At 37.9% G+C, this 121,896-nt stretch overlaps 4 protein-coding genes across 10 annotated transcripts; 3 read left to right on the top strand and 1 right to left on the bottom strand.

The window, feature by feature from the left end:
- Nucleotides 1-8,673: 8,673 nt before the first annotated feature.
- On the top strand, nt 8,674-46,953 carry LOC133526719 (protein jim lovell). Of its 2 annotated transcripts, XM_061863439.1 has the most exons (4): nt 8,674-9,789; nt 34,522-34,572; nt 42,083-42,208; nt 43,658-46,953. In XM_061863439.1, exons 1-4 carry the CDS (start codon nt 9,078-9,080, stop codon nt 44,314-44,316), a joined length of 1,548 nt encoding a protein of 515 aa, XP_061719423.1. In that variant the 5' UTR covers nt 8,674-9,077; the 3' UTR covers nt 44,317-46,953. The 2 variants fall into 2 exon arrangements, with proteins under 2 accessions (XP_061719423.1, XP_061719424.1); XM_061863440.1 differs by lacking the exon at nt 34,522-34,572.
- Nucleotides 46,954-52,779: 5,826 nt separating this feature from the next.
- LOC133526264 (ATPase family AAA domain-containing protein 2-like) lies at nt 52,780-87,859 on the bottom strand. Of its 6 annotated transcripts, XM_061862810.1 has the most exons (28): nt 87,622-87,859; nt 87,285-87,478; nt 86,893-86,974; nt 85,641-85,722; nt 83,354-83,481; nt 82,313-82,503; nt 81,630-81,722; nt 81,188-81,345; nt 80,308-80,384; nt 78,929-79,054; nt 76,603-76,683; nt 69,393-69,483; nt 68,994-69,087; nt 68,594-68,872; nt 68,139-68,275; nt 66,368-66,579; nt 65,977-66,083; nt 65,323-65,495; nt 64,306-64,477; nt 62,704-62,892; nt 61,845-62,001; nt 61,282-61,448; nt 60,863-61,011; nt 58,112-58,299; nt 57,349-57,491; nt 57,076-57,260; nt 53,902-53,981; nt 52,780-53,485 (listed from the first exon to the last, which is right to left on the bottom strand). In XM_061862810.1, the coding sequence occupies exons 2-28, from the start codon at nt 87,375-87,377 to the stop codon at nt 53,271-53,273; spliced, it is 3,849 nt and encodes a 1,282-aa protein (XP_061718794.1). In that variant the 5' UTR covers nt 87,378-87,478; nt 87,622-87,859; the 3' UTR covers nt 52,780-53,270. The 6 variants fall into 6 exon arrangements, with proteins under 6 accessions (XP_061718794.1, XP_061718798.1, XP_061718797.1 ...); XM_061862814.1 differs by lacking the exon at nt 87,285-87,478 and having other exon boundaries at nt 87,667-87,859; XM_061862813.1 differs by lacking the exon at nt 87,285-87,478.
- Nucleotides 87,860-88,194: 335 nt separating this feature from the next.
- Nucleotides 88,195-89,695, top strand: LOC133526267 (BLOC-1-related complex subunit 6). The gene has a single exon (XM_061862818.1). The coding sequence runs from the start codon at nt 88,340-88,342 to the stop codon at nt 89,060-89,062; it is 723 nt and encodes a 240-aa protein (XP_061718802.1). The 5' UTR covers nt 88,195-88,339; the 3' UTR covers nt 89,063-89,695.
- A 363-nt stretch (nt 89,696-90,058) lies between these two features.
- Nucleotides 90,059-120,984, top strand: LOC133526266 (monocyte to macrophage differentiation factor). Its single transcript, XM_061862817.1, has 4 exons — nt 90,059-90,482; nt 105,071-105,261; nt 109,996-110,248; nt 120,695-120,984. Exons 1-4 carry the CDS (start codon nt 90,318-90,320, stop codon nt 120,878-120,880), a joined length of 795 nt encoding a protein of 264 aa, XP_061718801.1. The 5' UTR covers nt 90,059-90,317; the 3' UTR covers nt 120,881-120,984.
- Nucleotides 120,985-121,896: the final 912 nt, after the last annotated feature.

The raw sequence follows: 121,896 nt of genomic DNA on the forward strand, positions 1-121,896 counted from the left end.
TGTACTTTTCTTAACCTACCGTTTTGTTGTAATAAGTTACAGAGAGATCAGATCTTTGGAAATCAAAACGTTTACACTGATAGGTTTTTGATTGTTTTCTTTGTATATTTTTGTTTTAATTGTGTGAACAATAGTATGTGTAACAGTCGTTGAAAGGGGCAACCTCTAGGGTAATAAAAAATCCTTAGACTGTGTAACTAATTTCATTTTGACTAGGTAATTTTCTTGAAAAATAATAACACTCGATGGATGCACCCCTAGTTTACCTCAAGATTAGCCCAAAGCAGGGATCGGAACCGGTTTTTTGGAAAAACTTTGAAATAAACATATATTTCGGTTTATTTTATACTCTAAATATAGGACTCGGTTGTGTTTTTAGATAACGACTTCGTATTATTAGATTGCCCAATTAGAAAGGGAATACAGTAGAATTCATTTATAACGACGTCGCTTATAACGACTAACCGTTTTTAGCGTCGATATTATTTACTCAAGTTCGGTCCAATACATAATTACATACATACAATGTAAATATCCGTTTTATACGTCATCCGGTTAGTACGACATAATATCGCCGGTCCCTTGAAGGTCGTTATATCCGGATTCTACTGTAATTAACAAAGAACGAAAAAATATCGTATTCGTTCCCATACAAAAAATACCGGTTTCCGATCCCTGGCCCAAAGAGTAGTACAATATATAGGACAGATTAGCCCCGCTCGGCCAAGACTTTTTTTACTATAGTAAACTCATAGTCAGACCAAACTAAGTTGGCAGGGATTTGGATAGCACAGACAGCGCAAGTGTTGTTTTAAACGTCAATCAATTAATCAATTTTTTGTGTTATGGCTCCATCAAGGTGTTGATGATTCTGCCAATGTCGAGGTTGGATAAGACACGGCTAGTATATGAATCTTATCATAAACATCTATGAAATTATGACGTTTACTTAATTGTTGCCAACTTAGCTTGCTCTGACTCTATAGTGAAATTCTTCAGATTCAGGAACTAACGCCTGTTGGCTCTTGTTCTAAAATTAAATGTATCTAGCCCGACCCCGTAATTCACAGTGCAAGTATTTAAATGCCTATCTTTGTGACATGATCATTTCGACGATTTTCTACGAGGTGTTACACTCCAAGCTCCAAAGTCCTCCTCACAACTTTACCCTTCCAACCGTTAACCGACGTGGAAGTCATAAACGATGCGTTATATTAAAAACAACGTTCTTCGTTACCGTTACGGTTATTCAGATCATAAAAAGTAACGAGAGAACTTAGGTGTTATGTATATTGTTGTCATTGCTGTTGTCATCGCTTTAGTGGCATTTTGTTTTTGTAACACATCTTAAACTTGAAAATAGTTCGTGTAGCTACCGTTGGCGCTTGTTGCGTAAGCGCTGTAATGTTCAGCCAAGGTATGGTTGGACCGGACCGATACAGTGTTATGTTTACGATGCTTGATATATAAATAATCTTTACTTAATTTGGTCGTTATCTTTTATCTGTTTTTCAATTTGTTCACTCTATATTATTTTATGTCTTTTTCCTTCTTGTCTGTCACCTTTCGTGATATTTCTCACTTGATGGTCTCATCGGAAGATCAGCGCTGGAAGCCACCAGCAACATGCTGAGATGAGGCCACTTTATACTTTCCTTGTTTTTGTTATACTATGTAATTTAATGTGTCTTGTTTGTGTTTACGAATAAAAATTATTCTATTCTTATTTTATTCTTAAATCATATAGATTTTTTGAGAGGTCGTATATCATCTCCTATACCTATGGTGCAGCATAAAGGACTCACGCTAGAACCGTGCGGGTCCGGGCCAAGTCGTCCGATCCAACACTGGGTCAACGCACGTAAAATCAACTTTTCATACAAACGTAGTCCTCATTTTCCTCTCTAGTTATTAACACGATTAAAAACAATTTGAATTATAAAAGTTGTGAGCATTAAAAAAACCGGTGCGGGTTTACGCTCCTAATTTTTGCAATAATCAAATAATCTAAAAAAGTCACACGTAGTGGCATAGCTATGGTTAATATGCATAAAATTATGCAATAGGCATTTATTTCTCTGCTCGTCAGAAGGATGACTGTTCCTGAGTCATGGGTGTTTTACAACACAAGCCTTATTGGAATCATTTGATATTTACCAGTCGCTTTTCGGTGAAGGAAAACATAGTGAGGAAACCGGACTAATCCCAACAAGGCCTAGTTTACCCTCTGGGTTGGAAGGTCAGATGGCAGTCGCTTTCGTAAAACAAAACAAACAAACGACAAATCTTGGGATTAGTTGTCAAGCGGACCCCAGGCTCCCATGAGCCGTGGCTTAATGCCGGGACAACGCGAGGAAGACGAAGCCGCCGTGGAGTCCCCGGCAAGGTCGGCCGAATTTAACCTTCCCATACAAACGGAGTCTCGTCCTCATTTTAAAACTACATGTTGGATTATAATGGAACTTTGCACATACAATGACATGAGGTATATTTATGGCTGAAATAGTTTATATAGCTTATAAAACAAACAAAATAGAGCAAAAATAAGGTTTGCATGAAAAACTTAAATTCGTGGTATTTTGTTTAACTATGATATCTGAGGGTATAAACTAATTACAGCCCTTGATATACCTTATCCCATTGAAAGTACAAAGTTTCAGAGCAATCTAGCAATTCGTTTTAAAATAAGAGCGTAACTACGTTTGTATGGTATGGAGAACCAATCTTGCGTGAACCCTCAAGTGCCCATAGACTGCGATCTCCGTCTACGATGGTAACATCAGGTAGAATACATTCCATCAATTAATTTGGTACGGTCACGTTTGAAAATAGATACGGATAAAGTACCAAAAATATGTATAGACTACCTTAATATACCGGCAATAAGATCGTGTATACATTTTTTGGCACTTTTTCCGTATCGATATTTTCAGACGTGACTGTACACACGAATACAATCACTATACTCACAACTGTGATTGTCGATATCAGGTAAGAACAAGTACAAATATTTAATCGTTAGGAAATCGGCATGTGGTAATTAATGTACTAATTAGAGCCCTCGGGAGTAATGTGTGTTTCCGATAACTACGGATTAATTCTAACGACTCCGTGTGTGTAATATAATCACGTTAATTAATAATTACTACGTAATTACTGGGTATGTGGATATAGTTGGAAATAATGTGCTGGACCCGTTAATCGTAATTATAATGGAGACGTACAATATTGGAAAAAAATTTCATACTCTCTCTTTATTTTTCACGCTGCATAATTGACACCTCTGTGAAGGGAGTAATCACCGACGTTACTCCCTTAGGATTAATTTTATTCCCAAATGGTATAAAACAAAAGCCTAAAATTGTGATAACACGCCAAAATTACGCCTGTGGACTTTATCGATTTTGATCTATCAGAAATCAGCCCGCGTAGCCAACATGCCAAATCGTTAACGAGCATTAGCGAACGAATCGCAACTGTCGCTATCGCAATAATAAGGAAGAGAGAAAGAGAGAGATGACTACGCTACGCTACGGAGCGTTAACGATTGGCATGTTTGCTACGCGGGCAGGCAGTATGCTTAAGAAGGGGTATAAAGCCAGGAAATGAGAAAGGAACACAACATATGGCACGCCGCGTGAAACTTGCGACGGAAGATATGGTCATCGCGCGAGTTTTTACTTTTTTCTATACCATTCTTAAAACTGACTTCTGTTTAAAATTTGCTCGTCAGATCCTCAGGTATCCTCATCACAAGGCCAAATCGCTGGTCCAGTGCTTGGCCATCTTGTGGACGAGCCATAACACAATCCTGGTATAAAAACACTCTAAACGCATTGTCCCAGTGACTCAGTCATAACTATTAACACAAACTAACACACAAATAAACAAATCACATTAAGTATTGCACTTGTAACACACCGACACCATTGTTAAACACAAATAACGGTCAAACAGGTATCCCTTACAGATCCTTTTCATTCTAAAACACTTTATCTCTCAATTTGACTAAAGCTCTTGGCTTGGGGCCTTCCACGCTGTGGTGAGGATGTCAAAACTACATTATTTAAGTCATTTTGTCAAACCTAATCGTGCAGCCTGTGGACTGACTATACAGAAAACATTTAATGCTCTGCGCGTCCATTATAACAACGGATTCAGGTTACTGTTAGGGCTACCACGCTTTTGTAGCGCATCAGGTATGTTCGTAGAGGCACGCGTGGACAGCTTTATCTCAATTATACGCAAGAGAACCGCCTCCCTGATGCGCCACGTGCGGGAGAGCACCAACAGTCTCCTGAATCTGGCGTCACAGTGGCCGGCTAGTGCAGTCTGGAGGCACTGGAATTCCATTCACATGGAGTCAAGAGGCATTGTATATAGCGTTTTATAAGTAGTCTGTAAGTAGCTAACGTATATAATAAGTCTTGTTTGTTACTAACATTTCTATGGACTAATATGTCTGATGCAAATAAATTGAATTGAATTCCACAGAAATGTCTTCTTTGCTGGGGACGTAACGCGTGTGGCACCTAACTTAATAAATAACCTGCAGATTTCTGTATTCTTAACCGACTACAAGATTTCAAAAGGAGGAGGTTCTCAATTCGGTTGTTTTTTTTTTGTTTTTTTTTATGTTTACGGCGACTGCGGCAGTTTTTTTTATGTTTATGTTACTTCATAACTCCGTCATTTCTGAACCGATTTTGAAAATTATTTTTTTGAATGAATTTATATATATACAGATTGGTTCCGTTTTTGTCAAAACTCAGTTCTGATGATGGCATCCATGAGGAATTGAGGGAACTCTTCAAATCTCAAAGGCATACATATAGTTATTTTTGTATTTCCATCAACAAGTCAAGCATTTACATTTAAAAAAGTGACATTTGATGAAGTGGAACTGCTGATGCTGATCAGGATGGAACACTTCAACAATGCATAGTTCCCGCTTGGCGATTTCTCGTCTTCGTTATGTTTATTATGCAAATTAGGTTATCAAGACAATTTTTTAAATTTCATTGTATGAAATCCAAAATCAACAATAATCTTTCTTTCACTGGTCTCCCTCATTGAAGTCGATTTTTTTTCTTAAATATTATATATATATATATATATATATATAGCAAGCTCGGTTCTCCATACAAAGGTAGTTACGCTCTCATTTTAAAACCACTAGCTAGATTGCTCTGAAACTTTGTACTTACAATAGGATAAGGTATATCTAGTCCTGTACTCTTATGTGTCTGTGTTTATGTAGCTTCAGATACCTGTTAAAAAATACAGCGAGTTTAAGTTATTCATACAAAACTTGTTTTTACTCTATTTCGTTTGAAGAGTTAGCCAAACTATTTCCATTCAGGCAGCGTTAATAGCATATCATGGATATGTAGATTCGATTTTAAGATATGGCATAACAATCTGGGTATACTGCACTGATAAACATAACGTATTCATTGTCCAAAAGCGCTGCATTCGAGCCACATTTTCAGTTCATCCTAGAGATTCATGCTGTCCATATTTTATAAAACATAGCATTCTTACTTTTCCCAGTCTCTATATTTATGAAGTTTCTCTTTTCATTCACAAATATAAATACCTATTCACGGATAATAACCCATTGGATTCCCGCGTAACTAGACCTAAATACAGACACAGATTACCTAAGCCATATGTAAACTTGTCACTCACTGCAAAAAATGCCTATATTATGATTGTGTATCACAATTTATAACAAATTAATTACCTGATCGTTTTAAGGATATGGACATCGATGGATATGGATCTCAAACTGTTCAAGTCAAACACAAAAATGTGGCTTATAGAAAAATCTTTTTATTGTGTTAATGATTATTTAAGTTACTCATATGTATTTTTATGCTTTAGATAAATATGTAAATACCTATATATGTTGCAAATGTATACAAATGTACACCTGAAAAGGTAAAGTCTCAGTGTAACGGAATGTGTAATTGTATATTCGACCTGCAATGTAACCTGATTCTTATATGCAATAAATAACTTTGAACTTTGTTTTATAAACTGGAGCTATATAAACTAATTACAGGACTAGATATACCTCACATCATTATATGTGCAAAGTTTCATTTCACTCCAACACGTAATTTTAAATTTTAAATGAAACGAAACTCCGTTTGTATGGGAAGGTAAATCGGGCGAGCTTACGTTTTCATGATATTCAATATCGGCGTCTCTTAATAATCAAAAGTGTTAATAGTACATTAACGATAAATTAAAACACGACCGAAGGGAGTGTTTTAAATCGACACAAGTTACGAATTACCTATTCGCACATGTGTGGTACAACGTTTTACAGTACATGTGGCCCTTTAAATTTTCGACATAATTACGTAATGTGCTAATTATCGCACTAGTGCGGTACAGTAGCACCATATGTACTGTAAAAAACAGTATCACATACCCGATACTTTTCTGGAATGTCCCATACCATTAATCCCTTTTCGGGTTAAGTTGCCAGAATTTGTTTATTGCTTTTCAGATACAAAAAGACAGTTATTAGAGCATAAAGCCGTCAGTTACGACCTTACGACTCCGGAATAGGCAGTTGGTACTCGTACTGTTGGTAGTTGAAACTCTGGGTATTTTCGCGTGGGGGTTTTTACACATCCAGGTATGTTTGTATTTTTTACGAACAATGATACTCGTAATGTGAGGTCCTTAATGCCAAGGATTTGCCTGTTGTTATCGCGGTCCTTTGTAAGTCTGTCTGGTTCTGGTGCCACTGTTTAATACGTGAAAATACCTCCTATGCGACTTATGAATTATTTTGAAAGGATTATTATACCCTGTCATTAAAATTAACTGTTCTTCGGATCTTTTTTTTAAGGTTTTTTTATAACTTTATATGTAGCTACTTAAATAAAATAAATCTATTTACGTTAACATGTGGTATTATTGAAATGTTTCTAATATTATTTAGTCAATTCTGTTACAACGTGGGTTCTGTTACAAGAGCTAAAACTTTCTCAAAACGAATAAATTAAATTATAAATAGGTGTCTACATACTTAGAGTATTGAGTATTTTTGTGAAAAACTTTAAAATTAAATGTGTTAAAAATAATTGATAAATTTGTTTTTGTTACATAGTGATTTTACCATTAACTTTAATGATTAAATGTTGAATAAATAGAGATACGAATCCTTAAATTTAAAATCTTTCAAATTTATTAGGAATATTAAGATTAGTACCTAGTGAAGTTTATGATTGTATGATTTTAATGAAAATAAGCATTAAGTATATAATTTTAAATCAAGTAAATACTAATGTTTATACATAACATAAAATAAAAAGTGTGTTGTGAATGTTTTTTTCCCTGTTTACGTATATACTGAAGAAGCCTGCGTCGTGGATCTTGCCTGTCTTGATATGATCTTAAATTATGTTTTTAATAAATATCTCGTTTAGATGTAAAAAAAAACTAATGTTACGCGATATACCTAACGTTTAGTAACAATCAGTGTGGATCAGTGGCTGCCCTGTTAAGCCAGTTTAGTATTTAGGGGTCAATGACACGCGTGACCTGTCAGTGACACTGAATGACCCGACTGTAGTAGTGTCTTGGTAGGTAGGCCAAAAAAAAAGAATAAGTAGGTATTCTTATCCTCGTAAGGCCCACGGACCCACCTAATACTAATGTACTGAAATGTAATTTAAACCCGTATTTAATTGAAACAGAGTCGCATTTCGTTTGATTCGTTTGTTTTTTAAACAAAATAAATTCAACCATATTTCCTTCAGAGTTGGTTTCAAATTCAACTGTTTTTTGTATGGTAGGCCTTTAGGGGACGTGTAACATTTCAAATGACTGAAATGACACATGAATATTAATTATTTTATCTTTCTTTTTTTATACTACATTGTATATATTCGTACCTATGATCACCGGTATTTTTATTATTAAGGTACACCCTGTATGTACACTTTAGTATATAAAATAATTATATATTATAAAAATGTTCTATAAGTACCTCGTATATAGTAGCATACAAAAATTCATATCCAATAAATAGCTACTTAGGAACGAAGTTACATAAATGTTAGTTCCTAAAACTACCACCTAGGTGTCCTAGGTAGGTATCTTGAAATTCCAGTAGAAGTGTAGGAGGTAGGTAGGTACCTAGCAACTTACTTATTGAACGAGTTTCGCTGGAAACTCAAGGAAGGTTATTTCGAAGGGATCGCTTTTTGCCGATAACATGCCTTTTCGCAGTTGACAAAGTGTTGCTGATTTTCCTGTCCACAATTGTAACTAACTAGGTACGCTAAATGAAATGGAAAATGATTTTACCTGCAGTACAGTAGGGTATGTTTCGATATATTACACTTACCTTAGAATAATAGCCCTCGGTAATATTTGTAAGTGTCAAAGCGGTCCAAATGAAACCTGCTAACTGTTTCATCTCGCAGACATCAATCCACAAAGCTCGACTCACCTATGGAAGCAGTAAAGTAACGAATTCGTCTCCTGCCTCCCCCATCGCGTTTGTAGGTCAGCGCTACAAACATAGCTGGCCATGACACGCCACGCGGCCATCCCCAAATATAAAGAATAAGAAACGTTTCTTATCACGCTCCACACAACCAGTACAAGAAATATATCCATATGTTACGGTACGCAACTGATAAGGAGATAAGAATCCAGTACATAAGGAGGTGTGTCAACGTTACGGAATGTAGGTACTAGGCTGACATACATAGTGTGGGCGTCACATGTGACGGTATTCGGGTAATGTGACACGTGTGTGCGGGCGGGGGTGGTGGGGGGTAGGCGGGGCCGGGGGCGGGCCCCACGGGCGGCCACTGCCCGCCGGCGCACGCAGCGAGCTTCGGCATTCGCGCGACACCGCCGCTCCGCGCGCCCGTCTGATTCCCCATTCCGCGCTCGCGCTCCGTACGCGCCGCACGTCCGCGCCTGTCCCGTGTGTGCAGTGTTACGAACTGGACTGAGTGACTAACTTTTGACTTTAGTGAGCTATGCACCGGAATTGAAACGCGAAAGGGTTATAAGTACGCGCACGCGCGTCCGAAAGCAGTATGGAAGAAAAGCCGGAGGAACATTACAGCTTACGCTGGAATAACCATCAAGCGCACCTCCTTCGCTCGTTCGAAGCGCTCCTGCACGCCGAGACCTTAGTGGATGTGACGCTAGTATGTGCCGAACGTCGCGTCCGCGCCCACAAGGTACTGCTCGGCGCCTGCAGCCCGTTATTCCGACGGATTTTCAGCGAGAACCCTTGCAAGCATCCGGTCATCGTGTTAAAAGATTTCCAAGGATGGGAGGTGCAGGCAGTTGTGGACTTTATGTACCGTGGCGAGGTGTCTGTGGCACAAGAGCAGCTAGGGACTGTGATACGAGCCGGGGAGTCGCTGCAAGTGCGGGGGCTGGCGGACCACGAGCGAGAGGAGAGCGCGCGGTCGTGCACGCCGCGGAGCCCGGTGGCGGCCGAGCCGCCGGCGGCCTCGCCGCCCGCGAGCCCGGCGAGCCCTCAGCCTAGGAGGAAGCAAGCTCGTCCGAGGCGTCGTTCTGGAGAATCTGACACGCCCGAGAACTTGTCGATGCGTAGATCGCCGGGTGATGGAGGCTTGAAAGCGGTGAGGCTGGCGCGCCCGCGCTCGCCGCCGAAGCAGGAGGCCGAAGAGGCCGAGGAGGCTCCGCCACCGCCCCGCATGTTCCCGCCGCACCAGGACCTCTATCCACCAGTGCCGCCACAAGCAGTCTCAGCCCTATCCCTCACGCCGCCTCACAGTAAGTACTAAATATTACCTACTAGTCTAGATGGTCATGGCACGCAATAAACATTCCAAAAATAATAACACGATAAAACGAATTTTTAAATAGTACAGTGCATAGTTGTTGTCTCTGTTAATTTTCAAATCCGTACTTCTCATATCAACTTTGTCAAAATGTTACAGCAGAAATGTGTCAAAATAAAAGGGTGTCCAAATCAATATGCAGTGTCTCGGACAATCCTGTTTTATAGTACGAGATAATTAAAAGGTATATTAAAAAGTTGCAAGTGTTTATTAAGGTTATGTTATAAAAAGTTAAGGCCAATATTAAAAGCAAGGCTGTTCTGGATGAACAATAATTACGCACCTGATAGGTAAATCGGTAAATAAAAACTGACCTCGCCATCAAGATCTTAAAGTTAACGCTACATTGGTTAGCCTTTTATTTTATACGTAAACAAATTATTGTCGTTTTTTAGTGTCAAAATACACAGATCTGTTTTCCACCTGCAGATATACCTGGTATATGGTAGGTACCTACATATATCTAGGTAGGCTTGTATAATTATCAACGGTAGTTGGGTATAGGATTTAGTCCAGCGTTTTACTAATAAAATTCTTACAAGAAAAAGGCTATGTCAACAATAAAAGGGTTGAATGGTACTATATATGGATAGTTAGGTAATAGGTACTTAAAATTCATTTTAAATAGATATCATAGTCAGAAACACCTAGATAGATACATGGTGTTTTTGTTATTCGACTTATAACACTTGAACGAAAAACACAAAGTGTCACTAGATGTTATATCAGATATCGTAGATAAATCCAAAGGTGCCAAAAAGGCCCAATACTCCTTAATAAGTTTATTGTTTTCCGAAACTTGTCAGGTTTAACATAAGTCGGCCCTCCATCATTGCCCCTTCGCGACCCACAAAATTCGCTTTAAATAACCTACTGTTTAACCCCAGCGGTTCACGAGTTGAGATTTATCACGCTCCACCCCACCGCACAGGTTTCCTCACACTCGATAATGGCATGCTTCGTGATACCAACATACTCACGAAAATATCTCACTTAAAACATATTCCGTTCAGCTCACGAGTCACGAATTTAATCATTGTTGTGACATTGTAATGCCGTATTTAGAATAAAATATCGTTTATGCACAAGCTTTATAAGCAATTAAATTTTAATGGGGAGAAAGTGACACATCTACAGCCTTAGTCCTATATCAATGCCGTTTTATGTGAAAATATGTAATGATTCACTTAATTATGCCGTGAGCTAATGTAATTACAGTGTACCGCTATCGGTGGAATCGCAAGATCACATTATCGCTTTAAGCTACCTACTGATTATATTGACCGGAACCTCACATCTGAGATAAAATTAAGATCACCTATTCATGCGTCGGGTGCATTATCTCGTCAATCGCGTGAAAGGTTATAACTTTATAAAGTCCATTAACTTAGCATATCGCAAACATTGGCCCGGCCGTAAAATATCGTTTTAAATGGCGGTGCCTGCATTCTACCCGCCGTGTATGGTCCTCGTAAATGTGTGTCAGTGTAAATTTTACACTTCAATAATTATTGCTCGTGGTCTCTTTGCTCGTATGAAAGAGGAAGCAATTCGAGCAGTCATCTTGCTTTATGATCCCTTTTCGATTTCTAAACGCGTTTACAGCGGAAAACGACGTGGTTCTCGTGATATTTACGGCGAATTTTATTGATGACGCTCGAAGGGATTGCATTTTAATTACAATGCCACACAAACGCAGCAAATATATTACTTTTTCAATTTATTTTAATGTATGAAACGTGTAAAAAAAAAATGTATGTATGCATATTTTACTTTACTGTGGTTTAAATATCTATAAGTTCCTGTAGGTCTAGGTAATCATAATCATGCAATCTTGGGCGGCGACAGATCCCAACCGAATTTAAATTGTTTAGATTCCCTTTTTAATCACGCAATAATATCAGTGGTATAATATATATTTAAGTTATTGTCATCTAAATAATGGATAATCATAATAACAAAAGCATAGCAGGACCGTCCACAAATCATGTCAATAATGTATTTTATACGACAGGTTTAAAACCTCGGTCGGAATTAGTTCAAGGAGTGGTTTTATACGTCAATTTTGTTTTATTGTTTCCTCAGTTTCGCGTATGTGCCGAGTGCTTGATTGCGCCATAATGCTGTGGGTAGTAATGAAGGGTTGCACGCACTCGGTGTGTTGGGACTTGAGGGGGAGATTTGTGAACGTTTCCGCACTTGTTAAGTCTGAAATCAAATTTCGAATGCATTCAAATTTTACTTTAATCACCAGTGTGATTTTCCTTAAACGTATACATCTATATATCTTATACTCGTTTATTAATTCTAACGAAACGATATTTTCCTCGTACATTTTTTAATCAAGCTTCCAAGCTTTAGTAGGACGTCATAATGTCAGAATCAGTGGTTAAATTTAATATAAGAGTATATTTTATTGTTTCCTCCATCTCCGTGTGTGATGAGAGCTTGATTATGGTTAATGGTGGTACGTAAATGTAATGAGGGGTTGGAGCGCCGCAATCACAGGCCTTCCTGATTGTGCTCACTTGGACTTGTCAAGCAATTCTAAATTTGAACCGCTCTCGTATTATCTCTGATTGTTTTATTTTCACGCTACTGCGACGATTACTTCAAAATGGTGAATAAAATGAGATTAACGACTCCGATTTAAAACTATTAGCAGTTGTGGAATGTATTAAATAATTTTAAATACCATTAGGACTTCGTGTGTGGCGTTTACGATGCCAAGTTATTTGTAACGCTAATGGCATTTGAAATCATTAACCTCGCCATAGTTAGCAACAATGAAAACGCTATTTTTTTTTAAATTCTCGTTACTGGGACCGAAGGAGCTATTTGAATTAATTGATGAATCTATGTTGTCTATTGTTTACATAAACCTTATGTCTCGACACGCGAGGTCTCAGACCATTGGGTACATGACCTTCAGGGAGGAGTAAAAAAAGTAGAACTGTGCAGGCGACGACATTGGCACGAAGAGCGCACACGCGAGGATGAATAGGAAAACAATACGTCACCTACATATTAATTACTTGGATTTTTTGTACCTATTTTCTATAAAATATTGCAGAGTATAAAAGTTTTACAGGCAGTGATTTTTTTCGCATCTATTATTCAATAAGAAAATTACTATTTTCTTATTGTTTTTTTTTTAATTATTATTCATTGTAAATTACATATGTACGTTTAAGAATAATATTAGTAAACACAGTTAAAATATTTATTTCCTACATACATATACTTTGGCAGTACGAAAATAAAAAAAAATACAAGAAATATTGCCAAACAAAAGTATTGTAGGTATTAGAAGTATTAAAAGTACATTATTATTTCGTAAAACATTATGTAAGAAGTATTTTGTATACATTTATACTGTATATGTATATAATTGTAAAAAGGAAAGGGAAATAATTTTAACTTACAAGTTGCAACGCAAGTTAACATTTATTATTTATGAAAATACAAACAAACCTTAAGTTAAATAGTAAAAATACAAATATGAAAAAAGGACTGTCTGTGTCCTCGTATTGCGCATCGTGTGCGCACCGCGAGGATGACGGCGCCCGCGCATCGCATTAGCATTCAATCGGCCTGACCCACTCCCGAGCGTTAACACCTAGGATTATGGGAAACGAGAGCCTTTCTGTAAACTCTGTTTGAAGAACGGCTGTATGAAATGAACAATAGGGATATTGACTGTATTTAAAATAAATGATTTCACACCATGCACGAAATAAAGCACCAGAAAATTATTAGAAAAACACGGCCACAATTCCTATTTCATAAATTATTTTTGACACAACTTCTATTTAATAAATGAGGAAAGAACTATAAAAAGTAGGTTGACTGTGAGTGTACTTATTCTGTAATTCATACAGATTCCATGGTGGCTAATCGTTTTGACAAGTAGTCAAGTCGTGGTCAAGTAACCTATTCAGCCAAAAGTTGAGTATTTAGGCTTGTTCTATATTTATGTCCGTTTAAAAAGTTGCGAAGAAATCTTGAGAAGGTTGTCAGTCATTTGGGAAGTTTAATATGGGTGCGTGAAGTTGGAGAACCCTGGTTTGTGGTCAAACAGATGCAACACATTGATGACAATGTCGGTTTTCCGATGGCGTCATATAAGGTACTCTTCGTAGTATTGCTTTATTACAATCACGAGTGTGTATGTAAAAATGACAACGATGTGTGCATTTAACATACTCAACCAAAAACAGTTTATTATCAAAATAATATTAACTGTTCAGTTGAGAGAATATGCGACCCTAATTTTTCACCAGTTTTTTTTTTATTCCAAAAAGGTAAGCATTTGACCACAATCTCACCTGATGGATTAGGGTTGGTACCTATTAGTTATTACGCCGTAAATTATTATGGGTACGCAAGCAAGTTAAGTAGGACATACTTATGTTTAAACTCTTGCATCTCTGTTACTCCAATAATGACTAAAGAAGATGCACATGAATAAGCTGATTATTGATCAGGGTTGCCATCGCGTGCGCGCGGATGACAACGCATTAGCATTCAATCGTCTGACCCACTCACCAACACCTCGATTATGAGAGATAAGTATGTAATTAAAAAATAAACGAAATGACAATTAATTTAGAACAATTAACTACTTAATATTTGTTCATGTAAATATTTTTGGTACCTATATATGAAATGTAAATAGATCTTGAAATCATTATGCCAAAAGTAAATTACCAATAACATAATAGACATTTCACAAATCCTGTCTATTGAACACTACGTACACTACACCCCTAATTTTGAATAAATGCACATCTTTTCTTCTAACACATAAAACACACAAATACATATATTGTTAGTTTATAACCAAACGTAGTAATTAGCGTTAAGGTAGTTTTTTTTAAGCACCGCAGTGCTCCTGTCCCGCGCCCGCGCCACCAGTGTTGAGTCACCAATCCTACGTTTACCTACTTCATAATTGTAATACCTACATAAAAATTGGCCATGCCGGGACGGTAGGACAGTGCAAAATTATGTACCTTTTTGTAAGTATAACGAGCGAGCTCATCGCCAACAAACTGTCTCGCAGTTTGGCGAATATTTTGTTTTGTGGTACACATATTTTATATTTTAATGTTATAATAAAAAATAAAAATAAAAATTAATAAATAGACTTCTAATATATTGCAATTCACTTAGTTCAAATAACTAACCAAAATAAATCCCTCTACTCTTGTTTTTCTTCAAATCAATCGATCGTAATAAAATGTAAGTATCTGACGCGAATTACTTCTGACAGTTTTATTTACATAAAATCTTTGAAAAATATCGAAATAGTGTCCTCAACTGACACGATAAATAAGTGACGTTTGACGTGCATTTGTACTATAATTATGTTACTGTTGTCCTTTAAAAAGTTTAAAATCAATCTCGGTACATATCAACTTGCTTTAGACAGTTATGGTATAAAAAAAAGTAAAATGTTTTCCTACATTTGTACTCACTCCTTATACATTAACTGAGATATGCTTCAGTTAGTTAAAAGGGAAAACTCCAAAAGAGTGACAGAGGGCACTTGAGCCCCATGCGTCTCATTTGACGTTTTCGTGCGTCTTTGTCATGCTCAAGGGTTTTCTTAAACTTTGGGTCTGGAATCTTGCAGATTCTTGAAAATAAATAATTTAAAAGTCACGTTTTCATAATACTCATAATACAAGCACTTACTCACAAAAAGGTCTTTGTGAGCTCTTTTTGCAAATTATTCTCATTGGTCTTAAAGTTCCACTGTTTTCGAAGTTCGGTTAGTAGAAAATGCTATCTATGAGACGTTATGTCTTTGTCTAGTATGTTGATGTTTTCCTTTTCTGAATTAAATAAATACGATATTATTAGCTTATACCAAAAATTAAGCACCTTCCTTGGCCAAATTGTCCAATCGCTAAGAAATGCAACGTGTTCATTAGAAGATTAGAACATTTAGAAGCCATTCCAAACCTTTATATTTAGAACTTAGAACTTGCCACTTTTTCGCCAAAGTAAAATTATCATATAATTAACTCAAATTGTTTTTTGTAACATACAAACCAACGCATTTTTAAAGTATTATAATAAATCAAGTCTCAACACTTTAAAAAAATCGTTTTTTTATTATCCTACACCTACGACAATAAAAGTTAATAGCTATAAATAGCCAACATGTAGTAAGGACTACTCAGTCCTTATCACTTCCCCGCCTCGCTCAAAGAATAGATAATACAGATCAGTGGGACAGACAAGCCTTAATTGCCATTTTAATCTGCCATTGTGTTAGCCCCACTGTGACATCACGACACGTGTACCTATATGATGGGTAATTTCATAATTAGAATCCTATTTGTTTACGTTTTTATGGATGCGTTCACGCTTTGCTGATTGCTAGTAATTTATGTATTCTCATTAGTATGTGGGAATAAGTTGAAGCTTAGTTGGACATGTGGTTGTAATCACTAAGTACTTCAAATAGATAAAGTTTTTAGATACTTATTTGCATAATGATAATGATACCAAAATGTATTTGATATCTAGCTCTCTCAAACGACTGCCATAATATGTAACAGGTTCATAAACATGATTTACGATTACGACCAAATAAGTACCCTACATTTAATGTGTAGCTGTTTAGTAAACATAATACTTTAAAATTCCAGTTAACCATTGCAGATTGTCTATGCGTTTCAAAACTCGAACAAAACGTCGTGTACCAACATTCAAACATAAACTGAATTCGCATAAAGCCCGCCGTACACTAGAAACCTGGTGGGCGTATCGGTAATGATATGCGTTATATAGTGCCACAATAATTTATGTGAACATTTCTATCCGCTGCAGGTGATTTATCTAGCAGGTGACTCGGTCGTGAAAGGTGAGAGCGGTGTTGCCACATCGTGAGCTGGCTTTGACAAACAAAATGCACGCATTCGTATTGATTAAGCGATATGCATATCGGCGTATTGGAAGATAATTGAAGGGATCGTTAAGGACTGGAACACTAGACAAAACGAGTTCAATAGGAGATATGAGAGACCATCTATAATACAATTTCTATTCAGACACGGTCAGTTTCGCATGCGCCTTCCATTACAAACTTGGCGACGATACTTTAGTTTAAACTTTCCTAAATATAAAAAGGGTTTTCAGAATCCAGCCAAGAACTATAATTCAGTGTTTAGTGTTAAGAAAATACCTACTTTGCATGAACAAAGAGTACAGAGCAACAGTTTAAATGCAACCACTGTATAATAGTGTTTTTTTTTATTGCAACTTAAATTTTTGACTAGACTCAAACGCGCCCTTATAGTTAGAAAACATGAATGGGTGCTCGCCACGCCGACTTATCCATCGCTTCCTCATAATAAAGCAATAAATATTCAATTCTGCGCCCATCATTCGACCAAATAACTTGACGAAAACTCACTGACTCTGTTAATATCAACTGCCCTTGTAAAAATTAAATTTACAACCTAGACACTTGCTGATTACATGGGTGCAAGCATAATCCTATTACTGGCTACAGGTAATTGAGTAGTTTACATAATTAAACACTTGCTCACATGAAATATGTAGGTTTAACAGTCTAGGCGCAAATGCACCCGCTACGCGTATTAATATTCCCCGGGCTCGATTCTGCGACCATCTTTTGCATCTTTTATATGTCCATCGCCATTAATTGCGCTCTTTTACACCTGGTTATACTAAAGTGGTAGCAGGGCCTATGCTGTTATTTTATATCCCAGATACTAACTAAGATAACAGTTTTTTTAATGTTATTTCTACTAAACACGAGCTCTTTCAATCTTAAATAAGAAGTAAGCCAATCATAATTTACTACTTGTTTTTGTACCAAAATAACAAATCGGTTGCAGACATTTGTACAGTCAAGGTATTAAATATCGATACGAACAAAGTGCCAAAAATATGTACGCGCTACCTTCATATATAGGCAATAAGGGCGTGAATACATATTTTTGGCACTTTGTCCGTATCGATATTTAATACCTTGACTGTACACGCGGTATAGATGGGAAGTTATAAAATGTTGTCTAAATAAGTGAAAGAGTTGGTCCCAGAATACAGGCGCTTTATGAATCATTATAATCGGATCTACTATTCAATCTAATTTTAGACAAGCATATGTTATTTGTCAATATTTCTCAATCATGAACGATTAAATTAAAAGGATGCAAAAAATGTCCTGCGGTAAACAAAATTATGGCCACATGAGTGTTAGGTTTGAAATTGGAACACCTACATAAATTTGTTTATTTATAATTAAATTACACTACAATTCTGGTCCTTCTAGTGTTGTTAAAACTTAGAATCGCATCCGTATGTTGCCGCTTACCAAATAATTAGTTTACCTTGTTTTTGTAATGCTAGTAGGTCCTACGCTTTTCGGTCTCCTGTTGTGCGTTTCCAGTCCTTTCCTGCCGTTTTTTCGATGGCGTCAACCCACCATTCTCGGGGGCGCCCTTTATATCTATAGTTGGCCTATGCCTATACCCAGAAAGGGGCCTTAGCTTATTAAGTAAGATGCATATTTATTACATTAAACACAATTGTAAATATTTTGTTACGGAAATAAAAGGCTTTATTATTCGACATACACAAAAAATTATACAAACTACCATGCCAAGTATTTTCCAGCGGAATGGGTAGATAGACTTAGAAATTATCTATACGCTCATTATTAAAATGACTGCATGTATCGTTTACGACTTTATATCGATACAAACATCCATAGAAAGCAGGCGAACGTTAAATATGTTTGAATAGACATTGAGTCGATATGCAAAAATAACAGCAGCAATTATTTCCTAACTGCTGTTTACCAAGTGCTTACCACTTTAATAATTCATATATGTAATGTTTTATCTGTCATACTGCGATGATAGCAAAATATCTATAATAACAAATACAGAATTTTGCAATATATTTCCTGAACTGGTTTAATAAGTTTTCTCTCTGGTTTGGGGGCGTCCATTAATCGCGTCATATTGTATAGGGGGGAGGGGGTCAGCAAAAAATCACCAATGATCACCACAGGGGACGGGGGGGTATGGACACGTATCACGTGTATTTTTTTTCATCTGTGCTATACTGTATTATAGTCAATAAAATAAAAATAATAGTTTTCCGCCCTTCAATTAACCAAACTGTCAAAACACGTGTACTTAGGTTCATTTGTTAGAAAACTGTTCTTTAGTTATCGAAAAAAATACACGTCATATTGGATGGGGGGGGGGGGTCCTGAAAATATCACCAAAGATCACCATGGGGGAGGGGGGGGGTCTAAAACAAGCCAAAAACGTATGACGCGATTAATGGACGCCCCCTTTCTACAATTCGTGAACAGTATTTTACAAAATAATTATGATGTTTTATAATATCCTAATTTGCTTTTCTTTCTTATTCATATATAAGAAGTTTTTATTAGATGTTAAGCTACGTATTCATACTTATTTAAACGAAAAAAAAAGTTTTTTTAAATCCTTAAATCACAGTCGTAAGAACGTACCTAGTAGCTATAATATTTTATATAACACTTCATCGTTGTTGCACATTATCGATAGGCAATTTTAAATAGGTATTACCGTGCTATAATATTATAACGATTCGTATTTCCTGCAAGGAAATTGTCTATTTTACACCCCATAACACACACGTTAATTAAAGCTAATGAGTGATATTAGACTCCCTTAAATATCTAATAATAATAAATCAAATTTTACTATTAGCTTTACATCTCGACTTGTCTAGGTGTTTAGGACTAGTTTACGTTTCCTATTGTCTGTGGTCACATTAGAGTGACGTGAAAAGGAGCAATAAATTTGTTTTGTGTAGTGACATCTATACCGATTGGCTATAGTAATAATGTAGGGCGACCTCATTTCGCTTCTACTCATTTGTTATTAATGTGAATGTAACATTAATTATCATTAAGAAGAATTTTTGTGTTTTACGGCAGGAAAATACTGCGTGGTGGTACTCTTTGGAACTAACAGAATTATAAAAAGTCATCCCGAATACCTTTACTTGACTACTGTAGCAGTTGACACTAAGTACAGTATTAGGCATATCGTTCAACGAGGTCCACAAAAATAAAAATAAAACATTCTCTTGGTATTCAAATAGCCCACGTCAATGTACCTTACACAGATAAGAAAGTATTTTTCTTTTTCATATTAGTTAATAATTTTACCTTTCTTTAGGAAGCTTTAGACCCATACAATTACGCATAATTTATGCGAAAGCAGAAGCTATATGTTAGACGCAGACAAGCAGTTTTGCAATTCATAACGAGATACGTCATTTAAGTATTAATTGTATCGTACAAAGTCAGTGCAGCTTGTCATAATATGTCTAATAAGGAAAAATTAAACTAATGTATGACCAATACATAACACATGGTCTTTGGAAAACGGAGTATATAGATTTTTTTAGCTATTATTTATTTATGACGACCGGTCTGGCCTAGTGGGTAGTGACCCTGCCTATGAAGCTGATGGTTCCGGGTTCAAATCCTGGTAATATTTAAATATTTGTTCCTGAGTCATGGGTGTTTTCTATGTATTTAAGTATTTATATATTATATCCATATCGTTGTTTAAGTACCCACAACACAAGTCTTATTGAGCTTACTGTGGGACCTAGTTAATTTGTGTAATAATGTCCCATAAGATTTATTTTTTTCATATTTATCTCACTGAAGGAATTGAAGATATTGAAAGCATATAAAATATTACCTACATTAAATTAAATTATATTCCAACGATACCACACAGCATTTGTCTCGAAAATTATAAAAAAAATGTAGTACTTAATAAAATTGATTATCCTTAATCAATATCTTAAACAGCGATCAAGTACCGGAAGATTACGTTTTAAATACGTAAATCTAAAGACGGATTGGACATACATAATTAGTGCAAATACCTACGAATAACGTTTGGTCATCCTACTATTCCCCCCTTTATAATTAAAATTGAATTTAACTAAAAAATATTCCTAATTTAATTTGTAAAAAACCTTTCAGTTAACAGAAATGTATGTGTGGTGTCTACCTTCATCGCCCACATACTCGTAATTAATACTCAACATAGTAGATTTGAAGATAACATGCGGACTCAATAAAGGTGTGAATGGCGCCGTTAGTGAGCTGACAAATGTTCTCTGCCTCAGCGCACGCGCCGACCCTAAATAGTTTCATTAACCGTCAACCGTGGCTTTTGAAACTTTTGATGAATTAATTACATTTTAATAATTTTACTAACTAATGTACTTTTATGGCTAGGCATAGTACAAATGTTTTAAATTCATACAATTTTAATAATAAACTTAATAAACTCAGAAAAAATCCTAGTCAAACAACGCTTCCCTCGGTTTTTAGGGTTCCGTAGACAAATGGCAAAAAACGGAATTCTTATAGATTCGTCATGTCCGTCTGTCTGTCCGATTATGTCTTAGCCACTTTTTTCCGAAATTATAAGAGCTATTCAAACTTAGTAAGTGGATGTATTCTATGAACCGCATCTATGGATAGGTCTTCAAAAATGATATTTAGGTTTCTAATATCATTTTTTTCTAAACTGAATAGTTTGCGCGAGAGACACTTCCAAAGTGAAAAAAAGTGTGTGTCCCCCCTGTAACTTCTAAAATAACAATGAAAAATCTAAAAAAAATATATGATATACATTACCATACAAACTTCCACCGAAAATTGATTTGAACGAGATCTAGTGAGTAGTTTTTTTAATAAGTCATAAAATAAAAATAATTTTTTTTTTCATCAAACCCATACGTGTGGGGTATCTACGGATAGGTCTTCAAAAATGATATTGAGGTTTCTAATATCATTTTTTTCTAAACTGAATAGTTTGCGCGAGAGACACTTCCAAAGTGGTTCATTCATCTGTTGACGCCGCGTCATGCCTCAGCCGCTTTCCGAGGAAGTTTTAAGTATTCTGCATCCCGCTGTTGGAACAATGTTCCGCCGCCAGTGAGAAACCTGCAAAGTATTCATAGTTTTAAGACAAAGCTTAAACAGTACTTGCTCAATCACCAGCTTAACCAGGAAACCTGCAGATTGGAAACAAGTTGCCTGTAGTCAAGACTATTATTACTTACCACAATGTTTTTGCTCCTTCCGCAATGGAATCGACACCGTTCCCCACACACCATCCTTATAATCGTTATTTTATTTAAGCTGATTATGCTACTATTAGTTTTTCTTTTGTTTACATATTTTCGTCAACTTTGTTTTATGGTTTTCATGATCGAAAACGGATTGAGATTATGAGTTTCATCTTATTATTATGTTTGTCAAATCTGTCACTGGATTTAATTCGTGTAGCTACCGCTGACCTGGCGCTAGTTGCGCACGCTTAATGCCGCACCACGATACGATCCGACCGGACCGGTACAGACTGGACGTTCGTTTCGTCCGTGCAATTTTATTTAGTGTTAAGTATGTTCGTCATGTTTATTTTATGTTTCTTTCCTTTTTTCTGTTACCTTCCGTGATTACTTCGCACTCGATGGTCTCATCGGAAGATCAGCGCTGGAAGTCGCCAGCAACATGCTGAGATGAGGCCATTTCGTGACACTTTACTCTCACTATGTTCTCTTTTATGTCTGTCTATTTCTGTTTGTGTGTTTATGAATAAAACAAATTCTATTTCTATTTCTAAAATGTGTGTCCAAAGTGGTAAAATGTTGAACAAGATCAAGTAAGTAATTTTTTTTTGAATACGTCATAAATGGTACGGAACCCTTCATGCGCGAGTCCGACTCGCACTTGGCCGCTTTTTTTAATGTAAATTTGTTTATTTATAACACTTTCATGCAGCAAACGTTTTTTTTTATACTACGTCGGTGGCAAACGACGATACGGCCCGCCTGATGGTAAGCAGTCTCCGTAACCTATGTACGCCTGCTACTCCAGAGGAGTTACATGCGTATTGTGTTTGATATCTACATTCGTTCTTCTTGTATGTCTAGTAGAATACCATTCACAAGTTGCATACCATATTTTAATTTTGGTATAACTTTGTTAAAAGCTATCATGTATCATGAGCAAAGGCTCCATTGCGTTAAGATCTTAGTAGTTCTATCCCACACAGAAGGACTTTTTATTATTTAAAAAAAAATGCTAATGCTAAAAGACACCTACGTAGACTGAGGTAATTTCTGAGACAACTAAAACCTCAAACCTACGCATATCACATATGTTATAGAACAGAAATTAAGGCCTGTATACCATTAAAATTGCTTTCAATAAGCGATTATTGATACGCCGAGCGGATCGTAAAGAGGCTGATATACGGCGCGGACGGTGCGCGTCGGCGAGCGCGTTCGTCCAATTACCAGAGGGTATTTGTCAGGGTTGAGAAACGACGCACTATGCAGTCAATGTGTTTTGTGAATGCTATCTGGGAATCAAAGGTTGACATGTGGTTCTTTGAGGCTTTAAGTCTTATGTTGACTTGTAACCTAACCATGTTTGGGCGTTATAAATGAGAAACTATCAATAATTTTAGTAAATTTATAATTTTAATTTTATATAATCTTTTGCTAAACAACACTACTTATAGAATTAATGAAACAATAATATAGATTGTAAAAATCTGGAATTAACGATATTTATATATTCATTTTAATTTCTAATTGTTGTTTTAATGTACATATTATGTATATTTCTTACCCGAAATTGATAGATGCTTAATTACGCACAAGCAAATATTCAGGACGTTCCAAAAATATCGGGACCTCTGGTCACCCTAATGCTATCTGAGATTTTTTTCATGGGAGATGGTGACAATTGTGGGTCTTTAAAGCTTAAGTCTTATGTGTAACTTCAGCATGTAACCGTATTCGGGTTAAACTAATATTTCAGCTGGCTTAAAAATAAGGAGCCATCAATAATTTCTCATTGACAGCTGTTTGTACAGTGGAATCCGTATTATGGTTCTGCTTATATTGACCAACCGCTTAACTATGACCTAAATACGCTGCGAAGTTTGGTTTACATATACAATTATTTGTAACAAAGTCGGATAAGATGACTTCGCTTATAGTGATAAAGCGCTTACTGTGACCTATAAATCCTATTACCTATCATGAAATTATGACCGGTTATAGCAACACATTCGCTGGTCTTTTCGGCGTGGACGTTTGATGCGTGAGAGGTGTGTAAGTTGTTTTAATTTTGATTCTCAGTGACAAGTTGAATAATTGTTACAAAAGTAATAAAACTCATATCTCACAAAGGAATTCGAGTTTAATTTGGAAAACTTAACATAATTAAGAAGTTGATCAAATATGTTTTATGCGACATCGCTTAGTATGACGTATTTGTCATTTCCCTTCCATTATATGCGGATTCTACTGTACTTGCATATCTACCGTCTCTTTGGCTTAGTTATAATACTTGTAATAGATTGAGTCAGAAGTCTGGGCGCTTAACAGTTAACTCAAAAGGACTTACAGGCTAATTCGGATGTCAGATATCATTTAGTTATCGTGCGTCTCGCTCGCGTCAATACAATGTACGAACAAGTACGAGCGAAATGCATGATATCTAAATAACACCATTTGTATATCATTCGAATTGGCCTGTTGCAGTGATTGTCCTATAAGTATAATTATTTTACACATACATTATTTAGGTATTGTTGGAATTGTGGGCGCTTAATTTCAAGTCATTTGTACTGCCTACTACTTTTACTGTCGTGTTAAGTTGGCTAGTATCTTATTCGTACGAGCCTCATGAGCTCTTTCGATGGTTCGCTTTTTAACGATAAGACCGCCTGTTGTTTACCTCTTCTTAATGTGCTGTATTTTTTGTATTGTTTATGTATTGAGGTGTGCAATAAAGAGTATATGTGTTGTACTGTATGTCGGCTCGGCATATATGACGTTATGCACACGATTCATTCAATTTTAGTCATTTCTGTACATTACTCAGAAGTGCTTGTTTGCGCTTGGCCTTTAAGGAAACTTATATCTCCGTTTTACTCAATAATGAATCGCGTAGTTGGTGTAGTAAAAAAACCCTCCAAATTTAAGGCAGACAACGCACTTACAACCCCTCTGGTGTTACGGTTGTCCATGGGCGACGGTAAACGATTACCATCAGGCGTTTTGTCTGCTCGTTTGCCTCCTACTACTACTACTTCACTGGCTCAATGACCCAAACAGGATCTTGGCCTCTGACACAACAGAGCGCCACCCTGCCCTATCCTGCGCCACTTCGCGCCAGTTGGGTAGTCCGAGGACGAACAGGTCTTTTAGGACTTCGTCACTCCAGACGCCCAGACGGACGTTTTCCACCCGGGTGCCCCACATACGCTCTTCTCACAGCACGATCCTCTCCCATCCTCTCTAGGTGACCGAGCCAGCGAAGTCGTGTAGCTTTGATCTCGCCAATTATATTGGGAATCGCAACCAGTTCCTCTAGCTCCCTATTCTTACTACGCCTGGGTCATTCTCGCATTTCGTGCAAATCGGTGTTTTAGGTAATTTACCAAAAATTTGTTGTTGTTTTCGAATATCTGTAAAAGCAAGGTTGTAACATACGGCCTAAAGTATATGTCTCTTCAACGAACAATTCTAAAAAGGTAATAGTTTTCTTTATATTTACAATTAACACCCAATTTTTTCATTCCTCTCTACATGTAACGCATGAAGGTATAACTTTGACCTACATTTGAACCTTAAGATACTAAAAATAGAAAACTCGTTGTTTGCTCACTTAATGACTAATTTAGTTATGTTTCAAAACGTTTAATATTAGAAGCTAGATATTAACAGTTAAAATTATACAGCCTTATAAGTGTATGGTTCAAGTAATTTCTTCATTACCGACGCGAGAAATGGATTAGCTATATTTTGCTACATAGCAAGGGTATATAGCGTCTACCGCCGATGCTACGCATTGTTCGTCAGTCAGTTGGCCGCGTGATCTCGTAGCGGACGCGCGTATGCCGCTGTTAGCGAACATACCTACGTTCTCGCGTGTCGAAAAGGAGTGTGGTTCAAAACAATCTTCATCGCCATCCAGTGATTTACACAGTAAGTTCCAAGTGTACATTATTATAATTATACGTAATGAAGTGTTTTAGTGTTGCCTTCCAGATGGTTTATTCTGCAAAATTAAGGTCTGATGCCAACCGATGTAGGCGACAAAAACTTTCAAAACTTCATTCATATCTGTTTCATTCACTTCTTTTCCTTCCAGTTTTACTGGGGAAGGTAATGAATGCATTAAGAATGTAATGATAATATATTCGAGGCAGTACATTTAATGGAAAGAGGCTCAGTTATTATAAAGATTACGTTGTTATAAGCACTTAAAACTGTAGATATGTAATAATAGGGGAGCCCAACCGGGGATTTTTCGGGTTTACTCGAGCGCAGTAGATTAACATAAACCTGCCGCTCTGTTACCTTTACTTGTGATGACACTCAAAACATGAGTGTTCAGTACTTCTGTGATACATAGTTTTGAATGTAGGGGTGCGTCTGATAAATATTAATCTTAAGAAATAGTATATCATAAAAATCTGTTTATTCTACTTCTGGTTTTAGTTCATAAACCTGGTTCGTCGTGCATAGCAGCTCCGGACGAAGATACGGAGCCAACTGCACCACCTTAGCATCGTCGCCGCTCGCGAATTCGTTGCACCGCACTTCGTAACGACATGCGGTGACAGTGAGAGATAATCGCCTTTTTTTGGTGAAGCAGGGGTAAATGCATTTACGCATCTCACCCCCGGGCCAGGTCAGCCCATGTGGGGGTAGTATGTGGGACTCGCTCCTCCCACAGCTCTCTCTGCTACACAGAGGGAGGGAAGGAGAATACCCACTAACATCCCCTGCGGCGTCACCCGCTCTGCCGTTACTGGGAGCGCCGAGGGATTGCAGCTATTCTACCACGACGCTCCCTAGCATAGACGCTGGGAGCACCCGCGCTAAGGAAGGAGAGGACCAGGGACGCTATGGCCCTCCCCCTAGACGTGTGGGGCCGTATGGTGGGTACCCAGCCCACCAGCCCTATTGGAAAATCAGACTAAGGCTGCTGCATAGCGCCTTCGCCTTCTCCTCTGCCGTCTGCGCCTGAGAGGATGCGCGTCCACATTTTCCTCGCGTATTCGCTCAGCGGCCTCCTTTTGTGTCATAACGGTTTCACAGAAGGTGGCAACCGCATTCCATGATCTTTCGCTGCATAACATGGCCGAGACAACACTATGCAGCGAGAGATTACGCCCAATAACGCCCGTTAGGGCACCTCTCTCGGTATTCCACCGGTTACACACCTGCAAGGTGTGTTGGGCTGTGTCGTCCGAGTCACCACATTTATGACAGACCGGACTCGGCTCCCGTTGAATTTTGTGCAGGTAGTGACCGAAGCACCACCTGGGTCAGCCGGTATGATAGCACACCTCTTTTCCGCTTTATCCATTCCCGGAACGATGAAAAGAGTGCCCCAATGGTGCGGGTGCCATAGGGCGAGTCCTCCAGGTTTTCCTTCCATCGTTCCAGGAGCCTCTCTTCTGCCTGACGTAGCACTCGCTCCGACTCTTCGGGGTCTACGCGTTCTCTCCGCGCCCTCGCCTGCGCCCTCATTCGGTACCAGTACCTGAGCATCAAGCTCCCACGGAGGGGTATTAGCTAGGAGGCACGCTGCGGCATGGGACACCGTTGAATATGCCCTGATGGTGCGTTGTGCTGCTACTCGCTGAGGCCGCCTGAGTAGGGCGCTGTTGCGCTCCGAGAGCCTGTCCGCCCATATTGGCGCCCCATACAGCGCCATGCTCCTTAGTACTCCCGCATACAGTCACTGACACGGAGCATTCGGACCGCCTACATTTGGGAGCAGTCGGCACAGGGCTGAGGCATTCAAGTTTCCGGATTTGCGAGCCTCCTCTAGCACATTGTTGGCTTCCGTGCAGACTTCGTCAATTATGTCCCCCTCATAGATTTTCGAGACCGGGGAGGAGCTCTTTACAACTTCTGAGCTGATGGCAGGAGTTGCCCTGGTATACTCATAGATGTTCTTCCCTCGTGCACGTATGATACGTCGCTCCGCATCCTCATCAACGTCAGAGATCATTTCATACTCATCCGAATCTATATTCCGCAGTTGTGCTTTAGCTCTTGCCATGCCTGAATATTTACCTCCAGGTTTTCCTCTACGCGCAGTGTTTATTTTTGGGGCAACATCCGGCTACAGATTCCCACTATCGTCTTCGTGTGCACGTTTCCCATTTTTATAGGGCTTCCCTTAGTCAAATGTTCTTTAAGGACTGCTTTGTTATCACTTTGTTTTAGCATTAAAATGGCCAGGCCAGAGAAAAAAATGACCAAAGAAGACTAACTAGCAAAAGATAGGCAGCGTAAAAAAGAAAAATATTAGATTATAAAAAATAATCTCGAATTATATGCGATACAAAGAGAAAAAGAAAGAAATAGATACTTGTTAATAAAGGAACAAAAAAGATTTATAGCATAAAGGAAATGACACCTCGTGCCGTGCTCAAAGAAAACAGAAAGAAATGGCGGTCAAATAGTAAAAAAAAATTTTATGTAGAAATTTGCAAAACACGCCATTAAAATAATTGCTATGTAAGAGATTTAATCGAAATTGCGTAGGTAGTGAGTCAATTAATGATAATGTAACAATTTAAAATAATAGACTAATCAAAGACCGATTGAAATTTAGTTTAGTTTTTTTAATAAAACAATAATTATGTTGGTTACTAAAACTATTAAATAACGAATAAGGATCGGCTGTAACAAAATTCTTCTTATTCAGAAGCATACATATATATTTCTTTGGGAGACTTTTTATGCCACCTTTTCACTATTTCATAGTTTTATGCAGGTATATTGTGTATTTGCTAAATGCCAAACATTAATCGACACGTTTTTAATATTGTTGATTTTATTAATGTTGTTAATTTTCTTTAAATAAAGATTTTTATGTCAGATTTCATAAGTTTGTTTCATTACAGTCCAGTGAAAAAATTACCGTCCGATGCCAATTTCATTCCTTTCCTTTATCATTCATTACCATCTCAGGCCATTTCATTACCAGCGCGTAGTTCATTACCAGTAGCCCTATTAAATGAAAAGTAATAAGGTTACTAAGGTGCCTTTAGCATAAAAGTGTTAATAAACGAATCCACACATTGACGAAATCCAAAATTTTATCAATTAAAAGAAAAATTACAAATCGAGAGAATATCACCGATTTGCACGAAATGAGAGAATGACCCGCCTCCAAGTTCCATCTTCATCTCTGATAGATCTCAGAATCTTCCGCCAGATTTTCCTCTCCGCCACTAAGAGCTTGCTCTCTTCTTTCTGAGTCAGGGTCCAAGCTTCACACCCATACATCAAAATTGGCCTAGTTACAGTCTTGTAGACACGAATCTTGGTTGGTATACTGATCTGCTTTGACACTAAAGCTAGACTTTCGTGGCTAGCGGCCGATGCGTCAGTCGCGCGCGGCTGACGCTCGCGACAGTCGTATCTGCCGCGCGTCAGTAATAATCAGTATGAAACCAATGGCGCCACTTTCGAGGGTAGCGGCTCGAGTCGCGCGCGGCTCGCGTCAGTAGCGACAGTCGCGAGCCGCGCGCGGTCGTGTTCGGTTGGTCTATGTATGACGCGTGACGCGCGGTCAAAAATGGCGAACATTGCATTATTTTCTATGCAAGAAGAAGAAATTTATATCAATTTGGTAGCGCAGCACACTTTTTTATACGACCTTTCTTCAAAGGATTATAACTTCTCTTCGGGACAGATTGTTTTATGTTTTTGGTTTGATAAGTTTGATTTCGTCATATATTAAAATTAATTAAAGACAAAACAAAATTAAGTTGCCTTTTATTTAATCGACAAAACTTACTGAATTTCTCTTCATCAGATTTTAAGTGTCTCTCTATCAAAATACGATAAAATCCTTCATCATTTCTGTTCCTGAAAATTGGATCAATTGGACTTCTTTGCTTGAAATAATGTAACAATAGCAAATCGTCATGCTTTTCTTCTCCTAGCATCGCTAGCAAAATATCTTTTTTAGAAGTCATTGAAGATCTCACAAAACTGCATTAGACGGACACACACCAATGCCAGTGGCCGCGCGCGACTGACGCATCGGCCGCGACCCATGAAAGTCTGGAGCTCTGCATCGGCCGCGCGCGTCAGCCGCGCGCGACTGTCGCGAGCGTCAGCCGCGCGCGACTGTCGCATCGGCCGCTGGCCACGAAAGTCTAGCTTAAAACTCGATGGAGCGCTGCCGAGCATCTTAAAGCGTTTTGGATTCGTAGATCTATCTCTTCCTCCCTTCGGTTGGTATCAGTTACTGTGCAACCAAGGTACCTAAAATGATCCACACCTTTGTAGGTGGTTGCTACGACTACTAGGTCTTTTCTATAAGCTCTGGTGTTCTTGTACCTTTTAATTTGAAGATGTTGTAGAGATTTTTATGAAATCTCTACACCAAATAAGTATACCAACTTTAAATTTGCTCCAAATCACGAACTAACTGTTTAAAACAAATCCAAAAGACTGTTACACGCAACCGGAACTCGAATCATATATTAGGTTTAATCTTATACGAATTTAATAACAAGTGATATGCCCAGACGCCATTGTCGGCCTGAGAAAGAACTCCATTTTTTGTTAACGATAAAGAGGTGCCGACGAACCATCCACGAGATTGATGTGCATGCATGATCATATCATTCATATCTACCCGCTGTGCAGCGCGTTATTAAATGTACTCGCAGGAACACTTTGCTACTGAGCTAAGATATATTTTCGTCACACGACCATAATTGATTTTAGCCGTAAAATTCAAATTTTGAATGAGCGTTCTGTGAATGAGAATCGAAATAAGATCACGAGTATATGTTCGGAAACGCGGCCTCTCACCGACACAATGAACGGCGCATACGCCAGATCTCTCTCTCGATAAACACAAAAAACCCCACGAAAAAACTACATGTCATGCATCTACGTGTGCTAGTCGATTTCACGGCGGGCATGGGAATTGAGTGACGAATGGAGTTTAGAAAGCAATTAAAATACAGTCCGGCGACCAAAAAGTGCGCTCGACACATGAAATCGACGGAGTCTGTGTCGTCACGATGCACCGCAGCAAAAACCGGCCGGAACCGTTAAAAGCGAGCTCCTTTACCGCCACCACTCATCATACCGAGATTTATTGACCCTTGAAAAGGATCCTTTACCGCAGATAAATGTTATTCTGCCGAATCAAGGAAAATACCTTCGTAAAAAACTTTTCCCGCTACTGAACTTCACAACCTACTTAATGTAACGAAAAACGATACAAAGGGACGAGCGTCCGAGACTTGATTTTTTTACAGCCGCAAAGGTCGGCAAGGAAACGAAATCGGATTACTGATCTGTGATTATAAAGTTTCGTACGAACCGCGGGAAACCACAATTTCGTGGCGTGTTGTGTATATTATGTATACAGCAACATAGATTAGATATATGTTAATTAAATGTTACATTTTGAATGTTGGTATTGCGATATGCAACTGTCAATCAGAACCATAACTGGCAACCGGACTTGTGAACAAAAAACATGGCTTTCGACTTTATATTATTGATATTTTTTTTATTATAAATCGTGTTTCATACTTATGGCTTCGACAACTTTGTTCACTCATACGCTATGTTGCCAAGACCATTACAATAAATGTCATTAACCAAAAGCTACTAGGAAATGCGTGCCTTATTTCTCGGTAATTTCATTACAAATTACAAATGTGTCTATGTTATTAACTAGCGGAGCGACCATGAGTCAGGCACATGAGTAATGTAACACAATGGCGGTGCACAAATCATTGCGGCCTACCACACACGTAAACAGCAATTTGGCCGGAATCAATCTAACCTTTTTCTATATCAATACGATACGCGCCGTGATAAATAGACGCCCATAGACAATTTACTCTTTTGTTATTCGATTGCATACTTGATTGTATCGACTTATAATTGGAATGCGAGATAGAACATTCACGTCACTTTCTGTTTTGTTTACTTGCATGAATTAAATTGAGCTTCACAGTTGAGTTGAGTTAGAAATAATCTTCAGTTAACTTCTTGCAGAATAAAATAAGTCTACATAAACATTAGTCTTTCCTTTTAATATTGACAGCCTAGTTTTTGTTGGTCACTAATTTTTGTACTTTTTACGGTCCATGCACAGAGAAAGTCCACAGTAAGTATAAAGAACAAATCGACATTTTATTCTTATTCGCAGCTTTATCCGCTTTAAATCGATTCCTGCGAATAACCACAATCGTTTTGGCTCTTTCACATGATAGATTACAATATTACATACGCAACGGAAGCGAACTATTACCGATACGATCGACAGACCGCAGAGCACATACCCCCGATCTTTATTACTATAAAACGAGACGTGATGCTGAATAACAAACAAAACAACTACGGCTCACTGTAGACACGTTATTACCAGATAATAAATTTAATAACGAAATTAATTAGGCCGCCCGATTTCTAAAATAACAATGAAGTTTGAAGCGTCATGTGGGCAATAAATCGAGCATCGAAAACGGAGTTGAATCGAGTGATTAAAGCGCTTCACTATTTGGGCATAGACAATGAGATCGACCTCTCATTTCGGCGCGAACCCGAACAATAGAAAGCGCTCCAGCCAAAAACTTCACACGATGTAACATGGGAAGTCAACGAAAATACATTTCAATAGCTAATGCCCAAATTGGTGCGAGCTTACGAAATTAACACGTTACTAGCTGTAATTTATTTGAACTCTCCCACCGTATGTGATTCAGCTAATGTGTTCTTGTTACAATCAAACGTGAACGCTAATTCGGAAACGGTGTAGTGTCATTATGAAATTACAATTAAACTGGCAATTATGAGTCACACGTCATCGTTAGTCACGGGAATGGTTTTTATATGGAAACTGTTTTGCACGGCTCAGATGCGTGTGTCATGAGGAAACTGGCGTCCCGGCCCAATTCAGAGAGGCATTTACAAATCAATTGTTTACTGTTGTCCTAGCTGACCGCCGCGCCGAATGCTTCCTTATTTCCATTTCTACTTCACACACACAAGTGGAGAAAAAATTCCTGTTTCCCTTGCAAAAATTAAGTTCAAAAGTGATCCTCGCGCCATGGATGCTGATCCAGAATGGCTAAGTTTAAATAAGTACGAGTAACGCACGGTCTTTATTGTCATTGGCCTGTATGCTTCCCATTAGACAATTACATTTTGCAAATAGAACTAACTACGCGAACATAATATATAGGCCAATGTATCGGCAGAGACGGTACTGTATTCATTATTGTCGCGTTAGTCGCTTCAGTTAGGACAAGGCTCAATAGCTGCAATCAAAGTTAGCCTTATAAATATTGAAACCCTGGTTATCAGTATTCGTTACACCCTATATTATTTATGTAATGAGGACTTATATTGGACACGCGATGTCTCGAACAATGCAAGGATAGTCGCAGCATCATCGGCCTAGACTTCTTTCCACTTAATCGTTCCCCACATCGGCGTGCGTGTGCCTCGACTGAAACAATGGATTAACCTAGTTGGCGAGAGGTAGCAGTTATGGCGTCTAGATATCGTTCCCGTGTCCTTGTCGGCCGCTATCTATCATGTGATCTATTGTACGTACAGCCGACATCGGTCTTAGATTAAAGCGATAATTAATGCTGATTCCATACGACCTAGATTCGGGTCCGCTCGATAAAGTTAATTTACAGTTATAGTTGTAAATCTCGTTGCAAAATAAACGGCGAGCACGAGCCTGACCATAGACAACACTCGGCGACTCCCACACAGACGCGCCCCCGTGTGTGCGCCGGTAGTGAATGGGCCCGTACGTGACACGTGCCTAACCCGACACGACCCTTTACGCATGTGTCGAGCGAGACACAACAACATATGTGCGTGACGCGTAAGCGAGACGGAGCTCCCTCTTTCCTCAATGACCGGGGTGCTCTGACAAGTTGTACGCAAGGGTTGCGGACCAAGTTGCCGCTTTCGATTTCTACGCGTGGTGCATATGGGGCACGATCGATCGCTAACTTTGTTGTCTGATAACTTCCAAGTGCGAATTTGTTTACGCCGGTTTCACTGGGGCGAACAGCTGGCGCTTTAAAACGACTTTAATGTTTGAGTAGACATCTAGTGTGCATAAAAACTGAGGCTTTTACGAGTATGAAGGTGACACTTGCGAAAAATACTTAAATAATTTGCGGAAAAAATGTCGTGTCGAATTTAACCGTATTGCAGTTTGGTTAGTGTTTCGACAATAATTGTTTATGGTCGAACAGTTTGTTGGAGGGGAGTAGAAAGCGCCGAGCGGCTAATTGACCACAAGGTTCGTTCTGGAAATCGTGTGATATAATGAAATCGATTGGTCACCGCGCTTGATATCTTCATGTCGCAGTTCTTTTATTTGCATTACATAACCGTGTTGTAACTTGGAAACGTTTGACACTTTAGAACAGAATTTTCTTTTATCTCAATTCGGAAGCCGTGTACGACTTTTATTGCGAAACTAAGTGAAATACGTAAAAGAGACATGAGTAAGAAAGTGAATATTTCTGTTCAGACCAACCGTTGGCACCCTGGCGACGGTCGGAGCTTGCAGAACAGCTTTACAGTAAGTTTAGACTAATTATATATAATAAAACCTTTGTAATACTTACCTGTCGAAAAACTAAAACACGCAGAAACACAAAAATACCTTACTTGCCCGTAGAACCCAACAACCCATAGTGCACTGCCTTATCACGATAACAAACCGACCTACCCATAGTTGCAATCTCAGTCGCATTAAGAGCCCATCATAATCGTTTAGTTTACCTTGTCTTCATATCAAAAATACACACGAACCTACGTTGAAAGTTACTGATAGTAATCTGAAGTACTCTTTTCTTTGGCCAGAATCGTGTGAAAACACAGCTAAAATTACATCTCCCTAACCCGATACAGATCTCCACAGTTATTTTTAAGCAATTTCCATCCAATATGAATGTAGGCTTATTGATTGTCGGTAATTATGCAAATTGCTCGAGCTAACGAGTACTGTAACCAGTGACACAAATTAACTGTTTGGTATTCCTGCCTCTATAAACCTAGACGCCCAAAACCTAGGCTCGAAAAGGCTTATAACCCTTTCACAAAACAGTTCTTAAGTCTTTTTAGAGTTGTCGTTTGAACGTATGTAACCACGTATCGTAAAATTTCTAGGCTTTCCAATGCTTCTAGTGAGAATTACAATTAAGCAAGTAATAGTCCAGCTCCATAAGATTGAACGGGATCCGTTTGATGGCCGAGTGATGATGGCTCTAGTTTCCCATTTCTAGGCTCGCTCGTAACTTTGCTATTCTTGTGAGTCAAATGTGGCTGCGAGATGTATGAGGAAAGGAATAAACCAGACGGCTCCATTCAGTAATGTTAATGTAGACATTTTCGCACATTGCGGTTTTGATCGACGTCCGGTTCTCCGTATTGATGTGAGTGCTACATTGCTTACAGTATTTATGAATTTAAATAAATATTGCACAAAAACTAACCAACTGAAAAGCACATGATAATTTTAATATACCCTATCCTTGTCCAGTTCCTATCCCGTCGTAAAGAAAATTTCTGCGAAAAAATAATTAAATAGGTAGTTATAAAATTAATAACCATCCGGGTCATTACTTAGTTTTTGAGGTCTGTGCCAAACCAACATTTTAGACAACGAAGAACGCTGCACTTACTTGCATAAAAAAGACATAGTATACTCATTACTTTAGTTCTTGCACTACTACCTAAGTACTCGTATTTCTTTGCTTAGTTGGGGCAAGTCGATTTGTGTAAGATTATCCTCAAATATTAATTTGTTTATTTTTTTCAGTTTGGCAGCAAATGTTTTTGTTGGTTTGGCACCGCCTTCAAAAACTAAGTAAATTACCCGGATTGTTATTAATTTTCTTATTATTAGGTATTAATTACACAGAAACAGAAATTTGCTTTACGACGGGATAGGGACTGGACTGGACAAGAACCACCATTTAGTATTGGGCTAGTACTCGTGTTGGCGAGGCCAACCTCGATGATAATCTCGACGAAACATATAACGTGTCGGTGCTAAACGATTTGTAAATAGGTATAGGTATTATTAATTAAGGATTAAAATTGTGTAAGTATATTTAGATATCTGGCCAGATAGATAGTATAGTATAAAAAAAACTCTCAAAAGACTCGATAAGATACGAGTAAAGGCATGTAAATGATAGATATTACTTTCCCTCCCACTCCCAAAATTTCATCTAACCAAAAAAAACATCTAAATCGGATTCAGCAAATCATATTTGACGATATACAATGCCACCTACCGGGTCCAATTGGTTTTTCAATCCATCCATGTATACTAAAACCGCGAATCCCCGCGATACAGGTGAAGCGTATTAACACATTCTGTAATGTGTTTTTTTGGAAATAAATATTCATTATTCAAAACGAAGGAAATTCACACTTTTAGGGCCGAGCACACTAATGCTTTTTGATATTTTTATACAGGTATGTATGTAGGTATGTATTTACAAGTTGAAATCAATTTAAGATTATTACCCTGTCGGCCATTTAACATTTATAGTTCGTGTTATCCACGATGACGCGCAGATTTGTCAAATCTAACCTTTAAAGACATGACAAATACGTGTCAACGCACGCGTCTTCGTGAATGGCACGATCTATACATTTGTAAGAGAGCGAGTCTATTTAAACTAAAATACTTACGTATCAAATGGCAATTTAATACACGTTTTATGAATACAAAGGTAATAAATAATGAGCATAATAATTTTGATCAATCCAACGACTATTTATCGAGCAATATGAAATCCAAATCGTTTATGAAACACGCAAGTGTCATTTAAAAGGTAGTTGTCTTGAAAATAAAACTTAACTGCGCGATATTTCTGGCATGTTTTAAAACTTTACTAAACCTTGAGATTTACCTAAGTTTTATGAAATGGTAATAGCTACTAAAGTTTACATGTTACATTGATAACTGACTTGATGATGATATTATAACTAGATAGATATAGATCTTTATTTGCATGCCAGGTATGTTAGATACATGGATCCTGGAAACGGTGCAGCAATTTATGTACCTAGTTCACTAATTTTATTTATTTATTTAGTCGTATGGCATACTTTAGAAAATAGGCAAGGACATAGATACAATTTTACAGTTATATCGCGAAATAATAAATCCATCGTCCTCTTAATAATTCACACTAGATACAAAACCCCATTGCTTAGCGGGCGGCTCCATACCCTAAAGCATCGCCATGTGTATTTGAAAGAAATAAAGAATTTTGTATTTTTTGTACTTATACATGTATGTCTATTAGTATAAGTAAATATACTAATAGAAAGCTATACCTATTGTAATCATTCAATTAAATGTCTTGGTTATAATTTTATTTAGTTTTAAAGATCCTTAGTCTTTCTGATCTAGCCCACTGGTTGACTGATAGAGAATGCCTTAAGGCATTAAGTCCACCATTTTTACTAGCATGTATTATTAAATAAATAAAGATATTGTTAGTGTATTACGCGTTAAATTACAACGTGTTCTGATGGATACCAAAATGCCCATATTTTGCTATACATGTAACGTAGGTATGATCTGTTTCGAAATAATGTGACTCAAAATTTTGAATTCAACAATATTTATTATCCTTGACACTCTTGCAAGATATACCTATGATAATATCTATCAGTCTTAAAACGACATCGCTTATGACGACGAACCAGGCGTAATGACGAAAGGAGATCACATACTAGTACAATATAGCAACAATCGAATAGTGACCATAATTCATCGGTCCCTTCGATATACCGATGACAATATTGCAATTATGTCGTACCACCTACCATCACCACCTACGCTCGTTACGTTTTTAATAAACCCCTTTCGAATCGAAGCGTAGATATATCCCGCACAGATATCCGCGTTAGTCGAATGAACGCAGACATACCTGTTACTCACAAAGCGATGGTAATAAACCTCGCCGGCGATATCGATTCAGCGCGCTGGGCAGGACACCTCGGCTTATTTACATCTGCAGACTATCTAGCTGTTCGAGTAATGTCTTTTCGCAGAATTGTGTTGTCTGCTTACAGGCGTTTTGGTAATAGATGTTATTTAGTTTTAGGTTTTCAATTGAGAACTAATTAATGGTTATAATTATTAATACTAACTGGGTACTTAATAACTAATATTAAGTTATAAGAGCTTTTTCTCGTTAATCGCACATGCATATCCCGAGATTCGGGAGTGTAAGTAAATTTATTAGTTCAATCGAAAAATATCGCTATAGCCCCTACACACAGTTCTGAAATAAAAAGTAAGTATACTAGTCTCATTTTGAAACCTAGTTTCGTCTGGTCTGATAATTGTTCATAGCCATATTGTAATCTAGGTCCTTTGTTTCCTCAGTAAAGGTGGCAATTCGAAAGATCTGGCGCGGGATTTGTCCTGAGCTGTCAATATTTTCATAGACATACGGCACCAGTTTCTCTGGATCGATCTGTCTTATTTGAAAAAAGATTTTAAGCGGGCTTTTTAGGGTTCCGTATTTATTATATTTTCGCGAGTCAGTAATAGATTTTAGTTCTTCTCAGGCCTAACTCGTAAATCGGTAAGGTCCATTTGCACCATCCCTGTAACCCGTGGTTAACCGGTTAAACCTGGAATGACCATGGCTACCAGTACAATTTGACACTGGGTTAACGGTTTAACCGGATAACCATCGGGATGGTGCAAGTGGCGCTAAGGGATGTGAAAATCAGCTGTCGCCCCGTTTATCGGTTGAGGAACTGCAGAAATATTGTTATATCCTACCGATTGAGAATTCGTGATTTTTTATTCACTAATCCAATTATAAAAAGGAAACTGACTTATAAATTGATACTATTGATTTTATTATTGATTGTTATTGACTGACTTATTATACATACTGACCTAACATTTAATTGCGCTTTGCTAACCAAATACTTGTCATGTAATTCACTATAGATACTTTGTGTCAGACACAGCCACATTCAATTATAGACATAGAACTAGTTTATACATGAATAGAAATTGCAATTCCCATAAGTATATTCTCGATGGATCTTCAAGCAAAAGAAACAAGGAGTAATTTCAATTCGCTCGGAAGCCCGCGCCGCGCAGTCTCTAATATACCCACCGGTATTATATATGCAGCTTTATAAAAGCTCATGAATTCATTTACCTTCCTTTTGGAGCTTTTATCTTATATCAGTTACTAGTGAAAGATTTTAGATACATTTTGGCTGGTACATAACTAACTAGTATTAACTTTGGACAAACTATATATCGTCTAATGACGTTGTATGATCGAAAGTATTGAAGCTCGATTTGAAATTTTACACCCTCATACTTTTTTCTTATTATATCCGACTGACTATATGCGTACTGCAATTTACTACTAATTAAAATCAGTGCAATTTCGTAACAATATCCTCTAAATGAGTTATTTTCGTGCATATTTTTGTAATTAGTCTGTGCTAATATGTCTGAAATTAATCTGTCGCCAGAAACGGGTTAAGTCAGACATTTGATTACTCATTTTAGTCTAATTAATTGTATTAGATATAATGTCATTAAATTAAAATGGCATTTATAGAAAAACAGACGTCGGACTTAATAATCGTATCACATTTATTTCATGCTAATTAATCAATCTATCAAAGCGTACGAATCTTTACACAAATGTTGCCATACGTTAAATTGTTGACTGCGGTCTAAAATGTATAATTCAAGTTAATTATTATTATTCATTCATGGACAAACACCGCTTGTGAAAATGATGACATGACAGCTTTGATGATTCAGAATTTAATTAATTGCGAGTAAAACGCACGCTCAATATATGCCGGTTCGAAACATTTGTTTCTCAACTGTATTTCCACATAATTAAATTACTATTGATATTCGTATGCATATTTTCTTTGCGGACTGCGTTTAAAAAGCGAACGCGACTGTCAACGCCATCTGCCGGCGAGTAGCGGAGCTACTCACGCAACACCTTTCACTACTTGTGCTCAGATAACTACAGCGCTCTAATTACGTACGGCCGCGGTTTCCATTTATTTATCATATCTATGGTAGTAAACCCATAAGTAATCATAATTAAATTATGGAATTATACAATATTGATGATATTAGATCACCGTCCTGGGTTCTTGGTTCTTGCCTTTCTTGTTAAGATTTGAACGATGTAAATGTAAGAGAAACTAGTTACAAACTTTTTTTTTTTATGTTTTTATCGTAAACCTGCACCTGCACCTGCTGGTGGCACCTGCAATCGCTGTCCGCCATCTTTATTTAAAACTAAGCTTATTTAACAAGTTAATAAGCTTAGCTATATGTTATTCAATATACTCTGCAATGGCGATATTCATAAACGTTTGTCCAATGTAACAAATCGTTATTAATTGTTTGTCCCTATCAGTCATTTTTACATTTCTGTTTGTTAGAAAGAGACAATTTCGCAAAGGTTTAGTAGGTTGCTAAGTTTTATGAATAAGATATTACACAATAATTGGGATCATAACCTGTCTCAAGACAAATGTTGACTGTTTATGTCATTGTAAAGCGTGGTAATTAATTATAATAAATCATTAAATTATCTTCTTTATTTTGTTAATAGAATGCCAAATCAAATGCTGAAGACATGGTGAATGATATTTGATATATATCGTAGCCCCGTTGATAAATACACCAAGTAGGTATCTTGATAAGCTTATTCTTGCCTGGTATATGTGTAAGTTACCAATCAAAACGCTAGATTATGTTAGGTACTTAGTTTACACAGATAGACCTACATTACGTTACGTCATAGGGTAGAGCGGTGTTACCCAACACAGGCATATTCTTGCTTACAGGGTTGCTCCATCCCTTGCATCATATTTCACGTCTTTTTTTTAACCTAGACGTGACGTAAATAAACGAACTTTGATAAATGACACTTTATAAATGAGTAATATACACCGGGGGCTCGAGTAACCTGACAGATTTTAAAGGTGTATTCTTGACCCCATTTAGAGACTAAAATGTCATACAAAGTTTTCTGAATTCGGTCTCGTTCTAGAGAAAATGACAATTCTTGTGAAAGTTTGTTTCTGTAATAACTCAGTGAAAAACGTCTTTGGCTGCGTCGCTGCCACTATGTGACTTGGTTTAGACATACCTACTGACAGACATTAAAGTTTTACAGGAAACTCGCAAAATAAAACTAAATAAAATTTAGAATACTTATTCGTTGCAATGTTTTTTTTTTTTCACCGAGATATAAAAAGAAATAATGTGTCGCGTGCAGAAAACACAATTCTTTGCTGAAACTGAAAATAATTTTTTTTGCTCCTTATGACCTCCCCCAGAAATGCGCGGTTAAAAATATTTTATGAAAAAAAGCAACGAACTAAGAACCTTCTCCCCTGAAACTTTGAAATCGGAGCAAAATTACCCTGTGCACTTTGACAGAGATTTTATGAACCTAAACCTTTCACAACAATTTTTTTCAGGTCTGGCAAACTTAAAAGATATCATAAACAACAACAACAAAATCAAATTATTTTATAACATATTTCTATTTTATAGTTGGATAGACGGCAGCACCCTCACTCGTTATATACTGTAATCCCGTAAAGGATTCGTATATGAGGTGCAAGCACACACTGCTTGCACCTGCCGTGGCCGGGTGGTCTAGTGGTCAGGACGTTAGCCGCGTAAAATGAAGACGCGGGTTAAATTCCCGCCTCGGCCACCGGCGGACTTGGTCACTTTCTCTTTAGTGTATTTCAGTTTATAATCCTAAACCCATGCGTATTGATTTTATTACGAACTTACTTCAAGTTCATGAACTACGCTCGCCATATTTCGTAAATTCTAGTCTCCATTTCCAAGCATTGTGACATTTGAGACCTATTTAAACATTGACGATTTTTAAACACAAATTGGCTATTTTTGACAACTAGGTTCTCCGAAATGTCGCAATAAAATCGTAAAACTAGTAATTATTATATGACTCACGATAGCTTCCTACGAGTATGTACCTATAATTAACCGCGTGCCCTTGTTGTTCCAGTGTTCGGCATCGACTCTCCGCTGGGCCTCTTCCCCCCCGGCATGGACAAGATGTACCCCCTGATGGACGTGGAGCACCGCGCGCCGCCGCTTGACGCACAACTCTTTACCAACGTCAAAAAGAAATGTAAGTCTGCAATTCTGTACAACTTTGACGTTAACAACTTTGAAACCAGCTAACAAAAGGTTACTTTCATAATTCATAAATGAGGAGGCATGACATCACAGCAAGCATGTAATGTAACGTAGGAACAATATATAAATCCGGGCTTTATCACAAAATTAGACTTATTAAAAATATAATGTATAGGATAGGACTATAGGTACAAAATATAGGCAAATTGATTAAGATATTAACAACGCTATACCTGAAATGGTTCGAATAACTTAATTAATAAAATATTAGTCTAGGAAAAACATAAAATCACGAAACATTAAACAAATCTCCATCTACGTCAATATCTCGAGATTACTCAGCGCACGGCCGCCTGCAGCAAACAATGCATGCAAGCATAATGCACAAAGTTCGCCGCACACGGCCGCTAAACGGGCATTGTCTCCCGGCTGTTTATTAAGACGATCTGATAGCGTATCAGCGGCCACCGTATGAATGCTCTCGTCTCGCACGTCCCACAATAGCGATCGATCGCCGCCCATTTTATCGTTACATGCATGCGACAACGCAGAACTAAGAGGCATTGCACACGGGCTTTTTGTAGCGATGTGAGACGCCCGTTTTGATTTAGATATCGAAAGGCAGCATCTCGTCATCTTTCGCTATTACAATGGGTTGAACTGCTATTGGTATATTTTGACGAACAGATCTACGAAACCCGACCATTTGTTAATTCTTCCAGTATATCAAACGTAACTTTCTGAATTCGTAAGAAAAATTGAAGTTACTATATTATATTATGTTAAATATGAGAACCGGCAGGGAAGACTACAGGAAATTCATGTGAGTAGTGAAGTACCTTTCTGAAATGCTCGAAGAATGTCCGACGGCTACCATTTTCTATTGTCGCAGTCGCTCTGACTGCTTTGTTAGCACTACGACATCTACCACGGTCATCCAAAAGAGTGCTGTAGATAAATTTTCAGCGACTTTTCGAAACACGCTGCAGTTCCCGTGTGCTATGGCTCTAACCTTTAATTTACCATCGCGTGACCTCGAACCTCTATTAAAAGAAAAACTAATTTCCATAATAAATTTATCATTCCGTTTGTAATCCGACTCGATTATCTGATCGGAATCGAGTTAACGTGCTCCGCGGGAATTATAAAAGCATAAAGTTACGCGGGCGACATCGCGCATATGCATGTCCGCTTTTCTTTTTGACAAAACCGACTTGGTTGTAATAGTCGCGTGCGGCGACAAATTAATGACAACCCGCCGTGTGGCAACCCGCTCATTGGCCGTGTGTCGCGGAGTTATTGCTCCGCCAAAATACGGTTATTAGATAGTAGCCTGCACCGCGCACGTCATGTGTCGTGCCCCCGCTGCACCGTTCACAAATTACCCCTAATTACCGGAACGTTTTGTTATTCGTGTCGATAAAACTATTTGTTCTTTCAGGGCGACCGAAAGGCCAGCACAGCGCGCCGCGCGGCGGGCCACCTCGATCGTGGACCAACGCGGAACTGACAGAGGCTTTGCAACACGTGTGGAATAAGAAGATGACGACCAGTCAAGCGTCGAGGATCTTCGGTATTCCGTATAATTCATTACTGATGTATGTTCGCGGGAAATACGGGAAGAGTCTAAAGCTTGAACAATTACGTAAGGATTGCATCGGAGGGCCACTTGACGCGCTCGGGATGCACTCCGGCAACAACAACAACAACCATCCACCTGGAAAACATCACGACAAAGACGAGCATGGAGGAGGGGGCGGTGGACAGCGGCCGGCTAGCTCAGAACCTGATATCGCTTCAAGTCCCATGTTCAATCCGTTCACGCAAGGGTTTTATCCAGAGTTTCCTCCGGGGTTCCCGATGCCGCTAAACATGCTACATCTGCTGCCACCGGGAGACAAGGCGCGCGAGCTATACCAGTCGATGCCCATGGCTTTAGACTCGCTCGCCGCCGTAGCTAAAGAAGAGGACTGCAAGAGCGACCGCTCCAAAGAGAACTCTGAAAACGAAGAGGGCGAGTCGTACCGCGCGCCGCACGCGCCGCACGCACCGCACCCGCCAGACAACCGCGCACTCCTACACCACAACGGGCAGGACTAGGCACGTCTCTTTAGTTCACCGTAGCACCGTACCTTAATTTTACGTCTGACGTGTTCCGATCTCGCTTCCCCGCGCGAGACTGAAACTTACTGCCGTTTCTGAAACACGACTGTTTTAAAAGTTGTGATCTGTTTTGTTGCAGCTATTAATCCGAACTACTTATAGACATTAAACATTTTATTTAGCTTTTAAAATAGTCTGTTCTTATTCGTTGGCACTAACGATTTCTGTCTCGAGCGCCGCGGCGAGGTCTTCTAGTATTCTGGATACATTCCGGAGCTCGCGGCGAGCGACGTCCACATTTAAATTAGTTAAATTTATATTTAAAGATGTGTTAATATTGTAAATGTATATGAGATCGCGTATAAGTGATAGGCGATAATTTATTATTCCGAAGGAGTGCAATAAGTATGAAAGGTGTTGTGATTGTTATCGTTAGTGACCGCGGCCGCGGACCTCTGTTTGTTACATTCCGTTCTCATTCCATTTGCGTCGTTTGCTTCTGCGTTTTCGCACTGTTACTTACGGTGAATTCTATACGTTACCTATATTATTATTATTTTAAAGAACCGTTCCATTCTTGCCCTAGACGTGTCCTGTAGATATTATGTTTGTGCGAGTTCTTCTGCAATTCACCAAAGTTTGTAAAATATTTCGTAATAATAGTTATATTCGATGATAAACAATTTTAAATGTAAATATTAATTGATAAATTAATGGGATATAAATTTAAATTAGCTACTAATGAGGAGACATTCGGTGTCTAAAATGGTAAATAGTAGTGTATTTGTAATTGTTGTAGTATTAGTGAAGTGACTACAGTGATCGGTTCGCGCCGGCCGGGTTCCGCGCACTGGGGCGCCGCCTCGCCGCCACGGACGGTGTACGGGCCCTTTATTGAACGACACGGATCTCCGAATTGTCACGTAGACATACGTTTTGTGTTGTAAGGCCCCGGTGCAGTGCAGTGGAACCGCGCGCGCCAGGTTAGACAAATAAAGGTATCTGCACTCAATGTTCAAATCAAAAGGAGCTTCTCAAGATTTTAGTGAATATGTAATAATGAAGTTAGAATTAAACAAGACTCGGTCCTACCTGGCTTTAGATAATTGTATACCGATGATTTCGTAAATAGATTTACCACGTGATTAGATAGACTTGTGTATATACGGTTTATTTCTGTACCTAATTATTGTTCCGTTGAGAATGGTTGTTCGAGCACCCCACATGTATATTGCGTTGTGTAGATATTGGAATAGTTCTCCGTTGAAGCAGCGAGGGAGCCCGGGCCCGGGCGCCCTCTACCGACAAGACTGAACACTATTTACGACTCTATTTTATATAACGACTGTAAATCACATAATCACAGGTACTCTGCAGCTCTCTCAGGCATACCGTAGGTACACTTCTAGTGTCACGTCATATAACAATATTATCGTTACAGGGATTTTATATAATTATAAACGAATTACATTATATATTTGAATATGTACTATAGTTTTACAGATCAGAATTCTATTGCTTTAAATTTCCTTTTTAGCTAACGAATGTTACCGATTTTGTCTCCGAGCGCTTGATCACATGTAATAATTTGTAAATGTAAAGTAAGGTTAATGAAATAAGTCGCTGTCATGGATTAATGTGTAGCAAAGTCTCGGGATCGTGTGAAAAGTTAAATTATTGTGCCAAATAATCGAATTCAACACCATCAATAATTTTAAAATTTTCACAGCACAATTTTAATACAGCTTCACGGATGTAAAGATTTTATAATTAATTTCCTCACCAAATGTTTGTATGACGAATATATTCTTGAAAATCTGTAAAAACATTTGTCGAGATACTTTATTTAATTTGTGTTACGACTTGTGGATGTATATTGTGTTGTCGGACATTATTTACCTAATTCGTACAAATTCAGCAGTATTAAGAGTGATTTTGTTAAAGTTTTTAATTGAGGCGTTTTAATTAAGTTTTGTTATTTGTTAATGATACGTACTGTGGTTGAGTAATTGTTTTGACGAGTGCCGAGCTCCGCTCCGCGCTAACTGGATTTCGTTGTCCCGGAGTCCTGAGTTACAATTTGGTTACGAGTTCCTTCTAACTATGTTAACCTCCATGTTCTATCACTTGATAAAAATTGTACATTTTAAGGCACAGTATCGATTGTAAACGATGTACAGGAGTATTCACCCAGGAGCCAAATGTAAGGACGTAAAGAATTAATATATAATGACGTAAATACTTATGTTTAGTTGATAAACATGTGATTGTGTTAATTTAGTAGATTCAAATATTTAGTTCCTTCATTTTTGTTACGAGTATTTATAAATTGTAATTGCAATGATTTAGCGTTTAGATAATTGTTCTCTCCGATAAAGATTATAATTAATTATTACTTGAGTAATTTAATTTGTTGTATTTTTGCTTAATATAATGACAAATTAAATTAAATGATATCGTTACATTAGGGTGTAAAAAAGATTATCTATTTGATCTTAAATAATACGAAAAAATATTTATGTTCTAGTATCATTCTATCGTGTAATTTAAATTGAAATGATGGAGCGTTGTAGTAAAATTCGTTTACGATCACCGACGTAAATAAATTGTAAAAAATAAAAATATTAAATCCCGCTTCGTTGTTTATTTTCAAGACGACAGAGACCCTCTTAAGAATCAAAATGTGGACTACGCTATATACTTATTATAGATATGAAGTGCCCACGTTAAGATTATCTTGATCATAATGTGGTCATGCAAATACATAAGTATGGTCCATATCCTATATGCTGGTAAAGGTTGATGCAGTGATCATGATCGGCTTTATAATAGTCCTTAACCTTTTGGACGGTTTCTCTCTTGCATCATAATGTGGAATACACGCCCACATCTCAACTAGTGAAAATCAATTTTAAACCTTATCTGTCAACAGTAAAATTGCTTTGATAGCGTCTGCCATTACCCCTTTAGTGGTCGTTGGCGTGGTAAGCACACGACCATTTTAGTGGCTCTTGGCGTTCAAAGGGTTAACCTTTTCGCCGCCACGCCAATGAAGTAATAAAGTGTCATCGCCACGTCATAAATTGCACGTGTACAAACCTAACCAAAACCACGACTTGATATGAAGTCGTGGCGTGTGGGGCACGTAATGTATTGACTTTATATGAAGTCAATGGCGACGAAAAGGTTAAAGTACAATTTATTAGTTGAATTTTAGAAATAGTTTTATCTTTCTGTCAAATAATAAGTCACTAATTCCAAGCCGTTCTGAGAATGGGTCTTCTTTGCTAAACTACGTCTAGTTTTAGCCATTATAATGAAAAATAATAGGTATGCCATAGGGTCTTCATAAAGTTTCCACAATACAAGCCCAATATGCAACATTATGATAAGACAAATAAAACAACAAACTTCTATATCACATGAAATCGTACCCTTTTATTCTCAGTATTATTAATATAATTTTTAGATACAAAATTAACACTAGCGGTGGATACAGAGTGCCAACAATGCACCCGCACTTGAGCAAATGCAAGCTTCAAAACAAAATGGATGCAGTAAATATGGCGCCCAAATGTAGGAAGGATCGAAACAAAGCGACGCCATACTTTCATATGAGACTGTCATTTTACAATACCTAATTGAACGATAGGGAGGGTGCATGAACAGTAGATGGCAGCACAGAAGCCCCCTATTCATTGGCGCGAAGCATAATGTCAAGTTTCCATTTTTAGATTTAAGTCACTAGACAGATGGTGAAGTGTAGTGGGCAGCACCTGCTTAGAAGCATGAATTGATTCAGGTCACAAGATGGCAGACCCTCCAACCCGCACCCTCTATAATTAATATGCCATTACAAACTTAAACCATTTTTAACCATATAGAGACCGGGCGTATTAGTGACTGCCATCTCGTGACCTGAATCAAAAGCGAAAACAATTACGCTAAGCAGGTGCTGCCCCCTACACTTCACGCTGGCTCTATTTCGCAAAGTGGGGTGCATCTAGTGGCTTAAAATTATAAATTGAAACTTGACAATGCTCCGCGCCGATGAATAAGGGGCTTGAAGGGGTGCTCCCTATAAACTCAATCAGAAACACGAAAACTGTCAGTTAAGTAAAAAAAAAACACTTCTCTATATTGACAGCTCCATATGAGACGACAAAAAATTTAACAGATAATCTATGGCCAGTTCCTGTATTCGTATTCTATTATAATGTATTTTATTCCTAACCGGAATGAGGTAACTATTTTTTGTATTTCGCTACATATTGTTGCGTTTATTCCTTCAATATCACACAGTGTTATAGATAATCGAGAGATAACTTATATTGATTGACACAACAGTATTTCTTTCTGCTATTTTTGAAGCTAAACGTAAATGGCGCTGCAGAGGCTACATCTATCGGCAGATGAGAGAAGCTAACTAGTGTCCAAATTTGGGGCACTTAGCGCTTTAATGTGTTTAAGATAGCAGCAATTTTCAAAATACCGGACTGCGCGCTAAAGAAAAACTATGGTGAGCAGTTTGTCGTTGGTTTTCTATAAAAAATCAATCCAGGAACCGAGAATTACCAGGACTCTCCATACAATATCAGCCACGGGAGCTTTCCCTAGCCGTTAACTAGGATTCTTTTTGTGTTATTTCAAAATGTAAATGCAGACTAATAACAAAAAATACGTTGGTTACAAACAAGGTAGAAGTATAAAATACTGTTGTGCCAAATCATAAACAAGCTTATAAAAATAATAATCAGTAGATTAAGTACCATATATAATTTAGTTTAATATAATTCCAAAAAAATAAAAACAAATTAAGGTGAAGAGCGGTCTTCATACACGTAAGCTGTATCCTGTATCTTGTGTATAAGAGAATATGAAGCCACTTATACAATTTCTTTAGTATTGCGTATTTTGGAGTACAATTTCTTAAACTTGCAATAATAAAAATATGTATGGACAGAAAGTCAATAAATAAAATTAATTTAAATAATCAAATTATCATACTACACATTCATACTCTATTCGAAACAATTCAAAGTTTATTTAAACGCTATTTCATTCATTTCACGGACCACTGAGGCCTAATACTAGAAAGAAGAAAGCAGTCACTATAGAAAATTAACTAACAATTTGAAATGAAATTGCTTTCAATGGAAAATCATCCATGGAATAAGCCTACATTTTCCAAATCGTGTTATTGTACTAAGCTCAAATTTTATACTAGCGATAAGTATTAATGCGTCATGATTTCGCTAGGATATGTTCCAATTAAATTCCAAAGATATCAGACACAATTTTTTTTAAACGACGCCCATACCAAAAATAAAAAAGAAGTATTAAACGGGCAAAATTGAATCTCCGAAACCGACTCAGCTGTACAATAACAGTAATATAATTAGATTGCTTCAGAGAATCTTTAAATAAAACGTATAAAAATTGTGATTATGCTTAGCAGCTTATAGTTCGTGTCATCCACGATGACGCGCAGGTTTGTCAAATCTAACCTTTAATGACATGACAATACGAGTCAAGGCTCGCGTCTTCGTGAATGACACGATCTATACAGCGTGTACATGTCCAGAAATAATAAAATCACTTAAACTATCAGATTTAATGGTTAATCGTAAAACAAATTTTGTTAGTCTAAATAATTAAAAACATTCCAAACTTAAACTTTAATTAATTCTCTTACTCCACTTATTTGGTCGTTAAATTAAAACACAATCAGTTACTGTTTAATTTGCCTAAAAAGCCAAATTGTTCGATATGATTTCGACGCACATACAGATACTGGAAACAGACGGACATCAAACCGCAAACAAAACTGTAACAATCACAGGATGCGAAACTTAATTTATATAAATTACATTCTTTACACAATTGTGCAATTTAAAAAATGCTAGCAAATCGCGGTCAAATATATATATATAAAATAAATAAATTTAATAATGGATATGGCAAGTCTGAAAACTCATGTATTTTTTTTTTTTTTTGCAGGTGTTTTTTTCAGTTATTACTTTGAAATTCGGTAACGTAGATAAAGATAAAAAAGTACATATATTTTACAGTACAATAAGTATCAGATAAAAACGACCAAAGTGGCCAAATATATCATTTTTGCTGCTATGGAATAAGTTTTTGGCAAAAAAAAAACATTTTTGGTACAAGATTTTATCGCTGACTGTACTTTTTTTTTCACAGGCAACTACAAACACAAGTAGGTTGCGTTGTTTTATCACAGAGTTCCTATGGCTATCTCCTGTCTCCATCATCAGATCAGCTTGATGGTACCATAATATTGCATTGTCACCCGACTTACATATGTATGCAAATTTTCAACTTCATCGGAAACCAGGAAGTAGGCCAAATTTAACTTGCAAGATTTGTCCCATACATACTAACAGGGCAAGTTAAATAAAAGCTTACAAAAAAGGATGTGTACCGATATATTCGACCACTTTCGCCGTCGCTATCTCTATGATACTGTGATGTGTTCATTGTGACCAATGAAACCTACACCTAGCCTTACATACTGGGTAACATTTGGAAAGGGCACACAAACGAATGACAATAAATAAGCGGTTAGCGATGCGTGGACAAATTTACAGTAAATATCGGATTACTTTACCTTACAACTCCACTACATATCACAGACCACGGGGCTACTACTTGGACGCAACCTATCCTAAATCAAAGTATAATGTAGCTAAAGCAGCAATATTTAAACCAAAAAAAGTGTGTAAAACTTTAGTTCAGCAAAACGAATCGCTCGAAATTAAACTAGATTATTACTATTAGAGTCAGACCAATCTAACCCCTGAAAAGGTTACTTTTATGGAAATGTGACGTTTTTTAAAGTCGGTGGAAAGTTAGCTTAGACGGACTTTATATATCAATACTTAACAATTATTTTGTAGGGGTTTAGAAAAAAAAATGTCGTTTACGTTCATTGGGTCGTAGGTGTTCAATGAAAATATTAAATCAGAGGTATCTGTATTTTTCATGTAATTAGAATAAAATCATTATACTGCTTTATCTACATTTACTGTGATGAATTTATGCTTTTTTTTTAACATTTACACTTCAAGACTTAAAATAATTAGCTCACAATTTATAATTTTTTTATTTTATTTGAATGAGATGCAGTTTGAATTATACAAAACTAAGTAAAATAATATAAAAAGAGTGGTCATGTGGTAAAATAAAGTACAATTTATTTAAATCACTTTCACTCGCCAATATCCTTTTAGCTTTCCATTTTTTTTTTAATTATATTATTAGAAAATAAAAACAAAATTGTGAGCTTATCATTTTAACGTATAAATAATGTGTAATATTCGTTAATATTCCACCGTGTATACATACAATTTGGCTAATTAGGAATGGTTAGTCGGTGTCTTAAAAGTCGTAAATAACACTTACAAATATACTTAAATAGTGCTTTAGGCAGTGTTTATAATTTAAGATATCATATACTGCACGAGTCTGATCGAATTGACGCAATATGTAGTTTATTTTGGGGCCTTCCACGTAATTGTCTGCGGTTGTCCCCTACAAACGCGAATTTTGTGATGATTTGCAATTTTGCAGGTATAGGAGTTTTTTTGTCCTCCACTGTGTATGACAACATCCATTGTATGCGAAAAATAAAATAATCATCCACCTCAAACGTTGAAAAAATGTAGGTGATATACGAAATAAAATGCATTTGTACCTAACAGCCTATGGCATGCCCCTTTAACGTCTATTTTACAGTCAATTCGATTAGAAATATGAATATGCTAAGTTTATCACAGGCTGTCCTTTTCTAATTATACAGTATGAAAGGGACAACATATGGACCTACTCTAGCATAATAACATTCGTACAGGCATCATATTCACGGAATGTCGTGACATAATACGTGAATGAGACTTGACAAACGCTTACAGCAAACATTTTTTATATTCTCCGACAATCTTAAGAATCCAATAAATTACAACCTCAATGACATTCGATATAAACTCTTACGTACATAGATTTAAAGTTCGTTTTTCTAAAAAGATGGCGCTCAGTCCTGTTGCGATTATTATGTTAAAAGCCGTTAAACAAAAGTTGATAAACTGGGTGATAAACCAGGTGATAAGTGTCTTTTACATAAGAGATATTTAGTAATATTTACAAGTGATTTAAGAGCATGGTATCTTTCGTCTTACAAATATTAAATTCAAATGGCAGTGAAAGTAGTGAGTTGCAATGTCATGCAACTGTTACATACAAAGATTAATTTTTGGTAGTTTAATACTACGATCAATACACAACACAATTAATAATGTGAACCTTATCGCAACGGTAAAAGGTTCATTTTGGTTATAAGTGTTCTTTTGTATGTATTGTGACCACCGCTTACATTGAAATTAACCGCCTAAATTTATGAATGTGTTAACAAATTTCACTTTGATTGGATTGACATTCACGTTAAAGACAAAACAAAGAGTTCTTTTCAAAAACCACTTGCCATAAATACACTGACAATTACCTATCATTTACCACGTGATATAACACACGCATTTTGAACCACTTCAATTTTGTTAACTTCGCTAAGTATACGAACCATATCACACTTGAATCGTTGAAATCGTTAGCGTGTAAACCGATTGAACTCTCAAACGCGGCGTGCGGCGTCCATTTTAAAGAAATGAAATGTATGAGAGCGGTCCGGGTGTACTCTGCACTTTGACGCTGCCCGCCCCGTTGCACGCTCCGCTCAACGCTCACCACTGACGCCCTTAATGGGACAATGTGCAAACCCGGCGAACGCGTGGACGGGGCGTGCGGCGCGGAAACCGTGCTAAACTAATGCAAACGGCCCAGTACACGCCCCGCTGGCTCGTAATTCAGGAAATTTCAAATCGATCACCCAATAAACAAAGTCACTCACACAACCAGCAACAGGAGCGGCGGGCCGCTCACTTCCTGGACAGCTGCAGGTAGCGCGCCACGACGTGGAGCAGCTCGTGCGGCAGCTTGGAGCGGTCCGCGCGCGCCGCGTGGCGCCGCACGGCGCCCGCCAGCTGCGCGTGCAGGTCCAGCAGCGCGGACAGCCCGATCAGGCGCAGCGCCTTCGCGTTCTTATATAGGAGGTTATCTAATTCAGTCTTGTTTATCACTACTTTGTCCGCGTCTGAAATAAATGTTAACCCTTAATTTTGTACAAAAGTCATGTTCACCTTTGCTCGATGTTCAATGGTCAGTGGCAAGTGCCTTCCAAATAATTGTTTTACGATACATTTTTATAGTTGACTATACTCATTCTCAACCTTCTCGATTGGCTCCGGAGACCTTTCTAATGAACCTAAACTAGATTTGTTCGTGTTTTTCCATCGAGAAGTTCCGTTTGCTACCTTCCGATAGATACAATATAATCGGTTCAGAAATGACCGGGTTCTGAGGTATCTAACAGACATACAAAAAATACGGTTGAATTGATAACCTCCTCTTTTTTTTAAGTCGGTTAAAAATGCAAAAAAAAGAGGTAAGGCAACCAAGGAGGCTGCAACTTCAGGAAGTTCACAGACAAATTTTTGTGAAAGTGCTTACCTCTACTAGATGTCTCGTGCCCGGAATTTCTTTTCTTTGGTGATGATTTTGCCGTCACTTTATCCGTTGACTTTGCCGGACTGAAAAAATTTTATTTTTAAAATAACAGTTGATATAGGATGTCGTGCAGTAGTCAGATCACGCCTAAACAAATCCAGATTTGTATTCATCTTGATACAAAATTAACCTAACCGAAACATTTAACTCAATCTTATTTCAACACGTCGACGTGATTTACTTGTTCCCTGTAGACTTCTAGATTTATAGTCCAATAATCAAATGTGGTTGGCAAATAATGTAACAACACGCCTGGAAATCAATGGTTGCCATAACTAATTTACGCTTGCAATTTTTTAATAAATAATAATAAAAATAAAATTTTTATTGGCATTAAGGTAAGTACATTTTAGTGTTGAAGTCCCTGACTTCTGAGCTAGGTAAAAACCTGTGTTACAGAAGTCAGTGTCCTCTCCCAAACATAATAGTAACTATTAAGACATTAACCATTTTCATTTTAGACTTAAAGTAGATAATTAAGGCTTGTTTTAATATTATAAAACAAATGCCATTCTAATAAGAATACAATGCAATTTATTTTACATATATATTTTTTGTGTAGATGTGTGTGTGTGTGTGTGTGTGTGTGTGTGTGTGTGTGTGTGAGTAAATCAGGGTAAGATGCTTTCAGTTTGTACATAGTCTAATGACAGCAACCAGGACTTAAGTTTTTCCTTACACTCATGTTTATTTAGGGGATAAATGTTTAGGGTTTTATTAATCTTATTATATAAAAAGATGCCCATAAATCTTTGTTGCCGTCTGGCCGTAGCTAGTCTACATTTATATGGTGCACAAACATTAGTCAAAGTTCGTTTGCTTGTAATTTTATTTTGATCATAAGGGGTAAGCTTATGCTGCTTTAGCACTAACTGAAGTATAAATAGTTGTCTAACAGAGAGCAATTGACATTGTTTATATAATAGACTCGTTGGATATCTATATGATCTACATGTCATGACCTTCAACAGGGATCTCTGGGCTCTTTCTAATTTTAACATGTGGGTTTTACAAGCGCCACCCCATACAACATTGCAATAACCAATCACTGGCTGAACCAGAGCAACATATACTTTTTTCAATAAAACTAGGTCAGATACATTTCTTAGTTTCTTAAAAATATATACTAATTTTCTTATCCGTGTTGAGGTTAGGTCTAGGTGTGGCTGCCAACTCATTCTGTCATCAAGCAGAACGCCCAGATACTTAATACAGTCAGATTTAGCAATAACAGTACAAGTACAATCAGTTCCTGACTGAAAACTGCATTTGTGAACCTTAAGCTCCCTATTATACATAAATGATTTATTTAAAGAAAATTGTAAATATGTGGTCTTATTTAAGTTCAAGGTAAGTAGATTTCTCTGTAACCAAGTATTTATTTTATGGAGTCCAATCTCAGCATTACTGTACACTTCCTCCCATGTATCTCCATGGAAAATTATGGATGTATCATCAGCATAAGTGAAAATTTTTCCTTTTGTAAGAGATAATTGACACAAGTCATTTATGTAAATTAGAAACAAGCTGGGTCCCAATATACTGCCCTGGGGCACTCCATAAACAACAGGGGAATCTTTACTAACAGTGTTACCTATTTTAACTTGCTGTGTACGATTGACCAGGAAGTCACTGAATATCATGTGAGCCTTTCCCCTTATGCCAATGCAATCCAGCTTGTCGATAAGCTCTGGGATCGAGACAGTATCAAATGCCTTGGCAAGATCAAGGAAAACGCCCAGGCATTTCTTTTTAGTATCTAATTGGGTAATAACGTGTTCAGTCAAAGCACTGACGGCGTCTTCCGTGCTCCTGCCTGGCCTGAATCCAAATTGACAGTTTGATAAAATTACAACACATACGTATTGCCCACTCCTTTTTAAAGAATTCCTTACTACAGTCCCTTGATAAACTTCCATAGGGAGGAGTTCGTTTCACAGACGGAGTTCCGGAGAGGGAATTCCTCTAAAAGTAAGGTTCTAGGCTATGAGTATAGTCCAGCAGCACCAATCATGAGACATTTAAGAGAAAATGACAAGTATTTTTGATATTTCACTGACACCTGTAAATTTCTTTTTTTTATTTTATTTTGTAAAGTTAGTTTAGTTTTTGCACGTTAATTTCCTATTCGTCTTTTGTTGCGACGTGTTTAATCAAAGACAGTGCAATTGGTTTCAACATTATTAACAAAATAAAACTACGTTTTTTTCTTTTCTCTTTAAAAAAAAACTGTATCTTTAGGTATTTAAATAAAAGTAAACAAAATCTACCCTCAAATGGGTCCATAAGTCAGTTAAGGGTAGATGAAAACATAACATTATGAAATAATGTAGATTAAAGTCAGGTGGCTCAGTCACAGATCCAGGCGGTTTTGTATTTGATTGTTGTAAATTGTTTATTTACTTTTATTTAAATACCTAAAGATACAGAGTATAGTCATGGACAGTATAGCGCCATTTCTTTTGAAACAGACATAAAATAATGAAACGTCAAACTTATGCACGGCTCTGGTTTATGGTAAAACGTTGCGAGTGTTTAAACACTGATGTTAAACGCTTTTTTTTCAGGATTTGTGGTGTACGTCTCATGTTTGTTGCCACGTCCATCATAGCGGACGCTCACCTCTCTAGCACGTGGTTGTGCTTGGTTGGCCATGAGCGGACAGATTAAACACGGAGTTGTTCGTCGGCGCACGACGAACGTCGACGCGGCGTTCGTCATCGGCATCGACGTGAGTGTCTACGGTTTGTCTGGACTAGCTCTAAAGTTCCAGGGTATAAGTAGTGGACGTTCACCATTCTAGCACGTGGTTTTAGACGCCCTGCGCGAAGAGATTGAACACGGAGTCGTCTTCCGACCCGGACGTCGACACGCCGTTCGTCATCGGCGTCGACGTGTCTACGGTTTGTCTGGACTAGCTCTAAGGTTCCAGGGTATGAGTAGTGGACGCTCACCTTTCTAGCACGTGGTTTTAGATGCCCAGTGCGTAGAGATTGAATACGGAGTCGTCTTCCGACACGGACGTCGACGCGCCGTTCGTATTTGGCGTCGACGTGAGTATCTGCGCTTCGTCTGGACAAGCTCTAAGGTTCCAGGGTACGAGTAGAGGACGCTCACCTCTCCAGCACGTGGTTGTGCACGCCCCGCGCGGAGAGGTTGAACACGGAGTCGTCGCGCGGCCGCCGCAGCGGCGCGTCGTCGTCCGAGCCGGACGTCGACGCGCCGTTCGTCATCGGCGTCGACGTGATCGGCTTGTTCTCTTTCGACTCCTCGTCAGTTATCATTACCGATTCTTTGAAGGTCTGGAAATTAATAAGTTGTTTAAAATTCACTTAGGTCTTAGGTCATCACGTGGTGGTTATAACAGGAACTAAATAAATAATATTTTACCTTCTGCGTTCTCGGTCGTTTCACTACGAGTCCCTTCGACCACGCGTTCATGCGGCGTCGCTTACGCTTGACACTATCCCGCTCCGCGCCGGGCGTGTGCGGAGATTTACCCTCAGCAGTGCCGTCGAGATTCGCAGAAACATCTGGAAATTGTCAAGGTTCTATTAACACCACATTATGAATGAATTAATTAAAGAAAATTTTTTTTTTTCAGGCAACTATGGGTCCATAGATAAATACCTTAAAACTAGCATACATATTAAAAATATATCTTAAAAACTAAAACACACTACGGCTGCGATGCATTTCGCAACCCGGCTGTGTCAGGGAGCCGGCCGCGGAACCGCCGAAACTTGAGACCCTTCGGCCAAAACTCCTCCTTCGTGAAGCTAGACGCTCAGTCGGAACGCTTACCACAAAAAAAAATGAAATTCGCATTGTGGCGAGATTCCAACTTCGCGATCTTCAGGGCGAATCCGGACTTGACTCGTACGTACTCGTACATACTTAACATACTTTACGATGTCTTCGACCTTCGTAAGGTAATAATGTAATATAATGTGTGCATACATATGCATACGGGTAAGGTCTTTTATTCCGAAAGTGCAACAGGTTATTGTCCGCCGCCGTACCTTCATCCTTCCTCCTCCTTGCGATAGCCTGGCACACCAACTCAGTAACTGTCCATCTCAACGTCAATCAATTATGTTGACTATTATGGGTGACTTAGGGTTGAATATACAACTTATGTACCAATACTTACGCAGATTAGACGCTGTATATATAAAGTCCGGTAGATCATTGTCCGCCGCCGTGCCTTCGTCCTTCCTCCTCCTTGCGATATCCTGGCACTCCAACTCAAAGTCGCTGTCCATCTCCACGTCGATCAACGCGTGCGCGTGGTCGCGCAGCGAGCAGGCTTCGTGACGGATCTGCTTGTCTGACGACGTTCTGTTGGATGAAGCTTAGTTGTAGTCTTTCTGTATTTTTTTCTGTAATTTGGTGTAATGGTATGGTGGTTTCACAGTTTAATAAGTTTAATTATAGGGTTATTCAATCCAACACTTGTAGAGTGCATGCGAGCATTTGAAGCAATACTTGAAGTTTTCAATGATTTTAAAATAATATTTCAATATTACGCTCAGTAATGAAATAAAATAAAAGCCATGTCAATATAGCATTCGTTTGTTAAATATGGAACTAACTAAATCAAGCCAATAAACGTCATAAGTTTAGAATGTATGTTAAACTACTTATACATTTTATGAGGTAACATGTTTCTAGGACTGCCATCCATATGCATAATCCATATAAGGATATATCAATATAACATACGTATAAATTAACTTGACTTATCGACAAGTGTGCGATATGCACTTCTAGATTCCGTTTTTATTGTACAGTGAGTAACACAAGCACTAAAGCAGGACAAGTGTTCAAAATGATCTGCACTTGCTCTTAGGGCCAGGTGTACCATCCAAAATTAGCGGACTGATCAACATCAGCGAAACGACACGACATTTACCGAACGTTTTAGGTGTGGTACACAGTTTAGTGCCACCGGCCTTTATTCTTATAATATACTCTGAGGTATTGAACGCGGGAAACTTTGTATATTGCAAAATAGTTACAGGTAGTTAGCAAATGTGCTTAGAAATATTAAAATGCTTTGTTTTTACAGTTCTTACTGTCCAGGCGGACAATAAAAACTCCAGAAATACTTTAACTATTTTATTACGAAGTTCACAATTTGAAATTAAATACGAAATGATAGGAAATTGACTCTTATCGGCGTGCGCGCGCTCCAGAAAGGACTCGCCGACGGCTGGCCGATGGCCGCGCTCCTCGCGATAGTGTAAAATATTCCCATAACGAAAACCCCAGGGTATTCTCATAACGAAGTTATGTTTAGGTCATATCATATTGAATATCTCACCTAGTTACTTTTGCTGCTAACTGTTCTAAACAGGTCTGGGTGGTAAAACAAAAATTCAAGATGGCAGTCCTACATGTTACAAAAGGTTAGAGGATGTACATACATAAATATTTCATAAGCTTTTACATATTATCATTAAATCACTACTTGATAAAGCTGCATTTTTCATACCTATACATCCCTCTAGCCCTTTGGCGACGGCAAGGCAATGGGAGAGAGAAGAGATATGTGAACACAGTATAAAATAAAGGTACATATAAGCAAAGATAATTGATTGTAATAGAAAGGTAAAGTCTAAGAAAAACGGACAAGTGCGAGTCAGACTCGCCCACCGAGGGTTCCGTGCTTTTTAGTATTTGTTGTTATAGCGGCAACAGAAATATATCATCTGTGAAAATTTCAACTGTCTAACTATCGCGGTTCATGACATACAGCCTGGTGACAGACGGACGGACAGTGGAGTCTTAGTAATAGGGTCACGTTTTACCCTTTGGGTACGGAACCCCTAAAAAAAGGTGGCCCTTAGTTTGACTTCCAAAACAGATGGCGCTGTACTGCGCCATATGTTTTGCGGTCACTGAATTGTCAACTTTTGACAATCAGAGTTACAGCAAAATACAAAATGTATGCAGCTGTACAGCGCCATCTCGTTTACCTGTCGAATTCGAAGCACGAAATTGTCTTAGCTTTTACGCATCTTACTCAATCAATGTATCTCTGATATAAGGAACGTTTTTACAGTAAGATTAATAATACACTTAGTGGCTAATCTATGTGTAAACAGGGCCAATGTAAAGGTCAATACTCGTACGGTTAAGAGTGGTTTAAGGCTTAACCGTACGAGTATTGACCTTATTTTAAGATGAGAATCTGTCTAAGAGTATATTTATCTACTTTCTTAAATAGTGTTATACCACAACCGAAAACCCTTCCCCGGATTACAGTTCAAAAATGACAAATGAATGTTAGTGGTTACTCAATGAATATAAATAAATGTCTTAAGGGCCGCATGCGCAGAGGCGGCGTTAGGCGTGGGCGACGTAGGCCGCCTACGGCCTCGCGGTCCGAGGGGCCTCGCTTTTTCTTGCGCGTTTGTTATTTCTTGCGCCACCAGAGGGCCTCGCTAAATGTACCTTGCCCACATAAAATTTTAGTTTTGCCCCGCCACTGCACCAAAAATAAATCACGGTAAATATGTAACAATTATAAATCATATACGATCATTTACATTCTTTTGCTTTCATAATAGTTACTGATTTTAAAAAGCGTTTTTAAATAGAAAGACATGTTAAGATTGTTTATTTTTTTTTCTAACCAACACCAACACAAACACCTAAATACTTCAATTTTCTTAGATTGGTCTTCAGTTTCTATTTCAAGAAACCGGTGTCATATCATATAACAACACACTTTTTTTTGGACTTCACCAACATTCGGAGATTAAGTAGATATAGAGACTGGCTACAGTAAGTCTCAGTAAAATAGAATTTTTCCTATTGTTCTGGTCATGTACATATTTATGAACAGATGAACAGCCAATCAACTATAAACTAAAACGCCTCCAAACTACGTACTAACCTGTCCGGATTATACTCCAGCGCGTTAGCGCATATCAAATCGATGTCCTCGAGGAACTCCTTCGCGCAGTTATACTTGTGCATGTCCACTTTGGTCATCATGGTCTCCAGGTCCATAGGCTGCTTGACGATCTGCAGGTAATCTGTTACCTGTTGATGAATATAATAAATAAATATTATATGACATTATTATTGGATTCATCCCACAGTAAGTTCATTACGGCTTGTGTTTATAATAATTATAATTGTACAAAAAATCAAAAATTCTTAATCTTATAGAATAGTAGGCTAAACAAGCGATATATTCTAGGCATTTATCTGAAGCTCAAAGTTACGTTTAGATTTACAAAATTCTAACATACAGGATGGATCAAACGACGGTCAATGATAGAATAGCATTTTCCAAACACTGATTCATACCTCCTCTAGATCCACAGGTTTAGTGAACTTGTAGAATCGACGGTTGGAAGCCAGCTTCCTACAAATGTCCCGGAGGAATATCCTCAGTTCGCGCAGCTTGTAGTCTTCCTTGCGCTTGCGCCGCGAGATCTGCTCTTCGCTCTCACGGGGCGGCGGCGGCGGGGGCGCTGAAATAATTTTTCAGTTCATCTATCTATACATTGTGGAAGACTTCATAAGGTCCTATATGGCCTACAGCAATGATTATAGATGTGCAAATTGCGGTATAGTTCTTTGCTTGTAATATAGGAGGCAAACGAGCAAATGAATCACATGATGTTAAGCGATTACCGTCGCCCATGGATACCCGCAACACCAGAAGGGTTGTAAGTACGCTCTTTTCTTGAAAAACGCTTGTACGTTTTTTTCTTTAATTCTCAGAAAATTTCCCAAAAAGAAACGAAACTCCCGAAAATGTTTTGAGATAGAATTTGCTGTTTTTATTTATTTCAGAAGCGATATCATTTCGGAAGCGCTCCTTGTACACAATATAAGCTTTATAACATCACACATAGGGCACAAACCTCGCGGCAGCGGAGGCGGCGGCTCATGGTTCTCTATAACGGGGGGCTCGAGCGGCGCTTCGGTGATGATCGGCTTCAGGAACGCTATCACTTCGGATGCGCTCGGCTCCCGCACGGAGTACACGCAGTCTTTGTACACGGGGAAAAGGTCTTGAAGCTATAGACAAATTACATACTTTATAATAAAAGTGTAGTCGACGTGAAAGACACTATTTGTGGCAATTTGACTATTTATAATGACAACACTGCAAACCCAAAGCTACATATTTTAGTTTGATTTTTAAGCAGACCAGGGGTGTAGAAATATAGCGTCCCCAATAGCACCAAGCATAGCCCACACTCCAGCGCAGTAGCGGAGAAAGAATACCTAACAGAAAGTTAACTGTACCTCTGGAGGTAGTTCCTTATGTGATATGTTGGGACTTAGCGAGCATCGCCGGCGGCCGTAGTCAATGCCGGATTTAAAGGTCTGGAGGCCTCGGGCACTAAAGGAGTGGAGGCCCCCTGGCCCTAAATTATTTTCCAAATAAAATGGTAAATTTTCCGAAGTCTCTATTGTGGGGGCCCCTCTTTTGTGGAGGCCCCGGGGCTGGAGCCCCGGTTGCCCTCCCCTAAATCCGGCTCTGGCCGTAGTCCATCATAGTTGTGCGAAGAGCGCAGCGTCCGTAGCACCAAGCATAGCCCATACTTTGGCGCAGTCGTAACAATAATAACCTAACAGGACGTACCTCTTGCGGCATTTCCCTAAGAGGCACATTAGAAATTGTCAGCAACAAAGTGGCATCTCCAGCGGCCCTCTTCCGCCATAGTCGCACGAAGTGTGGTGTCGTGGCTCCAACAGACACGATATTGGTTGTACCTCTAGAGGCAGCTCCTTGTGCGGCACATTAGAGGTCGCCAGCAGCAACGTGCCGTCGCCGGCGGCCCTGGTGCGCCACAGCTGCGCGAACAGCGCCGCGCCGGTGGCTCCCAGCATGGCCCACACCCCGGCGCAGTCGCGCAGGAACAGCACGCAGCCGCGGTCGGCGCGCCGGCACTCGGAGAATAGCTGTGATAACACACTGAACTCAGGTTTAAACAATAGGGTTATACTTATACTCTACAAATATTATCATTTTCAATACAAGCAGAGTGAGTTTCCAAAAATCCTTGAAATTCTAGCTGAGACAACTTAATATCTTTGTACAATTTGTTTCATTCCCATCTAGTCGCTAGAGTGCGTTAAGTTTAGCTTAGTTTACTGTGGCATTACCTTATCTATTATGTAAAGTTCTTATTGAGAGCGTTTTAGGAGGTAGGTGCACGTCTATTGAACTGTATAACTTGTCATTTTTTATACTATTATTGTACTTGCTTCTGTTGTTTCTCCAATAAAGAAAATAAAATTAAAGTTGTTTTACAGCAGTCATGAAATCAAGTCTAGTTTGAACCTATATACATAGATGGTGGCTGCCAAAGTCACCATATCATAACCACCTTTTTTACCTTTGGTACCGTCTAGTAATAAAAAATTGGTAACCAGCTTCGAAACGGTTAAGAATTCCCGATCGAAACTAGCTTCAAAGTGAGACTTTTCCAATACCGATTTATAATCACGGTTGGCGACCACGACCAGCTTCGAAAGTGGAAAAAATTGGCCGCGTTGTAACTAGTTACAAAATAGGAGTTTACATTAGCCGATTTGTAACCGGCATTGGTAACCAACTTCGAAACGGGGAACAAAATCCCGTATTGTATCCTGGTTATAAAATGGGAGTTTTCTATTGCCGACGAATACCTAATTTATTTTGTAACAAAAGTAATACAAAAATGAATATTTTAAATTATCGTCGTAAATCAATTTATCAATTTACAAACAGGGAATTTTGGATTCCTATTTTGTAGCATGTTACGAAACTTGATTACCAAACGGTACCACCAAAGACCACTTGCGTTCTAAAAGTTTCAATCCTGTGTCGAAAGATGACAGCAAAATTACTGTGGCTACAAAGTTTACTTTGACAACCCATCACTATTTCAAATTCTCTTTGATACCAAGAAGGCCCAATACGTAAGCTGCTACAAATCGGGAAACAAGGATTCCCATATCGTAACCTGTTACGAAATTTAGTTACCAAACGGTACTAAAGGATTTGTTATTATACAATTTATACAAATAACGTTGTACTTCGATATATTTGGCCGCTTTGGTCGTTACCATCTATTTGACTGACTGTACCAATAAGTATTTTAGATCAGTACAATAAATGTTATATTCACAAATCGCTTTTCGGTGAAGTAAAACATCGTGAGAAAACTTTACTAATCCCAATAAGGCCTGGGTTGGAAGGTCAGATGGCAGTTGCTTTAATAACAAAACTTCCGTGAGACACAGACATATGAATAATATAATTATAATATAATTTTCGCCTTTAATATGGCACTCGCTTTCGTAAAAATAGTTTCCGTGCCAAGTACTCACAGTGATCAGCGCCTGTTCTTGCGTAAAAGCGTGTACAGAGTGCAGAGTGCTCATACTGAGCTCCTTCACTGTGCAATGCTCTAACTGAGCCAGTAGTGCGGGCGCTATGTGCGTCTCCGCGCACTCCCCGCTGATCAGTAGCACGCTCGGAGATAGGGGGACGTCGCCGATCCTGTTCAACAAAGTAGAGTATGAGAACTAGAAAAGGTAATTTAATGTTCAAAAAAATAATTGCAATTAAGGTTTTCTTTTTAATTTCTTGTAATCGTAACTATTTGGAGATGGTGGAAAAAAAATAAAGAAATAAAGCATTAAAATACTGTTTTGTAGAAAGTTTCTCAAAGTATTTTCAAATTTAACTGGCAGTAGGCTCACAAGGTGGCCCTGACCTGGAAGATGCCCGGAAAACGGAAACATGGTCGCCCTAAATTTACTTGGCGCCGTTCCGTGGAGCAAGAGTTGGGTGTATTGGGGATGGGGTGGGAGGAGGTTACCCAAGCTGCCCAGGACCGGAGTCAGTGGAAGAAAATGGTTCGAGCCCTACACCCCAGCAGTAACAGGCTAACAGCAGCAGTAACAGGTAAGTAACAGGATGAAAAGAAGAAAGAGGCTCACACTGTTCGTAAAATGGAACCGAGAAGGTCTGGATCTTATCGGAAAAGGTAGCATAATTGGGCCTTCGATAAGATGAACAGATGATGGTGGTAAAGTAATATTGTGATCAACGTGCCTTCTGGAATACTGGTAGTAGACGTGACATGTTGAATATGGCTGGACTGTATCACACTAGTTATAGCGTGACATACTCAGCTTTGACGGTTGCTAGCGCTACACAAAGAATAACGTGTCTTATTCTTACTTCTTCTTACGCACGAAGAGATTATTCACCAGTTCGCTGCCTGAATCTGGGCTTGGAGTAAACGTTTCACTCATAAAGGGTACAGGCGACAGTTGTAGCATACATTCAGCTTCGACTGTTGCTAGTATCATACAAAGAATAAAGTGTCTTTGTGTTACTTTTTCTCATGTACGAAGACGTTGTTCATAAGCTCGGCGGCCGCCTGTGTCTGTGCCTGCAGGAGCGGCGCCGCGTGCGCCGGCAGCCGCTTGGCCGGCAGCGGGCTGGTGCGCGCGCCCGCCGCCACCAGCGACTGCATGGCTTGCAGTAAGTCTTCTCGAGTCACTTCCACCTGTGGACCACAACTTTATTAGCCACTTACTTGATATTTTTCAGTCAACTCTATTGCCCAGGTTGGGTCACGGCTGGTAGCCACAGCTGCCGAAAGCAAGAGACTGTTAAAGACAGCTTAAGTTCAACGAGGCTTTCAAGAACAATGTCTACTGCAAAATCCAGAAAAATACCACCGATTTTCATTAGGCGGGTCCACACAGAGCGAGCATAAACCAGCCAGTCTAGACGTGCATTTTCCTCGTCTGAGCACGCCCTCTGTCGACCCGCCTAATGACATTTTTATCATCGTCTAGCAAAAATACTGAGTAGATGTCCGTGATTTCAGTGGTAAGTAGCGCAGTTGCGTTGCGGCAGAAAGTGAATATGCCAAGGAGATATCAATTTTACCCGATCTGAACGGCACGTTTCTTATGGGGCATTTGATTAAATTTTATTTTACAGAGATAAGTCAACTAATGGAATAATGCAAGATCACTCACGTTTTTGGTATCTATTAGTAACGCGTGTTCACTTTCGTACACTTGTGGATACACTCTTCGTAATGCTTTTAGTACTGCTTCTGAACATAACGCCTTTAAATCTGAACCTGTAACAAACCAATAAGTAACTTAATTTTAAGATATGGCGAATCACTGTAGGTGTTTTTTTTACTAAGATCTTCATCAAACATAAGTACTACGTTTTACCACCAAAGCCGCTAGCGACCTACGCCAAATAATCCAGCATTGCATCTGAAGACCTAAGCCTCCAATTAATAATATAAATGTCCATTATCTCCCTTCCAGAGTCGACGTAAGGTGGAAGGAAGTGAAGCTCGCGTTTAAAACGCGCACGACTAAAGGTACAACAAGAATAAAAACCAAATCTTACCTCCATAACCGCTAGCGACCTGCGCCAGATGATCCAACGTTTCATCCGAAGGCTTAGGCCTCCAATGACTAGTATAAATGTCCAATATCTCCCTTCTAGCGGCTGCGTGAGGAGGAGGAAAGTGGAGTTCACGGTCGAAGCGGCCCGCGCGGCGGAGCGCCGGGTCTACTGCGTCAAGGCGGTTTGTTGCGCCGATTATTATCACTTCGCCTCTGTAACAAAGACGTTAACACTGATATCTTCACATTGAAATAATACATTGTGCAACGAGGGAGGTAAGTGAAATTTTGGATACGAGGGTGGTAATTCCCGACAGCTGCAGGCTGGAGAGAATTAAAGACCCGAGTTTGCAATATTCTTACCCCCCGGAGTTACACACAATGTTTTTCATCACACTTGTGAAGAAAAAACTAAATTTTAAGCGAAATAATTCTTAAATACGGTCACATATCAAACATTCGTCCGCCATTTTGTATTTTCTTGACAGGTTAGGTATTGAAGGCACAGACCTATTCGGCATTCAGCCATGATTGAAAATTATGTAAAAATATTTTAAACGGCTGTTAAATTAATCAAGTTAAATAATTTTAAACATAAACAATAATATTAAATTATAAACGTCATTAATTTAAAAGTAAACTTACATGGTTCGTATGAATTAGTGACAGAATTAAAAGAAAAAGCTGTAACTCCCTAGGGAGTTATAGTTTTTTTCACAATCCATAACTCCCGCGGGAACAATATAGGCCTTTGTCCTTCAGCACACCTGCATAAAATACGATCTTTTTCGAGCAAGTGTGATGAAAACCACCTAGCAGCGCCGCCCGCCACTGCTGGCCGTACCCCTTGCTCGCACAAAACTGCTGAGGGAAGCCCCGCTAACGAGGGCCATTCGCACTATAAATAAACTTGCGTTGAAGTTGGACATATTTACGTGCTCTCTGAATGATCTCACAAAGGCTGCAATGTTAACATTAGGTTAAGTTTATAATTATATTGTCAATAACTCTGGATTATTGGTTTGTCGCTTATCTAGATTTAAGTTTTACTATAAAAATAAAACAGTTTGACAGCCGAAACAGATTGCGCTGTACTGCGACATATATTTAAGACCAAAATGTACAAATGAACATGGTTTCAATGGAATAAATTATATGATGTTTTGTGGTGAATGCCACTGAATTGCCAAACGTCATTTTTTGACATACAGAGTTACCGCATATTGTTCGGAGTTTGGAGTCGTACAGATCGATCTCGTTTAGTTTTCAAATTCAAAGCACGAAATTCTCTTATACATAACACACGTTACTCAACCAATGTATCTTTATAAGACATAAAAATTGCCACAAATGCGTACTACGCCTATGCTCACTCTTGGTTACAATATCGAATTTGTATTGTGGGGAAATATTCCAAGTGTGAACAATGCTGGTAGAATTGATTTTTAAATGATGATTTTGAATGTTTTTTTTTTTATTAAGTTCATTTGAAATTGATTTGTTTTTTTTGGTATTTCATAGTTGGTATCTTCCTCGCGTTGGTGTGGTGAAAATTTTTTTGTTTCACTCGGAGGCAAAGTTTGTTTAACCCTCGTGGTGCCTTGAAACCCTCGCAACGCTCAATATTCCACTTCTCAAACCACTCGCTACGGTCGTGGTTCAATTTTGGAATCTTTCCCTTGCTCGGTTATGAATATTAGCACGAGCAGTTAAACAACTTTGCTCCCTTGTAAAACAAATAACATTGATATTTGATTAGTAATCTATCATACCTGTCGCATAATCCATCCATTTCAGCAAGCAACGTACCCACGACACTCGCGTGCACTTGGTCCTGTCGGACACTACGTACGGGCGCGAGTGCGTCTATCTCGTCGAAGAATATTATGGACGGCTTCATCTTGCTCGCCTGCCAATAAACACAGTAATGTGATTTTTTATTGAGACAATAATATTTGATCGTAATTTTGAGAAGTACAGATGTACAAGTTGCGGGGGGTCTGTTAAATTTCACAAAAAACCAAATAAGTTTAGTTAATGGATAATTTCATTCCCCATTTTGTCAACTTTAAAAAAGCTTCAGATGCCTCTCGCGCGTTTCAAGAATTCATCCTTTTTTCCCGTAACAAAAGTGGAAATGATACCTACCTACACACTATGCTGAATCGTACGTTCGAAAAGTACCAAAAGAAGAACAAAAAACTAAACAAGTTAGAGATTAACATACCTGTTGAAACAGTAGCTTCAAATGCCTTTCACTCTCCCCCACCCATTTCTTCAAACAATCCGCCCCCTTTCTCATAAAGAAGGCCACCTTTCTTCCCCCAACTAGACTACATTCATTCGCCAACGCTCTAGCCAACAGCGTTTTGCCCGTGCCCGGTGGACCATGAAATAGAACCCCTTTGGCTGGTCGGGTGTTAAACTTGCTGAACAAGTCTGGGTACATTAGGGGGAAGAGGACCATTTCACGGAGGCATTTTATGTGCTCTTCTAAACCTCCGACCTGTTGGAAAAGAAATGTAATTAAAAAATTCTACTCAGCATAGGAATCTTAAATAATTCACGGGCCTTATTCAAATAATTGAACATACAAGCTTTTAAACAAAAAAAGGTCAAAATCTTACGGATGAGAATCTGACGCTACCGTCGACTTCCACAGGTTGTATGTCTCTTAGTGCTCTATCGTCTTTCTTGTCGTCTGTTGATTTGGATTTTTGCCTAAAAAAGAAATAAAATTGCCATAAAACTTTACTTTTCAGAAGCGACGCTACAGCCTGACAAGATTCTATTTGGTCCTGAGATATTGTCGTTACTAGCAGCAGTAGCAGCTTACATATGGCAATAATTAGTGTATAAATTGTATACGAGTAATATAATATAATCTGAATCTGAATCATTCCCATCTTTGCCCGCCCCCTGACCAGTAGGCATTTACATCGGTGGCATTCTTGTCAGGGTATAGTATATCCAGCTTATGGGGTGACACGAGTTGGATTTAATATTTTCTTTTGGAAGATTCTTACCTGCCCTTAGTCTTCTTCTTCATAGTGACGTTAAGGTCCTCGTCGGTGTCCGAGCTGCATGTGCTGCTGCTACTACTCGACGGGGATTGAGCTGAGAAACAACATTTTCATTAACTGAGCCCCTAACCTAACCTAGCATGTTTTTGTGTCAAAACAGAGGCCATGGCCTTAAAGTTGTCATATACTACGCAGACAGGTACAAATTGCTCTATGGTTAGCCTACAAATTGCAGAATAATAAATTCCAATAATTAATCAGACTTGCAGTTACGTCTTCTAATCACTGTTCTCTAAGAAATATAAATGTCATAACGTAATGGCCAGATTTCAGGAAATGCCATTTTAGAATTAGGAACTGTTTCCCAATGTCCAAGTAAAGTATTGGATAGCTAATTAACAAAAAATAACTGCCACATAAAACTTAGCACTTATTAGATAATAAGTACTGGTACTGGTAGATAGCAGTTAAGCTTATTTGGAGATTGTGAAACGCCAACGGGTAATTCCACGAGATTGTAACGTCAGTTACCAATTCTTTCGTGTATTCTTACATTAATTAAGCAAATTTAAGTATCAAGATATCTACCTGTAGGGCTACGCCAGGCATACAGACACTTAAATTTGCTTAATTAGTGTAAGAACACTCGAAAGAATTGGTAACTGACGTTACAGTTTCGTGGAATTACCCCAACGATGACTTTATTTGCCAGATAAGTGGCAAATAGCTTATTCAGGACTTTACTTGGACATTGTAATTATTGTAAAACAGGCCCTTAGTCACTTCATGATATGGTTGGGTTAGCTTCGATCACGATGTGGCCAACCGATTATTTCATGAAATGATTGTCACATCATGAAATGATCAATTCTAAGAACTGACCTCGACATATCCATATAATGAAATTCCGAGTTACGTAATCAATCAACACAATTAAAGCGATAATCTGATAATAAGACCGAGCTTTGCTCAGAAAACATATAAAAACTCAAAAATGATAAGACCTGGCTAGATCGATTTTTCACCCCCGAAAACCCCCATATAGCATATTTCATCGAAATCATTAGAGACGTTTCTGAGATCCCCGAAATATATAAATATACAAGAAATGCTCGTTTAAAGGTATAAGAAAACTCTTCATAGGAATAAATGAACGAACACACAAAATATTAACAAACAACAAAATTCTGTATCTGCGCAGTAAGTGACAAGCTGTAATCTTTTAAGGTGGTTCGATTTTCATACAAAAAACAATCGCTATTTATTAATTAATTACACAATATTATTACATAAATAGTTCCGCATCTATCTACTTTCGAATATTCATTTGCGCTAAATTAATAGAAAAACTTTGTTTCATACAGAAATCATGCAATAATCAACGTTATATTTTTATAAATTTTACTCATGTGTGTGTGACAAATGTCGTGTACAAATTAGGGCTCGCGGTCGTGTCCGTGATTCGTGAACCCGTAGCCGTGCGCCCGGTTTCGTGTTTCACGGCAACGGTTTTATGGTCCGTTCCGCACGTGACATTCGGCTACGTGAAATTAGGGTACGTGAATCCGTGTAAATCCGTGTAGGCGTGATCACGGCTTCACGTATCTTAAGAACACGCCGGTTCGGTCCGCCCGCGACGTTGAGTGAAGATACGATGCGGTCTCTAAGAGCTACGAATAAAAATGTATCGTGAGTTTTTTATTCAAAGCTCTAATTCCGTTTCATTACTTTTGAATTAAAATTTATTTCCATTAGTAAGGCCTTTTAAATATTAATGAGTAATAAATGAAAAGAACCAAACATTGATTACAATGAATAGCTACTTTAATAAACGGGTTGCTAAAATACGACAAATAATACGACAGGAAAACTCATTATTTGTGCGATCATTGCACAAGGTACATAAAGCTGTATCTCCGACTCTCGTGTCTGGTGGCATATCTCCACACCCAACTTCTCTTCATTGTTAATAGTTTAAACACACCATTAGAGTAACACTAATCATACACTAACAATAACAAAAAAAATAATTACGAAACAACAACAAAAATAAATAACTTTAAAATCACGGCTAAATTAAAACTTGAAGACCAACTGTGATGTCAGGAGTAACTAATGACAATGAATGCGAGTTCAAAATTCTAAACTGCCCCCTCCAGATTAAATAAAAAATACCACGAATTTGTAAAACAAAACATCGCGGTCACTTCTTTCAACTTCACGAACAAAAGGTAAAGCCCACAGCTACTTATGTATATGGTTTGTTTCATTTTAATAAGTCGCTCGCAAATCTTATTATCTTTGTCTGCACGTGCAACTGCACTTATTATCTACAAAAAAACCCGGTATGTTGGCTTAGCTTGTTAGTCATACAATAAAACACTCTAACAATAATATGTCATTATTACCTTCAATCTTGTGCCGAAAGTCCGAAACTGATAAGTACTGCAGCTGCGTACTTTTTTTTCCGTGGCCCCGTACATGTGTTTTTGTTGAATTTGTTTACCTGTATTATCTTTATCATACCTACCAAAGATTTGCAGAAATTTACCCTTTTGTTTCTTTGGATTAGGATTGCCTTGTTTATATTTAGGCTACGTTATATTCTTTGACTTTGACAACCAGTAGCACAGCGTTGCTTAAGTTCATAATTTTATAATGATACTTACTAGGGAGTTTTACACCTTATATTTATATTAGTGCAATGCAACGAGCAGGTCACTAGTTTTGACTAAAATCAATAGCTGGTTATACAAAAAACAGAATAACCCCATAAATTATTTAGATATAACCATTATATTCAAATCGATGCAAAAATACAATTTAAGTTTAATTCACACGTAAATGTTTGTCCGATGTACGTCCCGTATTCAATATACTATTACTAAGTGGTAACTCAATTCAATAATACCTAGTCCTTATTTATTTTTCTCCCGGGCGTGTCGAACCTACGAGACGTGCGATAAGTGCCTATCCAACGGAACCGAGCCCGAAGCTCCGCGCACGAACGCAGGTACGGGCTACGTATCATGGCGTGTCACGGTCACGGCGTGTCACGTGAATCCGCACGCGAACGCAGGTACGAGGTACGTACCTTGCCGTGTTCGTGAAATTCGTGATCTTAGTACCGCCGGGCTTAAGAACCCGTAGCTACGGATCGGCGTGTATCACGGATATCAGGAGCCCTAGTACAAATACATTGCGGCGTTGCCACTCCATGCTTCGGACGGCCATCGGCGCGACGTTGCGATGTTTGGCGCGTTTTTAGCTGACTCTGTCGACACTGACACTCAGTGTGACCAGGCGTACAATAATTGTCGTACATGTACGATAATTTGGGTTATTTGGGCCCCAGTATGACGTAATGTTCCAAAGAGCATTATCGTACACTAAAGTACTATAATTTCAGCCCTTGGATGATGCCACCTTAAAAGTCTAGTAATTTGAAGCAAAATATGACACTTTCTCACAGAAATAGGCTAAAATTAGTATCTTTTGGGTGTTCGGCTCCTTGGTGTAAGTTAAAATGGTCACAATTTCCTGTATACCGTTTGAGTCTATCCCAAAAATACACAAACATAAACAGATTTTTTGCGCAATTTAGACGAAAATTGTCTTTTTTTTATTATTAATTGGAAATTTAAGCTTATTTTGCTAGACATTTTTAGGGGCTGCCTTTTTGATTGGCGTACGATATTTTTTTCAACGGTACAATAATTCTGACACTCAAGTACGATAATTCTCTTCCGCTCACCTGGCAACACTGCTGAAACTTGACAGGGCCTGGGGGCCTACCGCGAAAACCGAAATTCGCAAATTGCGGGGATCTTTCTCTTTTACTCTCACTAAGACGTAATTAGAGTGACAGAGAAAAATGCCCGAAATTGACGAATTTCGATTTTCCCGGTAGCCGCCCTGGTGCTTGAGGTACTTGATAGAAAACAACGCTGCCGCATGTTCTGAATTGTGATTTTATGTGTTTTTGGATTGAAAATGATAGCAACGTCTAAATCAAGTTACAAAAATCATCGATATTCTGGTCCGCGAAAAACCAGGAAAAGTGTAACTGTAATTGGAGTCTACAAAAATGACCAATTCATAGAAAATCTTCTTCCTCGCGTTGTCCAGGCATTTTACCACGGCTCATGGGAGCCTGGGGTCCGCTTGACAACTAATCCCAAGATTTGGCGTAGGCACTAGTTTTTACGAAAGCGACTGCCATCTGACCTTCCAACCCAGAGGGTAAACTAGGCCTTGTTAGGATTAGTCCGGTTTCCTCACGATGTTTTCCTTCACCGAAAAGCGACCAATTCATAGAAAATATGACCTAGAAACTAGTTCACTTTTATAAAACTCAATTTTGCCCGAGATTGTACTTAGGCGAATACCTAAGGGAGCTAAGTGTATTGATCTTGAATAATTAATAGTTGGCTAATACATATATGACTCCAACATGATATGGACATTTACATCATAACTATTATACCTAGTTGGTTACTAAGTTCTGTTACTCGATTTCTTTCTTTCTTCCTAGCGTTGTCCCAGCATATTGCCACGTCTCAATGGAGCTTGGGGTCCGCTTTGACAACTAATCCCAAGATTTGGCGTAGGCACTAGTTTTTACGAAAGCCACTGCCATCTGACCTTCCAACCCAGAGGGTAAAACTAAGCCTTGTTGGGATTAGTCCAGTTTCCTCACGATGTTTTCCTTCACCGAAAAGCGACTGGTAAATATCAAATGATATCTGTTCTGAAGTTCTGATACTCGATTTGCAACCTCTTTATTTCCGTTAAAACAAATGCTACCGAAAATATAAAAAATGACATAATGTGGTGGATTTGTGAGCTATATATAATTATATACCACACATAACGCTTATCTCGTCGTATCTATAATGAATTGGGGCCTAAAATAGAATCGTATTCCAATTTTTTAAAACGCTTGTACTACTTTCTATATTAACTAAAAGTTGCCTTAAAATTCAGCTTTTATACTAAAAACGGCTTTAAATGTGTTAAATTACCAAAATATATTTTGACAGATGCTTTCGCGCCCAAAACGCTCTTTGAAAATTGTGTGACGTCACAGTTTATGGTTTGACACATAACTACATACACACGTAGAAGATACGAACTGTCAACTGATATTTGTCATTTGTTGTTAATCGCCTGTCAACAGTGTCAATCCGAGAGTTGTGACGTCATCAGAATCTTCAATGACGTTTCGAGTTTGGTCACGTGACGGGTGCCAAAAGATATTTTAAATTCAATATTTACAAAAATATGGTCATTACAGGTCCCCTAAAAGTAGTAGAACATGTTATGTTCTTATAATCCAAAAGAATTTATTGGGATACAATTATGCCCTAAGATTTGTAGATGGAAACAACCCTATTGCGTTGCACAAATGTGGGCACCCGCCAAACATGTTTTGGGTGTGTCATACTCAGAGCTAACACAGATTCATTTCTGTGAAAAAGGTGTGAAAACCGGAAACTGGAAACCGTTCTCGAACCAATAGTGAAGCCCTTAAGCCACACCCTATTTCAAAACCAGCCATGGATCTTTGAACAGGACTCAGCTCCTGCACATAAGGCAAAAACAACTCAAGCCTGGTTTCGAAGGAACAAAATTGACTTTATTGCCCACGAAGACTGGCCGTCCTCCAGCCCGGACCTTAACCCCCTGGATTATGCCATATAGCAGGTTATTGTGGAGAAAGCCTGTGCTAAACCCCACACAAATCTTAACTCCCTCAAGCGGGCCATAGTTAAGACAGTGACGGAATTATACATGACAATCGTGCGTGCCGCTATTGATGACTGGCCTCGTCGTTTGAGGGCCTGTGTCAAAGCCAGAGGAGGCGATTTTGAATGATATTGTCATATGTAATTCCTGATTTTGTGTACTTCATTTTAATATATACTTTATTAAACTTTCGTTGGTATATTTTATGTAGAGAAAGATTATTGCAGTAACAGAATTTAATAACCAACTAGGTAGAAAACAATGCAATACATAAACACATAAATTGGATATGATGTGAACCGTTGAATGAAATTGTCAATAAATAAAATAAATCAATAATTTTCTATCTCTAGGCATTGTGTGAAACTTCTAGTTGTGTCAAAATATCGGGAAATCAATAATATAAACAAACATGGTAAATATCTCATTTCTTTTTATAATGGTTATAAATAGAAGGCCATGCAATTTTGTAATTCACTGTAATTTAATTAAATGTATCGTAAAAAAATGTTTTAATTCTACTGTAAAATAGTACCTACTTTTTTAAAGGCTGGGCAGTAAGGGATTGCTTTAATTTTAGAACAAAACAGCGTTTTTTTTTGAAAAAAATACCGGAAAATCTGACTTACAAATTTGGACTTTCTTCATCAACAACACAATCTTCTCCACCCTAGCATTAAAAAAAGATATCCTAAAATATCCATACCATTACGTCACATTTTAGTGTGAAAGAAATTTCAATGTAAAACTAAAATTACAATACAAATTTTCGGGTTTTTTTAGCACGAGGATTGATTATGCTAGTGATTCTGAGTTGGAAGAACCCAAAAATATCATGATGTGTGAGAGTCAGATTTTTAATATTTTTATGGAAAACGCTCATATTTCTCATAAAATAATTTATTAATAATAGGTACTTGATAATACTGATAACAAAAAAAAATTAATGAGTCTCGAACCCACATCCTCTTGCATGTATTTCCACGTACATACCCCAACGCTATTGAAGCCTACTCACGCTGTGCCAAATTGTCAACTACAAGGATCCCAGTAAGACTGTTTGAATGTGTGAGTGATACTTAGAAATAGAGTCAAGAAACATTCTGTCGACATTAAGGGGTAGTTTTTGTATAATGAAGTGTTCAATGTTTGTTGTAATAGTTCAATATTTATTTAAAGAGTGCGCTAAACATAATTTACAGTATAGAAATACCAAGACTACTCCACAAAAAAATTAAAACTCAAAGTTTGCAATTGTGGCGCCATCTAGAGAGGTTTAAGCTTTGGGTAACCTAGTCGAACCACCTTAAATGCTAAAGACGTACAGAGCCAACGGATTTAAATTTCCATAACAGACTCTTATAAGCAAGACTTTTGACCCTCTAATCACAATATCCGAAACTACTCAACATGCCACCCTTTTAGCGCATTCATAATCATACGTTTAAAAAAAGGGACGGCTTACATCTGATAGTTTTCCTACGAAGGATTTTGGGTTTCCTCTCTCGGAGGCAGTAAGGCTTCTTCCTTATCGTAAACGTTTTCGCTGAAACAAAACGTACCGTCAGGGCCTAGGTTCTGCGACTACCTTTTACACAGAGTTGAAAGATACGTAAAGAAAAGGTCGCTAAGACAGAAATTTGATTTCATTGCACGCCGATTTCCTCGTGTTTACGCGCGACACGCACACATTCACAACTCAAGAGCGAGCGGTAAAGGCTCAAATCCGATAAGTGAGTATGTGTGCGAGCGAAGTCAGCTTGCCATGAAGTTACAATATTGTCTTGTGACCATACCTGTATCTATTTGTCAACTATGTGCTTTTACATATATTTTATATCTATAAGATAGTGGACCCACTTGAAATGTAACGATATGTACATAACGAAGCACACTTATTCATAGATATAAATATTTTTAAGTAGATCGCAAAATGAAGGTCCATATTTGAAACATGTATAATATACATGCATTTGTATATTTTAGCCTTCACCTGGCATGCTTATGGTTATATACGTATTATGGCGTTAGGGTCAAACAACACACAATCTAATCTACCAACACATACGCCACAAACAAAAACCTTCCTTCTTTGGTTGCTGAGTTAAGTACAAAGGTATATTTTTTTTAAATCGTGCATTCTTTTCAGTTTTGGTTGTTTTAACATTTTTTGGGTTAATTGTAACAAACTTTTTTAAAATGTTTATTGAGAGTTTCGTCACGCAGACCAACTTATATGCTTATTACAGTGATAAATGCGAGATCAACTATAGACATACTCGAACACACGAATATAGGAGCGTTTTGCCACAGCGCCCGATCGTTGACATAAGTACAGCTTGTTACGATTTTGGATCGTATTTTCATAAGTAAAGATCGAGAGCGGTGTGAAAACGCTTTAAGTTCACACATGCTACTTACTGTAAAGCACTGTTACTTTACTGTCGATAGGTTGCATTCAGTTGTTTGTCAAATTCTAGCGTCGAATGATGCTCCCTATGACAGCTCCTTCAATTATCTTTTGGTTTTACAAAAATCAATTGAATAGATATGTTTTTACCGTATTTTTATTAAATAGGTACTTAAATATTACATTTACAGTACATATGGGGCTACTTTATAGCACTAGTGCGAGAAGTAGCATATTACGTTACTGTGTCGAACATTTAAAGGGCCATATGTACTGTAAAACGTTGTACGATATATGTGCGAATAGGTAATTCGCAACTCGTGTCGATTTAAAACACTCCCTTCGGTCGTGTTTTAATTTATCGCCACTCGTTTCGAATTTCCTATTTTTCGCACTTATATCGTAATGTACTATTACAGTACATATGGGGCTACTTTATAGCACTAGTGCGAAAAGTAGCATATTACGTTACTGTGTCGAACATTTAAAGGGCCATATGTACTGTAAAACGTTGTACGATACATGTGCGAATAGGTAATTCGCAACTCGTGTCGATTTAAAACACTCCCTTCGGTCGTGTTTTAATTTATCGCCACTCGTTTCGAATTTCCTATTTTTCGCACTTGTATCGTAATGTACTATTTTAACCTTTTCGCCGCCACGTCAATGAAGTAATAGTGTGATCAACGCTGTGGCGTGTGGGGCACGAAATGTACTGACTTAATATCAAGTCAATGGCGGCGAGAAGGTTATCAATGTCCAAAAAATGTCTACAAACATTTTACGTGACAGTTACACCATATAAAAATGAGCTGTAACAGGGAACATCATTTAACGTAAGAGGTATAGGTAAACGTGCCTTACGCTTCTAGTTAACTTTTTGCGAGCAGCACACGCTTGCCAAGCACCAGTCAGATGCAGTAAACTTCAAACATAAACAAGTCATACAACGTTTGCACCTAGCAAATTTTGAAATGAAAAATGGAAAATTAATGGATTGTATTTATTTTTTATGTAAGCCCATATGAAGGATAACTGCGTTTCTCATGTTTACTGAGGCTTGGCAAGTATGCGGATGCCAGTGGCGTAACTATACGACGGCAAAATCGGGTAAAATGCCAGACCCGAGACCCCCAAGTCTTAAAGATTTGGCTTGAAGGGCTCCAGGCCAATAATAAAAAAAAAAAAAACAAACAATAATTTGACACTATTCATAGGATTGACAGGTAAACCTATGCTGGCGCCATCTGTAGAATACTCCGACCGTCCAAGCCCATTTGACCAAGTGCCCGTGAGCACTGTCCCATGCTTTTCGTTGGACCTGCCTGGGGTTGCAGATATAGTTACACCACTGCCAGTCAGTAATGTCGAGTTGACTGACCTCGGCCGCGGGTCTCCCGCTGCGCGATCTGCACGAAGGCCGGCTTGGGCTGCCGCGAGCGCGTGGAGCGCCGCGGCGCGCGCCGCAGCGTCAGCTCCGAGCTGGACTCCGATGACGACTCCGTCACTATAGACACCCAAGCATTTGTAACAACATTTCACGTCACATTGAAACAATCGCCGAGCAGATTTATTGCAGCCTAACATACTTAAACGTAGCCATATACTTCGCGAATCACGGTATCTTAGGGAGTTCTGTCGGCTCCCGAAACGCGTGATGAATTTACAGTCAAGGTCATAAGTATGTATACATTTCTCCGCTTTAATCCTTTGAAATACGAGTAAAAAGTGTACATTTTTAAGGCCACAAAAATCACGGTTTTGGAAATGTTCTGACAAATGCTCACCCTCAATCCACAACCCTCCACTACAAATTACGACTTTAAGTTACAAAGCTCCCATTCCATTAAAATAAAGTCAACTTTAAGATCCCTTTTAATACGTACAGTCGCCATCAGATATATCAGAGCTGCCGAGGTGCTTAAAAATAACTGAACACGCACTCTAGCACCTTGACAATAGAGGCGACCGGTTTGGCCTAGTGGGTAGTGACCCTGCCTACGAAGCTGATGGTCCCGGGTTCAAATCCCGGTAAGGGCATGTATTTGTGTGATGAGCATGAATATTTGTTCCTGAGTCATGGGTGTTTTCTATGTATTTAAGTATTTATAAATATTTATATATTATATATATCGTTGTCTAAGTACGCTCAACACAAGCCTTATTGAGCTTACTGTGGGACTTAGTCAATTTGTGTAATAATGTCCTATAATATTTATTTATTTATTTAGAGGCGTGTTCAGATATTTGTGAGCATGTTGGCCGCTCCGATATATCTGTTGGCCACTGTACACCTATGTTATCCCAATCTATAACCAATTTGAACACTCAGTATTAGAAAATATGTTATGCTTTTAGTATGTTATACGCACCTGAAGATTATTAGACCATTTTGTCATAATCAAATACATAATATTCATTTTAGTTTACGGCTGTCTTGCAAAAACACTTTTGAAATATTGAAATTCATTTTACAAAACACTATGGAGATAGGTTAAGGAATGTAAGATAGAAAATTTGTAAAAAAAAAATAACTTAGGTGCTTTACAAAACACTAAATAACAATTAAAACTTGAGGACATAACACAAGCAAATTTTTATCAAACATAATTTAATCTGGGACAAACACAAAACGAAAAACATATAAAAACAACACGAAAACAATTTACAAAAAATCTGTAGAATGAAGTTTCAACAGTGACAACCTGTCATATAGAGAACCATAGACCACAAGTTTCAAATAAAGAAAAGGCTATATACCTGTGTCTTGTTGGCTATCCTCTTTCTTTTGCCTGCGACGGCCGCGCCCTCTAGTGGATCGAGCAGGGCCTTGATTGCTACAATAAAATAATAATAAAGTAGGAAATTTTACTGAACGATGTTTTAGAGCCAAAAATAAGTAAGGTCTGGCAGCTCTGGGATTTTGGACTATTAGATTTCTATCAGGTGAAATGAAAACTATAGCTTAACAACTGTGCAAAACACATCAGCTGTCCATATCACATCATATGGATATTGAATATGAAACGCGTTTGGTGATCTTACCTCACTTCAGTTTCAGATATAGAAATAAGCAGAATAGGGAATTGCCGTGCGAAGCAGCTCAGTCTGTGTTCGTGGAGGCACGCGGCCGCTATGCCTCGGGCGAGACAAGTCTACGCACAGACTGAGATACTTCGCGCGGCAATTACCTCGCGAGGCGGCCTGTGGGTGCACCGAGAACCATTGCTTTCGGTCGTGCGTTCGTCTGGAGTGATAGAGAGGCAGATGACGAAATTTCGATTTTAGCGGTAGGTTCTGTTTTGATTTTTATTACACTGCGTATCGTTTCTTTCTATATTGGTTTTTAATCTTGTTAAAAACATCGATCGAGTTTAGGCTCATTGGAAAGGTCTCGAGAGGCCTCTTCATGTGTATCAAGTATATACAGTCACTTCTGAAAATATCGATACGAGAAAAATGCCAAACATATGTATACATTACCTTAATATAAGGGCATTAAAGTCGTGTATACATATTTTTGGTACTTTTTTCGTATCGATATTTTAAGACGTGACCGTACATGCAAATGAGAACAAAGTATAGTCAGCAATAAAAGTGTGTGACAAAATACTTTTTGACAGTAACTTGTTAATCTAACCTTTCACTATCCTGTCCATTTTCAGCCGGCTGCTCGGGCGCCTCCTCTTTCTTAACTTCGCTCGTATCCATATTGGCATTTTCGTTTTCCTCGGCAGATGGCTTTTTCTCAATCACTGTCTGGTTGTTATCTCCTTCGGAATCTGATTCCGTGGCATCCTGATAAAAAAAGTATCAATTTATGGTAATCTAACCCTTTGCATGGCAAACTTCCGCTGCATATTTGAAAATTAATAAAATGACAGAAATTTATAACTCCAAGAACTCTAAAAGTATGTCTGCCACCTGAAGGGCTAAGGTGGTATAACTTTAATCAAAATTAAACCGAACATTCCCTTCTCACAAGTCAAAAGTCCACACCTTGACATTGGCAGAATCCACCTTGCTAAAATTAGCGAGGAGTAAAAGCCATTTATAGAAGAAGAAAAAAACTAATGGCTTACATTAGCCTTTTTGTTGAACCTAGCTGAAGTCCTCCTCTGGCGTGACAGCTGTGTGTCTTCATCTGTGTTTGTTGGCGGCGGGATGCTGTGAGACTGTCGGTAAAAAAACCATTAAAAATTTCAATTTATGTCGTTGGGTATAGGTTTGGAAAGTGGTTTGGAAAATGTATTTATTTATTTAAACTTTATTGCACAAAATATATACAAGAATGTACAAATAACGGACTTAATGCCAAATGGCTTTCTCTACCAGTCAACCATAGGGCCAAACAAAGACCTCACGCACAGAACGGCCAGTGTAGACGTGCCTCGGCCGAGGCGGCCCGCTCGGGCGAGGAAAATGCGTGCGTCGCCTCGGCCGAGGTACGTCTACACTGGTCGTTCTGTGAGTGAGGAAATTGCCTCGCGCGTATGCTCGCTGTGTGGACCCGGCTATTGATATTGTTTTCTCTCTCTGCACCAATTGTAAGTGTCTCTGTTTGGCCCTATGGTTGACTGGTAGAGAATGCCATTTGGCATTAAGTCCGTTATTTGTACATTCTTGTATATATTTTGTTTTTCGCAGTTTTGTTAAAAATAATTGAAATCACCCACAAGTAAGCCATTACTTGTGGGTGATACTTGTGGGTGGGTGATGAATCCCAGATGGTCGAAATAAATGATAATTTAATTTAATTACATACCTGTCCAACTGCCACCATTTTTTTGCTAGAGACCCTTGTCGCTTCGTCACCTGATGTGAACTCATCCGAGGAACTAGACCCAGGGAACCCATACAAATCCGGGTACCCCTTAACTTTCAGCTCGTTGGTAATCCAGCTCTCGTTGAAGTTGTGGTGCAGCAGCTTGCGCTTACGGCAGCTTCTTCTGACATCTGTAAAAAAAAACATTTACCTTACAAACCAACATAATATATTATTTTGGTGACACAACAGTTTTTTATGTACATGTGTGACATTATATAGAACCGTGTTCGGCATCAGCAGAGATAAATTAACCCGCGTGTATAGAAGTTTGTATGCAATACGTTGGAGGCTCCACCTTGAGGCAAAACCCAAATTATCACGCCAATAAAGCCGCGGACTGGACGAACGCGGCGCGCGGCGAGTCCGCGGTTTAAGTATCGTAAACTTTTATGGTCTTTACACCTATCGGCAGTGGGACTCAGGTGCTTAAGTGGTGTTCGCTAAGCGGAAAACTTAGGATAAAACTCGCTGTTAACGTTTTAATTTGGGTCGAACAGGTCATTGTGGAGATCTTTGGAGAGGCATCCTTTAACATTTCCGCCGCCACGTCACTGAAGTAATAAAGTGTCATCAACGCCACGTCAAAAATTGCACGTATACAAACCTAACCAAAACCACGACTTCATATGAAGTCGTGGCGTGTAAGGGACGAAATGTACTGACTTTATATCTAGTCAATGGCGGCGTAAAGGTTAATCAGTTTCCTTGATGTTTTAGATTTTAATGTTATTTTATTATTTGTATGAGTGATTATGATACTTGAAATAAAATAATTTATTTTTAATTTTTTTATGCCTTTTAATTGCACGCCACGCCAATTATTTATAACACGCCTTGCGTGACGAAACCCCTCTTCTACTCAATAAATATTTTAAAAAATCTTAAGGTTTACTGGAATGTGTGGTTAACATTAAACTGTAATTTGCCCATCTTTGGCAGTCAATGGTTTAAAATTAAAAAGCAAAATCAACTTCTCACTTTGTTGTATCGGTTTGTCTTCGCTGTCCTCCATGTAGTTCTTCCTCGGGCCCCTGCTGTTATGAATGCGGAGGCTCCGATTGGTGGAGTCATTGTCGTCTGCGAAGAACACTCTAACTTGGCGCGAACTATGAACAAAGATGCGGCAAAAGTTATGATTTGTAGTATCGTAAGTACAAAAGCAAACAAATTCATTAATCAATATTCTCGTTAAGGTTTCGAGGCGTCATTATATAAATGCAAAGTTTATTCAAAAAATAAGTATTTGGCAAGATTTTTGATACAAGCTTTTATCACTGACTGCACTTTTCAGCATCAAGACAATTCTAAAATCCCCAAACACAAATTGTGTTGCGTTGTTTTATCACAGAGTTCCTAAGGCCACCTCCTGTCTCCATCATCAGATCAGCTCGATGGTACCATAATATTGCATTATCACCCGACTTATATATGTACGCAAATTGCAAATTTTGACCTTGATCGGAAACCGGGAAGTGGTTCAAGTTTAACTTGCAAGATTTGATTACAGACCGACACACAGACAGACAACGGGACAGGTGAAACTAAATAAAAGCTTGTAATTAGAAAAGTTCTGCGAGAAAATACGAAAATTTCACGGGAAATAAAGAAAACTTTCATTTTGGCTATGGAAAAAAATCTATTCCCATTCCCATAAAAAATATGAGAAGTTACCGAAATTACTTCAAGTGGAAATTTCGAAATTTTGTAAACTTCTTGACGGCAAATCAGTACCCGTGATACACGCGGTAAACGTGTGTATCAACAATAAAGAGTGCTCGTTCTTTACTATGTGTTTGCACTATTATGGCTCCTCTACACGATGGCCCAGTGCTGGACCTCGCTGGTCATGACCAGCGAGGCCATGGCCATGCGATGGTTGAAATGAAACTACACGATATAGTTCTGGAATGGGCCACGTGTAGATGCGTACTGCCACCGCTTGCCCACTTACCCCTATACCTTTGATGTGCGGACAAAAAACCGATACCGTGGCCATCCCGCCGCACTATAAGCCATCCGACACCACTCTTCACACGATGGACCATCTTAGTGGGCCAGTATGATGGCCCATCGTGTACAGGAGCCATTAGAAACTGATGTAAAGCCTATGTCACTTTCTGTACACCAAAGCAATAAGCGAGAGTAAGCCTGCATTGTTTATTTACGCTAGGGCTCTTACTACTGACACACGTAAGTTGCAATACAACCACGTCAAATTACATGAAACCAAAATAGTCTGTCTAACCTAACTTTGCACCAACTTGAATAAATCCGTACACGGCGGGAAGAGGTTGATATAACTCGAAATATGAAATTGAAGAAATTTTAACCTCATGTAATTCTGTTTTAAGTTCAAATTTCTTCAATTTTATATCTCGAGTTATCGACTTCTTCCCGCCATGAACTGAAACAAAGTGAGAGTGTCACATTTTCATAGAAATTTGACATTAATGATAACATTGCCACACTGTCATTACGAATGTCATGCAGCGTTAGTTTGGTACAACTCTAAACACATTAATCACTTTTCTTTGCCTGCACAATCGGGAAGAACTTGTAGAAATTCGTGGCACAAATGTTTTGCGGTGGTTTATTATCAAGTGTCCATGTGCACAGAATAGTAGTACTACATACAGTATTCTCACTGTCTAACAATATCAATATCAGGACGGAATTTGAGAGCCGAGTGCAACAATCTAGTTAAGTAAAACTGACATGTGAAAATACTATCTGTTCAGTAAAAGCATTGCAATCCATTAGACGGGTCCACAGAGTGAGCATACGCGCGAGGCAATCTCCTCGCACACACGGAGGCGCGCGCGTTTTCCTCACCCGAGCGTGCCGCCTTGGCCTAGACACGTCTACACTGGCCGTTTTGTGCGCGAGGAGATTGTCTCGCGCGTATGCTCGCTGTGTGGACCCGCCCATTGATTATAGTTTACCGCTAAAGTTAGTCTAATGAGACACGGATTGTTTGTTTTTGAATTTGGAACCTTTAGTTGCTCTACAGAAGTTCAGAATATATTGTGGAATATGTACAAAAAAGTGTACATCCTTGAATCCCTTCAGAGGATTTAAAAAATACCTGTACCTATCGAAGCCAATCAATTCTGAGCCCAATATATGCTAGCCTATAATGTGGCTTTTGTCTCTGATGTTTTAACTAACTTATGTGTATATGAACGCAACACGCGATCGACAGCCCGTCTGCTTCCGACCGGGCGTCCCTACACTACATCAACTTATGTGTATTAAAAGAACTTACCGCCTAGAATACTTCTCTGGCTCTGTATCACTCTCCGGGAAAACAATACGAGGCATCTTTATAGTGCAACGTCTTCTGCTATCTGTAAGTACAACTAGGTTTAATATGAATGAATGAATGAATTTATTGCGTATTTAGAAATTCAGGTTACAAAGTAGCAGATACAATTGCAGAAAAGGAGTCATCCATTAATTACACCACACGTTTAGGGAGGGGGTCAAGAAAATGTGACATGTTGTGACAAGGGGGAGGGGGGAGTCACAAACTTTGTGACGTCACTTTAACTTCACCAGTATTTATTAAAAAAAAATTATTCGCTGTACAGTTAAATAACGAGATTTTAGAACGATAATCGTTTTATGCGATTGATTTTCTTTCCTAGTTGGTTTTGTCTTATAATTACTAATATTTCTTTTGTCCAAAATAGTTTGATAAAATATTAATAGTAACAAATTCGATTCGCCGATTTTGTTGAAAAAAAAAATGCAAGAAATGTGACGTCACACCAGGGGGGGAGGGGTTTGCCAAATGTGACCAAGTGTGACACGGAGGGGGGGGAGGGGTCAAAAAACCTAGAAATTCGTGTGATGTAATTAATGGATGACCCCAAATGAGTCACACCGAACCCAGGTAGGGTTCGGTGTGACTCATTACAGGTGTACACGCTATTACATATATTTCTAGAATTATATTGAATACAAAATAAAAATTACAAAATGTCAACTATTATAAATATTATTTAATTATTAAATGGTTAATGGTGGGTCTAAGTAATCATTAAGGCTGTAAAAAGCACTTATTTATAAGCCACATCTTAACAGTATTTTTAAATCTGTTACTATTGAGATTCTTAAAACTATCTGGCAATTTATTAAATATGTCAATACTCATCATAAAACAATTATTACATGTCAGTTTTAGTCTAGCTAAGGGCTATCACTCTACAGTGATGTCACACATTGAATAACAGCCCTGTTACAGTTTATTTGATTTGAAATAATATGATATGGATTTAATGTTGAAATAGTAGTTGCCACATAATTACAATATTATAGATTGATATTATTGATAATCCATAGCATTAATCCATTATGAAAGAAAAAATATTAATTTGAAGACTAAAGAGAGCCACTCTGTTTAAACATATTCTTATTTTGAAAATAGTAGTAATTAATCCATACAGTCTATAAGATAACAACTCGTATTCAAACCTGTAACCAGAAGGTCTATAATAAATTTATTGTCAACTTACATTTCTTGGTAGGCCAGTGTTGTATTTTCCTTGTAACTTTATACTGGCCACTCCTCAGCTCCCTTTGTGACCAATTGGAAGCCTACAAACATTAAATAAGTCTGTTATCATTTATAAATACGATACTGTCATTCCAACTCAAAACAAAGTTACAGCTGAATCTATTGCAAAATAAAGTAACAAGATGGATGCAACTCAAGATCATGCTTATATTGAACAAAGGAAGGTAGTGTAAAACACAAACTAGAACAACACCATGGGTTAATCCAATAGGATAGCGTTTGTAAGCTCATGCGTGAGTGCATTTTGGGGTGCCAACAGGGATCAGGGTCAGGCGAGGTAGTGGCGTACACAGTGAAGTTCCAAGTAACTTATCATTGAGAACAATTCACCTTCTCGTCAGAGACACTGCCGACGTCGTTCAGGCCCTCGTTCCCTTCCTCCACCTCCCCGTTTTCTCCATTACTGCGGCGGGTTTTCACCATCGCAGTTACTTATTTCACTCCCGTCAACTTACACCCAAAACCCATAAATTCGTTATGTAACTCACAAACACGGTTACATACACGATTGTCTACTAAAAACACTGTATAAACACTCGGTAAAATAAATGAACACGACAAAGAATAAAGCAATTCATCCGCACATGTCGTTGTCGACCAACGCCATGTTAAACGGCCGATCTGTCGAAACGAGCACGGCCGCAACAAAATGCGATGACACACTCACCGATCAATCTCGCCTTTTGCTTTGTCTTAATAATAAAACACGAACCTTTTATAACTCAGTCATGGTAAAATTAACACAAGATTTAAGAAAGGATTTCCGAAAATCACAGACACACTCGCTACTATACCGCCTGTGAGTTTTATGTTTTTATTGACATTTTGACAACTGTCAAAAATTCCCGCAAAGAAATTTTAATCATGTAATATGATGAAATCATTCCAAAAATATCATTAAAATATGTAGTTAATTTGTGGTTAGTCGCTGAACAAAACCTTGCAAATTAATGCATGGTAATTAATAATTAATAATTAAATCTAGTTGAATATTTTCTGTAGGTATCCGATAGAGCTACGCGCGATATAGTTTCTTGGTTCTAATAGCATATCATAAAATAAAATGCATCTATGACGTATTTCTTATTTAGTTTTAAGTCATTTTCTTTGATAATGTTATACAAATATGATAAAACTCATGAACTCAAAATTCTAAAGCGTTTATTTCACGCTATTTGAGCCACGGTTTTCACAGCTGAACTGTTATTATTTTATCATTCATTCATTCATCAATTAAAGTCATAATTAATAAACGTCAATCAATGTTATCGTTTACGATTTGTATTGTATTCTCCATATATTCTCCGTATTGTCAATAAATCAAAACATACTATTATACAGAATATTACTAACTACTCTCTCTTAAATTAGTGACTAAGAAGATAATGGCTGAAGGAACAAATAAACCTAGTTCCCCCGACGTGGAGGACCCGCCAAATAAACAAGATGATATGGATGATGAGATTTCTGCTCGAATGACGGCTTCCTACAGCGAAATATCGTTTCACTCGGACCAGAATGCTAGCGAACAACCAGGAAATTCTCCTGGTCCATCCCGGCCGTACAATTTGCCGTCAGAGAACCGTAAACAGGAAAAATTTCCTCTAAACATGGATGGTCACGTTAGGTATGAAGGTGACATGACACATTATGTAGCAGATGATTTAGAATTTAAGATAAAACTGTCTAGTCCTATAACTAAGCGAGGTGAAACTCCAGTGTTCGGGAGTTCTAGTGCATCTAGGTCCAGTACACCATCAGGAAAGCTCTACAGACAAATACTCGCCCCACAAATTGGTCAGATTGATATCACAGTGCTGAATGATTTAGAATATGAAGCTCAAAGGATTGCTCAATCCGTAGATAACTTAATAGAGAACCTGTCTAGTATACTACATTCCAACTCATCATTAACTGCTGAGAATATGGAAGTGTACAAAGATGCAGTTGGGAAGACTTGTGATGCAATGGACAATAATATCAAGAGTATGTACACTATCCTTGCGAAAGGGGAGGAAGTGTCGCAGGCTATGATCCCTGTACAGGCACAAGCTGCTAGAATTGCTGAAATAAAAAGACTACTACAGTTATTTGAAAGCATGTTTTAGGTTTTTTTTAAGTAATCAATATAATAATCGGTTAAGGGCAGGATAAGCAAAGTGGAGACAGGATTCCTTAATACAATCGTGGAGGTCATGGACATCAAGCTCCAGAGAACCTACTAAAATGAAGTAGAACAGAGTTCCTCAAAGTAGTAGATGGTAAGGGGTTTGCAGCAAGATTAATTGATAACAAGTCTGGTTAGCTTACAAGTGCAAAATATATATAATTTCGGAAAATTTGCTTTAGAACATGTGACAACTTATGAGAGAGTGGGCTCACTTATCTGGTCATGATATGAATGAAATATACTAGAAATCAATATAGTACTGAATAAGAGTGAGAATGAAAATGACCAAAGTTAATCAAGAAATTGACTCAATTTGCAACATTTAACAAGCCCTTATAAATATGGAGAGTTATGTTAAATTAAGAGATTCACAGTCATCTAGGAAACTATAAATGTGAGTTGGCTTATAAGTTTGAAAAACGAATGTAGACTGACTTAATTTAGTCACTTAATCACTATCCTCAAACAGAAGAAAATTTATTATATTTAATGCCTAATGTTACATTACACAGATAAGCTAATTTAAACTATTATTTGTTAATAAAAAATATATCATTATTTAAATTTTTAATTTAGAATTTCATTGTTATTAAATTATACCCATACAATGCATTTATAGAACAAAATGAATAGGTAGAATGAATATTTTGAAGTGATTCATTCCTTCAGGAGCCTCAGGGCTTTTCTTTAGACAACCTCATTTTACTACAACTGTGTATAAAAATACTTAAACTACCCATTCCTTTTCCCAAGGTAATAAGATAAATAAAGCTAGAGGCATCTTTGGAAGAAAATTTTATCACCAGTGATTGTATGTATGTCCGAGTATTTATTTCTTAGGATATCCTAAAACGGCAATTTTTTTTTACAAAAAAATATCGTTAGAAATTGGTTTAAAACCCCACCCAAATCTAACCCTTCGCCTTTCGGGAGATGGGTGAGGTTTGCTTGCTTGAATCATTCATTCACTCTATTTTCTGTCAGTTCAATTCTATCATTCATTTTCTCAGACGTCAAGCTGAATCGACCTTCGGTGGTCGCGCGTACTAAAAATATTAGGATATCGTAGGTATTGAAATAAAAAAAATGTAAATCGAATAAACAACATTATTTTGGACGTTTCTTCAAAGTAACCCATGATGTTTTTGATCATATAACCATTTAGATTCCAGTTCGCCGCGGTGAATCTTAAAATGGGCGACGTTCTGAGTTTATTTTCTGTGATAATAATGAAATTTAAAGCTAAGTTCAATGAAAGTAAGATTTATTTTCATTGGGATATTCCATGGGAGAAAATGAAGAAAGTAAAATGGATGAACGAACGAGCATCGCCAGATAGAGCCTACGTTCCTACACTGGTGAGTATTTTAGTTAAAAGTGCTATTGTTTTTATTTGGCCAGATTTAATCTTCCGCGTTCCGAAGTATTGCGAAACTATTTTTAGTTAGCTCCTCTTAGACAGCTTGTGTTGATCTATAATTAAGCCTGATCTTGATTACGCGCACTTCCTATGGTTTTGGATCATGTGTAAAGGGTGGCATGTGATAAGAAACGTCAGGTGTAAGCTATATTTAGCTCTTACTCTGTATTAAATTAATCTGGTACATTATATTAGCTAACTGTGCAACTCTTTGAATGTCGGCATTAAAAAACCCTAGTTCCAAAGATTAGGTTTTGCATAAAATTTTGACACATCTGCCAGTTTTTACCCAGGCCTCCCTGTAATCATCACTGGTTGACAGATCATTGTTGCAACAAGAGTTTGTTAAGAATAGGAGGGAGGTATGTGTGCCGTTGGAGATAAGAGATTTGACATTTGTTTTTTTTTTTCTTTACTTTTGTGGGGTAGTCAGGAGGTTGTTTACCTTTTTGACTGAAGTTTGCTGTTCGCGAGTGAAGAGAGTCTGTCTAACTAACTTTTAAAGTAGATTTCTTAAAATCATAATACAACTTGTGAAAATATCAATACATTTGTGGCATCATATTACAAAGCAGTCATATCTGTGAAATGTTTATGCATGAGAAACTCACCCAAACTCCTATATTTTTTCTATTATATTGTCTCAATTCTATTATATTATAGCAAGATAACATAAATAAATCCCATCTTAAAGGCCGGCAATGCGCTTACAACTCCTTTAAAAATCTAATATTCACATATGTAATATAGGATCGCAATACCAATTGGAGACTGGGCTCATAATGCCATCTCTTTCATTCTTGGTTGGGCCTAACAAGTGTAAAGTAGATAGCATTATGACCTCAGTCACCAGTTAGTATTGCGGTAACTATAGGAGGGTGTGCACTGTGCTGGTAATCTTACTTCACCCTCTTAGCTACTTCTAGTGCTTTTAAAAACAAAGCATATAATAAAAAGAAGTAAGTCAATTAGTATTTTGTTAATTAAATTTATTCATATATTTAGATTTCATTAAGTATTCCATTCAAAGTGGATATTGTATTCAGTGTTTGGATAATCTAATTAGTAATAGGTTAATTAAACTTTGATTTAACAATGTATGATAATGTTAACAGGTCATTCAACTTACTTGACACTACTACACTTTGTTGTCAAGCAGCAGAGTAATAGCATTTTAACTTCACTTGTAATTATGCAACAGACAAACGAATGATTTAATAAATCTTCCAATCCAACTTTAACCAACTTCTATAAACATATTGCATGAAGATTAGCAAGTAATCACTATTCAGATTTCTATCCAATGATGAGTCAGAGGGCCACTATCATGGAAAGCTCGAAAGTAATCATCTGCCTCTATATTGCTTGAATATGCAAGAGTAGAATATGGTAGAGTGCAGATAGCAATTTTCAATTTTTCGATATTGGCAGTATGCTCTCAGGAAATTCAAGTATAACTTTTTGGTATATAGCTGCTAGTAGTCTTCTTAAGTTTGGTTTCAATTCAACTTAAATATTCATATTTGTCAAACTTATTACTTATGGGAAGTAAAGAACAGTCCAATAAATACATAATATTTCATACCAAATTACCAAGCTAAGTTGGCAGCAATTTTGATAGCCCAGCCTGTGCAAGTGTTAAGTAAACATTATAATTTCATAGAAGTTACACTTGCACTCTGGGCTGTCAAAATCACTGCCAACTTATCTTGGTCTGACTCTAAATCTCTCTTTGTTGCCTTTTCAAGGCTTAACTCATGCTAAACCACTGTAAATCAATTAATCAATAAGTATTACACTAATAGACCATAAAAATGGCATTATTAAAGCCCCAATGATTTTTTGTTTGTTGATAAGGATCTATAAACATTCCTATCAGTCACGCTTTTCTCAAGTTGAATATCATGTACGTGTAAAGACCACCAATGTCACTTCAGATAGCTTAAAGCGTTTAAGTTAATGCCCGCCTACACTTAGACTTTGCGCGCAAATCGCGCAGAATTTAAATAAGTTTGGTAAAACGTAAGTATATAAGGCCACCCAGCATACGGCTAGCTAATTGTAAGTCTAAAAAATGTCTGCACACAATCGGCCCAAATATTTACAACCGAGTCTCTGAAGACATAAAGAATAAATGTAGGAATGTACTATGTAATGTATCTATTGTAATTATCATGACGCGTAAAATTGTAATTTTATAAATAAATTATGAATTGAATTGAATATGAAAGGATATGTTAGGAGTTATGTGTACCTGTAAATAGAAAAAAATGCTAAGCAGATGTATTTTGAGTGCTAAAATTTTTGATTTACAACTAGGTACTAAGTAGGTAAAGTAGTGGTAAAGTAACACGATTCGCAACGCAATAATCGGTAGCTTAGTGACCGACAATACGGTTTCCGTAGAGGCCGCTCGGCTGGTGATCTTCTAGTCTACCTGACACATCGTTGGGCACAGGCGATCGAGACAAAGGGTGAAGCATTGGCTGTTAGTTTGGATATAGCGAAGGGCTTCGATCGCGTTTGGCATAAAACACTTCTTTCATCCTATGGGCTTCCCGAGAGATTATGTGTATGGGTCAGTAGCTTTCTAGCAGACAGAAGCATAAAGGACGTAGGTGACGGTGAATGCTCAGACTCCATGTCTGTGAATGCTGGTGTCCCCCAAGGCTGTGTGATATCACCCACCCTATTCCTTCTGCATATCAATGACATGCTGCAAACCAGCGGCATTCATTGTTATGCTGATAATACAGTGATAATACTACAGGTGATGCCTCTTACATAGGCCGCACGGGAAAACGTCATCGAGAGCCGGAACAAACTTGTGTCTGAAATTGAGACTTCCCTAAAAGAAGTCTCTGAATGGGGTCGACTTAGTCCGTTTTAACCCTACCAAGACAAAAGTTTGCGCGTTTACCGCAAAAAAAGTCAGAGTTTGTCGTATCACCTCGTTTTGAGAGCACTCCCCTGACTGCCAAAGCCAGTATCGGAATCCTTGGTGTCGACATCTCGAGTGAAGTCCAGTTCCGCGGCCATTTAGAGAGTAAGGCTAAATTAGCCTCAAAAAAGCTCGGTGTGCTCAACAGATAAAGCCAGTATTTCACACCGGCCCACCGCCTACAGCTTTATAAGGCGCAGGTGTGCCCACACATGGAATACTGTTCTCATCTATGTGCAAGGGCACCCCATTACCAGCTTCTCCCTCTGGACCGCATCCAACGAAGAGCGACTCGAATTGTTGACTGCCAGCGTATTTCGGATCGGCTTGCCTCCTTGGCGCAGCGTAGAGATGTGGCCTCGCTCTGCATTTTCTATCGCATGTATAACGGAGAGTGCTCCGAGGATTGTTCGGATTAATCCCTGCCGCTTCTTTTCGCCATCGCCCTACGCGACAACATTTCCATCCTCACCACTTAGATGGGTGGCAGTCCTCAACTGTGCGTTTTTCCAGAAACTTCCTGCCTCGCACAGCTAAACTGTGGAATGAACTGTCGCCTGCGGTATTTCCGGACCGATACGACCTTCAAACCTTCAAAAAATAAAAAGAGCGTACTCCCATCTTAAAGGCCGGCAACGTACTTACAACCACTCTGGTGTTGCAGGTGTCCATGGGCGGCGGTAATGGTGACACGACAAAATAGGAAGCTGTGCAGTGCCACAGGGCTCAGTAATGGGTAATAACCTATTCTTATTATTGGTAAATGATATTACTACCGCCTGCGTTGACCCGGAGTTTGTAATGTTCGCTGACGACACTTGCCTTATAGTAAAAGCTGATAATATAGACGTCTTAAAACTTAAGCTAGGGCATGTAATGTGCCAAATGACTAAATGGTTTTCAGCAAACGAGATGTTGCTTAATGTTGAGAAAACTAATATCATACACTTTAAGTTAAGAAAAAGTAACATTTCGCTCAATATAGTGATCAACATTTCTTTCGTTCCGCAAGTTGACGCCACCAGGTACCTGTGCTTCATGATCGACTCCGGGCTGACGTGGTCTTCCCACATCGACTATGCATGTGACAGACTGTCCTCGGCGTGCTATGCCCTCTCGAGACTGGTACCAACGTTAACGAGTGAAAACTTAAAGAAAGCCTATTTTGGCTATTTTCTCTCCATATTAATACAGGGTGTCGATATCTGGGCGACGTCCGCTGGCCGGGACAGACTGTTCAAATTACAAAAAAGACCCTTACGCATTATTGACCGAAAGCCAACCGATCACCCGGCTCTGGAGTTATTTAGGAAACAACGAGTCCTAACTTTGCCCTGTGTCTTTATCCTATCGGCCTGCAAATATGTTCGGTCGGTGTAACCTACAAAATTATAAATCTTACGGTGAAAGAAATGAAAGGCCGTCACGCAGACAACACCTTCTAGTATCACCTCGCCGAAGCCTAGCGAAGGCCCGCGCGATGCTTGACGTTGTTTTGTTGGACCTAACCTGTATAACTGTGTACCTATAAACATTACTAAATTCGCCTAATGATGCTATTTTTACGAATAAACTTTAAAACATGCTTATTGAGTTAGCATGCTACAACATAAACGAGTTTCTGAATAGGGGTCGTTCATTCACTAATAGAAAAGATTATTTACCTATTAAACCTGTTGTGAGTCTACTGTTTATTAAATATGTATAATAAACGTTTTAGTTATAAGACAATTGATATGTAAACTATATTCTATGTTTATTTAAAAAAAAAACGCTTACCATCAGGTGATCCGTCTGCTCGTTTGCCTCCTGTATCATAAAAAAAACCGGACAAGTGCGAGTCGGACTCGCCCACCGAGGGTTCCGTACTTTTTAGTATTTGTTGTTATAGCGGCAACAGAAATACATCATCTGTGAAAATTTCAACTGTCTAGCTATCACGGTTCATGAGATACAGCCTGGTGACAGACGGACGGACGGACAGCGGAGTCTTAGTATAGGGTCCCGTTTTACCATTTAGGTACGGAACCCTAAAAATCGGTAATTATTTTCCATCACACCAACTGGCAAAGGCCCTCTTGATTGTTCAAAAACTAATGAGAATATTGCATTTTATCCACATGTGGGGCAAAGTAATCAGATTCTAATTTTGAGTTTCCTTATGTTAGCTGATTATATTGACTTTTAAATGATAATTTTGAATGATTATTTTTTTTACGTTCATTGGGATTTGATTTGGTTTGATTTTTTTGGTGTTGCATAGTTAGTATTTTAAATTTTGGAATCTTTCGCTTGCTCGGGTATCAATATTAGCACGAGCGGTTAAACAACAACTTTGCCCCCTTGTAAAACAAATAACTATTAAATATGTATTTTTTACGCCTTTTAGCACGTCCTTTTCGTAAGTTTGTCTATACGTTACGACACGATAATAGTTATTTAAGATGCAAGTGCGAAAAATAGGAAATTCGTAACGAGTGGCGATAAATTAAACCACGGCCGAAGGGAGTGTTTTAAATCGACACGAGTTGCGAATTACCTATTCACACATGTATCGTACAACGTTTTACCCTAATGACCCTTTAAATTTTCGACATAGTTACATAATGTGCTAATTTACGGACTAGTGCGCAAAAGTAGCACCATATGTACTGTAAAATTACTTATTAGGAACAATTTTACTCGATCGATTCTATCTTAATGTAGGTGGGTATTTGCAGTTTCCGATATTTGACCAATTGTGGAACGCGCGGACAATACACAAAATCACAGATCAGATTAGATACAATCTGATAAGGGTCATAATACCATCCGTGATTACATGTAACGATATCTGTATAATACTTAATGTTACGAAAACATACCTAATCTATAGGTAATCGTGTGTATTCAAATGAAATAACAGAATAGACGATTACATACCTGTAATCTATGGTACGAGTATACTAAGTATAACGGTATAACATAAGATCACACAGGGGATTTAGGTATATTATTAAATTTCTATTTTTTATATTTACCAAATCGCCCATAGGTAATGCCTAACATTCCAATTAAATTAAATACACATTTTTGAACACGCTTATGTATACCTAAAGGAAACTACCTACCTAATCGTATTTGTGTGACCCACATAACCCTTTCCGTGCTATTGGCGGTCCACTTTCGTAACAAATTACGATAGCATCGAGGCGAAAGGGTTAATGTCAAACGATTACTGTACATTTAATGAACAATAACTACCGAAACTTTTCCCACACGCGACTATTGATACTTAACGATTGTGACCGAAATAATGTAATTGTTTAGTTTACATTATTAGTGTTGCTAGAAAATTAGTAACAAAATACTTACTATGCTACATTGTTTGATACTGGTCGCTAACTTAGTAGGGAATCATGAATAAATGTAGTACCTACACTACATTTATTTACAGCCTAGCGCCGGAAGAAAACTTCGCTTCCTAGCCACGCCATTGCAGACCATAATAAAAGAAAAACCTCCGCTAACAAGCTTTGGCGCGATGTAAGCTTGCGAGATAGGTATTAGGTACCTACCTAAAACTTTTTTATTTCTCTGCCCAATAAATCTATCTATAATCTATGTATCTACATAGATGCTTAGGTTTGGCGTTAACTTTCTACATATTTGGTTTGAAATACTTATTGACCCTTGAACCTGATGGTTGTTATATTTAAAAAAACATGTTTTTTTTTTGTATTTTTGGACCATTACTGCCATTAATTATTATCAGGAGTCTGAATTTATATACACTTTCAGCTCTACGTATCTATTTTTTTATCGTATGGGAGGCAAACGAGCAGACGGATCGCGTGACGGTAAGCCGGCCGGTGGCTACTGGTTTAAGATTGGAGTACGCTCTTTATGAAGGTCGTATCGGTGCAGAAATACCGCAGGAGAAACGCACAATTCAGAACTACCAACCATCTATTTAATTATGTATTTACTGCTTACAACCTACCTTACAACTACATACTTTGGTTTTCGTATACATCTTCTGCAATGGCTGCAAGATCTATTTTATGGGCTACTTATATAAAACATTTGCCTCTTTCGCGCGTATAGGTGTTTTCTTTTTGGGACGAAAACTTTATGTCGGACGTAGTTATAAGGGCTCGCCAGCGCCAGTCTGTATTTAAGCCCATTGTCTAAAAATATTAAAAAATTCTTTCCTTTATCTCAACGGGACAAAGTACACAAAATGCGTAACAATCGGACACGTAAGACGAATTAATATATACGACAAGCCCCGACCAAGTTATCTTTCAAGCGGTTGGTACATCAGTACCTATCTGCTCATACAAGAGTTCGAGTAGCGTTCATTATTATATATATATATTTATTATTAGGTATATATATACAGGGTGATTCATGAGACGTGAGCAGGACTAAGCCTACACAATCAGTAAATGTTAATGAATCGTTCACCATCATATTTAAGTAAAACAATCACGCTTTTTATCTGTTATTTAACTTTTTGTTAAGGACAAATTTGATTATCTACAATCATGGACACCTTACAACACTTAATTAACAAAGATAAAACCTCTTTAACCGTTTTATGACAGCAGTTTGATTATGAAGAAAATAAAACGTCACACTTGAGTGAGATACGATTTTATAAAAGTAACCACACTCCGATGACATTCAATTTGTCACTTATTACCGATAAAACAAAGAGGGTGACCATAAATATCGTAAATAAAATAAAACTCTTTTTTTTTAACAGTAAAAATTAAATTAACATTAATCTCACAAATACTGGTACGAAACAGTTGCTAATAATTTACTGAATATGCAGGCTTGATCCTGCTCACGTCTCCTGAATCATCCTGTATATATATATATATATATATATATATATATATTATTGAGTAATTATGCATAAAATACATAGTAGTATATGAATTGTATATGTTTTATTACCTATTATCTTTATTGTATATTTTATATGTATTTTATCAAGTTTTTAGTTATTTTAGTTAGTTCTAATGTCTTCTTTATTTCTTATGTGTCTGCTTAGCCTGAAGGTTGACTGTTAGAGAATGCCATTAGGCATTAAGTCCTCCATTTGTACATTATTTTTGTATTTTCTGCAATTAAGTTTCAATAAATATACTAATCTACCGAGCACCTATGGGGTTACTTATCATATTAGTCTAGTTCTCTATCCAGTTACCTAAATGCCCAGTCTATAATCATAATGGAAGGCCATCCCTCAAGGGACCCCACCGATCGTGTGCTGTAATGTAATAATGTATTCAACCTATTAGGTATCGTCCATCCATATGGCTGGCTGGCATCCGATGGCTGAGATACACGTCATACTCGTGAACGGGTGCTGTTTGTGGAGACCGGTCTGTTTAAGCTTACACGGGGTACAGGTTATGTTAAAGTATGTAACTTTACTTTTGAGTGACATTAACGTGAGACACTTCATTCGGTTCTTGTCTGTTTTAATTTTTTTGTCTTTTAATTATTTATATAAGAATTTAAGCCTTGGCGACCCTCTACATCTCTAAGGATAATTTAATATATATTTTTATATTTTATCTCTGACACGTAGAGACTTATACATCTCTAAAGAATTTTAGTATTTTATGGTTTTATTTTTTTATCATAGTTTTTTTTTGTGTAATTTGACATTTAGAGACAGTATACATCTCTAATAAAGTATTTATTATTTCATAGATTCGATATTTGTAATTGTTTTTTTTTAATTTATTGTTTGTAAAAATGGACATGTAAAAGTGCCCCTGTGGCCTATTTGCTGAATAAATGTTTGATATTTGATATCATACTAATTTAGTAGGTACAGCGTAGGTGTACTAATAAATTCTAATCTCGTTTAATAGAATCTAAAAGTTCTACCACGTTTCGCATCTGTTTTAATACAAATCATAATGCATTAAACATCATAGGTATAACATTACAGTTTACATATGTCTTCTAAGAGCTTTTCAACCACAGAAATCGATCGATTGCTGAATGTTGGACCCCTATATTTTAGGTTAGGATACTGAAGGCGGCTTGCAAAAAATGTTGGGCATGGGTTGTGGAAATGTTAAACTAAAATTAAAATTGCAATATAGTGAGTCTTGTGGTTTATCTAACAAACGTGTAAATTAAAATCTTAGGGTGCTTTTACATGCCTACAACCACACAGACAACCTCGGCAAGCCATGAATGCACGTCCATTGTATTTAATCCTGTAGGTTTAGCAGAAGAAATAACCATTTATGATTTGAACTATTCTTAAACACTACAAGCGACAATGCAATGTGTGTGTATAACGACTACAAAATAGAGGACTGTTATTATGATCCTATCTTCTCATTTCCATATTTCCAATTAAGAATTCGGCCTTTGTCGCCATCACTTTGTCGCACGAAACACCTTTGTCGCATAACAGCCTAAAATAATAACCACTGGGGCGTACCCTTCAATACAAAATATATGAGGCTGGTTTACAAAAGAAATGGGACATACTGGTAGCCTATGTTTGAACTACCGTGAATGATGCAGGAACACACAGTCCCCTTAGATCTTGTCTCTCACTGTACTTCAAACGTGGCTTAAACATTCTATCATGTTAGATATTTTATCGCACAATATTTTTTGAAACAATGTATGTTGTAAAGAGGGCGAGGTGTTCAAAGCGATTTGACTACAATTTTACGAACGAGGTAGTAAAAGCTTGTTGAGGTCATTTGTGCCCATGTTATCCGTTTACCTACTTGCTATTTCTGCTGCTTACGATATTTAAAGGCCGTGGCCACTTTTTACAAGCTTTTAACTTTCCCTATCAGTATGTAAGTTAGTGTAGGTCAAATCTTGGGAGCTAAATTTGACCCTCTTCTCGGTTTCTGGTTGAGCTGAAAATTTGCATAAGTACATATATATGTAAGTCGGGTGACAATGCAATATTATCGAGCTGATCAGATGATGGAGAAAGAAGGTTGCCATGGGAACTGAGGAAATAACGTAACCTAGTTGTGTTTGGGGTTTTTAGAATAGTTGCCTGTGGTAAGAAAAGTACAGTCAGCGATAAAAGCTTGTACCAAAATTGAAATTTTTGCCAAAAACTTATTCATTTGTTACACATTTATCGTGAGCAAAATATGTCTGTTAAAAATCTGAATGGATATTAAACTAGGTTCTACCCGTGACTTCATCTGTGTGGAAGGATAAAAACTATCCTATGTCTTTCCTTAAACTATCTTCATATCAAATTTCATCTAAATCGGTTCAGTGGTTTAAGCTTGAAGAGGTAATAGACATACAGACAGACTGATTTTCGCATTTATAATATTAGTGATGGGCTGATGGGATTATTCAGGGATGACTGCTACGCGCCAAATTTAACGTTGATCAGTTCGTTCTCGCAGCAGCAGTTCACAAGATCATTATAAGATAAACAGTTTCGCTGAAGCCTAAAAACCAGTTTCTACGCAATTACATTAACATACCTACCTATTTATTTATTTTTCTACATATGCCTAGTTACGGCACTAAGCATTGACCTCTGGTTTTAACGGAATGAAACCGCAACCATATTATAATAGAGAACAATAATTCTATTATGTGCCTCCGTCTCGCGACAAATATAGCCTAGCGACGACATACAACACACGTAGCAAGGGCTGCAAGGTTCTTTGATTCTCCCGACATTTCACATGACTTGTTTAGTCTCGGGGAAATATAAAGCATCTCTACAATTTAACAGGATATCGAATAATTATATTGAATTTTGAAATTCAGTTTACTTTCAAAAGAAGCAGGCAGTATAGGACGCGGTCGACGATAAAGTCAAGGATACATTGATTGAGTAAGATGTGTAAAGTTTAGGAGAACTTTGTTCTTCGAATTTGACAACTGAACGGGTTGGCACTATGCAGCTCCGTATAGCACCGATTGTCATTCCCCAATTAAGGACCACATACACACACCTGTTTCGGCTGTAAAACAAGGGCAACGTTTTTCTTTCTTAGACTTATCTATTTAAATATTTGCAATCAAATAACTGATGAAGTTAAAAGATACCAGATTAGAAGAGGCAGTAGGCGAGACACATTGCTCGAAGACGAAGACCCGATAACCACTAGGGAAGAGGAATTCTCGAGTGTCAATCTCGTACTGGAAGACACAACGACCCAAAAAGGACCACGTTCAATTCGCAAAAAACTTTTTGGATAACAACAGCACGAAGTGTTGTTGTTGAATTCTTATCGGAACGACCCAGGAGCTGTGTCTAGCGATGCACGTTGTTCGAATGATATAATAAATTCATACTATTTAAACAACCAAGGGTCCTATGTAAAAGTGTAACATTATATTTTGCGGTATCTTTGTATGTCAACTAGATATTTTATATACGGCAACATTGGCAACCCTACGACTGATATAACACTTTTACCTTTGACATAATGCTCTCTTTCATTAGCAAGCCATAATACAAGTACCTACCAACAGTTTATCTATTTGTATGATTGACCTATATGCCGTTGCCGATACAGTACGGGTCATCTCGCGATACGTGTTGTCCACAAACACATCCGTTCAAACTCGACATGACACATGCCATTTTGCGTTTGATATTCGCACAAAGGACAATGAGACTCCGATTCGATCGGTCGTTTTCTATTGTATAGTGAAGGACATTAATATTTGTGTTCCACGTTCCATCCTATGTTAATGGACAAAATATAATACTTACCGGTAGGTAGGTAGGTAGGTAAATATTATACTTACCTACTGGTAAGTATAATATTTTGTCCATTAACATAGGATGGAACGTGGAACTACTTATATACATAAATATGTATATAAGTAGTAACTTATATACATATTTATGAACTTGAAAGTGAAAACCAGCGGCCAAGATACTCCATAGTTTTTTTTTTTATGGCGGAAAAGTTAAGAGTAGTTTAACTTTGAGATCCGAGCAAGCGAAAGATGCCAAACCATCGCAACGCTCAAGTTGATGAAATAAAAAACCGGGCAAGTGCGAGTCGGAACTCACGCACGAAGGGTTCCGTACCATTATTTATGAAAACGGCAAAAAAAATATGTTTGTTATATGGGAGCCCCCTTAAATATTTATTTTATTCTGTTTTTAGTATTTGTTGTTATAGCGGGAACAGAAATACATCATCTGTGAAAATTTCAACTGTCTATTACAGCCTGGTGACAGACGGACGGACGGACGGACAGTAATAGGGTCACGTTTGACCCATTGGGTACGGAACCCTAAAAATGTTGCTGCCGCCTGGTCGCACCACGCCACCTCAAGGAAAATACGTCACACCATGGATTTTAGATAGTTACGTTTTTTAGCATACGTTAAACTTAGAAATATATTTATCAGTAACAAATAGATATTTATTTAGTTATTAAAGCTTGCGTAATTTTCGGCGTGTGTATTACGGCACTTTTCTGTAATACGAATTAACGATTCATAAATCTTAAAGTTAACATTTTATTCATGTTTATATAGATTCCTTAGTTTGTGACATTATTGCTAGTTTTGCCATTCATATTCTGAAAGTACACTTAGTCATGGCTTATAAGGTCCTAAGTTTGTCACATTGCAATTCATTCGTAAGCACTTTCCGGAACATCCATTTCGTTTTTTCTGGGACCGCAATACATTTTACCGATGTATGTAACTTCAAGCGGCATATTTTTTAGTTTCTTATTTATACAATTTTAGAAATATAGACACAAAAATATAAAACTTGCATCGTCTTAGATCATAAATTTCTGTGTATAAGTAAGTAAGTAAGATAACTGAACTAATTCAATTCTTAATGTCTTAAGTCAACATTGGCATATTATATTGGGTCTCGTTAGTTTAATTTGAATGTATAAGAAATTTAAAATATTCAGTCGAATACGATACAATCTGGAGCAGAATATGTGCAATTTATTTAAGTTCCATATCTAGGTACACACTTAATATAATGTATTTTGTCTATGTCCAGTGTAGAACATTTTCAGCTCTTCACTCACGTATTTCTTCATCCCTTTGTGTTGTCTCTTATATTTTTACAACTGATTTCACATTATACATCGCAATTATATCAGAGTGCCTACCGCAAACCACGTTCGACGTGTTGCCTCCCTGTCACACTTACGTACGAATTTACAAGTTCGACAGAGAGGCAACACATCGAACGTGGTTCGCGCGGTAGGCCCTCTGATTACATCAATCTTTATACGTGCGTTTTTCCCTAAAGAGTACCACATTTAATGTCTGAATAAAATTTAGGGTCTAAAGTACCCTAAAGCAGAATGATTATTTCGAGAATTCTTTGTAAACGTAAAACTCTCAATTCCGATAAGCCTAAATAGCTTAATTTTGCGTATACTTTAGACTCCCTAATTTGATTTAGAATATGTAAGTAAGTTTCGACTACATTAGGCTAAAAGTCGGCTCAAAGTCGAATATGTAACAATTTGCGTGGCACAAAAACCTTCGTCTCAAGATCAAAGATTTCTTGACAGTCTAGCGTAACAATAGGCTCTCGATTTGGCAAAATTCCAAAACATTAACATATTCAAGAGTTAACTTACGACACGACATGTATAAAAGTACGTAATGGAGTGTAGGCTTTTGATAGTTTTGATACTCCAGCCAGTCTACTTTTTAGGGTTCCGTAGTCAACTAGTAACCCTTATAGTTTCGCCATTTCCGTCTGTCTGTCTGACAGTCCGAGGCTTTGCTCCGTGGTCGGTAGTGCTAGAAAGCTGAAATTTGGCATGGATATATAAATCAATAAAGCCGAAAAAGTCGTAGAATAAAATCTAATTTTTTTTCAGGGTACCTCCCCTACACGTAAAGTGGGGGTGAATTTTTTTTTTCTTCAACTCTACAGTGTGGTATATCGTTTGAAAGGTCTTTCAAAACTAATAGGAGTCTTCAACAAACATTTTTTGATAAAATGAATATATTCGGAGATAATCGCTCCGAAAGAAAAAAAAATGTGCCCCCCCCCCCCCCCCCAACTTTTGAAACATAGGTCAAAAAAATTTGAAAAAAAATCGTGAAAGTACTATAGCGACATGATCAGTTTAGCTGTTTTTGAGTTATCGCAAAAAGTTTCCCCTTCATAGTAAAAAGACGTACTATCCACAGTTCATCCCTTGGTTAATAATCTACTATACTTTAAGCTCCAGTTTATCTTATTGTGACGGAAGAGTAACTACGGAATAACTATTTTTATTTGTTGTTCTTTTGATCATAAAAATGAACGAAATTCCAGAGTTGGCAAATAAGTCGTTGCGACGCACATGTACTTAGTATTTATGTATTTCATGTTTTTTTTAGCCTAGCGGGGAGATATAGCCAACTAGTTTTTTTTGCATTACAATAGGGAGGGACATAATAGAAAGTGATCTGGGACTTCGTGGAGTCTAGTTGAGTTTACTCGTAGTTATACCGCAACGCCATAGCCGATGAAGTTTTGGCAGGACTGGGAAGTTATTATGCCCCACAACCCATAATAGTTTATTTATACAGTAAAAAAAAGATTATACTTATAGCTATTGTATTCTGTCCACAGGTAGAAAACGTAGCGAACGTATGCACGCACGCGATATGCGTGGCGCCAGCGTCACTAGGCGCGCGCGAGCTTCTCACGCGCTCGCTCAACGCGCCTCAAGCTATCGCAGCCGTAGTATATGGACTGGCGCTGTGTCTTCTGTTCGCGGTGTCGACTACCTTCCACTCGGTGTGCTGCTGCAGATCTGATACGTAAGTGTCTCACACGCTGACCTTTGAACGTAGCAGGACCAGCCATTCGCTCGTCACTCGGCGCGCGCGGTATGCTCATGAGCCTCAGGCCGTGGTGTACAGACTGGCCTTATGTCTACTGTTCACTGTGTCGACTACCTTGAACCTTCCACTCGGTGTGCTGTTACAGATTTGATTCGTGTCTTCTATGGCAGCTAGCCGGCTTACCATTATACGAGTAAGCGCTAACTTAGAATTAAAGTTTAAGATCCTCAAACTGTCTTCAAATGTGTCAAAACTGCACTAAATAAGAGTCATTTCTGAGGCATAAAATGTGTGAATGAGTTCTTTGGTCGAAATGAAATCTGATACCAATATGCGCCGCATATTTATTTCAATTGGAATCTACCAGTTCTATGTATAACGTATTGTATGGCACAATTTCAATCTACTTTAAAAGTACAAACAGGTAGGGGTAATATATCTCCACTGATGTCCGGGATAGTGCAAGAATTTAATCATCATAAAACATTAACGGCGAACATTAAACTCCTTCTGCACTGCACTCAGTTTTAACTACACTTACACTTCGAGGAACATTTAGCACTCTGTAAAATAGTGGAACTGACACAGTGAAATATCTCAAGCTCTTACGAGTATAAAGCTACGGATTCACTGGCAAATAAAATAACTGAAATAACGCCCCTACTCGACTACTCGTGTCGGTAGCTACAGTCTAAATGTACGTTATCTACAAATTCTACCGCATCAAAGACGAAAGAGAGTTGTCAGTGTTGTCACTTGTCCATAGTGGTGATCAGCAGCCGCCAGATTTAACGTGGCGGCCAAGGTATATAGGTGACACAAATATCTGAACAATGCCTTTATTATTGGGTTTACGTATTAATGTGCTTGTTCAGATATTTGAGCACTTTGGACACTCCGATATATCTGAAGGCGTCTGTACTCGTTTGCAAAAATGTGGTTCGCGTTGTTTATGACAGCGAATATTAATAGAAAACCGCGTGATTGTAGTGTAACAACAGTCCCGGTCCCGGTACATTGTTTCCTATTGTACTCTAGGATTAAACACGGAACACAACTTTTTTATTAGGAACATTTTTCCAACTGTATACTATATAATGTTACTCACGCTGCTAGGAGGAAGCGTCGTAAAAAGAAGCGGTAAGTGGGACGGCAGAGCTGGTAAATTAATTTTGTGCTATACCAAGCTTATTCACGCTTTGCACGAACTCAAACGCCGGTAACGCCACAAAACACATTCTAAGACTACTTACGTCTCACTGGGTGTGTGCTATAAAAGGTTACTATTTTTTAATAATACTCCCTTTTATAAATAAGGGATGACTGTTTAGCATCTTATCTACGTCTCAACCTCTCAACTCATATAGGGTAAAAACAATATATATTAATATTTGTATTTACGCATATCTTTAGTCTCGCTCCCTACTCAAAACAAAACCCTCGTGCCCTAGATTCACTTGAATCCTTGAAGATAATCCCTATGTGCCCGGAATATTGGTTATTACAATACCCTGACATGATAATACAAAGATATTCGGCATGTTCCACATTTCCATGACCCAAAAACAGAATTTAACCATAATCTCGTCTTGAATTCTGAAAGAAAGGTTATCCAAATTTGCAAAAAGCTTTTTATACATCGTTGTACATATATTAATAAACTAGAATCTGACTTCCAAATCAGTACAGGTACAGGTCACATGAGAAAATTATTTTACTACATGCATTAAATCTTGGATGGTTTAACAACTGGAGACGCCTTGTGTATAATTTTCTGTACAAAATTTTAGTACTGTGTCGAAAGATGGCAGTAAATTTAGTTCACTACAAAAGCCCCACTACACATTACACTACATGGTAGGTACGTAGTAGGTAAACATCTGAGCGGTGCCTCAGTTCCAATTACTGTGATGGTTTAACAATGGACCGGCACGACGATGTACGTCTAATTGAGTTGTAATTGGCGTAAGTTAATTGGTTGCCCTCATTACTCAGATTGGCAGGATTGGCACTTTATCCCTTTCCTTTCCCACCTGTACTTTGACTTGGCACATATCTTGGTGAAAACGAACCACAATTTGGACTTGTTTGTTCAATGCCTTTAAAAGTGCGGTAAATATTTAAAAAAAATTAAACAGATAAACGACATGGACGTGGTCACCTAACGTTATTCATTTGCTGTACAGTCACTAGCAACAATATGTTACACAACGAAAGCCACAAAAATATCTGACACGATTTGTAGCGCAATAAGAGCACATCACATCTTTTTGCGGCCCTCGTTGTGTATCATATAATTGAAGGTGACTGTACATTGCTGGTCCAACAAGTAATCCATTAAGTAAATACCTATATTGACAATATGCACTGTCCTGACTTATCGACCAGGAAAGTACAGAAAATTTACAGGTGTCAATTGTCAGCGCGGTGAAATAAGTACCCAGAGAAATCACTAAGAAATAAATAGAGTCTTAACTATGAGGCCTTACCAATTCTGCGAATAAGTGCTATCCGAGACGTGTTTATGTGTACTGTGGTTATATTATCCTGAAATGGTCGCTTTAAAAACTAGGTTAAGCTTTAACGAGCGCTTACCCATCTGCCAAAACCATTATTCTCATGAAGGGGAGGTAAGGGAGCATTGGACACTTTTACTTAAGTTGTAATAAAACTGTTATTTTTTAACATAATCAACTTTTTGTTTCGTATACCATTAGCACATATATTTGGCTACAATTAAATACAACCCGGAACGCTTATAATCAGTCTCAACATTGCAAGGGATTATGTAAAACCTGTCAAAAGTGCCCAAACCTCCCCATGGGTCAAGTGGTTAGGGAACCATGGTAAATAACTGCAATAATAAATAATAAAACTATAAAATTGAGAAACAATACACTGTTTTAAACTAGGTATAAGCCGTGATGGGTGCGACTCTGCATAGTACAGTCAGCGTCAAATACTTTGTAGCAGTCATCGTGTCCAAATAGTTCGGTACACCATATATTTAGTATGGTGTACCGAACTATTTGACCACTTTGACTGCTTCAAAGTATTTGACGCTGACTGTACATACATTGAATGATAATAGGTTCAGACTTTATTCCAACAACTTCCTGATAGAGAACTTGAATGTTTTTATTTTAGTACATAATTGTGGTGTTGTGAACTGTGATGGATTAAGTTTCCACTTCCACATAATACTGGCGGACAAACGAAATGAAGACATTAAGTACAAGATTATAGGGTATTCAAAGCGAGTGCCCAATGCTCCCCATCCTCTCACTTTACTAGTTCATTGAAATATTTTTTTGTAGTCTAATATTTAACCTCAATACGTTAGTAGTTAGCTTTCGGAAACACATAATTAGATAGAAATATAGAAACTTACACCTTTTCGCAGATGACGTTATTTCAAAATAGCACATGAGTTGCTGACGACTAAACGAAATGGTATAGATGATATTTGAGTGGTGTTGCCAGGTACTAAGCTAAACATTATACAAAATTGAGTATTCAACACGTCTCAAGTTATGAGGTGGTGCCCGAACCTCCCGTCGTCCCGTCTGCCCAATGCACCCCTCCCTCCCCTATATGGCTTTTTATCGCTAAGGCTAACCTAGTTTAACACGACATTGGGGGCAAACGGGTTTAAATGTAATCCAAGCTTTCTTGAGGCTTCGTAGGTGCGTCAGAGGCAAGGCCGAGAGAATTACGTCGAGTTGAGCTAAGTTTAGCCCACTGGTTACTCGATCGCGAGTGCATGCGAGCCGATTTCTTGGACGGCCAGTTCATGATCCCGTTCAGCGTTTGTCTTATTTGCGTTCGGCGAGCTAGATGAAGGCTCAGGTGAACCCAACAGATTTGCTTATCTTTTTCCCATTAGGGACCGTACACAAGAGGAGGAGGAGGAGGGTTTGGAGGGGTCTGCCATCTTGTGGCCTAAATCGAAAACCAAAACTTGACATTGACCCTTCACGCCAAAGCAGGTGCTGCCCCCTGCAGTGCACGTATACCTTGCACGACGTTGTAGGCTCTGCCATCTTGTCCTAAATCGTAAACTTAAACTTGACATTTACACTTTGTGCCAATAATCAAGGGCTCCTGTGCTGCTCCCTACAGTTCATGCACGTTCCCTATTGACTTTTCGACTCGCATGCATTGCGCTGGTGGCTCAGTATTGGGAAAACGCGGTCTAAATAACGATCGACATTTTTTATATACACCATTTTTTTTATTACATTTTAAGCAGTTTATCATACATGCTTATATGAGAACACTATTTACAATTTTACACTTTTGATGTTTTTGAACAACTTTTTCACATCACAATCTCAAAAAATTATATGGTTTCAATATCCATCTATCAAAATCTGTGCGCAAAGCGCTCGTAAAGAACAGGCTTTTATCATTATCAGGCTGTATGCTTGTTTCCTACCTATATAAGAAAATTTAACCGACTTTAATCCAAGTGTACGGTTTAACAATCGTATATTTAGTCACACGCGGGACATCTGTTGGCGTGTGGCTATCGCGACCCCTACTCATCCACTGTTAGTGCTTGAAAACGGAGAGCTAGACAGACTAGGCTCTTCGAAACATGCCGCGCGAGTAACTAAAACATACGTGAGTTAAACCATAAAAAAAATTCTCGTGATAGTTTGAATTTGACTAATCATAAAATTCTCTAACACGTCCATTTTTTTCTAGCAAAGTGAAGCACTGGCTGCACCGCTGCGACCGCGCCATGATCTACATCTTCATCGCCAGCTCCTACTTCCCCTGGCTGACCGTCGGCACGCTGTCCTGCTGGATGCTCCGAGAGCTGCGCTGGGCCATCTGGCTGCTGGCCGTCCTCGGCATCACGTACCAGCAGATCTTCCACGAGCGCTATAAGATGCTGGAGCTGCTGCTGTACCTGGTCATGGGGCTCGGGCCAGCTGCAATCATTGTCACGTCTAATGTAAGTATTGATGCGATTAGAACGCGAGCAGTAATGCTATCAGTAAGAAGTTTATCCGAGAGCTGCGCTGGGCCACCTGGCTGCTGCATGGCCGTCCTCAGCATCACGTGTCAGCAGATCCACGCTTCCATGAACCCTACGAGATGCTGAAATTGCTCCAGTATGTGGTCATGAAGCTCGGGCCCGCTGCGATCATCGTCACGTTAATGTACGTCTCCTTGCATGACTTTATCGCTTTACTATTTGCTTTGTATTGAATGAAAAAGATGCTCAAGGCGCCAGTTTTTAGATGCAATGAGGTGTTGCTTCTGATGGCAAAAACAGATAATATAGCGACTCCTACGAGGGTACAGATATATCCGGATTTTTCTGCATCTATACGAAGCTGCAGCTATCTAGATTACGGGTATGGTATTGGAGGCTGGTAACCCTACTTGAAGTGAAGTATTAAGCATGTACGGTAGTAACATAACAGAAACATATAATAACTAACTTAACAATCGCTTGATCTCGCTACATGAGTTACGTAAACCGTTTTCATGTTAGTAACTATGTTTAGTAAAGTGTTTCTAAGGCGAAAAGTATCTTATTGAATTAATGTACAGTTAGACGCAGAGAAAAGGTAACACCCCCATCCAAATTGGCTTTTACACAATTTATATTTGTTCCAATCGATTACTGCGTAAATTTTTCTGTATTCCATCGTCAAGTGCAATATCTTACAAATTTTCTCCGTATAATCAAGGAATTAGATTTCTTACTTTTTCACTGTGGCAGTAATATGACATCCCGTGCTGGTTTCATTTTGATTGTCCCTGTGACAACGAATGATAGTGTGACGTAATACGAAGTGGCACAAATATATAATTCCTTAATTGTAAAACCTGCGAGAGATTATCTAGATAAGCTTAAATAAGAATACAATTAAGTGTTATAAACAGCGTGTAGTGTAGTGTACTTATCTCACAAAGGTGTAAAGTTGGAATAGGCATTATTTGATGACGCTTCTTTGATACACACAGCTTATTCTCTTAAGACTTTGACGCCTGTACGTGTCTGTACCTACTTAAAAGCTAGACTTTGCCGCTCTACATACTTCTTTGGTTCTTTGTAAACCAAAGACCGGTAAATAAAGATAATTGTATTTTGTTACAAAGTTACATTCTTTCGTGTTGTGAAAGGCGACACATTCGCTTGCAAGCTCTAAATGCCGACATGCATAATACTTTTTACAAGCTTTTATTTAGTTTCACCTGTCCCGTTGTCTGTCTGTGTGTGCGTCTGTAATCAAATCTTGCAAGTTAAATTTGACCCACTACCCGGTTTCCAATGGAGCTGAAAATTTGCATAAAGATCGTGTCATTCACGACGACGCGAGCCTTGACTCGTAATGTCATGTCATTAAAGGTTAGATTTGACAAATCTGCGCGTCATCGTGGATGACACAAACTATACATATTATGTAAGTTGGGTGACAATGCAATATTATGGTACAGTCAGCATCAAAAGTAGCGGATGAAACAACTTTTTTAAATGTAGATAAATAAAATTGTTATACATTTAGGACTATCACTTTTTGTTAAGCAGTTTCAGAACTTTTGATGCTGACTGTACCATCGAGCTAATCTGATGATGGAGACAGGAGGTCGCCATTGGAACTCTGTGATAAAACAACGCAACCTAATTGTGTTTGGGGTTTTTAGAATTGTCTCACTGATTATTACTGTGGAAATAAAAGTACAGTGAGCGATAAAAGCTTGTATCAAAAATTAAATCTTTGACACAAAAAATTGTTTCAACACTGAATCCAAAAACTGATTCTACAAACAATAACTATATAATTACCGATTCCGCTCACAGAATTTCATGAAATTTGGGTATTAAATACGACTTACACAGTTCTCTATATACTCGCCGGAATTACTATAAAGCTTTTTTGCAGAAGCTGAAACGGAGAGCCCATAAAGAAATTTAGAGATAAAAATTCAAAATATATGTATTTGAAAAGTTGCTAATTCGCGCACTGTAGCGGTATCTACAGCAATGAGAGTACGGATTGACAGTCGTTATTGTTTAATTGTCTAGTAATGCACGGATGCTGACGTGTGCCAGTTCAAGGTGCCGAGATTACAGTAATTATGGGCACTGCGTTAACGTATAGAGTTGTAGACATTTGACACGTTACCTCTCCTATCCTACTAGTATACCTACGTACAACGTATACATATCTACAGTCATGGAATTTGATATCTGTGACACTACGTACCTATTCACAATGAGTCAATGACAGTCAATATAAAACACGCTAGGAATCTCTTACTACGTATGCTCAGTATGATATGGAAATTCGTCAAACGAGAAGGATATTCTAAATTTTGTTAGAGTACTAATACTTCGGCTATTTTCCTTAGCGAAGCATAATATTAGGTACAATTGTCCTGATACTCCAAGTTCTGGCATAATAATTACTACTTACGTAAATATTCTTTATTGTGCACCATACAGTAAAAAATACACAGAAAATGAAATACAGTTAAAATTTAGGTAACAACAGCCGGTTTTATCGCTAAGAAGCGATCTCTAGCATTAGTTTTCCAAGCGTTATTAGTGTTTTTATTACATTGCTTAAAACGTGTGTCTTTGTAAATATATATAGTACCCTTCGTATCATGTCACTACTTAAGTACTTATGCGTGAGCGTAGATAAAGTCATGTTTAGCTCGGGGAGGATGACAGTATGAGGATTCCTTAAACGAATTTCTCTTACCCCAATATTTACCCCCAATACAGAATTTATTATTAAATTTTATTCTATAATTATGAGATATGTGGCATTTTCAAAGTAATGACTAACGCAGCTGTTGTCGAACGAAAAATTTTCCGCAATATCGGCAATTTTCTGAATTCCCTTAAGGTAATATAAATAACGCTAAGAAAAGAAGTAAATACTCGAGACAAAGTGTTTGCTGAATAAAGGAATGTTCGGGGAAACGTGACATTGATAAATGTTCGGGTTGAAAAGTCAAAGGACATTCGGGGATCTCGACGAGTTCTGTTTGCGAGCTATTTTCGATTTTCCTCAAACAAATAAATAGGTGTAGGTACCTTTATGTAGATAACATTAATGTTTAGTGTTATTTCCTCATTTATTGTAAAACAATTACATAATTGTACCGTTCACTTGAGGAGTACACGCGGTGTTTCGTTCCGTTTACTTCGGGGTATGGCTATAGCTAAGTACATTTAAAGAAACTAAATGGCATAGTTAATTTATGTAGATTTGTTTTTTTTTGCGACATATAGCATTGCTGTAGCACGGGCATTATATTTAACTCAACTGTCATTCTTACATTTAACTATAAGTAATATACATGAATATTATTGACTTTTTTGTTTCATGTGGACACGTATAAATAGTATCGTGTTCACATCAGTTATAAAAACCTTAGAATATTATCATATTTGACAACATTATTCAGTCAGTGATATAGACATCTACTACACAGTGAGATAATCTGTACAGTAGGCCACTTAAACCCATAATGTTATAATACCGTATTTAGTTTCATTAGGTACGTAACTTAAACCTAACCTACCAAGCTACTGTGTCGACGACACACAACCATTTTCCACGCTCACAGTCAGCCATTGCATGTATTACGTTACACACTCGTATTTTTCTTAAAGCAGCTCTACACGACACAGGCTCTAGCCTGTGCAAGTGTGTATGTATGTGTATATACTTTATTGTACACAGAAATAAAAACACGAAAACCACACTTACAGAGTAAATTTAAAATAATGATATTATATATATTGTTCAGTGGGTTTAAAAATAATAATATTAAAGTTAGTTGTAAATGCGGGTTATGCGGGTACATAGATATAGGTATTATAAAGTTTTGTATTTCCACTTTCAGACAGCCTATTGTGTAAATTACAAACGAGTGGCAGATTAATTTGTAGGACACTAGTAGAATAAATTACTCGATATTTCATTTGGATTCAGTTTGTGTGTGCTTTGTGGTAAATTTGAGCGTTCAGGCTTTTTCTGCGCATTATCATGCAAAGTGTTACTGTATAGATTATAGATATAGCCGCTATTAGTAGATATGCATTTAATAAAGTAGAAATAGATAGGTATACAAGTATCTAACGAATTCATCCCATCCAACTTGGAGGCTTGTTATTATGGCTGATTCAACTTCGATTTTTTTCCGACTAGTTGTGCAGACTTAGGTATTTTTACCTCAAAAGGAAAAAACAGAACCCCTACAGGATCACTTTGTAGTCCGTCTGTCTGTCCCTTTATTTAAGATGTGTATAAGTTATACAGACTTATAATGTCTACGTAAACTTACTTGCTTGCGTTGCTGATGCTGTGGAAACCTGCCATTAGTGAGCGACGTGTGCGTTGCGTAGAGAAATAACAACTTTATCAAACTAGTATTAGCAGCGGACGTTAATAACTTGAGTTAATAACGTTAATAAACAGGCTTGAGTCGGTCAGGACCGAAGAACTAAAAGGAATGAAATCCCATCACGGACCGAAAGGAACTAGTTCTTCTTAAGCGCCGATTAAGAAACCGGTCTCGGTCCTTTAGTTCAGTAGTCGGTTCGGCGGTACCTAAAGTCCCTAAAGACTTAAAAAAAGGTAAACAAAATCTACCCTCAAATGGCTCCTTAAAGCAGCTGAGGGTAGATGAAAACATTACATGATCAAATAATGTAGTTTTAAAGTCAGGTCGTTCAGTGACAGATCCAGGCGGTTTTGTATTTGGTTGGTTAACCAATAAATATTAAAACTACCCGAAAATGTACAAATTGTTTGTTTACTTTTTTTAAATACCTAAAGATACAGACTATAGTAACAAATCGGTCAGGAGCGAATGATCGGAATGAGTCAAGGTCAAGAAAGTCGCTCGCTCACGCTATCGCTGTTTATTTGATTGAGATTTGCTCCTGAACTAAAGGAACTAAAAGAGCGAACTAGTTCCTTTGACCGATTGACCGAGATCGGAGCGCTCTTTTTAAAGACCAAGCGGGCACAACTCTAGACGTTATGATTAATAGATTTCTACGTGCTTAATAACTAAACTGCTGCCTCAAATGCGTTTATACGCAATGCGGGTAGGTTATAGCTTCAGAGTTATGAACTGGACAACAATATAAAGTATGTATTGCGAGAGAGTCGCTTGCGAGACGAAGCGAATAGGCTTATCTGCTGTGCTACGTAATTAGGTCAAACTAGACAAAGAATTTAGCTACTTATTCCATACCTATGTAGGATTTAGTTATCGAAATGAAATAAAATAAAGGTTCATAGATAAATACTTGTTAATAACTTAAAATGACATTGTGACTGCGATGCCCCGCATGTGTTGCACAACCCCACTGTGCCGAAATTTCACACCGATCGGCCAAAACTCTTCCTTGTGAATCTCGTATAAAGAAGGTTATGTTATGCTAAATGCCATTGTTACCTTAGTAGTGTCCAATTAGCAGTTTTAAAAGAGGTGCCTACATTAAAAACCTACAATTTAAATTGAGTAAGTTACTTAAATAAACTTTGTTGATAGCGACGTCGACTCACTTTATAACTAAATTTCCGAGCTTAATCCTCTAAAAGAACGGCCTACTTTTTGAGTCGAAACTAAACGAATCCGCGGAGGCGGAGTGTTTTAATTAATAATTAATCACTTTGTCGATTAGTAGGGCGCCGGTAATTTTACGTTTCAAAATATTTTGCCCAGCTTGCTTTGGCAAGCAGTTAATTTCTCGGTATAACAGGATTACATTTACTTACGGTATGTACCTTCATCAAGAGGGATAGGGTTATGGTTTCCACCGCCGGCCCATGCCGAACCGAGGCTTCAATACCTGGAGTTGAACCCAGGACTTCCTCAATCAAGCTTACAATAGAAATGATAATTTAAATCTATCGCGTTTTACTCTTATATCTCTACTTCTGATCCTAATGTATTTATAATATAATTATAACAGTGTGTTTGTATATAAACACTACGTAGCAAAAATAATTAGAACAGTTTGCCTGAGAGTAACTAGCTAACCTTGACTTAGTGAATACGTTTACAAATACTGTCCGGCCTTACGGGTTTCCAGGCTTTAAAGTTATTTAAAAGCACTAAGATTTCGTAATGTATAATGTACTAAGAAAAGACCAGAGGGAAGGGGGTCGCCCACTAGAAGGATAGATGAACGACTTAAAAGCTACACACGGGCGTACCGGACCGCGACCTTTGTCCGGTCCTTAATGTACGTACGGCGGATATCCTTCACACGATCGAACAGGCCTCGGACCGGACCAAGGTCGCGGTCCGGTACACCCGTTTGTTACAGCCTTAAGGCGACCCGCGGGTTACAACTGGTTCCAAGTGGAGAGGGACAGAAAGTCTTGGGCGGATTTGGAGGAGAAATATGTCTAGAAACGGTGAAACTAAAATCCGGCAATAAAACTCTTAATTTGAAATAAATAAATAGATCTGGATTGTGATCACTCGGAAGTCGAGATAGCAATGCTGATTCGCTGAGCGAAATATTCTGTTCACCCATAACCGCTTTGAGAACTCCTTATTTTATCTATCTTCATCGATCAATATTTATGAGTACGCGGCACTCGGCCATCGTGACCGCTGCTCATGAATTATTAGTACTTGAAAATGGAGACCTATGGGCTCTCCGAAACATGTAGCGCGAGTGACTAAAAATACCTGAGTGAAACCGTAAAATTAGCTTAATATGTATAATTCAAAAATATGTAATTCAAGTACTGATAAGTAATTGAATTATATTTTTGTATAAAATCAACAGGCCAATTCTAGTTTTAGTTATTAGATCTGTTAACAATATGATACTGATGTAATAACTAAAACTAGAATTGGCCTGCAGTTTTGTTCATATAGCGCCTAATTAGCCAGCATCCACTATATATTTTTGCTTCATGTACTGTTCTGTAAATAGAATCAGCCAAGTGGTTGTATAAATAATTATTTACATGTGCCGTATGCACGTGTATGTCTTATGCAACGATCTGGTGTACACATAAATCTTGCTCTCAAGATTTGGCGTCGGTATAGGCGTTGTATGGAATTGAAAGATGGTTTGCATATCCATTTAGTAGTAGTTAATTGAGACTATATTAGGCTTGTATAATCTTTTAACCAATATTCTCTCTAACTGGACAAAAAAAAAAAAACAAGAGCAACCATGCGATAAAATAGACTTTTTTCAAAAACTCTAAAACGTTGTTTTCCTTGAAATGCTAAGCTTTATATTCATGTTTTTTGGACATAGTCCAAAAGTTAGAGGGGGACACAATTTTTTTTCTTTCAGAGTTATTATTTAAGAAAATATTATCCTTATCAAAAAATAGTTCTTGCAGACTCATATTTGTTTTGAAATACTTATTCAACGACACGCTACACTATAGGGTTAAAGCGAAAAAAAATTAGTTTTTATTTTACAACTTCGTCGGCGTGACTGATTTGTATATCCATGCTAAATTACAGATTTCTAGCACTAACGACCACGGAGCAAAGCCGCGGACGGACAGACAGACGGACATGGCGAAACTATAAGGGTTCATAGTTGACTACGGAAACCAAAAAAATATGCTTCAATGAACTAATCAGTCGTCATCGTCATGTAACTCGAGTCGACATCGACAGTGTAATTGTGAATGCCGTAACATGAAGACTAGTCTCAGTTCTACCGCAGTATCATTACAATTTTATAAAATCGATAATGTTTTGTGTCGTAACAAAACTCCCATTCAAAAGAGTGGTTTTATTTTGTAAAACATTCTTATTTTTATCAAAGTTCGAATATAACATAAATAAAAATTGTAGGGACTTACCTACTATGAGATCTGCGAACGAAAATGCTAGTAAAAAAAGCGGCCAAGTGCGAGTCGGACTCGCCCATGAAGGGTTCCTTTATGACGTATTAAAAAAAACTACTTAAACTACTAGATCTCGTTCAACATTTTACCACTTTGGACACACATTTTACCACTTTGGTAGTGTCTCTCGCGCAAACTATTCACTTTAGAAAAAAATTATATTAGGAACCTAAATATCATTTTTGAAGACCTATCCATAGATACCCCACACGTATGGGTTTGACGAAAAAAATTTTTTTTTTAATTTTATGACGTATTAAAAAAAACTACTCACTAGATCTCGTTCAAACCAATTTTCGTTAGAAGTTTGCATCGTAATGTATATCATATATTTTTTTTAGATTTTTCATTCTGTTATTTTAGAAGTTACAGGGGGGGGGACACACTTTTTTTCACTTTGGGAGGTTCTCTCGCGCAAACTATTCAGTTTAGAAAAAAAAAATATTAGAAACCTTAATATCATTTTTGAAGACCTATCCATAGATACCCCACATGTATGGGTATGTTGAAAAAAAAAATTTTTTTTTAATTTCATGACGTATTAAAAAAAAACTACTTACTAGATCTCGTTCAAACCAATTTTCGGTGGAAGTTTACATGGCAATGTATATCATATATTTTTTTTAGATTTTTCATTCTGTTATTTTAGAAGTTACGGGGGGGGGGGGGGACACACTTTTTTTCACTTTGGGAGGTTCTCTCGCGCAAACTATTCAGTTTAGAAAAAAATTATATTAGAAACCTTAATATCATTTTTGAAGACCTATCCATAGATACCCCACATGTATGGGTATGTTGAAAAAAAAAAAAATTTAATTTCATGACGTATTAAAAAAAAAACTACTTACTAGATCTCGTTCAAACCAATTTTCGGTGGAAGTTTACATGGCAATGTATATCATATATTTTTTTTAGATTTTTCATTCTGTTATTTTAGAAGTTACGGGGGGGGGGGACACACATTTTACCACTTTGGAAGTGTCTCTCGCGCAAACTATTCATTTTAGAAAAAAATGATATTAGAAACCTCAATATCATTTTTGAAGACCTATCCATAGATACCCCACACGTATGGGTTTGATGAAAAAAGATTTTTTGAGTTTCAGTTCTAAGTATGGGGAACCCCCAAAATTTATTGTTTTTTTTCTATTTTTGTGTGAAAATCTTAATGCGGTTCATAGAATACATCCACTTACTAAGTTTGAACAGTACAGCTCTTATAGTTTCGGAAAAAAGTGGCTGTGACAGAATCGGACAGACAGACGGACATGACGAATCTATAAGGGTTCCGTTTTTTGCCATTTGGCTACGGAACCCTAAAAACTGCATCAAAGTCAAAATAGATTCCGTAGTTTTAGTCTGTCGAAGAGATAAAAAAAATTGACTTAATACTTTATTTTCTTACCGTAAAGATGTCTAATATTAGACGCTATCTTTGTTTGTTTAAGACTTATCTTCTACGTATCTTTCGGTTAGTTTCAGTTGGTTTACGTTCCGTTGTTTTTAAAATATAACACTTGCATATTTATTTTGGGATACGAGCATGTAAACACTAAATTCTATTATCAATCGGCCTTCAAATTGTATGCTTTGCGTGAATGGAAATTAACGATCGAATGAATTACAAGTTTCACTGAAAAATACCAGCCATAGGCACTTATTATTATAGAAATATACGATAATAATACTGTGTTAACTACTAGGTTAATACCAACAAGGATATTTCTACATGCTTTACCATATTAAATCGGCGTTGCATACATTGTTATCTTGATACTAAGCCACTTGTTTTCGTACAATTGTTAATTATTACCTAAACATAAAATAAAAAAAATATTTGAAATTATAATTTTTATGTTTATATAAATATAAGGTATCTGGTATAGGACTTATCTATTTTCCTATTTAGAGCCAATCTGGACAAACTGTCTTCTAACTCACATCGGCTGCGCCGTTATCATGTCACTCATATCATAATACGAGGAGCTGATCCTTAAATTTCGGCCACGGCCCTTTGTTAAAGATTGTGCTAAAAGCCTTGGCTTGTGGAAAATGTTGAAATGGTAAGATAATCATTATATTAATTCGTTGTGTGATAAGTGACAATCCATCATTATATACCTATACTAATTATTTGAATTACGATTAGGTTCGATTTATGTACCGGATTTGACGCCATTCGAATTAACTAGAACGTGATCAGATTAGAGTTATTGTATAAGTCATCGGAATCAAAAATAAATTAATTTAGGTTGAACAAGAACTTGATTTTTACATACATACAAGTGTTTTTTACATACATGTAAAACATAAAAAACATATTTTAGTTAGGCAAAGTTACTACAAGTTAAGCACAGTCGAACTGTCATTTTAGTATGACGAGGAAAAAAAAAACAATTCTCTTACTTCCCTTCAAAGAAGCTAATGAGCTTCTTAATAAATAAATGGATTTAAGAGTCGCTGAAAATACAATCGACCACAGCCGCCTACTACAAACACTCATATACATTTTTTTTTAATTCCAGCACCACTTCCCAGCAATGTCGGACCTAAAGCTCGGTGGCATGTTGTACCTCATCGGCGTGTTCTTCTTCAAGTCCGACGGCCGGATCCCGTTCGCTCACGCCATCTGGCACATCTTCGTCGCCCTTGCAGCCACGGTACATTACTTGGCGATCCTACGCCATCTCTTCCCAGAACTTAAACAATGAAGACTGCCCTTTATCTCGGCACGGCTCTCTTTAGGCCATTTATGCTGTGGAGCGCCAATCGACGAGGTACACTCAACATTAAATATATATTCCACGAAATTGTATACCGTTGTTCCTTACAAATTTCTCATCGGCGAGTTCTTCAAGTCCGACGGCCGGATCTCCTTCACCCACGCCATCTGGCACATCTTCGTCGCCCTAGCAGCCACGGTACATTACTTGGCGATCCTTCGCCACCTCTTCCCGGAACGTAAGCAATGAAGACTGCCCTGTTAACCTATTGAATCTCGGAACGGCTCTCTTTAGGCTATTTTTATACGGCGTGGATTAAAGTGAGTGCCAATCGACGAGGTAGACTCAGCGTCAAACAGATAGTCGGACCAAACTAACTCTGCATGACATTTGCAATAACAAAGTGTGTCAATGTCATCATTAACCTCAATTTTCTATGAAAATATGAGTCCCTCCTCGCTCACTTTATGACGACCGGTCTGGCCTAGTGGGTAGTGACCCTGCCTACGAAGCCGATGGTCCCGGGTTCAAATCCTGGTAAGGGCATTTATTCGTGTGATGAGCATGGATATTTGTTCCTGAGTCATGGGTGTTTTCTATGTATTTAAGTATTTATAAGTATTTATATATTATATATATCGTTGTCTAAGTACCCTCAACACAAGCCTTATTGAGCTTACTGTGGGACTTAGTCAATTTGTGTAATAATGTCCTATAATATTTATTATTTATTTTATTATTATTATTTACTTTGTTATATTCTAGCCGGTGCAAAGTTAGTCAGTCTGACGGCTAAAGTGGCCAAACATCGATTATGTTTACTACCCTGCCAGTGTGCCAATGTACACACATACATACACATACATCCTTATTTATATAGTAACTTAGTAACACAATGTGACTCGATATATTTTGTTACTTTGGCCGTCACTATCTATTTGATAGTAACTGAGATTTTACTGCGAACACCGAAGTTTGCAAATTGCGGGCATCTTTCTGTCACT

The sequence above is a fragment of the Cydia pomonella genome, chromosome 16 (assembly GCF_033807575.1).
Source record: "Cydia pomonella isolate Wapato2018A chromosome 16, ilCydPomo1, whole genome shotgun sequence".
In the NCBI taxonomy this organism is placed as follows: domain Eukaryota; kingdom Metazoa; phylum Arthropoda; class Insecta; order Lepidoptera; family Tortricidae; genus Cydia; species Cydia pomonella.

What these genes read in the sequence shown, in the direction of transcription:
- LOC133526719 (XM_061863439.1), top strand. Translation starts at nt 9,078, where the DNA reads ATGGAAGAAAAGCCGGAGGAACATTACAGCTTACGCTGGAATAACCAT. An exon ending in GCTTGCAGAACAGCTTTACA is followed by an intron (nt 34,573 to 42,082) that starts GTAAGTTTAGAC and finishes TTGTTGTTCCAG; the next exon opens with TGTTCGGCATCGACTCTCCG. An exon ending in TACCAACGTCAAAAAGAAAT is followed by an intron (nt 42,209 to 43,657) that starts GTAAGTCTGCAA and finishes TTGTTCTTTCAG; the next exon opens with GGCGACCGAAAGGCCAGCAC.
- LOC133526267 (XM_061862818.1), top strand. Translation starts at nt 88,340, where the DNA reads ATGGCTGAAGGAACAAATAAACCTAGTTCCCCCGACGTGGAGGACCCG.
- LOC133526266 (XM_061862817.1), top strand. Translation starts at nt 90,318, where the DNA reads ATGGGCGACGTTCTGAGTTTATTTTCTGTGATAATAATGAAATTTAAA. An exon ending in GAGCCTACGTTCCTACACTG is followed by an intron (nt 90,483 to 105,070) that starts GTGAGTATTTTA and finishes TTCTGTCCACAG; the next exon opens with GTAGAAAACGTAGCGAACGT. An exon ending in CAATCATTGTCACGTCTAAT is followed by an intron (nt 110,249 to 120,694) that starts GTAAGTATTGAT and finishes TTTTAATTCCAG; the next exon opens with CACCACTTCCCAGCAATGTC.
- LOC133526264 (XM_061862810.1), bottom strand. Translation starts at nt 87,377, where the DNA reads ATGGTGAAAACCCGCCGCAGTAATGGAGAAAACGGGGAGGTGGAGGAA. An exon ending in CTGGAGTATAATCCGGACAG is followed by an intron (nt 58,300 to 60,862) that starts GTTAGTACGTAG and finishes TTCATCCAACAG; the next exon opens with AACGTCGTCAGACAAGCAGA. An exon ending in ATATACAGCGTCTAATCTGC is followed by an intron (nt 57,492 to 58,111) that starts GTAAGTATTGGT and finishes GACAATTTCCAG; the next exon opens with ATGTTTCTGCGAATCTCGAC.